Source organism: Ptychodera flava, chromosome 14, assembly GCF_041260155.1.
Source record: "Ptychodera flava strain L36383 chromosome 14, AS_Pfla_20210202, whole genome shotgun sequence".
Classification (NCBI taxonomy): Eukaryota; Metazoa; Hemichordata; class Enteropneusta; family Ptychoderidae; genus Ptychodera; species Ptychodera flava.
Genome location: NC_091941.1, coordinates 3,394,519 through 3,538,345, shown reverse-complemented (window position 1 = coordinate 3,538,345; position 143,827 = coordinate 3,394,519). Strand labels below are relative to the sequence as shown.

General features: G+C 37.6%; 10 protein-coding genes and 1 long non-coding RNA gene across 12 annotated transcripts in view; 3 read left to right on the top strand and 8 right to left on the bottom strand.

Moving 5' to 3' along the window:
- Positions 1 to 3,288, bottom strand: part of LOC139150621 (uncharacterized) — a 9,922-nt gene extending 6,634 nt beyond the window's left edge. The window contains exon 1 of one of the 2 annotated variants that reach the window (XM_070723057.1): positions 3,152 to 3,288. Coding sequence is in view for 1 of the 2 variants with exons in the window: in XM_070723058.1 (XP_070579159.1) it covers positions 3,152 to 3,154 (3 nt within the window). In the remaining variant the exon portion in view is untranslated. The remainder of the gene's footprint in view (positions 1 to 3,151) is intronic. The other variant, XM_070723058.1, reaches the window with a different exon arrangement.
- An 8,114-nt stretch (positions 3,289 to 11,402) lies between these two features.
- LOC139150620 (uncharacterized) lies at positions 11,403 to 17,206 on the top strand. Its single transcript, XM_070723056.1, has 4 exons — positions 11,403 to 12,486; positions 14,594 to 14,738; positions 14,994 to 15,135; positions 15,727 to 17,206. Exons 1-4 carry the CDS (start codon positions 12,128 to 12,130, stop codon positions 15,849 to 15,851), a joined length of 771 nt encoding a protein of 256 aa, XP_070579157.1. The 5' UTR covers positions 11,403 to 12,127; the 3' UTR covers positions 15,852 to 17,206.
- A 6,340-nt stretch (positions 17,207 to 23,546) lies between these two features.
- LOC139148984 (uncharacterized) lies at positions 23,547 to 29,366 on the bottom strand. Its single transcript, XM_070720460.1, has 4 exons — positions 26,533 to 29,366; positions 26,088 to 26,232; positions 25,692 to 25,833; positions 23,547 to 25,079 (listed from the first exon to the last, which is right to left on the bottom strand). Exons 1-4 carry the CDS (start codon positions 27,603 to 27,605, stop codon positions 24,955 to 24,957), a joined length of 1,485 nt encoding a protein of 494 aa, XP_070576561.1. The 5' UTR covers positions 27,606 to 29,366; the 3' UTR covers positions 23,547 to 24,954.
- Positions 29,367 to 30,379: 1,013 nt separating this feature from the next.
- Positions 30,380 to 38,340, bottom strand: LOC139148983 (caspase-8-like). The gene is made up of 3 exons (XM_070720459.1): positions 38,197 to 38,340; positions 34,855 to 35,000; positions 30,380 to 34,063 (listed from the first exon to the last, which is right to left on the bottom strand). Exons 2-3 carry the CDS (start codon positions 34,949 to 34,951, stop codon positions 33,867 to 33,869), a joined length of 294 nt encoding a protein of 97 aa, XP_070576560.1. The 5' UTR covers positions 34,952 to 35,000; positions 38,197 to 38,340; the 3' UTR covers positions 30,380 to 33,866.
- A 7,639-nt stretch (positions 38,341 to 45,979) lies between these two features.
- LOC139148982 (uncharacterized) lies at positions 45,980 to 54,361 on the bottom strand. Its single transcript, XM_070720458.1, has 4 exons — positions 52,961 to 54,361; positions 49,567 to 49,711; positions 49,231 to 49,372; positions 45,980 to 46,759 (listed from the first exon to the last, which is right to left on the bottom strand). Exons 1-4 carry the CDS (start codon positions 54,004 to 54,006, stop codon positions 46,635 to 46,637), a joined length of 1,458 nt encoding a protein of 485 aa, XP_070576559.1. The 5' UTR covers positions 54,007 to 54,361; the 3' UTR covers positions 45,980 to 46,634.
- A 4,234-nt stretch (positions 54,362 to 58,595) lies between these two features.
- On the bottom strand, positions 58,596 to 63,719 carry LOC139148981 (uncharacterized). Its single transcript, XR_011556050.1, has 3 exons — positions 63,549 to 63,719; positions 60,786 to 60,943; positions 58,596 to 60,147 (listed from the first exon to the last, which is right to left on the bottom strand). It is a non-coding gene; the product is annotated as an uncharacterized lncRNA (long non-coding RNA).
- Positions 63,720 to 65,962: 2,243 nt separating this feature from the next.
- On the bottom strand, positions 65,963 to 79,587 carry LOC139148980 (acid-sensing ion channel 3-like). The gene is made up of 11 exons (XM_070720456.1): positions 79,452 to 79,587; positions 77,954 to 78,212; positions 75,631 to 75,798; positions 75,122 to 75,295; positions 70,450 to 70,574; positions 69,368 to 69,549; positions 69,085 to 69,229; positions 68,069 to 68,125; positions 67,370 to 67,520; positions 66,690 to 66,781; positions 65,963 to 66,214 (listed from the first exon to the last, which is right to left on the bottom strand). Exons 2-11 carry the CDS (start codon positions 78,187 to 78,189, stop codon positions 66,108 to 66,110), a joined length of 1,437 nt encoding a protein of 478 aa, XP_070576557.1. The 5' UTR covers positions 78,190 to 78,212; positions 79,452 to 79,587; the 3' UTR covers positions 65,963 to 66,107.
- A 2,021-nt stretch (positions 79,588 to 81,608) lies between these two features.
- On the bottom strand, positions 81,609 to 89,889 carry LOC139148979 (uncharacterized). The gene is made up of 4 exons (XM_070720455.1): positions 89,445 to 89,889; positions 83,438 to 83,506; positions 82,110 to 82,310; positions 81,609 to 81,922 (listed from the first exon to the last, which is right to left on the bottom strand). The coding sequence occupies exons 1-4, from the start codon at positions 89,695 to 89,697 to the stop codon at positions 81,855 to 81,857; spliced, it is 591 nt and encodes a 196-aa protein (XP_070576556.1). The 5' UTR covers positions 89,698 to 89,889; the 3' UTR covers positions 81,609 to 81,854.
- A 3,245-nt stretch (positions 89,890 to 93,134) lies between these two features.
- LOC139148978 (transmembrane protein 26-like) lies at positions 93,135 to 102,210 on the top strand. Its single transcript, XM_070720454.1, has 3 exons — positions 93,135 to 93,444; positions 99,680 to 99,857; positions 100,370 to 102,210. The coding sequence occupies exons 1-3, from the start codon at positions 93,245 to 93,247 to the stop codon at positions 101,153 to 101,155; spliced, it is 1,164 nt and encodes a 387-aa protein (XP_070576555.1). The 5' UTR covers positions 93,135 to 93,244; the 3' UTR covers positions 101,156 to 102,210.
- Positions 102,211 to 107,203: 4,993 nt separating this feature from the next.
- On the top strand, positions 107,204 to 111,443 carry LOC139148976 (UNC5C-like protein). The gene is made up of 5 exons (XM_070720453.1): positions 107,204 to 107,271; positions 107,626 to 108,430; positions 108,815 to 108,970; positions 109,263 to 109,430; positions 109,872 to 111,443. Exons 2-5 carry the CDS (start codon positions 107,690 to 107,692, stop codon positions 110,349 to 110,351), a joined length of 1,545 nt encoding a protein of 514 aa, XP_070576554.1. The 5' UTR covers positions 107,204 to 107,271; positions 107,626 to 107,689; the 3' UTR covers positions 110,352 to 111,443.
- A 10,444-nt stretch (positions 111,444 to 121,887) lies between these two features.
- On the bottom strand, positions 121,888 to 140,242 carry LOC139148975 (uncharacterized). The gene is made up of 7 exons (XM_070720452.1): positions 140,110 to 140,242; positions 139,726 to 139,867; positions 135,426 to 135,504; positions 125,525 to 125,722; positions 124,370 to 124,450; positions 123,783 to 123,914; positions 121,888 to 122,562 (listed from the first exon to the last, which is right to left on the bottom strand). The coding sequence occupies exons 2-7, from the start codon at positions 139,831 to 139,833 to the stop codon at positions 122,498 to 122,500; spliced, it is 663 nt and encodes a 220-aa protein (XP_070576553.1). The 5' UTR covers positions 139,834 to 139,867; positions 140,110 to 140,242; the 3' UTR covers positions 121,888 to 122,497.
- Positions 140,243 to 143,827: the final 3,585 nt, after the last annotated feature.

Here is a 143,827-nt window from a genome sequence, read left to right as displayed (position 1 = left end):
AAGACTTCATTTACGCCATAAACTTCAAAATGAACATACTCAAGTGGTCGACCAAAACGTAGAGTGCGAATATCTTTCCCAAGGTGCATTTCTAAATTAAATCAGCATTTCAAGGTCAAGGTAATCATGAAAGAATTCACCATCACCAGATAAAAAGAAACTTATGAAATATAATAATAATCAGAGAAGCTTTCATCGGCAGATTCTAATTTCAAAATAAACACGATTGTAATAATTTGGGATAATTGGATGGCGAAGTAATGTCGATTTAATCTATAAATGTTATCTCATTTACTTTCCTTTTTATATCACACACTTGTTTTTATGAGTAATTGCGATATTGCAACATTGCAACATTCAGCTATATGACACCTAACACTTTGGAGATATTTGTAAAATATGAAAATCCAATTATCCCAAATTAGTTCCAATCGTGTTTATAAAGATTGTATGTAACAGAGACAAAACAAAAGAGAGACAGTGGATGTGTATACTTGCCATGTATACAACCATACTACGAAAATTTTACATGGCGATATCGATAAAAACACATGACATGTAATTTGTAAACACTAGTACTTTGGAAAGAACGTAAGTTTGTATTAGTAAAAAATTTCCCGTGTAACTGTGCATTGCGGTTCTATTCTGCGGGAATATCACCGAAGAGGCAAACCATAATGAAAGAAAGTGACACATCTTGTGAAATGGAAATCCCGAAAGATGCTTGAATCTTATGAATTTATTTTGTAAATAATTCAAGTAACACGACAAAAATAATACTAGTACTACTTGGAACTATTTTTCTCTGAATTTAAAAAAAAAGCAGAAATAACCAACGATCTAAGTCACACGTCATATGTACGTGTTTATAATTTTCATAACTTCGCTATACCGAGCTGACAAAAACAGTCGACAAACTGCGCAAGGTACGAGGGTCATGACGCATGCTACCAGGAAATTATGCCGGATGCTGTGAAAAAACATTGCTCATCCTTTTCCATACGTGACATTCGCTATCATTCAAAGAGATCACCCATCACACACACTAGCTAGGTAGCGACTGCCATTTTTTTCAGCTCAATCTATATGTACATTAAACATCCATTTCAATATCAGCGGGACCATCTCTATACAAGACGATAAGGGACTGTTCAGTTTCTTCGGCCTGGGGGGGTGGATTATTTTTTGCCGACGTCAAAAAGTGGCTGACCCCCCTACTCCAAATTTTGAAAACAGGGTGACCCCCTATTCCAAATTTCGAAAACAGGGTGACCCCCCCGCGCGCGCGCGACAATGGTAAAAAAAAGGTGTACATATATTTATATATATATATATATATATATATATATATATATATATATATATATATATATATATATATATTTATATATTATATTTTACATATATTTTAAACAGTCATTCTGTGTTTTAATGAAATTGTTGACATGTCAGTTGTAAGATAGGAATTTCAAAGTGTCAATCTTAAAGTTTTAATACAGTACATTTTGAATGAGCTGTGAATGTGTTTCACACTTTCTATGCTTAACAAGATGTCCTGAACTGTTGTACAGAAATGGATGTCAATCATTAATATCAAAGAGGAAAAAGCAGTAAATCAAAAACTTTGATGGGTGTTAAGACTTGCCAGCCATCCAATTAAATCTCCTGAGGAGCCATAGAGAGCTTTTTTAGCCAAATCGGATGTTTGCAGTGTCTGAGAGGACCTTTTCCTTTAACATTGAAACTATAAAAGCACAGCTAATTATGACGAAAACTGCCTTTTTTAAACTGTTATTTTAGTCATAAAAAAGCATCTTTCTACAGAAAACCTGAGACACAGAGGAAAATAGTTGCATCAATGAGAACGAAAGACATCTTGTCATTTTTCTATCTCTAAAATAAGTCACTGTATCAATTGTGAAATATTTGTGCATGTTGCTTTCTCATACTGAATTTTCACAGAGAAAACAGAAAAGTATCAGGAATTTGTCATGCTTTTCATATGAACTGCAGATTTCATACTGGTACACTTTCACTTAGCAAACATCAAGATATCTCTGACATATATCTCTGATTTATTAAAGTATGGCGCCCGAAGGGCGCGCCGAAAAATATGACACATCCTGATATCTCTGATACATATGTCTTGTATATTAAAGTCATGCACCAGAAGGGCGTGCTGAAAAATGTCTGATATATTAAAGTAATGTGCTCAAAGAGCACGCTTAAAAATATTAAACATACAGATATCTCTGATATATGTATGCCTGATATGTTAAAGTCGGGTGTGCTGAAAAATATGTCTGATTATTAAACTTATGCGCCCAAAGGGCGCGCCGAAAAATGCAACTGAATGATGAAATTTGTGGCTGACACGATGCATTTTAGGCAATGATGAGCCTGTGTCAAAATTCAAAAACACAATGACCCCCCCTATTGAGCATTTCAAAAACATGGTGACCCCCCCCAAATCACCAAAGTCAAAAACAGGGTGACCCCCCAATGAATCCACCGCCCCCCCCCCAGGCTGAAGAAACTGACCAGTCCCTAAGACTTCATGCTACTGTGCTATAAACAATGCTACCTTCCTTTGTAACTTTATCGCAAGATTTCTAATTGTTCGTGACTAAACATTCTGTAACGTTCGTGAGAGATGTCGAAAAAAGTCGCCCTGCATGGTAACCAATTGTCAATCATCGTTCAGTTGCCCATTATCTCCTTTAACTGTATCCAACAACGTCAGTAAGACCACGAGGTAATCACCAACAACATGACCACGAGCCTGGCAATCACGTGGCGCGTTCATGATAGGTCGTTCATGCTCAGTGTAGTTTTCAAGACTAGGTACATTTAATACCAAACTGAAAGCGAAATCTCCCGACCTAAAAAAATACGGAATTTCATTATGTCTGTATTTGTCCCGCAAATCACTTCTTGTTAAAATAAAATAGGTGTCGTAGGGTAGCTGTGAAAATCAACAATATCGTCCCTCTGCTAAATAAGATAGACAATCTTTGTTGTCGCTGAACGGTGTAAATTCTACAGAGGAAAACCCTAGCAATTTGTCTGCATTGTTCGAACTCGCCAGATTCTTTTTAGATTATTAATTCTTTTGAAATATAACAAAACATACGTTTATCCAAACACTTACCATTCTACCATGCGCTTCAGACTATAGACGACGGTTGTATACTGGGCACAAATTGTGATGGTCATTTACCTCTCTCGTCATCAGACGTCCGTGTGAGAAACAGTAGAAACATGTCGGCTGGACCTCATTTTAATGTCGACGTTGCCACCTGGATCAGATCAATTAAACCGATCTGCCTTATTTGCATATCAGCAGTCGAGCTTGTTTTGCCAGCTTTGATGATTGTGAATCTTCGACTTGCTGATACAAACTTTAACTAAGTTTTATAACATTTGTCGACCATTGTACTGATTCACGATTTACCGAAGTATGTGACAAAATCTTAAACTTTAAGAATACAAAAAAGATTGTCCTGGGCATCTTCATAAAATACTCATGCGGCAAAATCCAGAAATATCTTGCATTTTCTAACTCAATTTGTTCGGTACTTTTGAACGTCGATTGAGCTTGCCGATGCAAAGTCATACCTAATCCAATTCGACATTTTTCTGCTCTCTCAACCAACATTAACGATACTATATAGTGGCAAGATTTTCAAGTTTCATCGGTATGAATTCGATGACAAGGGAAAATTATATTTAACACAAATCCTACACTGAAGTCTGAAGAATCTCTCTATGATGTCATGCCCTGTGAACCCAATGCGAGCAGGTATTTAGGTTCAAAGGTCATGGAATGACGACATGTCAACTATATATCGTGTTGAGGAGTATAGAGGATTTTTGTAAAAAAAAATTGTCAGCAGTGGAAGGAGAAGAAAATAATTTCATCTTGTAATGGCGTGAGAAAATATTTTTTTAATGATTCTCTTCTTTTCTCTGGGGACTCTAATATTTTCACTATTGGTGAGCAAGTTTCATGATTTTGACACCATACATGCTGTAACATATTGGAATTGAACACACTATACACATGCAAGATATTTCTTCCGGCCTCTGGTACTATGATGACGGCTTGAAGGAAAGCACGGGCTGGGAGAAAAGGAACTAAGAGAGTACGGTACTCCCCAGATTAGTTAGACGGAGAGATCCGTCGCTCGAGGACGCTCTCTAAGCTCCCCTCCTCTTACGTTAGAGGGAGAGCGTATAGAGCGCCCTCGAGCGACGGATGTCCCAGTCGACAGATAGTCAGCTTCGAATGTATTACCAGTTATCTCTGTTGAGTAGCAGTAGCATGCATTGTAAGTTGCTGTTCATTGTTACTTACACAGAATACAAGAGGTATAGATATATAGGTATATATAGGATTAGTCACATCGGCCAGCCAATCATCGTAGTCTATGTCCAACACTGTACACTCAGTGTGACAGTTTTCGGACAGGGTAGTGAATTTCGCCCAAAGTCGTTTCGTAAATGACCAGCAATACGAAATCTTATTACCATACCCTTCGAAACTTTATTGTGGTTATCCTCAAACTCAGTTGACACTACGGCGGGAGTGCTATTTCGGGGTCAAAGTTACCAAAGTTTTGACCCTATGTTGAGGGTGTAGTAATCGGACTGCAATCCAAGAAATCGGACGTCGTGTTGGAATGTGATTAGGAGCTAAGTATAGATAATTTGACACTTCAAACCACAGATTTTTAATTTCGATGTGTTTAGAAAACTGAATATAAAAATGATGATAATTAGTTAATGTTTAATCCATGGACGACTCAACTATATTACGACGTGTATAGCGCTTAGATATCGGACACAGGCTGTCTGTGTGTGTTGCTTTCGGCACCTTGTATCGTACGGTGTGGCTAACTTCGTTAAGTTTGTTCAGTGAGTATCACTTATAATTGTTTCCATTGCATATTTTGTTTGTATTAGAATCGCACAGGCATTATTTAATAAAAATAGCGAGTATATTTCATCGTATGGAATTATTTACCTGTAAAGTTTTTACGCAGTAGGCCTAAGTCACTTACTACGTTTACACAATTATGCTAAATATTGTCTGTCCGAAAACTTGTACACTTCTTACGTTCATTAAATGTACTTTTTTTTCTCGAAACAACTGCGCAGTTTTCGTTAAAACTACATGCAATCGTAGCGAACAATGGAAAGAATATTTTCAAAATCATTATTCTCCCCCACATTCAAAATTCAATGCTAAATCAGGACTTTAGTCAAAATTTCAGTTACTTTGACCTGACGGCAGTATGTTGACAGTATCACTGACGCGGTGTCAGACGACAATTTGTGACCGCCGCTCGTAGCGAACTCAATAGCTTCTACCAAAAAAAACTATCGAAAACGGGACAACAGTGTCACCTGACTTAATATGAGGTCACATGACCTGTAAAACGCTATCGATACGGAGCGAAGTGAGTGTAACTAACAGCATATCACTAAATGTCCGAAAACTGAGGTCGTCCGAAAAGTGTCACACTGAGTGTAGTGTACTACTGAATTGGTAATCTAGGACATAACAATATGCCCAAGATTTTACCCCGTATTATCATGTGCCTTGCCAAAATTGCAATCAAGAAAACTTGACCCAGTGTGTTATCGCCTGCTTCCTTGGTTTCCCTCTGACGTCATACACGTTTGAAGAGTCCCGATGCGCACTTTCATCACATTCCTTTTGAATGTCAGTGGACTTTAACTAACTGACCCATCCCACGAAGAAACTTGCCCCTGAAAATGAATGAAATCACAACATCTATTTTTGTTATCTCGAATTCATCTCTTTCTGTTAACTATGGTGAAGTTTTAGGAACCGGTTTGAATATGCATTATTTCAACGTGCAAGTTAGGGATGAGCATCGGTAAAGTTCAATATCACTGATCGAATTAGCAGTTAGCTTCAACCGTTTTGAAAAGCGTTATATATATATATATATATATATATATATATATATATATATATATATATATATATATATATATATATATATATATAATATACAAAGTCCTTCGACTGCTATAGGTTAACGTCACAATTCTATACATTTTGCAAAATTCTATACAATTTGCTTCATTTCGGACGCATGATGCCCCACACGTTTCAAGGACGTAATGACCTGTATAGTCCTAACGCAGATTTCATGCTCAACAGCAGTTACTACGAGCAAACATGGAATCCCAGTCAGTGATCCATTTGGACAAGAGATATCAAAGAGAAAACCTGTCATGTCATATTAATTCGAGCTTCAACTAAAACAATTCGTGATTCATGTCAATTGAAATGAAAAAAGGATCAGACAGTGATTTTAAACTAAGCGGCTCAACAATTCGATTGTCGTCCATTCAAATGAAGAGAATTGTGCATGTGTCCGCATGTGAAGTGATGTATTATGCCCATCATGACAATACACAATCCCTCAAACAGGACTGTTACTCACACTTTACATCGCATTCTTGAAATAAAAACGGGTTTTAATCTTTTACAAATACAACAGCTGTCAATGAAGTGGACGGATCACAATGCTCAACGCAGGCAAGTTGATGATATGAAAATTTTACGTCTGTCTTATTCCAGCAAGGAAGGATACCATTATCGACTCTGAATATATCCTCTATTAGACGAATAGTGTTCTCTTTCTCTTTTTAATCCTTTCAAATAAATTTAAATAAAATAAAAGAGTGACAATGTATATAGATATTGTCGTTCCTGAGAGTGTTTTAGAGATAAAGCTGACGGATCTTTGTTTTATTCACAGTATTTTGTTCAGACAGCTTTGGCGCCAGATGATGTCTCTCAGGGTAAATTGGTACGCATGCGTGTTCCCAAAATCATGGAAAAGGTGAGTTTGCCGCATTTGTTAATCATCTAGTTACATGAAAACAAGAGAAATGGATACTTTTCAGTAAAAACTGATCCATGAAGGGATTAGAATACTCCTTTGAAATCACGGAAATAATTTTCTTAGATGTGCAGCCATGTAAGCGCTAAATTGAAAATAGAATACTGAATAAGAACGTTAAGCTTATCATTTACACTCGTTTTCCAAAAGTTATCATGTTGCTCCATACTGTAATGGAGAGGTAAGCTTGTACAGACAACAACTATAAACTTAATTTGTGTGTCAAGACAATCCCATTGTTCAATCAACATCTACATGGTCGTACCTGCATTTGGAATTATCTCGCTAACTCCAAGATTTTATAAATAAGTGGGTGTTTTCTGGTCTATTTTTTCTCCAACAAATATTTCTCATAATAGTGGTGTCTTTTTTGTTGAAAAATCCCAGATAAGGGGCAAGTTGAAATTTTGCGTAACAAACACGGGCACCCAGCCTTCCTGTGAGTTCCACCATCGGGCTTTACATCGAAACATATTTCCTGCTGCATTCCTGTCTATTAAGGACTCATTTACCGCAAAATTTGCACATATCCCTGTATCGTACTAGAATATGGGACCACAACTGAATTAATGAACAGTTATATGAAAGTTGGAATGTATGTAGTTATGCCCTTGGATTATCTGTCTATAAAGTACACTTTTATACAATTTACTTGTATGATCTGCCTGTGACCTACCTTTATCATATGGTGTGTGTGTGTGTGTGTGTGTGTGTGTGTGTGTGTGTGTGTGTGTATGCGTGTATTTATGCTCTAAATTTATCCTGTATGTGATATTTCATTTGCTACCATTCATTTAGAAATTATGAAGTTGTATTGCCTCCTCATTGTCACTTTAATATTTTGTAAAAGTTTTCAGCAAAAAGGTGAAGAAATCATATATAAAAATACATCCTGTCATGGGTATTATGGCTTTATATCACTATAATAACACGCAATGAAGAAAATATAAAAGAACAAAATTAGAATATCATTCTCCAATTTGACAGCAGATTAGTGTAGACATCATTTATACTCCGATCTGACAGCAGTTTAGTGTAGACATCATTTATACTCCAATCTGACAGCAGTGTAGTGTAGACATCATTTATACTCCAATCTGACAGCAGTGTAGTGTAGACATCATTTATACTCCAATATGACAGCAGTGTAGTGTAGACGTCATTTATACTCCAATCTGACAGCAGTTTAGTGTAGACATCATTTATACTCCAATCTGACAGCAGTGTAGTGTAGACATCATTTATACTCCAATCTGACAGCAGTGTATCGTTTATACTCCAATCTGACATCAGTGCAGTGTAGACGTCATTTATACTCCAATCTGACAGCAGTGTAGTGTAGACATCATTTATACTCCAATCTGACAGCAGTTTAGTGTAGACATCATTTATACTCCAATCTGACAGCAGTGTATCGTTTATACTCCAATCTGACATCAGTGTAGTGTAGACGTCATTTATACTCCAATCTGACAAGAGTGTAGTGTAGACATCATTTATACTCCAATCTGACAGCAGTGTAGTGTAGACATCATTTATACTCCAATCTGACAGCAGTGTAGTGTAAACATCATTTGTACTCCAATATGACAGCAATGTAGTAGATGTTTGCGGAACCCTATAGGTCACCAGCTACATTCTAAATTAGATATTACGGCCATGTAATAAGTTTACAGATGATGAAACAGCCCCTATAGAGATAGGCAGCTAAAACAGCCTGCTTAAATGAGAACATATATCATGTTATGCCGATGATATTCGACACAATCATTTTTCTTTGGCCCATATCAGAAAACATTCTTTTGGATAACTCAGAAAACACTCTGCAGTCCACTGTGGATGAATAATCAGAGATCCTACGTAGTCTGTCAGACCCAACATTTGCTAACTTAACCCACCTTTGGTTTCATGTCTGTTGGGCAACACTGCAAATTATTGTGCGTATACAGTGTATCCCAAACACCCTGCGATGGACGAGACTGTCACTGATCTCTGTACCGCTCCTAGGCAAACTTTAGCCAGTATCCTCTTGACACAACAGAGTGGGTTTCACATAATTTCTGCTGACCTTTATGAGTGTAAGAAAATACCTGTTTTTATGGATGTGTACAATTAATATACACCTGCGAACGTTTTGTTTAACCTTTTTAAGGGTTACATTTCGCAAAATATTGCTCAGTTACATGGATACTTTGGATCAGCAGCACTTTTTCAAGTCTCCCTTTCATTTCCACAGAAATCACAAGTTCCCCTACATACATTAATTTTTGTCCAAGCCTAAATTCTCGTGTTCTCTCCAAAGGTGGTTTTGAACACAGCCTAAGATGCTAAATTTCTTGATTGACAACATACTAAGAGCTCCTAATCAGTATCTTTTGGCTATTTTTTCAGAACTTTTGTTTTGTGGTTTCCCCATACTTTCTGTATTGAATTCCTAAACTGTAGTTTCAATGCCAAGTATTTAGCATATCAACACAACCTATATGAGTATAATCTCCATTGTTATTGTTAAAAATTGTATTCAAGTCCGGACTAGAATTCATTTGAAGCAATAAACAATGATCACTACACACATACAAGCTGTGTTGACAAAAAGAATACTCGAAATTTCAGCATGACAAATAGTTTAGGGTCAGACACGGTAGTTGATATACAGAAGCAGAAAACTGAAAAACTTGCCACAAGTTCCAGCTTATGTCCCTTTCACAAATTTGCTGGAATGACATTCAGGCACAATTTAGGCATTCCTATGGGCACAACTTGTGCACCGCTTCTTGCAAATTTGTACTTCAGAAGTTGAGTTCGTGCAATCTTTTCACAAAGCAGGATGCAAAGAGATTGCTAAGTGTTTAAATAGCACTCATAGATATATTGAGGATCTCATGAGTTCGAGCAAATTGAACATTCCCAATAAATCCAAGATCATGATGACTTGAGAGTTGAACAATTCTTGAACAGAAATGATGGGCTCAGCATTATAATGTGATATACTGTTATAAATAAAATAAAATACACTGTAAATTAAGCTGTATGAGGATTTCAATTTTAAAATTAAAAGTTGCATACCATCAGTTCCAGCTTATCAGCTTATGGTGTATACGTTTCACAAAGCCCGAGATATGGTAACAGCTTGTAACTCAAATTTGTATTGAAATTTGACACGCCTGATTCTCAAATGATGAATAACGACATTCATTGCTTGAACTCACAGCAATCATTTGGTGGCTTAGCCAGATTACACTAAATTTCTCACTTTTGGCCAATCTTGACGGGTGCAGCATTTTAACAGGTTAAACTTACCCATTCAGGACAACCGGTACCACCATTTACCACTAGTTCACGATGGCCCTATTTATTGCTTGGACTTGGTAATTTACTTATCTTATACAAAAAGTTATGGAATCAGTTTTGATGTCATATTTTAAAGTCCTTTACAACATTTAACTTACTTCAAACCAATGGTTCTATACTCTTTTGCGCAGTGGTTCTATACTCTTCTGCTTTATCTGCGCAACGCATGGACAATGCAGCATAAAATACCACTCATCGATGAATGTGTTATCGGATAGGCAACATATAGAGAGGCCGATTTACGCTGCTTCATAAACATTGTCGATGTCGGCCAGAAATTTCGCCGTTTTGACTGAGTTGAGACATATATTTGAAAACGGCACGATCCGTTTTACCGACGACACTTTATATAAATCGAATCCTGTGATAATGTGGCTGTCGCCATGGTGACAGGTATTTCACCTGCTTTTCATGAAAAATGAAACGTGAATGGATATTAGTGGTGTGTATATTCAGTTATAGTGATTATAATAGTGACATTATGTCTCTGGATAGGAAACACATAGCAGGCCACATAAGTCGTACAATGGTTGGCTGTCTCCAAGTGAAAAGTGTTGCTTTTTTTATATTTTGTCACCGTCCGCTCACTTCGTGAAATACCTGTTTGCTACGCCTTTTCTGTTTATTTTCATGTTTTCATGTATGAATATGTCAGCTGCTACTGCAGCACTGCAGAAGAGAGTTAATAGTGTCAGGCTGAGTGTGCGAGCAATGTTTGTAATTCCCTCAGAGAAAAAGTTCTCCGGATTGGGAATTTTTGATAGTGTCTGCATTTGAAGGACAAAGACAAATTGCTTCTCTTAAACTTGTTGTCGCCCACAACAGCAAAAGAATACCAAAATATTTTTAAATACTGAATGTTTGAATGCGTTTCGAGAACCAGTCCTTACATTTCGAGCTGTCATTCAAACGTAGCAAAATATTTGCCTAACAAATCAAACGATGAAATCTTAAACTTTGCCCTCAGCTATAAGTCTTTATTTTGATATTTAGCGACATCCCCTCGAGCTTAGCCCCTCCCACAGAAATCGAATTGTTTGTCTGTAATTTCTTTAGGTGTACGCTTAACCTTTTAGAAAAGCAATTGACAAGAGAGGGTATTTCGTTCTTACAGTCATGAAGTTTAAACTGTTCCTGATAACAGTCGTAGGAACCGCTGCTGGCGTATTGTACATGATATTGCCGGGAAATATTGCCATAAGTTTGAGTACACCGCTTTACACGATCGTGGAAATTTTCGAGTGAGTATCTGTACAACTATACACGTGGTACTGCAAGAGAAAATGTACCCGAATCATACCAAGTCAACCCTGTGGCTAATGGAACAAAGACGGTAAACGATCAAAACAACGAAAACGTCGATAGATTTCTGAGCGGTGAAACACACGTTGGTACGTCAATTCCTACGGTGCTGTCCAAAACTGAAAATAATTCCGCAGAGAACGGGAAAAGCCAAATGGAGCTGTCGGGTGACTTTAGAAACACCATGGAAAACAAGACAACATTGTCGCTGGACATTCATGACAAAAAACATGGCACAACTCAGAAAAAGTCGGGCCATAAGGCTGCAGCAAAACGTTACCTTCTGCCAATTATATACTTCAACATCGGACCAAATGCACTATACGGATACTTTGAAAAAGCATTGACGGTTGCTATTTATCAAAATAGAGCGATTGTTTTAATACCTTTTCCAACTCTAGGAAGCCAGGGCTACATGCGAGCAAGTGACTTGAGAATGTTTAATTCAACGTTCGATGTTGCCGAGCTTGAAGAGATTGTAGATACAGTATCGATTGAAGAATTCAAACAAGTGTGCGACGGTACTGTGGATGCTGTTTACACGCCTGACAAAGGGAATTTCGAAAGTTCAAATTATGAAAAATCACGTGGAGGCATTTTCAAAACTTTATGGTTTGACTTTACCCCATCAACGTTTTACAAAGGACAAACCTGTTCTATTTGAAGAAAGTGCTGAGACGGATAAGATGAAGTGTCTTGGGATGTTTGGATTTGGTGCTTTCGCTAATATGCAGATACCAGCAAAAGAAAACATATCGTTCAGTATCCAAAAACACTTGGTGAGGTCTAAAGAGATACGGGACATCGCAGAAAAGATCGCTGCTCTTATATGTGACGGAAAACCATACCTGGCGATGCATTTTAGAAACAAATCTGGAGAATCAATGAGGTATTGTGTTTAAAAAATTGCAATAGTTCGATGTGAATTCATTTCATAATTATAAATATTGTACTAACTTAAGGTAAATGAAAAAAAATTTGTGGTTCCGGTAACTCGACGTACCCGAAATTAAACCCCCGATCTTAAACTTTTTTACGGGCCCGTCGACACGGAAGTAACACAAATTGTAATTTCCGCGATAATTTTTGAGAAAATTCCTTTGAAAAAGGTAAAACCTCGCGAGAGTTGGAGCGATATGCTCAATCAGGGATTTCATTCATAGCCGGCAGCCGGCGAAATTAATCAGTAACTCTCACTCTTTGGAAAATTGATACTCTTTCATTGTAAAATATCTTCTGAATGGTTCGGAAATGTATCATAACCTGTGAAATTAAAGTATTCAGCGGGTTTAATGTGAAAGTTTTAGTAGACGATCGAATACGATCATTACTTGTAGCATGTTTAGGCCGAATAAAAAAGTAATGCATTGTAACAGATAATTCTTTTGGCTACTGCAATTGCTGTGTCCTATGTGGTGACCTTTCTTTTCGCCAATGAAAACGTGCGTAGTACTCCTGCCACCCTCATAAGCTGCATTCAGAATGGCCAGTAACAACAGTAAGAAGCGGTCGCAAGGTCAAACTTTGCGCTACGATCTCGGGTTTTTGAAGCGTACCAACGAACAAACAGAAAGGGTGTTACGTGGATTTAAACTGTTTTCTAAGGCAATGGCCTGCTTTTTTCTCACGAAAAAACCTCCCAATTTATCAAAGTTCGACTTTTAGAAGACTGACGTGCGTTGCACCACTGACAAGATTTTTTCTCCTTGTCTGTGGTTGCAGTGTTCAATGCCGTATATAGGTGTCACTGTCTACCGTACGCAACCAAGCTGATCATGGTCAATTAAAGGCAGGTGAAAAGATGTGCATGGTACACTGCCAGGCCATCGAGTATTTTAAGAAATGATAGATAATTCATACAAGTTGTCTTGCCGTTCTCAAAAATTTCAATGTGATTGTTAATTTGATCGTGAAGTTGGTAGTGTGCTCTGTGCTATAATTTGCACGATTCGACACTCCAGGGAGCTACTTCAAACCCATAATCTATATTTCAAACGTACACAAGTCACGTCAGTAGTTAATTTCTTTAATATTAGGGGATTTTTTATTTTCGATCAATCGTGGTGTACTCATTTTAGAAAAATTATGGTAAGTGGAGTGATTTCCATGATTTTTCAGGAATATTGTAAGCAATTTTCCAGAAGTACTTGTTGTGAAAAATGCGATTTTCCATGAGTGTTAACTATACTTACACAACAAGTCATTTTTCTTTCGCTAAGGTGACTCTACATTTATTGCTAAACAAAACTCCGTCAGATCAATTTTTCAGGAGTTTCCATGAGTAAATTGTAATTTTCAAGGACTTTCCAGAGGTAACAAAATTGCATTCAATGAGCTGTAAAAATTAATTTTTAGGTAATTTTCCAGGGTTTCTGGTCTTCAGACCCACTCCTACCCAGGAGGGAGAACCCCCTTCCGGACCCCCCTCCTCGACGACTGCTACGCCGTCTTGGCAGCTGCATAGCTGCATGCCACCTGCTTCAAAACTTAGTGAAACCCCTGTCAAGGAAAGTCAAGCCTGTGCCAGCCTGTTCTCGTCAGCAACATGGCAAGCTATTCTGCAAGCGGTACCAAACACAATGTGTTTTCAATATCATTTCCATATGGGAAAAATTGAACAGCATCATGAACATGAACACTTGCAATTTACTTGCATGCTTTACTGATTTATTTGAAAAAATAAAAAAGTTACCATTTTTTCTTACCTACCCACCCTTTTTTTAAAACGCATGTTATCGGAACCACACATTTTTTTTGGGGGGGGGGGGGGGACAAAGAGTATGTGTATTTTTTGTGTGGATACATATGTATTGAATTTGGGGGATAAAGTTTTTGATGAATAAGTGGGTGGAGAGAAGCATGATAAACGTTGACTATTACTTAATATCATCATTGTAAATATCCATGTACTTTTTATTCAATTCTGTACAATAAAGCAGGTTAAATACCTGTTACCATGGCGACTGCCTCGTTATCATAGATCCGATTTCTTTAAGGTGTCGTCAATGGAATGGAACGTGCCAGTTTAAAATGTCTCAACTCAGTCAAAACGTGGCGAATATTGTGGTTGACATCAAAATGTTGATTAAGCAACGTAAATCGCCCTGTCTGTACGTTGCCTATCCGATAAAATATTCATCGGTGAGTCGTATTTTATATTGCATTGTCAGTGTGTTGGGTAGTAGAGCAGAGTATAGAGCCCATGATTTGGAGTAAGTCAAAGGCTTTTCAAATGACTTTGCAAAACAAGCTTTGTTATGATATGAAATTTATCTTTACTGCCAGTAGCACTAGAATATGTGGTCTATATCGGTTCGTTTTTGGTAGCATTTGTGAGACCAAGAACTGCTAAGGTTTGTTTACTCACTGTTATTACTATTATTCTGTTGTCGCCAGGCTGTTGTAAACATATTAAAAGAAGGTAAACTGGAAACTATTGTGGATCAAACAACGATCTTTAACATAGGCTTCCCGAACATGGACGTCTTCAAAGCCGACAATTATATGCTTTCATTGCTGGAACAGGAGATATGCCAACGTGAGTTTTTTTTTAAAATTAACTTTAATGCACGCTAACTTTTATCCCTCATCGTTGACGTCATGGAAACTCGTTAGTGTCAAAGTGAGTCACAAACTCGACATATGAGGCTGGTGTCGTGTTCCAATCGTTAGTGCTATCAGAATTTACTAAACAAAAACAGGGTATGTTTTGAATATGATTAAAGTTTATGCGTTCCGTGAAAAAGCTATCAATAACAAACTTGGCAGTACTTTAGGAATACGCGACAGCAAGTCAATGTATGACCCCTTGTGATGGAACTTGCAAGTTTGCCTACTTGCACAGTAATGTTGATGTGACAACGAAATCGGTTTTACAACTTAGTGGGAAAAGTAGTGTTCTTAATGTGCATGTTGTGGTTGCGACTACCCTTTCGATGGCATAATGGCTCATCCCTAAAATGGAGTATTGAAGTAACCCTGTGCATCATTTATCGGTGTTATCGAATCATGAGAACAGCATTTGATCTCGCAAAACCTTTTCTTTAATTTTAATATACGTATTCCTCTATAACAGACGACTAGATTGCCATGGAAATTACCGAACATTTTGGGTTTTTTTCATTTACAGGGGCAGATTTGTTTATAGCATGGTCCAGGTCGTCATGGTCTACGAACGTACGACGGAGAAGGAACGGAGAGACCATCAATTTGGAACAGCTGCCAAGCTGGAAACCAATAACAGACGAAGATTAAAAGAGCAGTACCTGTAACGTTTGACAATATTTCAGTCTTATTTTCGTTCCAGAAAACAAGTATATTTTCATCTACCTCACCTTATTAAAGTACTGTACTTTGCATAGTAAATGAACAACACGCTGTAAACAATATGCGATTATATTGTTGACGCATAAATCGTATTCATTACTATAGTTCGGTCGTCCACAATAATATTGGATATTTGGATATGACACACATACAGGCTGGTTGATAAGTTATTTAGTAGTAGAACAAGAAGATATTTTACAAACATTAAAACTACAGCTAATGGACATTTAATTATATAAACAAACGTCATTTTTCAGATTTACATCTTGTTCAATTCAGAATAGAAGATCTAAAGTCAATACATATTGGTATGTAGGGACGGTGCAATTACTTTAAGACGGAGGTCGACCAGTAAGGATTTTGAAAGAATATTATGCATAACGAGGAATCTTGATGGAATGCCCATACACCTGTGTCAATAGTGAAGAATTCACTTATCTTTTCACGAGTGCAAGGAATGAGATAACAGCAATATTTGTTATTTTAATCGTACGATGCTCAGTATGGTAACGAATGCTGACTTGTTATTGGCATCTAAAGTGGGAAATTTCTGATTGTAATATTTAAAGACTTTATTATGAATGTAGGTAGCCTGGCCTCAGCTGTTTTCAGTCATGCCATCAAGCTCGTGCAAGTTACTCTGTTGGCGCGATCACAAAAAATCACATTTTTCTTTCCGATTATTTCGAGACATAGATACACATCAGCATTGTTGCTACTCTGGCCACTATGTTCACCGATGTCCAATCCAAAATCCGTATTCAATACATTCAAAAAGTATGCAAAAAAAGCTTGGTTGTAAGAAAAAATCAGAGAAAATTTCCTCATGATCGAGGATGTTTTCCATGGTCTGCTCCCGACAGCATCGTATCATGGATACTTAGTATCAATAGAATTCGTGTCGAAAGCACCCATGCACGGCATATTTCGAGCTTAGCAGGTCACGCGCACAGTGACTTGCAGGAAAATACACAGCTGTGCCAGTATAAAGGGTGCGGGATACCGAGATAGTGTTTAATCTCCAGAAATTATACACGTTCAGTGTAATTTTTATCACGGACAATCGTAAAAACACTTTCTTCAAAAGCTTACGTTTCCGTCAAAACAACCCGGCGATAGCTGTCTATTCATCTTTTTGTTTAAAGCTCATCGGAGGGTTTCCTAAGTGGTTTTTATTCATTCATGTCTATAAATGGTTGAAATAAAGTCCATTCTGGGTGTTGAATTCGTGAAATTCATGTTTATTGTAGCTAAAATATTATTCAATAAAAGTGAAAAAGTGTATGTTTTTTTACAAAAGAGGTGTTAACGGGAGGGATGGGGAGTAGTATTTTATTGGAGAAGTTTATTGATAATTTCCTTCAATGATAGTTTTCACAGGAGAAGGCAGGTTGTGAAATAATGAGAAGACACGGGGATCCGACTTTGTTGGCTAAAACAATTAAGAAACAGACAGTTAAGAAGGGGGTATTTGACAGACATTACAAGTGAGTTTAATTACCAAGTTTGCGCCCAATTTCTCAAAAATCTTCTGAAAGAATAGTTTTAGCTGTTTTGACAATTTAAGGTTTACAGGCGCGACACCCTTTTGGTAGAATTGCGGCATATTGTCATGTTTTATATCCGTGGAACAGATATTGCCTAACGGAATCATATTCAAGAATGAATGAATGAATGAATCAAATTGGTTGCAAATGTTTTTTAAGGAAAGAACCGGCGGGCGATAGTTGTACACCGTGAGTACAACATCCAAGCCTTGCCAACATTCTTCATTTGTGCAATGCATTTTTTTTGTTAACAAATTAAATCTCTGTGTGAGTCCGGAGAAAAATTCAGTCCCCGACAATAAAGCTGGACACAATACATATACAGATATATACATATGGTACTGAACAGAAACCTGGATAGTTGATCAGAAGTTAAAGCCAATGGAGCTTCGAGTTTTGCCGGTGACCCAGCCGGGAAGTTAAACCATGCTCCATAAATTTTGATGTTAAACTACCATACGCACGTTTTAGAAGATTGAATGCAGTTTATAATACCTTTTAACGACACAGTGTTGCAAAATTGTCTTGTCGCAATATAATTTGAAGACGGCTTTCTGAAATTAAAGAAAAACTTTCGACTAATATCAAGCTGCGTGTTTGAAATGATGATACGAAGCTTCAGACATGAACAGTAACACTACAGTATAGTATGGTATGGTATGGTATGGTATGGTATGGTATGGTATGGTATGGTATGGTATGGTATGGTATAGGATAGTTTAGTAAAAATCCTGTGAAATGGTATTAACTCTTATGTGATTCTTATGGTGCTATTACCAAGGCAGTATGGGAAGCTAACGTCAGCAGCGCAAATCTGTAAAACTGTCGACATGTTGTATAGCCTAATTGAATATACATCAGTTATTAAAGTGGCACTCCCACTTGGTAACACTTTTAAAACACATTTTTTAGTGCCAACGGTCGATATTTGACGTGGCGACTGCGCGCGGATCGCGAGATATCGATAATTACATCTCTTCAAAAAAGTAAAAGTTTGAATTCCTGTTTGCCCACCTAAATTCAGCTTCCGAACATCGAACGTTCGGCACTGGGGCCATTGTCAACTAAGCTATGGAGTACGAGTCTACACTGACGCTGCTGTACGCCACAGTACCACTTGCCTCGGTGATCGGTCATGCCCCGTGGGAGAAAGCTGAGTCTTACTGACTTGGTGATAAAACGAAAAACAATTTTTGCTGGTTCCACCAGAATTCGCATAGGTGACTAGCCCAGTTACGTGCGGTTGATACATAGCGGCCACCGCGTGGTATGCATAGACGCATACCATGCGCGCGGCGAACCACACGTACTGTGTGGCAGACGACAAAATGTAGTCATCGGAGGCGGCTAATATTTAACACGTAAAAACTTATGTTTATGTGGTATTGGTTAAAAATATAATACAACTGATTTAGAATAATGAAAACGACAAAAGCTAAGAAGAAGTTTTCAAAAACTGACCTGTGGTAAAGGCATAATGCTGTACATGAAGTCTTCGCAGTGGGAGGTAAAATTGCGTTGTTCGAACTTATGGACTCCCTAGAATATCGTCAATCAGCACAACAACAAACCTTCGGGGGATTTCGCGTCTTAATCAGAAACGATCGTAATACTTCGGGATGTGAAAAATACGCTCGGGAAATGACATGTTTTTATCGATATCTCACGATCCGCCACCAGTCGCCACGTCAAATATCGACCGTTGGCATTAAAAATGTGTTTTTTAAGATGTTACCAAATGGGAGTGCCTCTTTAACATGTATACATTATTCCGGCCGACGAACAAGTGCCAGGCACTGGCATGTTTTCGGTTGTGGCGCCAGTTTCCATAGTAAGGTTTGATAACAGCAGAGAAAAACTAATAGAGAATCATTCTCTTTGATGATATAGAAGTAACAAAACACGATCATATAGCTAGCGATAGTCTATCCTTGGTAAGACTAAATTAAATTGTACATATTCCAGCTATTTTTTATGAAAGCTGTATCATTAATACCGGTGGATATGCATTAAAAGCAGTGTATGCCTGATTGGGGGCGCTACAAGAACTTTGCAACAGCTTGGTGAAATGTTTTGAACAGCGGACATGAATAAATACAATGCTGTCAGAGTGCAATGTTTATCTAAACTGTTGCACTAACTTTCTTGATACAATCCGCTTTCAGCCTTTCACCCATTACATGTCAAAACAGGCCTCGCCATTGAAAACATCAAAGCTGACGTATTGACGTCATGATTGACTGAAGAATCTTTCTTTCTGTCTTTCTGTCTTTTTTCTTTTAGGTGTTCTCACAATTCGACATTTCAGGTTGTGAGAAATTACTAAGTGTCCTTAACGGTTGTGTCAGGCGCCATGCTTCATGTTTGCTTTAAAATATCGCGAAATTATACATAATGTTCAAGAAACTGGCTGAATAAGAATATACCACTCTATGTTCTCGGGTTGTTTCTTTGGAAACAAATTGATATTTTACACTCCGATACAGAATTACAGAATTTTGCAAATCGATTTTTTTATCCAGTACCATGCTATTGTTAACTCTTTTACATTAACGTTTGGTCGTTGAAAATACATCTAATGATATGTTAAATGATATGTTTACGAATTGTATCTTCATCTGGTACAGCTTTCTAGCTTAAAGAAATAGAATGCACCTTGGGAACAGACATTCGGAATCGGAAATTTTCACAATTGTTTTGCCGATCTACTACTTGTGAGGGCTCATTTTAAAACTATTATTGGATTAATAAACTTTCAGTCTTAGTCTTTCGAAATGGACAATTTTATCTTCCTCGGAGAGTTGACAAATGAATGGCGGCCATTTTGAATGTCAAATACCAGTAAATGGTAGGTAATTTGTTTCTTTTGTACCTAAACTTAAAAGATGACCCCTGATTTTTATTCATGATTTGGTGAGAGAATGGTTAAAAGTTTCACAGAGAAAAGTATGGGCAAAAGTTAGCTTAAATCGTTTGATTTCGAAACTTTAATTAAGGTATAGTTTGTGCCGTTGAAGTAGTACTGTGTCGGCTTCCAGCTGCACAGGTCCTCAATGTTTATCTTTTGGCCTTGAGTAACAGTTTGTTTTGATCGGATGAAAGAAGACCAAGAAGATCTTTTCTATGCTATAAAAAGAGTAGCCTCTGGAAATGAAAATGTGAAATCTTTAATCATTTTAATACCTTTAAATCGACTAGTATAATGCAAAACAAAATTGTCGTTTTTTTCTACATACACTCTAGTTTCAAATTAGATATTACATTTCATAATGTATTGACTTAAATTAACTTTATCTTTTATACCCAAATGTAGGTTTTCTATCCAAGTATGTATTCCTTCATCCTTCGAGTAAACTACTGCGACCAAACTTTAAATTCCTTTTTTGAAAATATATAGTAGGAGGGGGTTTTCTTGTCATATTTGATAATAAATATTTCTTTGTAAAAAGTGTGTTGGCGCAACACCACCTTAAAACATTGGAATTGTTTAAAGAGGAGAGGTTTACCGCTGCCATCTTAGATGTCAACGCTTTGTAAGGTTGTGCACGAGTCGAAACCGACTTCGGAAGACTAAACATTTGCTCACTTTCCTCAGAGAGATTTTAACAACTCTCTCTCTCTCTCTCTCTCTCTCTCTCTCTCTCTCTCTCTCTCTCTCTCTCTCTCCAACCAACCAACCAACCAACCAACCAACCAACCAACCAACCAACCAACCAACCAACATACCAACCAACCAACATACCACCAACCATGTAACCAACCAACAATAATAATCGGGATCATCGTACCACTTTTGCTCCTACAGCAACAAATTATCTAACAATTACCAGGATTGTAGATTCAGGCCACACGCATAAATTTTCGAAATTTCGCTATCGCTCGTGCATATATGTCGTGAACTGGTCAAATCGCTGGGTGTGCTTTATTGCTTAAATATATCATGTAGATGTATTTTCAATGCCCAAACGTTCATGGAACAAATTTCACTATAGCATGGTAATATAATCGGTCGATAAAAAACTAATTTCCGAAATTCTGTAATTCCGTATCATTTTTGTTTTTTAAACAATCAAAATTCATGAATTATTGAGCACATAGGGGGAATATACGTCAATTGTATTTCGACAAAACTATCAAAACCACATTTTCGTCACAAACAGGGTGTAACATAGCAATTTGTTTTCAAAGAAACAACCCGAGAAGATAGAGTAGTGTATTCTTAGCCAGTTTATTAAAAACATTATGTATAATTCCGGATTTTTTAGAGCAAACATGAAACATGGCGCCTGACACAAGAGTAAAGGATACTTAGTAATTTTTCACAACCTTAAGAAAGAAAAAGAAAGAAAGAAAGAAAGAAATATTCTGTAGTCAATCATGACGAGAATACGTCAGCTTTGATGTTTTCAATGGCGAGGCCTATCTTAACATGTAATGGATAAAAGTCTGAAAGAGGATTGTAATGGGAAAGTGGATGCAACAGTTCAGGTAAACATCGCACTCTGACAGCATCGTATTTATTGATGTCCGCTGTTCAAATAATTTCACCAAGCTGCTGCATAAATCTTGTGGCACACCCAATCAGGCACACACTGTTTTTAATGTAGATATACGGGTATTTATGATACAGCTTTTGTTTAAAAAGTTGCTGGAAAATGCACCATTTAATTTAGTCTCGTCAAGGATAGACTATCTCTAGCTATATGATCGTGTTTTGTTACTTCGATATCATCAACGAGAATGATTTTCTATTAGTTTTTTCTGCTACAAATCAAAATTTTACAATAGAAACCGGCCTGTCTACGAAACCATGCCTGGCACTTTTTGATCGGCTTGAATTATGTATAAAACACTGGTGTTTGTTCGATCAGGCTATACAATATGTTGACGATTTTACTGATTTGAGCTGGTGACGTTAGCTTCCCATACTGTCTCGGTCGTTTTCAAGTAATAGCAGCACAAGAATCACATAAGCCTTGTACACTACACTACACTACACTACACTACATTACACTACACTACACTATACTACACTACACTACACTACACTACACTACACTACACTACACTACACTACACTACACTACACTACACTACACTACATTACATTACATTACACTATACTATACTATACTATACTATACTATACTATACTATACTATACTATACTATACTATACTATACTATACTATACTATACTATACTATACTATACTATACTATACTATACTATACTATACTATACTATACTATACTATACTATACTATACTATACTATACTATACTATACTATACTATACTATACTAGACTAGACTAGACTAGACTAGACTAGACTAGACTAGACTAGACTAGACTAGACTAAACTATACCATACTATTCTTACTATGCTATGCTATGCTATGCTATACTATACTATACTAGCTTTAAGCTTTAACTTCTGATGCACTGTCTAGGTTTCGGCTCTGTACCATATTTGTGTAGTGTTCATCTTAATTATCGGCGGTTGAATTTTACTTCTTACTCACATGAGATTAATTTGTCAACAATAAAATTGCAATGTATAAATGAGGGAAGACTAAGACATTGTACCCCTGTATTTCAAATATATCAACATGCTTGAGTAATAAGAATAAATCCGGTGAAAACATACAACTATTGTCCATTCACTTAACACCGCAGGTTCTTTCCGTAAAAATACTTGCAACAAATTTAATTCATTTATTCTTGAATATGATTCCGCTACGCAATGTCTGATCATCGGATATAAAACTTGACATCTTCCCGTAATTCTAGTAAAATTGTGTCATGTCTGTAAACCTTAAATTGTCAAAACAGCCAAAACTACTATTCTCTCTGAAAATTTTTGAAAAATTGGCGCAAAATTTGTAATTAAACTCACTTGTTATGTCTGTCAAATACCCCACCTCATTTCATTGTTTTAGAGGACATGGCAAGATTCCCCTGTATTTTTGTCGTTTCACAAATTTTGTGTCTTCGACTATAAAAACTTTAATGGAAATTGTCATACACTCCGACAAAATATACTCTATCCCATTAATTATCCGTAAACATCTTTTGTAAAGAACATACACTTTTACTTTATTCAATAACACCGTAGCTAAAATAATGCATGAATTTCACGAGTACAACACCCAAAACTGATGATACGTCAAACATATATCAACAGGGATTAATAAAATCACTTTCAAAACTCTCCAATGGGTTTAGACAAAAAAATGAATGAACAGATATCGCCAGATTGTACTGTAATTTTTGTGCAATCGAGAGAAACATAAACTTACGAAGAAAAGACGTTTTCGCGATTATTCGTGATAATAATTAGAGATGAAAAACTATCTCGGTATCCCGTACCCTGACTTGCACAGCTGTGTATTTCCCAGCAAGCCACCGTGCGCGTCGCCTGCTAAGCTCAAAATCCCATGCACTGATGCTGTAGACACGAATTCTATTGATAAGAAACATCAGGTGATACGATGCTGTCAGCATCAGACAATAGAAAAATATCCTCGCTCATGAGGATGTTTTTTCTGATTTTTCCGTAACGAATTTCGTCATTGGCCGTCAATCTTTCATTGCATACTTGTTGAATCTATTGTGTACGTGTTTGGATTGGACATCGGTGAATTTAGTTATACCAGAGACAAAACACTGCTGCTTTGTATTCAAGTCTCGGAAAAAATCGGGGACCAGGATGTGGTTTTGTGATCCCGTCGATAAATATCGAGCGCACGCTTGATGGCACGACTAGAAACAACAGCTGGGGTCCAGGATACCTGGAAATCGTAATTCTTCATTCACAATAAAGTATTTCCAAATATTATCATCAGAAACTTTCCACTTCAGATGCCAATGACAGGTCAGAATTCATCTCGATACTAAGCATCACACGATTAAAATGACTCATACTGCTGGTAACATTTAGCTCATTCGTGAAAACGTAAGGGAATACATCAGTTTTGATACAAGTGTATAGGTATTCCGTCAAGATTCCTTGTTTAGCATAGATTTATTCAAAATCCCTACTAGCTGTACGAGGTCTTTAAGTAATTGAACCGTCCCAACACACTAACGCGTATTGATATTAGATCTGCTATTCTGAATTGATCAAGAAGAAAATCTCAAAAATGACGTTTATAATTTAAAGTCCATTAGCTGTCACTTTCAATTTTTGTCAATAGCTTCTTCTTTTACTGCATACATAATGTCGGAGCAACAACTGTCCAATTTATCAACCAGCCTGTATGTGTGTCATATCCAAACATCCAATATTATTGTTGACGACTGAACTATAGCAATGAATACGATTTATGCGTCAACAATATAATCGCATATTGTTCACAGCGTGTTGTTCATTTACTATGCAAAGTACAGTACTTTAATAAGGTGAGGTAGATGAAAATATACTTGTTTTCTGGAACGAAAATAAGACTGAAATATTGTCAAACGTTACAGGTACTGCTCTTTTAATCTTCGTCTGTTATTGGTTTCCAGCTTGGCAGCTGTTCCAAATTGATGGTCTCTCCGTTCCTTCTCCGTCGTACGTTCCTAGACCATGACGACCTGGACCATGCTATAAACAAATCTGCCCCTGTAAATGAAAAAAACCCAAAATGTTCGGTAATTTCCATGGCAATCTAGTCGTCTGTTATTGAGGAATAGAGCATTATAAATTTGAAGAAAAGGTACAACGAGATCGAACGCTGTACTCAATGATTGGATACCACCGATAAATGATGCATAGGGTTACGGCAATACTCCATTTAGGGATGGACCATTACACCCGGAGGGGGAGTCGCAACCACCTTAATGCACATTATGAAGGTTTCTTTGCTTTTCACACTTTATGAAATGCAACGACATGCTTAGTTGTAAAACCGATTTCGTTGTCACATCAACATTACTGTGCAAGTAGGCAAACTTGCAAGTCCCATCACAAGGGGTCATACATTGACTTACTGTCGCGTATTCCTAAAGTACTGCTAAGTTTGTTATTGATAGCTTTTCATGGAACGCATAAACGTAATTATATGCAAAACACATTCTGTTTTTTGTTTAGTAAATTCTGATAGCATTAACGATTTAAACACGAAACTGGCATTGTATGTCGAGTTTGTGACTAACTTTGACACTAACGGGTTTCAAATGTGTCAACAACAAGGGATAAAACTTAGCATGCTTTAAAATCAATTAGGCAACACACGTTGGCATATCTCCTGTTCCAGCAATGAAAGCATATAATTGTCGGCTTTGAAGATGTCCATGTTCGGGAAGCCTGTGTTAAAGATCGTCGTTTGATCCACAATAGTTTCCAGTTTACCTTCTTTTAATATGTTTACAACAGCCTGGCGAGAACAGAATAATAGTAATAACAATGAATAAACAAACCTTAGCAGTTCTTGGTCTCACAAATGCTACCAAAACAAACCGATATAGACCACATATTCTAGTGCTACTGGCAGTAAAGATAAATTTCATATCATAACACAGCTTGTTTTGCAAAGTCATTTGGAAAGCCTTTGACTTACTCCAAATCAAGGGCTCTATACTCTGCTCTACTACCCAACACACTGACAATGCAATATAAAATTCCACTCACCGATGAATATTTTATCGGATAGGCAACGTACAGACAGGGCGATTTACGTTGCTTCATCAACATTTTGATGTCAACCACAATATTCGCCACGTTTTGACTGAGTTGAGACATTTTAAACTGGCATGGTCCATTCCATTGACGACACCTTAAAGAAATCGGATTCCATAATAACGTCGCCGTGGTAACAGGGTGTTTCTCCTGCTCTATTATGCTCAAATCAATAACAAGTATATGGATATTTAAAATGCTCATATTAAGGTATAGTCAACGTTTATCATAATGCTCTCCATCCACTAATTTATCAAACCGGTATCTCCTAAAATGTATCCACACAAAAAATAGTCTCGTAATGTAAGTACACATACATATTCTAATGTTAGTACAACCTTCAAAACTATGACATAAATTTAACATCGAACTACTGCAATTTCATTAAACACAATACCTTAGTGATTCTCCAGATTTGTTTCTAAAATGCATCGCCAGGTATGGTTTTCCGTCACATATAAGAGCAGCGATCTTTTCTGCGATGTCCCGTATCTCTTTAGACCTCACCAAGTGGTTTTGGATACTGAACGATATGTTTTCTTTTGCTGGTATCTGCATATTAGCGAAAGCACCAAATCCAAACATCCCAAGACACTTCATCTTATCCGTCTCAGCACTTTCTTCAAATAGAACAGGTTTGTCCTTTGTAAAACGTTGATGGGGTAAAGTCAAACCATAAAGTTTTGAAAATGCCTCCACGTATTTTTCATAATTTGAACTTTCGAAATTCCCTTTGTCAGGCGTGTAAACAGCATCCACAGAACCGCCGCATACGTGTTTGAATTCTTCAATCGATACTGTATCTACAATCTCTTCAAGCTCGGCAACATCGAACGTTGAATTAAACATTCTCAAGTCACTTGCTCGCATGTAGCCCTGGCTGTGAAGAGTTGGAAAAGGTATTAAAACAATCGCTCTATTTTGATAAATAGCAACCGTCAATGCTTTTTCAAAGTATCCGTATAATGCATTTGGTCCGATGTTGAAGTATATAATTGGCAGGAGGTAACGTTTTGCTGCAGCCTTATGGCCCGACTTTTTCTGAGTTGTACCATGTCTTTTGTCATGAATGTCCAGCGACAATGTTGTCTTGTTTTCCATGGTGTTTCTAAAGTCACCCGACAGCTCCATTTGGCTTTTCCCGTTCTCTGCGGAATTATTTTCAGTTTTGGACAGCACCGTAGGAATTGACGTACCAACGTGTGTTTCACCGCTCAGCAATCTATCGACGTTTTCGTTGTTTTGATCGTTTACCGTCTTTGTTCCATTAGCCACAGGGTTGACTTGGTATGATTCGGGTACATTTTCTCTTGCAGTACCACGTGTATAGTTGTACAGATACTCACTCGAAAATTTCCACGATGTGTAAAGCGGTGTACTCAAACTTATGGCAATATTTCCCGGCAATATCATGTACAATACGCCAGCAGCGGTCCCTACGACTGTTATCAGGAACAGTTTAAACTTCATGACTGTAAGAACGAAATACCCTCTTTTGTCAATTGCTTTTCTAAAAGGTTAAGCGTACACCTAAAGAAATTACAGACAAACCATTCGGTTTCTGTGGGAGGGGCTAGGCTCGATGGGATGTCGGGTAAATATCAAAGTAACGACTGATAGCAGAGGGCAAAGTTTAAAGATTTCGTCATTCAATTTGTTAGATAGGCAAATATTTTGCTACGTATGACAGCTCGAAATGTAAGGATTGGTTCTTGATACGCATTCAAACATTTAGCGCTGACGTGGGTGCACATCTGAGAAAATTATTTCCGAGATTTCAAAGGGGTATTCTAATCCTTTCATGGATCAGCTTTTGCGAAAAAGTATCCCTTTTCTTGTTTCACCAACTTTGATGATAACCAAACTTACCCTTTTCCGCAATTTTGGGAACACGCATGAGTATCCCTTTACCGTAAGCGTGCCATCATCCTGGAGCCAAAGCAATCTAAACAAAATACTGGGACTAAATCAAAGATCCGATAGCTTTATCTTTAAATATTCGTCGATCAGACAATATCTTCAAGGCTGATAATTCTAGCCTTCGTTGCTGGAATAAGTAAATTTGTCATAACATCGAATTGCCTGTGTTCAGCATGTGATCCGTCTATTTCATCGACACTCTATGTAAAAGATTAACTAGTTTCTATTTCCAGAGTGTGATGGAAAGTCTGGGTAACAGTCCTGTTGGAGGGACTATGATGGGCGTGACGGGCGTAATACATCACTTCATATGCGGATACATGCACCATTCTTCTCATTTGAATAGCTGACAATCAAATTGTTGAGCCGCTTAGTTTCAGATTACCGCCTGAGCCTTTTTACATTTCAATTGACATGGATCACATGTTGTTTTAGTTGCGGCATGTGACATGACAGGTTGTCTCCTAGATATCTCCTATCCACATGCATAACGGAATGAAATTTATTGTTTGAGTATGAAATTGCTGTTCATTTAAATGAGCATGAAACCTGCCTTGGGACTGTACAGAGATTTACATCTTTGGAACAGGTATAAGACATGGAGCAAATCATACAAATTTGCATTTGGTAGACGTTACGTTAAACTATAGCATTCTACGGACTTCGTCAAACCCAGTTTAAATACACAATCATATACATATATACAAACTAACCTTTGAAGAACTTGTTTATTAATATAATGATAACAATGACGATTCGTTAATTTCAAAGCATACATAATATTTAACTTCATATTTGATTTCTAACACTTTTCAAAAGGGTTGCAGCTAACGGCTAATTCGATAGGTAATATTGAACTTTACCGTTGCTCATCACCAAATTGTACGTTTAAAGAATGCATATTCAAAAAGTTTCCTAGAACTTGACCATAGTTGACAGAAGAGATGACATCGAGATAACAAAAATTGATGTTTTTATTTCATTCCTTTCAGGCGCAAGTTTCTTCACAAGGGATGTGACTGCGCTCATCAGGACACTTCAAATGCGTAAGACTTCAGAGGAAAACCAAGGAAGCTGGCGATAAAACACTGATTCAAGTTTTCTTAATTCCAATTTTGGCAAAGCACACGATCTTGTGCATGAGGTTCATATATCTTTCTTTCACGGATTTGACTTTGTTGTGTGTGTGTGTGTACTTTGCTGTGTTAACGTTTTACAAAGGAAACACCTATTCTATTTGAGGATAGTCCTGAGATTAGGTGAAGTGTATTGGTTCTTTTCGAGTGAGCTCGGTCAGTAACATGGCTATACCTGAAAGAGGAAACATCGTTTAACATCAAAAATACCTTGTGAGGTCAAAGAAAATACGAAACACTGCATGAAAGGTTGCAACAAGCATATATGGCGATGCATTTTAGAAACAAAACTGGCGAAGCAATGGGGTATTTTGATTTGCAAAGTGTTCTGTTTTCCTCTGTGGTAAATTCAGCTTTTCACCTGAAATTTAATTTCAGAAACATACGGATAAAGATGTAGGACGACTGTATGTTTAAGGTAGTAATGTGATGATCTACAGAGGTGAACACATTTAGCTCCTGATCAGAGTTCATCGGCTGCAGCGCCAACGAGTAAGATGTTTTCAATTGTCTCTTTATCCATGCTTTGTCTGTTAGTTTTCTTTGCTGAAGCACAAAATCATAATCGTTGTGTTACAGAAGTATTGATGCACCCTTTTTAGAACATTCACAAGAATGATAACAATAAAAATATAGGATATGGTATATCTCGTATTATGTTTTTAACTTTTGAATAATCAGGGAAAATTTTGGCTGTCGACATTCTGAGCTATAATTGTGTTTCTGTGAGACTGCAGCATAACATGATACTTATACGCTGATAGTCGCGTGGTATCAGTCAAATGTTGGTCTATTTTGCAACGTCATAAAACGAATCTTCCTGGCTTATCTTATCCATCTCAGAACTTTCTTTAAATAGAATTGGTTTTCCTTTTGTAAAACGTTGAAGGGGTAAAGCCAAACCAAGAAAATAGACACACACATACCTACATGCCTACATACATACATACATACATACATACACATACATACATACCTACATACATACATACATACATACATACATACATACATACATACATACATACATACATACATACATACATACATACATACATACATACATACATACATACATACATACAACTCAATCTATGTAACGCTTCATAGTTCATCTAATTGCGCATAGATAAACCGTCCTCTCTCCCACCTCATCGTTTATATCAGAGAAGACAGGTTTTAAAATGATTTAGTGAAAGCATTCCTTTACAGTTTATTTTCTAGAAAGAGTGGCAATACATGATAGAGTGCGACAAAATTACATTCGTAAGAAAGAGTTCTAGAGACGTTTGCGTTGACTTCTGACATTTTCGTGGTTCTTAAAAGTAGTTTTGTTCCATTGAGTTGTAAGTTTTGGGCTTTTTTGATGAAAAAGTCTCATTTGAATATGTGTGAAAGGTCCTCAGGGTGAAGTTCTGACTAGGTAGATTGCCCTTAGAGGATAGATTCGGACTCTTAAATTGTTTACTCCACTTTTCTGGTATGCTACTTCTGTGGATCTACGTTGAAGCTTGTGAAATAAACAAAGTCGTCACCATCTTAGTTTTGTGGAAAACTACAGTTAACATTCAAGTTGGATGTCTAATATGGATAAGTATTTTGTTCTCAAGTATCACCATTCGCACGGTGATCCTCTACTCCTTATCCTAATTATGACTGTTTTCGACGACGGTGTAAGTCTATGAAAGTTGAATCTTTGAGTTTCGAGGAAGGTATTTTCTTAGTAGAAAGATTGCCTCCAGGCGTTGAAATCAATAACAATCAAAGTAGAATGCACCTCGAAGGTTTCCGAACCATCAACATTTTATAATTCTTTGGCGTTTTTTGTAATTTTTGTTACTTCATTTCGGTACCTTAGGGAAAAATAATTCTCACCGTCCGAATCTTTTGAACATCGAAATGTAAAATGTTCTCTTATGGAATTGAAAATTTTCGCAAGATTAAATTTGAGGTAAATCTTCTCTGATAAACAATTTCCTCGTTGACCTCTGATTTTTATAATTCTCTCTCATGAAGGAATCAAAGTTTCCTTGAGCAAATTCAAACAAAGGAACATTCGAAATTTTCGTCTTCGAGATGTAAATCTCTTTGAAGGACAAAATGTTGACAGCATCCATAAGGCAACATCGAGTAAAATGATGATTATTACTGACTACAAAGCAAGAAGACAATCATTGTGATGAGCGTGTCTACAAAACTCGTTTTTTTGGTAAAAATACAAAGATCATTTTTTCTGCATCATTTGGTAATCATCATGTTGGAAACGCCAATGTGTGAAATCATAACACTATCAATATCTGATTTTATTGCGGAAAGAGCTGCATGACTCATGGTTTCTTGTACTCGACTTCAAACTTGGTTGATTAAAAGCTGGTGTAGCAATATGTAGAAATGGTCTTAATTTTAATTTTGAATTTTAATCCTCATTTTCCACATTTCTGCGAGGTAACGAGAGTCAAGATGCAATTAAATCATGAGTTCATGCAGCTGTGTCCAAATGAAGGTGCCATTCAGCTCTTGACACATTCTTACGCTTACTGTTTTTCGAACCCAATTCATCATTTGACGTATGGACGACGATTAGCCAATAAATGTGTGACGTCTCTTGTAGTTTCGCGATTCACGTACTATTGTAGTTATACTCTGTTGGTTTCTTAATGGCATTTTAAACTGCCAGCAGACTCCTCTCTTTGCTCTCTGGCATTGTGTGTGTTAATCCGCTAAACAAGTCGAGGTGCCACGCGTGTGGGCTTCAAGGAACTATTTTCAAGATAAACCTATCATACACACCCACGGTATATAGAAACATCATACCTGTGTATAAGACTGCGTTTTAGCAGACACTTTCAAATCTTAGTAAATTTACTTGTTGGGCTTCGTGACACGGAGTTAAAAGACGATTTGTACATGGGTTTAAGTTTCCTTCCGACATATCGACAAAATTAAATGTGACACTGTGTATAAATACGTCCTCACTTTGTCTAGTCATCCTCTTGACAAGACATAAGCTGCATTTAGTACAGACAATATTCGACAGGGTATCACGGTGTTTTTAGATTCACGAAACGCCCTAACTGCCAAAAGCCTTCTGGAACTTGTCCTCGAGTTTATAATGTAAAATTTGTGTTCACGGGCTGGCAGGCGTTTATTCCTAATGTACACCGATTTTCAGAAAATTGCTGCAGCTATATATTCAATGGGTTTATATAGAGGATGGATTTTTGTCAGTGAGATTTCATGGTCAACAGTGCACAAAGTTACATTTATAGTCGTCTTGTTTTTCAACTTAGAGCATTTGAAAATCGTCACTCTTGAAAGTGTACTATGGTCCCCTCATTAGACAGGATTTCTCTTGCGCGGGGTAAAGGTTACGATTCAGAAAATATCATATTCGACGCGTATTTATCACGGACGAAGAAATCGAGGTACTTGAGCGGATTCTTTCTAGACTTCAAACTTGCCGAGCTTAGGGAAATAACAGAAGTTGCTTTTCCATGGGGAGAATATTAAATGTTTCATTATATTGTACTGCAACAGGTATTTCTTTTAAATTTGAGAAATCGACCGCATTCAATGCGACACACAGTGCTAGTAAAAAGTATATATGGTCGTCCTTTGAGACAGGATACGAGCTGCATTGTCTGAACCATTGTGCCGTCTTTAAGATTGTCCTACGTCCTTACTGCTTGAGGCTTTTTGAAATCAGTTCTGTACTGACTTTGATCAACCCTTGGTCACTAACATAGAATTATGACCACAGCCCGGCTGACGAGATAAATTTTTACATTGAAGCAGCTACCAACGGATACATATAGAGGTGTACGAGTCATTTTCTGTGTCATGGGAGTTCATGGACTACAGTGCACATATAGTTACATTTATGGCTTTCTTGAATTTGTTGAAGGCATTACTTCAGAGTTAGCAGACTCCGTTCTATGCTATATTCCGAATTCCTGAAATACATCCCTGAAAATTTCGTATAGGAAACTGCTTGAAAGTATGGTCATATCCGCTCGGAAAACAAAAGTACAATATCAACGGGTTTATAGGTACGAGAGAGGGAATACCTCATTTTACTGAATATTGAGATATCTCTGTTGCTGAGATGCATTCTGCGGATACTTTCAAATCTTCATAGGCCTATACTCGCCTAAAGTCAGTAAACGACAGGGAACGGAATTTCCGGAACGCATCTTGTTGTGGATGCTTTACAGTTTTGTTTATCAACATGTACACTTTATATTTGCCAAATCACCAGTATTCGATGTGCACGAGTCCTTAGTATTTCTTGTTAACCTCTTGATCAGGGTATGGGCTGCATGTTGAGACCTGAGGCATAGTACCTGCTATAGGTCAGGAAACGTCCTCGCTGCCATAGGCTTCTTGTGAGTACTGACAATTATTAGAAGTTTAGGTTGACGTATTTAAAAACAGAAAAATAGTGTTCACAGCCTAGCTGACGTCATCTTATAAAATGCACGTTTAAAAATATTATACAGCTCTTCAATGGGTAAATGAAGAGGTCTTAAGAAAGACTCATTCTTTCAGTAAGACATAAGTTTTTAAAAGTTTCTGTGTCGACCGACGTCTTTGCACCAGTATTTCAATAAAAGTCTGATTGTTTCTCCAACTTTGAGAGAGTTACGCTTCACAGTTGTCCCTTGGTGTCCTTTCTTTAGTAACTATTCAGGCTACCTGACGGTTGAACCACCATGTGCTTCTTGATCAGGTCTTTCCGTCCGATGTGGTCCAGCAGTTTCTTCAAAACATACATATTTTGTGGAGACAAGTAGCCCTGCTCTTCCATCCAGGAGAAAAGTTCCCATGGAGTTTCCATTGAATCGACATCCTTCTGTTGCAGTAACTCTTTATCTAAAATCACACAAATCAATCATTAGAGGCCTTTGTATGGAGACCAACCAGTCTTTATTGTTATTTAGTATGCCTGACGTACATATTTAGAAGTTTGAGCGCTTTTTTATCACGTTTTACCATTTCGCAGCATTTTACTTTTATTTTCAGAAAACAATACTTTTTTCTCATATATTATCTATAAATTGCATATTTATGTCACGTCATTCAGTGATTGTTGTGTACATTTCAATAGATACAATTATAATTAGAAGTCAAATTTTGCATACTAAATTGTATTTTATTATAATTGTTATACGGAAATTTACTAATCCCTGCTCAAACTTGAGCGAGAAAGACAGTGGTTACGATTGTTTTTGAAGAAAGTTATTCTAGAAAAGACCTCTTATCGGCAATGTTTTCAAGCTATCATGTCGGGGGAAAAGTTCTTTTCATTTTGCGTTGAGCATTTCATGGTCAATTCGGGACCGTGATTTCAGAGTGAACGATATAGCTACAAACGTACCACAGCAGCTAGTTTCCACTTTATTCGTTCCTTCTACACCTCATCCCCAACCCTCGTCCGAAGTTTTGATGTGGTGGAGAATCCGAACGTGGTAGAAAATCTGAGTGGAGGACAGAATCTTTCACACCAGGCGGCCGTAAAGAGCTTGTAATTATATTGCGTATATAGAAGCGTTCTTCCTTCAAGGACGCTTTTCAACTCGTATTCTCATCTACTCAAAACGGTTTTTGGTCATCGGTCCTCTGACCATCCATAAACTTCTGAAAGTTTCCACTGAAATCCTTACCTTTTAAAAGATATTTCATGTCGGTGAATTCATCAGACGTGAGTTCTTGTTTCACGTTGAGCAGACGAATTCTGAAATCACTCGGTATTCTCTCCATTTTACTGGTAACTGATGCAAAGACGGCGGTCGACACAAGAACTAGTGTCCTGTGAAGACAAAGTCACAGCAAAATGTCATTTAAAGACAATAAAACCGGGAAGACGCTTTTCATCATTTGAAGTCATATTTGAACTGCAGCAACGTATGGTATTGAGAAGCTTCAGTTGTTGTAATTCTGCACACAGTTTCGATTCAACAAGCAACTTGCAAAAAGTTGCACATAGAAGTGCTTGTAAAATGAATGGTGACCTCAATGTACGACCTTCACTCATTAAAAAGAAGTGTGAAGCTGCAACAATGATTCTATCGTCGACATGGCTTGGGTCAAGAGATTCAGCATACATGCTCGTTGTAGGCAGAGAATCAATGGGAAGACAACGGCCCTCATTCAATAAGAAGAGATCAACATTTAATCAGTTTATAATATTATATAGGGCTCAGCCCTTGGTGTCGCGCCAGGGGTTAAGATTAGCAATATTATTTGTATTGATTCATGATAAACTGTAATTGTTACTTCATTATCTTCATAAACGTTTATATGACAACTATGCCCAGTTTCCCTCTGATGAAAGCAGTTCACGTACGTACACGACGTCAAACCCTGCAGCAGGGCAGGTATAGATTTTCTGTAGCGTGTAAAAATTTTGGACAAAAATTGGCAATTTTTACAATGATAACAGCCTATTGTGATAAACAAGGGACGTATTATGCAATCATTATCATTGCAATGGTAACCACACTGCCCACCTTCCACTGGCAAGCTGAAAACTATAGCGTTCCGTCTAAAACTGGCAATTTTTGAATCTAATTATTGACACAGGGGGCGCTCTTCTATAATTCAATCCCAGCATTCTTTGCGTATGCCCCCGTTCATATGCACGACAGTTTTCTCCCTTTATCTATATTAACGATATTTTGTATCAGCGACAAGGTGCATAATAACATTTACTGGCTAATAAAAGAGGTATATTTTATAAAAGGCATGTTATATAATAGTAATTTGTTTCGTTTTTGTTTATTTACGAGTACTCAAAAAAAAAACATGGCGGCGCCCTTGAAAGAAGGGTACACTTCCGGTTACTCGCATAGTATATTATGAATAAGCGCATGCGTAGTCAGTAAGCCGCTGGCGCGACTATTAATGTACGTTACCAGTGCAGACATATTTTAGGATTTATATTTTCAAGTCCGGGTCTTTACACAGAAGGGCGCCACAATGTTTATTGCATTCGACTAAATGTGCCCAGAAATTCATAAATGCCTATCTGCTACGTACTTTAACAGGGTTTCGTGGTCGACACTTTTTCATGCGTTCCCGGATGGAAAGTCATATGTTTAATTTGAAAGTCAAAGGGCGCAGAATACCGTATTTCAGGGTCAGAATCTTTCTTTGATGGGGAGCTACATAGCTGATAATCGAGTTGATCAAGGCCCTTATGATACGTGAAACCAGAGGCGGAAGCAACCTATACAGCCCAAACCCTGTAGGCTTGCCATCTCTGCGCGATGAGAAGAGACCTGAGAAAATTGGTCTCAAATTTTCATGCAGAGTGGTTACCTACTTTCATGGTGCAAATTTGATGAAGTGTTACAATGCATGTGACATAATACGCCTCTACGTGGCTGAATATACAGCTATATTTTTTCTTTCAGTCTTCATGATAAGTTTAATACTTCAGTTAGATTTTAATTTCAGTGGGCGTCATAGTTGGGTCTCTGTTCACAATTAGTTTTGGCTGTGTTCTGTTTCTCATCGGCTAACCGCAAAAACCCGGGGCCCGATCCGAGTCGACCTGAAAATGATTTCGGACAACCCGACCGCCTAGGTCAAGTCCTATTCCGGGGTCCAATTTTGACACATGCCGTGCCGCTCCCTGTTGTGATAGAAAGTCTAATGTCAGAGCACAGCGGAAGACCGTTCACAGCAAAATGTTGAAGGCATTTAATGTGAACCAAAGAAAATAAGACCTCTGGACGATCTACTGCTAAACAAGAGCTAGCTGAAAATCACCTACTTCTTCGTGCGCCTGGCGTGAAATTCAAACCTACTCAGACGCATACAGCAACCACTTCTTCCATGCGATAACCACCCTGCACTTAAGACTAGTTAGCCCAGAGTTCTATGCTTTACTCCATATGAAGGTTAGCTGCAATAATTGTAGCTCACGGACGGCCGTGCGCCGGCTTTTCATGTTCTATGGGCTGTGTAGCGACGGCCTGTCGTGTTTGATGTGTAGCGCTGGCCGGAAGGCCCTACACAACACGATAGAAAAAGCTGGCGTACGGTCCGTGGTCTACAACTATCGCAGCTATATATTCAGGTAGTTTCCTGGTAAGCTCTTTGACGTGCACTGTCTGTTTGACGCAATCTTTTGAACATAATTTGTTGTATTGGTACAATGTTATTGCAAAGGACAAGGTCGAAACGCTTTTACTGCATGTTTTGTGAATATGTGAGAGCGATTTTTCGATCATCGGCACAAGGGGTCCTCGGTCGTCCCGTCTCGGGCCGGGTTTCCCGGTTAGCCGTTTCTTATCACGTGGGGTAGATCGGTGCATTGCATTGACATTCAGTTCGCTTTATGCTACATCCAATAACGAAGGTCCCTGGGATAAGCGAGTTATTTTTAGAAAATGAGCGGCGGGGATTTACCGCCATCCGACATTCAGACTGTACACAACTGCATTGCATGCAACGGAACGTGACCGAATGTCCACATATCCAGACGATTTATTACGAATATTTTTGTTCACAAGCAATGATCGGTGGGATTCATTTTATACTTGAGTGCAAGACATATCTACATTGTGGAAGAGAGAAACAAAACTCTCCGGGCACGGGAAATATTTGTACGTAGAAGAAGTGAGTTATGATAAAAATCATTTCAAGTAAGGATAAGATCGAACATATCTCTCCAGTTTGAGCAGAGCTTGTCGTGATATATTATAAAACGTCGATTTGTTTTCGTTGAGGTTTGTTTCTCGGTGGACGCTACACGCCCGTTGGATTTTTAAGCTCCTCTCTTCGCTGAGACCATCGTCAGGTCATATTTATAGTGAAAGACAACCACGGTTTAAGCATAGACAGTAGAGAAACACTGCCTAAAATTTGGGGTTTAAGAAGACAGTCTGACTGTTTTTGCATGTAGGACATATCTAATATCATTTTGAAAAAGACGTTATCACTCTCTCGCCCTATCAAACTGCCATTAGGTAAAAGCTAATCTAAGGTTTATAACTTACTGTGAGCTGTGGAAGGCTCTCCTCCTTGTTTGTTTTTGTGTTTTTCCCTCCTTCGATGAGATACACCATACAAGCTGACGAGCTGAAAGAAAATGGCAGCTCGACACCTTACCCAGTCCGTAGTCATAGAGACAGTCAAGTGACGTCAGAGTCAGGCAGCGACGTGCATTGAACTATTATAATAAAATGGTGAAGCAGCTATCGTGTAGTGCTGCAGCGTTTACTGTCAAGCCCGGGTAAAGCTGCCTCGGCCGACAATGGGCTAGATGTCGTGGGATCGAGAGAAAGAACTTATAAAATTAGAATGATGGAGAATATTTCAAAAATATTTGGTATCATCGACGATTTAACCGTCTATCAGAATTTTCAGGCACAGCTTTACGATATAAGGCCATTTAAAGAAAAATCTTATTTTGCCGTCCTTAGATTTTTGAAAAACCTACCAGCCAGCCAGCAAAAAAAAGAACAAACACAGAAAAAAAACACAACATAGATCAATCGCATAAACGTTGACTTTCCATTAGTCACAGATATAAAAACTCAACTATTACAGTTACAGTGCAGTGTTTCTTGTGCTATACAATAAGCACGTTGAAAGCAATGCTTGGAAACACAAGTTATACTTGTATTAGTACAACAAGCATACTTATAGTTAGGTGACTGTTGTATCACCCCTATTTGTAACAATCAACCCTATTTGTAACACTAACCCAATTTGTAACAAAACTTAACCCTATTTGTAACACTAACCCGATTTGTAACAAAACTTAACCCTATTTGTAACACTAACCCAATTTGTAACAAAACTTAACCCTATTTGTACTAATAACATAATACTAACAAATACACTATGGATTTCAAAATGCTGGTGTAGAACAAAAAGTGTTCTTTCAAAACCTGAAAATATAACGGCAAAAGTTACTGAGCATAACAAAGTATGTAGTCACTCTGGAAACAAATGCTAAATATCTTGGTAAAAGTTGAAACTACTCTCTTTCATACAATTACATTTTTTGTAGTGAGAAGAGTGGGTAGCTGAACAAATCATTACATCCTGAAGTATAAAATCAAATGTCAAATAATACAAGTCCCGAGCACAGTTCCTGTTGAGTTAAATGCTCAATTAGCTTATGCTTTTCAAGACAGCTAATGCTTTGTTTTAAAACTGAATTCTAATCCGGACTTATAAAGCAGAAAAAATGTCCAAATTAAGATTACCTTCAACTGTGTACGAACTATTTGGAGCATTCAACAACGACCATTTCACTGTACCTGCCTGCCTGCCTGCCCCGGTGCAGATGCAATATCGTGATCAATCGCGGAGCGCGGAAAAGTTGATGGAAATTCAGTTCCGTTCCTTACTTTAAGCCAAACCAGTCAAGAATCGTTTACGATCCGTCTTTTATGGAGACCAAAACAACTTAACGCCCTGATCCACCGACATGAAAACTTTGAAGGGGAAATCAACGTTTGAAACGGTCGATCGATCCTACGCACAGGCGCTCCTTAGGTGGGTAGTCTGCTAAAACAGATCGATTTTCGGCTCGATCTATTGATCTCGTAGTCGATATACCCGCCACTTATGTGTCAAACTGATTGAGTCACCACCACAGCCGTTCCACACGTGTGAGATGGCTGTGGTGTTGACTCAATCAATTAATCCGCTGATACGGACAGCGGATTAGCAAGTTGGCAATGTTTTCGGAGCAATTACAGTGGTGTATACACAAGTTGGAGAGGAGATAAGGACTTGTCGGTAATATATAAAGCAGTCAGATGGTGTGGAGTCGAAATCTTTATTTGAAATACCACAGTCAAAATTAATAAAATTACTTGTAGTAATAAAGAAAGCAGTAAGACGGTTTGGAGTTGAACTCTTTATTTGAAATATCACAGTCAAAATTAATAAAATCAAATAAGGTAAACCGTTGCACAAAAAACCTCCCTCCCCACCCAGGGGACTGATTTCTTACCCCTGTGATACGAATTAGCAGTGTCGTGATTCGGGTAACTAAGTTCCACCGATATCCAACCCACAACCCGTAGGCAATAGATTTAGTAAGTATGCACCATAAGAATAGCTTGCAAAATAATCGCAATCATACCAATCCATAATCCAATAACACTAGGTCAAAATTCGCAAGACAATAGTTGTAAACATAGACACAAAACAGCACAGAACAGACAGTAAATAGACGGTACACAAACAAAGTCAAATTCATGAAAGAAAGATATATGGACCTCTGGCCAAAAGACCAAGAAGTGATGTCAGGTGTTTCGAAAATAGTAAGCGCATCCTGCCCCACATGTGGCACCCGCCATATATCAATCTGTAAGTCAGATAGGTAGTGGTCACTAACTAAGGCCCCATGTCACCGATGCCATCAGTGATCATTTGTCAAAGAGAGATATCGTATTTATCAACCAGCTTGCGATACCTGCCAAAAAAGCGTTTGAATGTAGAGACAAGTCTTGCTCTGGTGTAACCTTGATTTAACAGTTTGAAAGAGAGATGGCCATGTCTCTCCACAAAATCACCATATGAACTGCATGCTCTTGCATATCGAATAAGCTGGGAAATGTATACCCCATAAGCAGGTGAGAGTGGAATATTACTGATGAGGTGTGGAAAATTAATTATACTAAAGTTGAAATCATCTCTCTTGTCATATAGCCTAGTAGAAAGGTGACCATTAGAGTCAAATTCAAGTAAAATGTCCAGATATGAAGCAGAAGAGGCCGTTTCTGTAGTCTCTTTAATCTCCAATTCTGGAGGATAAATCATAGCGAGATAATTACTGAATTCAGAGTTATTCAATGAAATAACATCGTCTATGTATCTAAATGTAAGGTTGAAAGTACGAGCTACAGAGACCTTTTTCTGCTTGATAAGGTTCTGGATAAATTCTGCCTCGTATGAGAACAGAAATAAGTCGGCAAGTAAGGGAGCACAGTTAGTGCCCATGGGAATTCCTATACACTGTTGGAAAATGTGTCCTCCAAATTCAACATATATGTTGTCAATGAGGAAATCAAGCATACTGATAATGTCTTTCTCGGTATAAAACACTTTCGCGTTAGTAATATTTTTAACAAAATATGTAGAATTATACCCCAATACCACATATTTGTAACGGCGTGAACCGTTTTTGTAGAAAAATGCTTGGTTGATGATGTTTTTCAAGCGTTCTTTCAATTTATCATGTGGTATTGTGGTATACAATGTGGAAAAATCGAAAGTTTTAATAGATGTTATTTTTGAAACAGATCTTGATTTCAAATATCCAAGAGTTCCTTCGAATTTTTTAATATCCACATTTGATTTATACCACTCCGAGAAAAGACAACATCACAGTATGATTGAAGTCCCCGTTTAACAGTACAAAGAACAGAAGTCAGTATCTTCGATAACTCTGTTGTTGAACATTTTGAAGATCCTGCGATAAACCTAGCTTTGTAAGGTGTTTTGTGGAGCTTTGGTATCCAGTATAAGCTAGGCAACTTATTATGGTCATCCTTTGTTGTAATATTAAAATTATCCATGAATGACTTATGGTTTGCCAAAATTTCAGATTTGTTGAACATTGATTGTCTGTAAGTGGAGTTGGTGGAAGTCTTAGTTACACCAAGTTCGTCTATAAGACATTCAAAATAATACTTCTTACAGACAAATACAATGTTATTGGCAGCTTTATCAGCAGGGACGACAACATATTTGTCATGGATATCATTCAAACACTTAACAGCATCGGGATCTTTAAATACAGAATAGGGTCTTCTGCAAACATGTGATCTTAGTCGACCAATACGGCCACGCACTATTTTCCTCCCACATTTGACCCATTCTGACAGTGTGTCCAGCTCTACATCCTCCCTTTTAGCCCATTTCCTGGCATATTCTTCAACTGAGTCCATAATGATCTTAAAATTATGGTTCCAGTTGATCCTGCGAGGTTCTCTGAACTTGGGTCCACAAGTTAACTGACGAAATTCTTTTCAGAAAAATCAGGGAAAACATCTTCATGAACGAGGATATTTTTCCATGGTCTGATTCTGACAGCATCGTATCACCTGATGTTTCTTATCAATAGAATTCGTATCTAAAGCACCAGTGCATGGTATTTTGAGTTTAGCAGGTGACGCACACATTGGCTTGCAGAGAAATACACAACTATGCAAGTCAGGGTACGGGATACCCAGACAGTGTTTCATCTCTAGAAAAGGGAAAACACTTTCTTCATAAGTTTACGTTTCCCTTGATCGCGCATTGCAACACAACCCGGCGATACCTGATTAATTGTCTTTTTGTTTTCACCTAATAGGAGAGTTTCTGAAGTGTTTTTTTTACTGATTCATGTTAGTAAATCGTCGAAATAACGTCTATTTTGGGTGTTGTATTCGTGGAAACCGTGCTTATTTTAGCTAAGATATTATTCAATAAAGTAAAAGAGTTTTTTTTTTTTTAAAAAGGCGTTAACGTTCAGGGCAATTAATGGAAAGAGCATTTTTTGGCGAAATGTAATACTATGATAACTTCCTTCCATGAGAGTTTTCACAGAAGACACAAATTTTGTGAATTAACGAGAAGACAGGGAATCTGACTTTGTCCGCTTAGACAAAAATTAAGAAACAAACAGTCATGAAGGGGTATATGACAGACATTACAACTGAGTTTAATTACCAAGTTTGAGCAAAGTCTGTAAAACTTGGTATAGCCTGACTGAATACACATCAGTGATTTTCATGTATGTTTTCGGTTGCGGGGCCAATTTCTATCGTAAAATTTGATTGCAGCAGAGAAAAACTCGTAAAAAAATTATTCTTGTTGATGATATCGGAGTAACAAAAGGCTATCACATAGCTAGTGTTAGTCTATCCATGTTGAGACTGCACTAAATCGTGCATATTCCATCTATTTTATCATACAAAGACTGTATCGTAAATGCCACCGGATTTACATTCAAACCAGTGTGTGCCTGATGAGGAGTCCCAAAAGATTTATGCAACAGCTTGGTAACGTTATTTGAACAACCGATATGAATGAAAACAATGCTGCCAGAGTACCGTGTTTATTTAAACTGTTATGTCGCATTCACTTTCTTGACACAATCCGCTTTTAACCTTTCACCTATTACGGCGTTAAGGGCCTCGCTATCGAAAATTCTACTCTGGTAATTTGAATTTGATTGTTCTGAAACACGTTCTCCATCTCAAAAATCGAGAAATTTATTTTTTCCCACGGTGTTAACACAGAGATGGCGGCCATTTTGAATTTCAAATAACGGTAAATGTGAGGTAAGTTGTTTCTCTAATACCAAGTTTGAATGGTGACCCCTGATTTTCATTCATGATTTGGTGAGAAAATGGTTGACAGTTTCATTGAGAAAAGTATGAGTAAAAGTTTGTTAATTTTAAAGGCGCACACTAGACATTAATCATTCTTTTTTAGAAATCAAAACGAAATAATCTAGGCTGCTTTCACAAAAAAACGGTGAGGCGGGGCTATAGGACTTGAAAGTTTTCACTGCCTAAAAGGGTGACCCCTTTTTTTAGTTCCCTTTTATCTTTGCATTTTCCAATTCCAAGGGTTGTCAGGTAATTTAATGAAAAACAAATAACATACTGATATAATTCGATTGTTCTAATGTTAGTTATAATTAAACAAAATCCAGAACCATTTTGTCACATTTCATGACTCTTATCTCGAAAAAATCTAAACATGTATGATTTTCGTAAAAACCCAAACAAGTGGGCCTAGTAACGGGGCAGAAGCTGCAACTGTTGATATTTTTTCAATATTTCTATGCAATATATCAAATACAGTTTCTTGCTGTCTCCCTAGAATATGCTGAAACATACAATATTCAGTTTGTCGACAAAGCCTGTATATCTAAATATGTATTGGATGATCATTGAACTACTGTCCAGACTGAAAGTCATTTGTCAATGATACAATGCATGTTACACATACACAGGATGTGTTGGCAAGCTGAATACTGGACAGTTCAACATGCTGTACAGAGTAGAACAAGAACACAGTTGTATAAACTGAAGTAAAATATTGTCAAAATAATCAATGTTAATACAGCTACTGCCATTCTACTGCAGTGTCACTATCACTGCATATCGGCAGTTACAGAGATAGCTCTGACTCTGATGTAGTTCAAGAAAAGTTTGAGTCAAATGACGGTCATGAAAGTGAAATATACTATTACATAAGATCAGACCAGAGAGCAACACATGATATGGAAGACCAGGAAACTTGAAAGTTATCGGGGATTTTTGAATTCTGACATATGAGAATAATCAAATATTAAAGAAGAATGAGGTCACCATGCTTGATTTTCTAAATTTTCACATTTTCATCTTAAAATAACACAAAAGTAAGATTTGGAACAGTAAAGACTCTCAACAAAAAGAAAATGTGTGACAGAATGGCATAATTTATTTTCTAACAAATTTGCCATTACTATACGTTTATTTTATGGAATATTTTAACCTTCCAGTATTTTCAATTTTTAGCAGCATCTAGGTAATGTACGTCCCGTACTTGTGAAAAAATATTTTGGTAGTTACCAAAGCTCCACAAAACACCTTACAAAGCTAGGTTTATCACAGGATCTTCAAAATGTTCGACAGCAGAGTTATCGAAGATACTGACTTCTGTTCTTTTTACTGTTAAACGGGGACTTCAAGCATACTGTGATGTTGTATTTTCTCGAAGTGGTATAATCAAATGTCTATATTAAAAAATTCGAAGGAACTCTTTGATAATTTGAAATCAAGATCTGTTTAAAAAACAAATCTATGAAAACTATCGATTTTTCCACATTGCATACCACAATACCACATGATGAATTGAAAGAACACTTGAAAAACACCATCAACCTAGCATTTTTCTACAAAAACGGTTCACGCCGTTACAAATATGTAGTATTAGGGTATAATTCTACATATTTTGTTAAAAATATTACTAACGTCGTTAAAATGTTTTATTTCGAGAAAGACATTATCAGTATGCTTGATTTCCTCATTGCCAACATATTTTTTTAATTTGGAGGATACATTTTCCGACAATGCATTGGAATTCCTATGGGTACTAACTGTGCTCCCTTGCTTGCCGACTTATTTCTGTTCTCATACGAGGCAGAATTTATCCAGAACCTAATCAAACAGAAAAAGGTCTCTGTAGCTAGAACTTTCAACCTAACATTAAGATACATAGACGATGTTATTTCAATGAATAACTCCGAATTCAGTGACTATCTCGCTATGATTTATCCTCCAGAATTGGAGATTAAAGAAACTACAGAAACGGCCTCTTCTGCTTCATATCTGGACATTTTACTTGAATTTGACTCTAATGGTCACCTTTCTACTAGGCTATATGACAAGAGAGATGATTTCAACTTTAGTATAATCAATTTTCCACACCTCATCAGTAATATTCCACTCTCACCAGCTTATGGGGTATACATTTCCCAGCTAATTCGATATGCAAGAGCATGCAGTTCATATGGTGATTTTGTAGAGAGACATGGCCATCTCTCTTACAAACTGTTAAATCAAGGTTACACCAGAGCAAGACTTGTCTCTACATTCAAACGCTTTTGGCAGGTATCGCAAGCTGGTAGATATACACAATATCTCTCTTCGACCAATGACCGCTGATGGCATCAGTGACATTGGGCCTTAGTTAGTGACCACTACCTATCTGACTTACAGATTGATATATGGCGGGTGCCACATGTGGGGCAGGATGCGCTTACTATTTTCGAAACACCTGACATCACTTCTTGGTCTTTTGGCCAGAGGTCCATATATCTTTCTTTCATGAATTTGACTTTGTTGTTTGTACCGTCTATTTACTGTCTGTTCTGTGCTGTTTTGTGTCTATGTTTACAAGTTTTGTATTACAAATTCTGACCTAGTGTTACAGGATTATGGATTGGTATGATTGCGATTATTTCACTGAGCTCAGTTTTTCATTATGACAATTTGGCAAAATGTAGCCAGGAATTCACAATTTGCATACTCTCTCATGATCGTCGCTTTGTGTGCTCTTCAACAGGTGCCATTGACCTGGCAAGAGTTGGATTAACTCAAGTCGGCTGAGACTGATAAATCCAAAAAATCCACTGATGAATTTAAAAATGAATAAATTAAAGATTTTGCCTTATAGGAATACGGCTCTATAAACTGCTAATAACAGGTAGTGTTGAACATCTGCGAGTAGAACTGCCCAATAAATGTTTATTTTTTCTTTGTGTATCCCTAATAAGTATACGGCTAAATGATAATGGGGGTGGACTTGAAAATTTTGATCATATAGACGAGGGGATTGAAAAATTTTAAGGGTACTGAGGGGCATCTGAAAAATAACATTTCAATCGCGATTCCTCTAGCCCCCCCCCCAACTGTTATTTGTGAACGCAGCCCTATTGTATCGGTTTCCAGCTTGGCAGGTCTTCCATGTTTATCGTTTCGCCCTGAGTAACGGACCGTTGCAATCGGATGAAATTGGACCAAGCAGAGCTCTTCCATGCTATAAACAGAGTAGCCTCTGGAAATGAGAAAAGTGAAACTTTTATGACATCTTAGCCATTTCCATACCTTTCAATCGACTAGTGTAACAGAATAGCTAATGTAAAACACAATTGGTTTTTCTACATGTACTATTAGTTTCAAATGAGATAGTAAATTTCATAAAGTGGTATTAAGTTTTTGACTTAAATTAGTTTTTATCGGTTATACCAAAATTTAGGTATAGCTATAGCTACTATAATTAACTTTAGATTCTCTGGTTTTTGAAAACATATAGTAAAAGGGATCTTTTTTCATGCCACCTCTGATAATCAATATTGCTTTGAAAAATGTGTTCGTTAAGCACAACACCACCTTAAGACATTGTAAGTATTTAAAGATGAGAAGTTAACCGCTGCATTCTTAGTGTCATGTACTTTGTTTTACATCAATTGTCCTGAGCGCTTCTCGAATATGCGCGATTTTGATCAGAAATTAAGGTTGCATGTGCGTTGAAACCGACTCAGAAAGTCTAAACTTTTGCTCAAACCTGCATGCTTCAAGGGAAATTTAAACCATTCGCTTCCGAAACCAAGAATAAAAATCGGACTTATCTTGTAACTTTTCAGAGAAACACGTCTCTTCATTTACCGAGATTTGAAATTAAGAATGGCCATACGCCTCTATTATAAATTTTCGATTTCCACAACAATTAAGAAGGCGAAAACATTTATTTCACAAGCTGAAACTGCGAATATCTGACCCAAAGGTGCATTCTTGCTTATGGGATTCCGTTCGCAGGGTCATGCTTCATTTTACCATTTGTGCACATGATGTTTTCAGAGCTTTATAAATCTTTGTGTTTTGACGTACACGGCTGTACAAAATTTCTGTGAGTATTATTAAGCTTCCTTGTTAGTACTGTTTTCCACATCTACAAAACTTTTCATGGAAACTATAAATTTGACTTAATTCATTAATTAATTAATTAATTCATTCATTCACTCACTCACTCATTCATCCATCATCTATCCATCTATCAACTAGTGAATTAATTCATTTATTCATTCACTTACCCACTTAGTCATCCGTCCATTAATTTATCCATTCATTATAGTCGCCCATTTATTATTTATTATTTTCTTATTCATTCATTCACCCACCCACCTAGACTCACTCACTCATTCATGCATCTATTCACACACTCCTTCATTCACTCACTCTTTCACCAATTCGTTTATACATTTTCATTGCTGAATATACAAGTTATATAAGTTTTGATGGTTCATAGTATTTAGCAAAGCCGTGACAAAATTTCCTTGCTTAAAATTTTAAAATAACAACGAAATATGAATTTTAAAACCCTGGTGTCGACACTGCTATGCTCTGAGGAACCGATAAAGGTCCTTGGGCTAGTCGTTTTATGAAGCCTTTGATCACAGTCCCTCCATCACATTTGAAATACATTGTTAGCTGAGATTAGTATTGAGTAAGAAAGAAAAATCAGCTGCTGATTGCCCGATGTATATACGACCTTATGACTAAATTGTAAGTGCGAGAGAGTATGTAATGTAAATATGAACGTTTATGTGAGCATGGCTCTCAGAGAATACAAATAGTATGCAGTTGCAGAAATTAGAGGAGCTACAATGTACCCTTACTATTTGATTGATTGATTACACTGATTACATTAACTCAAACTGTCAGTCCACGATTTATTCATTAACTCAAAGTGGCAGTCGACGATTTGTCCATTGCCTTCAGAAGATAAAAGAACTCAAGTGTCAATTCTACAGTCTCAAAAACATTTAGGCTGGTTTGGTGCTTCCAAGGTTGTTGATGGGAGACAGTCAAACTTTGGTGATCTATACATCAAACGCATGAAAAAAAGGCAAACGCTATTTTTAAATGATCAAAATCAAGTCTTAAGTAGATTTCATTAATAATTGCTATAAGGCTGTCGTTTACGGATTCCAAAATGTGAGAAAGAACCTGACTTTTTTCGGAATTCCATTTCAATTTTAAACAAGTCAAATTAGGGTAATGCCCAGTCGTTGTTACTGATTTTAGCTTTCTTTGTATTATTGTGTATTATGTTATGTTTATAATTCTTATGTTGTATTGGGAGTTTGGTGTTAAGAACCATATGTAAATTTCTCTATAGTAGGTAAGAAAGTTTCTGATTGAAATCTGAATCATTTCCCAGAAATTCATGTGATAAGTTGCGGCATATAACCCTAACTCACGATTTTAACATCACATAGAGCGATGAAAGACACATCCAACCACCCTGGAAGCACTAACAATTTCAAACGCCAATCAACTGATGATCTTGAACTTAATGGATTCGATAACGTTCACTTTTTGAAATATTCGCAAGCGGCTCTATGATTGACTTCGAAACCCTGTAAAAGTTATGACTCTCCCTAAAAATCCTCTCTTTGCTATTTCGCTTTCTTTCCAACACTCACGTTGACACAATACAACATGTATTAATCTCTATAAACTTACGATTGCATATCTCCTGCTCCAACAACGATAACATGTATGGGTCTGCTTTGAATGTGTCCAAGTACGGATTGTCCTCTTCGAGGATCGTTGTCTGATCAACGATTCTCCCAAGGTTACCCTTTCTTAATATGTCCATAACAGCCTACATAAGTGATGAGATGTAAATTATGAGTTAAGTGTACTCTGATGAATCTATCAGTTTCGATAAGAATGATTACTCCACGCATGATACTGTCATTGGAAACATTGGGATCATGTAAGATTGCGAGCTATGCTGACGCTTGGATCTAGCGATGAAACACTTTCAAACACTATTCAATACAAAGTGCCACTCACCGATGAATATTTTATCGGATAGGCAACATATAGACAGGTCGATTTACATTGTTTCATCAACATTTGTATATCAACCATAATATTCGCCACGTTTTGACTGAGTTGAGACATTTCATAGGCGCAGGGACCATCCTTCTGTCGGCACCTGAAATGAATTAATTAATAAAAAGATCGTAAGATTCCTTGTCTCTGGCATGTTTCTTAAATATTATGTGTCATGTTCCATAGCTGAAAGTCCGTTATTATACTATCATAAAAACATTTTGAATGCAAGTGAGTTAAACACTTTACAGAAAGTTTCAGCTCAACACGGATAGTCTGCCTAAATTTACATTGGGTGAAGTCCATTCAATGTTGAAATGTCCTGTATTGGTAAGATGTCTTTAAGTGCGCTGATCTACTTTGATATTTTCTAAGGACAGGTATGATCTATTCTGGTATTTTTCGAAGGACACCGTGACCACTTAGTACATATAAAACAAGCCTATGACATGACCTCACCAATAGATGTTACTCGTCCTAACTATTTCGCGTTCTCAGCGAGGTTCAGCCTGGGTCTGTCAATTTGAGGTGGCTTAATCAACGTTTCATTTTCCGTAATCTTCTTCAATTCACAGTTTCTTGCTGTTCAACCAAAATAAATTCTCAATCCACAGGCTAGTCAAGTGTGGTGAAATTGTTAAGTTCTTGGGGACAGAGTGGCGAGTACCTTTGCTGCTCATGCTTCGTAGTGCCTAGTTTGTGATTTCGTCGTGTACTGACACCACTGAGTCGGCAGCGATACAATTGATCGCTTGTAAAGCCATGACATTTGTCCCTATTCGAAACCGTGGTCGTTTTTTGGAGTAATACGAATCTCCCTCGAGAGATCACGACCTCCAATTACACTCCTCTCTTCCACTTTTGACTGTAACTTTGTGGGCCTGAATACAATACTCATGGTGCTATCTCAATATCAATCGATGTGACGCATGGGAAAGTCATTTGCTGTTCGTTAAATGTGTGTCTGTATATCCATGATTATATTACCATGCCCTGCCCTTCGCATTTTGATTGGTCGAGCTGAACCACGTGATTGACCACAAATACACAGTAATGGTTTGTTTTCATGCCCGTGAATATGAATAATAAGATAAACAACTCAAAGTATCGTAACTTTACAGCTCAAACGTAAATCATAATCAATCACAAAATAAAATGGAGCACTTGTAGGTCAAGTTGAGATACTTTTTTCTGAAAACATCTCTGGATTTGCCAATTTTTACAGCGCGTGACAGTGCGTGCCCAGTTGTCGTTCGCTCCTGAAATTTTCGGAAATATTGTGGGTTTTCTTGGGTTCGCTGATAATATAATGGAAATAACAGACTCCGCTCTGACCATTAACGTTTATTTATGGGCGCGGGCTCGAGGAAAGCCAAATTAACGGGCTCGGCAAGCCTCGCCCGTTAATTTTTGGCTTTCCTCTCGCCCTTGCCCACAAATAAACGTTAATGCTCAGCGCGTCGCCCGTTATTTCTATATTAAAGACGGCATAAGCATTGTTGTGAAGCTTTTTCTCCATGAAAAACATCTGTGAGATGCGCTTTCACCTGAAAACTACTTGCAGAGCCAACAGACCCACACAGGAAAGGGCCTTCATTTCGTGCTGTTTACACTTTACGCCTTTATAGAGACCACACAAGTTATTCATCTTACCCATGTTATATGAACGTACAAGTCTTTGTTGTCATAAATATAATTGCGTTATCACAAGTTTCGTGGTCGCATCAGCCACAACAATTAACTTAATTTTAGAGACACGTTCAAACAAGTATTTGCTTATGTTCACTTACAACAAACGCAGAGACATTGGAAGGTTAACAACACAAACACTGTCTGTAATGCCACTATCCATCTATTTCTTTCTGACTAAAAGACGAGAATTACGGGTAGACTGTCGTCCATTTCAACCACTTCCCAAATTAAAAAGGCCCCAAAACAAATTTAAAAAATAAGTTCAAACAAAAGAAATTAAAACAAACACACACATAAAAAACGAATCAGAAAATACCGAAATGAAAACAAAACATTTAACTTATTGCAGTATGACTGCAGGTGAATGGCACTAAAATAAGGACATTTGATAGTCTGCATGTGAGTAAGTTGTTATCATGGTTGAGCAAAGCGCCTTTAAAAGAGCGCAGCGATGGTGCGTTCATTTCGGAACTTTGGAGAGATTCTATTCAGTTATACTGTGCTGCCGAAAAATGAATACTTCAGTAAATCAGTTCTAGCCAATGGTACATGTAAATAGAGATCGTGATAATGCCTGATTCTTGTAACGGATGAGAATGTAAAGTCTTGAACGAAAAAGAATGCTAAGTTGATTCCATATAATTTTATAATTTAAAGCATTACATTTTAAATAAAATACAGATGCTTGGTGATAAGTGGATCGGAATCCATTGCTATTGGGTTAACAAATTAATTTCGCTACTGATCCAGTCTTTCGTCATTACACGTGCAGCACGGTATTGAATTCCATCGGGTAGTTATAGTTGACATTTTCTATTCGATTCCCAAACTGTACAAGTAAATTCAAGTTCAAGCGAATTCACTATCCTAAGACTCCTGCTTAAGAAACAGTGTAGATGTGATCAGGTATTTTAGTATGGAAAATCTTTATCAATATCGTCACTTCAAGGAGGATACCACATTTATTGTTGTACTTGGATGTCTGTAAAAAACATAATCGGGAACAGAACTGGTAAAGTTCAGAAATCTTTACCCTTCTCTTAATTGCTGTAGATTTTAGCGACTGCATTTTATTGCAACACAGTTTCATGAAAAATATGAAGTTCCATTGGAACCTACGAGGAAAGACAATTCACCATCCAGCCAGGAAGGCTCATTTTATGAAGTTGCAAAACAGACCAACGTTTGACTGATACCACGCGAGTCACAGCGTATAAAAACGTCGACAGTATCATTATATGCTGCAGTCTCACGCACATACAATTGTCTCTCAGAATGTGGTCAGCCAAAATTTTCCTTGATTATTCCAAAGTTACAAACAACGTACGAGATATACCATATCCTTTATTCTTGTCGATACGATTCTTGTGAATGTTTTAAAAAGGCTGTGTCAATACATATGCAACACAAATTATGATTTGTGCGACAGCAAAGAAAACTAACAGGCAAGGCATGGAAATAATAGAGAACATCTTACGCAAGGGCGCTGCAGTTGATGAACTCTGATCATGGAAGGAGTGTGTTCACATCTGTAGATAATCACATACAGAGACAGCCTTCTTACATCTTTATCCGTACGCTTCTGTGTTTAAATTTCGAGTGAAAAAAATGAATTTACCACAGAAAAACAAACAAACAAACAAACAAACTTCAAAAATACCTCATTGCTTCGCCAGTCTTGTTCCTAAAATGCATCGCCAGATAGGGTTTTCCATCACATACGGTTTTAACAATCTTTCTCGCGGTGTTTCGTATTCCCTTTGACCTCACAAGGTGTTTCTGGATGTTGAACGATATGTTTCCTCTTTCCGGTATCGCCATGTTACTGACAGAGCTCAGTCCAAAAATCCCAAGACACTTCATCTTATCCATCTCAGGACTCTCTTCAAATAGAATTGGTTTTTCTTTTGTAAAACGTCGATAGGGTAAAGCCAAACTATGAAGTTCCCAAAATGCCTCCACGTGTTTTTCATAATTTGAACTTTCAAAATAGTTTTTGTCGGGCGTGTAAACAGCTTCTACAGTACTGCTGCATTCATGTTTGAACTCTGCCATCGATACTGTATCCACAATCTGTTGAAGCTCGACGACATCGAACGTTGCGTTGAACTCTCTCAAATCGGTCGTTCGCATATGACCCTGGCTGCCATGTATGGGGAAAGGTAATAAGACGAGGGTCCGATGTTGGTAAACAGCCACAGTTATAGCGTTTTTAAAGAGAGAGTACAAATAGTTCGGTCCGCTGTTGAAGTACATGATGGGTAGCAGATAGTGTTTCATTTTAGTATTTCCACCGTTACCACTGGGAACTGAACTGTCTTCTTTAACCGGTGACAAAAGCAATGGGTTTGGTGTTGTCTTTGATTCAACAATTTCCTGTATTTTGCCATTGAAGCTCTCTTCAAAGTTTTCTTGCACTTCGAATTTCGGTGTCTCTTCCGTACCCCATTCTTTATTTCCGTTACCATCTCCATACATTTGAACATTCAATGACTCTCTACTTGTTGCTTCGGGGGATACCTGATGAAACTCCGCCCCAGAAACTGTCGAATTTTCTCGTTTGTGGTCGTAAAGACGCTGTTTTGGAAATTTCCATGACTTGTATATTGGTATACTCACGTTCAAGGCAACGTGATCGCTGGACAGTGTGTACAATACAAATCCAAGGGTTGCCGAGATGACGATCAGGACCAACCTAAACTTCATTACTGTCGAAGTGACGGACGGAAAGTTAAAGCGTTCAACGCGACTGATGTAACACTATGTGCTGGGCCGCAGTCCCTCTACTGGATGTTCACCAACCTTAACCGGCTCCGATATAGGTTTTTAGGACTAAGGTTGTACGGCGGAAGGACATCATCAGTAACGTGGTTAGTTTACAGTGGATTTCAATATAAATATCACCCTTTTTCGCTAATTTCACTGCCAACCGTATTATCGAAACAAGAAGACGTTGTTCCTGTTGTTCGAATCTTTTCCTGGCTTTGTCTTCGAATGATACATTTGCTAATAGCAAGCTAGTTCTGAAATGCACACGCTTGCCCACATTTTGAAAAAGTTTGCCGCGGCACGATACAGCACATAATTACACAAATGTGAGGGCGTTTTCCAATAGCGATACACAGTAACCTGGCTTGAGGTATGTGATAAAGTTTATTTAAGGGTCACTTGCGTGTAAATCCAAATCACACCAGATGCGGATGTCTGTTACGCCACTACGTTTTATTTGGTAAAAACGTCTTCAGACAGTATAACAATAGAAGGTGGCAATTTTTCGAATCAGGATTTGGTATCCATAGGCCCCCTATTTATTTTTAAATTAATCATTTTCCTCACGATATCAAAGACCTATACAACTTTCTAGAGCATACATACATACATACATACATACATACATACATACATACATACATACATACATACATACATACATACATATATACATACATACATACATACATACATACATACATACAGACAGACACAGGCACAGACACAGGCACAGACACAGACACAGACAGACACACATATATATACTATATATATATATATATATGTATATATATATATATATATATATATATATATATATATATATATATATATATATATATCTCTTAAATAGACTCAGGAGAGTAACTCAGGAGAGTAATTCTCAATTAAATAATGTAACTCAATGGAATTATTTACTTATTATTCTAACAAATTTGCCATTATTACACTAAATGTTTTAGAGATTAAAACGTTTGTTTTATGGAATATTTTAACCTTAAATTTTAAATTTTTAGCAGCATCTAGGTAATATATATCTCGTACTTGTGAAAAAATATTTTTGGAGGTCAATGACCTCAATTTTCACTATGACAATTTGGCAAAATGTAGCCAGGAATTCACAATTTGCATACTCTCTCATGATCGTCAGTTTGAGTGCTCTTCAGCAGGTGCCATTGACCTGGCCAGAGGTGGACCTAAAACAATTCTTGACTGGTTTGGCTTCAAGTAAGGAACGGAACTGAATTTCCATCAACTTTTCCGCGCTCCGCTATTGATCACAATATTGGATCTGCATCGGGGCAAGCAGGTGACCGTGAAATGTCGTTGTTGAAATCCCAAAATAGTTCCAACGCAGTTGAAGTTGCATTTAATCTTGAACAATTTTCTACAATTAAACGATCGGGTCATTTTATAAGTTCGGATTAGAATTCAGTTTTCAAAAAATAGCAACAGCCATTCGGCATTGGCTGTCTTCAAGTTGACAAGCAGAATATTTGGCATTTTAGTATGCAATAGCGCTGATCACTGAACGCCATTTTTCTTTCATTAATATGCAAAAATAAATATTTGTCCGCATTTTCCGCAAGAACGATGAAAATAAAACCTGCTAATGTTACAATGCATACTAAAAGTCACACTAATTCATATGAATTTATGGCTCAGACTACAAGCTGCAACAACAACCGCGCATGCAACAACAAAATTTGTCCGAATTTCAGGCAGTTGTGCATGATGTTGTGCGCGTGAAGCTATATTTAGTAACACATCTGACATCGCGATCAGCGCTATTGGAAGTAGGCTAAAAAGTAGTTGATACACAGAATTCAGAATTCAGAATAAATAGCAAAAAACTACAGCTGCGAGAGCTGGAACTGTGTTCGGTAGTTGTATTATTTGACAGGTGGGACACTTAAAAAGGAGGATTTGCACTAAACTTTTTTGTTCAGCTGCCCACTCTTCTTACTACAATAATTGTAATTGTAGTTGTATGAAAGAGTCAGTAGTTTAAACTTTTATCAAGATGTTTAGCATTTGTTTTCAGAGTGACAACTACATTTAAAATGCTCATTCAATCTGAGATACAAGAGATCTCAAAGTTAGAGCCAAACCACATGTGGGAAAATGAAATATGAGGTCACACACGTTATGAGCAAAGTATCATATTTACATAACATTTTCACCAGACTGTGGAAGATACCATTATCACGCAAAACCTGGACAAAGAAAGAATGGATTGAATCTGCTCCGTATAACTCTTGCGTAGAAACTGTTGAGGATGGCACAATTCCGTTTGCGTTGAATTCTCGTTAACATTGAATCTCTCTTCCATGTAATAACAATGAGAAAATATATCGTTAAAGAACAAAAAAGTTGAAGTTGGCAAAAACCTAGGTAAAGAGCAAAACTTAAATCACGCAGTCACGGATTATTACGATGTTTGCAAAGGTGGCGTCTACTACTAAACTAACAAACTACTGCCCCCACCTGGTAAAAGTAATAGAGAAAAGCCTAAAAAGGCAGTAAAGAAGAAGTCAAGAGGGAGCTCAAAGTCAGCTCAAAACATGAGTAGAAAAGAGGGTTGGTAGGTAGGTGAAAAATACCAGCAGCTGCAGCTATGACGATACACTATGAGCAAAAAGGCATCAAGCCATGAGGTTATGCTGAGGTTAATGCTGATTGGTTGCAAGTTATATCATGCGATCATCTGAGAGAACGTTCTTTAAACACCGCTCAAAGAGCTAGTACATATTGGTACGAGTCTGCGAAGCGAACATATCGAAGTATAAAGATCTACTTATGCAAAAGACATATGAACTGCATAATCGTAAACACGTAAGGCCCCTCGCAAGGATATAGTCGACGTCAGAGTAAAATGCACGTGTATAAGTAATTAAAAGGATTTGTAAACGCACATATTTCTACAAAACTCTAGATACCAACATCAAATTGTTACAATTCTTTTGAAAATAAGCATACAGCTGTATCTGCTTATGTGGTCGTGGCTGCTCGAACTTTATCAATTAAGGTGCTACTCCATGGAAGATTGTTTTTCTAAGTCGTAACCTGGTTACAGTGCACAGATCGGTAATTCGTCACTTTGCTTTCAGAGGAAATGTATTTTGGAATTCAAGTTTTATTTCAAAAGCTACTGTGTCGTTTTGGTGACTGAACTTGTCATAGACAGTTATTGGGATATTCTAATAACGGTGATGTCGACAACGTTGTTTCCTGGTGTTTTCTGTTAGTTACCCGTTGCTTTGGGAAACTCGAGAAATTTCAGGATGTGGCCAGGCAATGAAAAAAGACAGGGATAATAGAAACATGTATTTGAGAAAGGAACTGAGATTTTGGCCGTGAATGTAAATGAAATTAAAATCAAGACGTCAATGGAGATTCGAAAAAAGAAGCAACTTGAGTTTGAGACAATATATCATAACTGTGTACAGGAGTTTTATTATTCGTTCGAAGACTACATGTGTCAAAAAATTGTGAAACCCCGACTTAGTAGTTGTGTTAACCGCAGCTATGTTTTAAAAACTATTGTAAAAGCACTGCTTTTGATGTGTTTTTCTCAGAATTTTGTAAAATAGTTTAAAGCCTGAGATATCGGTTGTTAGATGCCCATATGAAGCCTGTATTACAGGTTCCCTCCATATTTCACAGCATAGAGGAATCATAACATGCTTTTCAAAGTCTGAAATAAGCAGTTTGTTGAAAACTAGAGTCCCGTCACTTTACTGAATACGGATTACAAAATATTGTAGCCGCGGTCATTGCCCTTCGAATAAGAAGAGTAATAAATGATATCATAAGTTCACATCAAAAGACCTTATCAAGAGTCATTTTTTGGGAAAACGCATTTAATTTATGATGTTTTACGTGAAACAAATGTTCAAAAAATGTCTACTTTACAGACTTTGATAAAAACTTTTGACCCAATTGAGTGGCCTTGATAGCGATTGAAGGGTTTCAATAGTGTTTCGGGATTCAGAATTAAGTACAGAAGACAAAGGCGATATAGATTGGTGCTCGTCGACATAGCCAACAAATTATTTTTCTAAAAAAGAAGCTTAATTGGACAAATGGACCCTTTCTGGTTCTTGCTTGTAAAATTCATGTTGAATTTGCACGCTGAGAAGATTTGAATTATTCTCCGTTCATTGAGGAGATCGAGAATCTTTACACATACTAGAAACAGGTATGTTCTAAACGGTCATCAACGCTGGTGGGTAAGGTATTTCCCCGACTTTCAGTCCTCATCAAACTCACCCGTTCAAAGTTAAAGAACATTAAATACAATTCTCAGAAACATAATATGGTCTTTCTACCTTTTAGTAATGAAATGTTTAATTGGCTTTGCCATAGAGAAAGATAGATGTCTATGTTTCTCTGTGGCTTTGCCAACTTCCAGTTGTTCTGACTGGCTCAAAAACGGCGTAGATAGGAATTGAGTGTATTTGTCTGAGTATCACTTTGTTAAACTTCATTACCAGGGGAAACATTACGAGACAAAGATGACGTTTGCTAGTTTACGATTTTTATTTGGTTTTCATCATCTATTCTACATTTTCTAAGTGACGACTTCCCCATACAATTTTAACGCTATTGAATACTTGACGAAGATAATAGGCACATAGAAAACCTCTAAATACTGAAAACGCTAATCTCTAAGAAATGTCCGAGTAAATGGGTATAGTAAACAACACACTCATTTTTAACTACAAGTATGGGACCGTCGTCAATTCTCTTTCTCAGCTGGCACACAAGCAGGGTACAGGACATTTATTGACTGCGGTCGTAAAACACAGAAAGAACGCCAAGCCGACAACTGATCGTAATGAAAACGTCGGCCTCGAACCTTACGCCTCAAACCATATGCCTGCAACACCCCCTGCTTGACTGCTAGCTGATTGTGGTTAGGGTACCAACGCACTTATACCAGCTCTTCCCTGATATGAAACCAACATCAAATTAATGATAACACCATTTCCGGAAACGCATCTTCCTCTCACGATCAAAGTGTCCAAGTTCAAACGATGTCTACTTTCATAATTAGATGACGGTGAAGACAAACAAGCTTATTCAACATAACCGGTTCGTATAATAACAATGTAAGTTTAAGTAGAGTAAGTAGTGCTTTGTAGGGTATGGTTTGGTAATGTTTTCACAGTTTCTTTGTCTTTCTCAACTTCATCTCCGATTACAGTTTGCGTTCTTTTCTACATTGGACCATGATGTATAGTATACCATAGATATCTTCAATTTTCATCTACCATCGTATCATTCTCATAAGAGTGCGTGGTTTTCTTCATACAGACGTTACACAACGCTGCGTATATTTCTCTACACTTTTTTTGCTGAAATGTCTTGTTTTCAACCTTTCAAGTTACGTTACGCCATGGTATGTGAAACAAACACGGTAACTATCAAAAACTCAACTAAAATCTTTATCCTGGCATCGTAAAAGTAATATTTTGTTTCGGTTCAGTAAGTAGGTGGATACTTTGACAGGTTGAGATTCGTTAAGTTCGAAAGTTTCCAGTGACATTCACAATTTCAACGGTCATGTAAAAATGAAAGGTAAAAATTCGTTTATATCTTCTTAGAATTGAAAGTTGTTGTATTTCTTTTAGAATATATGTGACTCCTATGCTAAGTTTATATAGTAAAAATATTGTTGCTCTTTGTTGAGTCTTTAGTTCATAGTCTTTTGTGTATATTTCTCGTGTCGGCCGAAGTCTCTTTTGTACCAGTAGTTCAATAAAACAGTTTGCTTTTGTTTTTGTAAATATGTGACAGATCCCTGAGTGAATGATTCCTACAGCGCTGGGGTACCCATACCACCAGCTCGGAAACCAATCATCTATCCATCTTCATTGGAATCCAGAACCCCATATCTTCTCTCGTAAACTAGCAGATGCTTCGTTATCAGATCTCGTCGTCCGATGACATCCAGCAACGACCGCAGATCTGATAAATTATTTGGTGACAGCAGATCCTTTGCCTCCATCCAGAAGATCAGTTCGTAGAAATCCTTGATTCTGATCATGTCTTCTGGCTGAAGTCCGGGACCTGGAAAACGGAGAATAATTTTTTTATAATAAATATTTTTTTTTAATCTAGAGAGAACAATGCCAGTGAGCTGCGTCTGTACATGAAGAAATGCAGATTGTACTGCAATTATGGTTCTCGCTAGTCTCAGTATATTTTGGCACTTTCTTATCTGATGCAAATTTATAGAATTCGCCCTTTTTTATTAAATGCTTGTATACCTGATAAACAGGCGGTGATAATTATCATTGTGACCATCGTAGCTCTTGACGAGGCAATGGTACTATATATGGAGAAATGGAGAATATTTTTGGTCCTTTTTCTCTGTTTTCTTAGTTCCTTCTATCATAGACCCTAGGGTCTATGCTTCTATCCATCATACAAAGGTGAAAGCTCAACTGTAGGATGAAGGGTGTCAATTACTTCTTGTTAGGTAAGAAACAATAAGTTGTAAGCTGTCTTTTTATAGCACAACACCATCAGTCCGGGTCATGAACTGACAATCCTCAAATTTTGAGCCTGGTAATTTGACCCGGGTCTTACAAAGCCAAAAGTCACCATCCTCAAATAGTTGGTCCGGTATCCTGGCTCCAGCATTATAACCTTTAAAGATGTAGGAACTGTTTTCTTAAATGCTATAACTTGAGAAAGTTACTCACGTAGAGCATCTGTAGTTAACAGAAATTTCATGCCCTTGATGTCACCCTTTTCGAGGTCTTGACCCAGTCTAAATAGCAGGGTTCTGTAGGATCCTGGTACTCGCTCCATCATGAACTACTGGTACAAAAGTCTTCGGCCGACACGAGAAAACGCGAACCTAAAAGAGATAACAGAGTGTAAATTAACTGCAATTCATAGAAATGAAGACATTTCCGTTATAACACGATGTCCACATGCCTTGCGTGGCAAGATTTTGATTCCATCGACTCTCTCATTATTTCGTCGGATTTATATCTAGTGTACAAGTCCATACGCACAATTTATGTTTACCGCTTTCTTTTAAATGTGATCCAAAAATACTTGACTTTTTGCAGCAGAATTAACAAATTCTTATCTGTTCAATTCACACATTTCATATCTGAAGAAAGATAGTGAGTATTGTGGCCATAATTATGGGATACAGATCACTCTTTTTTATTTAAACATGTAGGGGCGTCGCCTTATTTGTGAATATAGTAAAACTGAAAGCCGCCTTTTGGCCTCAGGAAATTCTCAGATTGTTCACTTCTTGTATCAAAGTTGTGCTTTGTAGGTATAGGTGTTTTGAACCATGTTAAGGCTAAGTTTAGTCGTAAGTGTAAAATTGCAACATAATTGGCCAACCAGAATGGAGTCAGGGGTCTTTCAGATAGTCCGATTACCCAAAATCCTTTTCGGGCTCCACACTTCGGCCCTTCTGTGTTTATTGGGCTCCTTGGTGACATCATTTTTTCCTTGTCGCAACACTGCCCATTAGAGTACAATTTCTGATATTTTTTAACGCCCACAACATGAAAACTATTGATTGAGTCCGAAACTAAATCCAAGAAAGACTTGAGAGACCCACAAGCGAAATGTTTGTGATATAATGTATATTATATCATACCAGTATATTGATGGCGCAAATACAGCAATCTGATTGGTCGAGACGCGAAAAAAACCGTGGTATATTCGCGATATACCACGGCTGGCACACGTGCGAGCTCTCGGCAAGAGCAAATATCCTTTTTGACATTCCATGCCAGAATTTCAATATACTGTTATGATATAATAGCAATAAATCACACCCAGCGACGGTATACCACTCGATTTTGACCAGTCCACTTCATATATGCACTCGCTATCGCTCGTGCATATATGTCGTGAACTGGTCAAAATCTCGTGGTATACCGTCGCAGGGTGTGATTTATTGCTTAAATGATTCATCTACACCCAGTGTTCATATATAGCCTAATTTTAATATTTCAAATTATGAAATGAACCAATCATCTGTGTGCTTAGTCCGGTAATGCTCAAGAATAAATATGACCGATTCTCCTCAGAAAGCTGGTCAATTCATGGTCATTAAACTTTATGCATAATTAAAACTAAGTATCACAAAAGTATCTCGGAAGTCTGACCAAATTTAGTGCATTCAGTTTTGATATATATAACCTGATAACGGTAGTGTGCTAAATATGCAAATAAGGTTATAATCAATAGGCCTAGCTGTCCACACCATACTTTTAATATGATTATTAAGGCATTCAATATGATATCAAAGTCAACTCATATTCCGTTCTCTAATTCTTCAATTATTACATGTGAGCCAAATTCATTATAATAATAATCTTTATTTCAACAGATACAAATCAATAAAAAACAACACCAAATTGACTAAATCATTCAAATTTGTCATATTCATGCTAGCAACAGCCTAAAGGAACTAGATCTAGATGTATCCATGGACACATACTAGATACAATTTTTGACCTTATAGTGCAACAAATATACAGTCATATGGATACACACATACAGACGCACACAGACACATATACATATGAAAGGAAGCATGATATTGGCCCATTTTGTTGGCTACGCCCACCTGTAGGGCCAACACAAAAGGCTACCATTACACAAAGGTACACGAACACTACAGGTCTACAGTATTGATTCACGTTATGTTTATCTAGAACACAAGCTCTCCATATAAGGCAAAGCTATTTTTAGAAAATCACGGGTGGGGAAGTACCGAGTCTGAAGTCCGAATGAATACAATACATAGCAGCTGGCAACCATTCTCTAATGTTTCTTGTCGTGAGTAGCGTTTCACTTTGCATATTCACATCGTATCAGTCGAAAATTTGAAGCGCCTCCGATTGCCAAGCTATTCAGAGTTATAGATATTTACTCTTGCTTTAATGTACGAATGATAAGAATAATGGCAACATATGACAGCACTGGGCTTACTTTCCTGTTACTGTGCCATAGCCGTAGTTATCAACCACTTTGCAGCAGATAGCGGTTTGTTGTATGCAGCATTGTCATTCTAATCACAGAGAGCATTAAATATTTACTGTTCGCCGAAGGGTAAACAGCTCCTGGTGTATCGACATGGGTTGGACGGTTAGCCCCAACATGTTTGCCTGCAAGTACCTTACGTGTACATTCAATCCTCGGTTGCCCCCCCCCCCCCCCCCAACACCTGTCCAGTTCACTGTTATCAAGGCCTGCTACAAACCCTCCCTGGTAAGTTAAACATGAACACTGTGGCCGCTAGGTCTGTTTTTCACCCTCCCATTCGACGTTTGGAAAGGGAAGAAATGTGATGTGCGTCAATATTGTATGGATACCCGTAACATATCAAATCTCACCGATCAATGATGACAAAAATTACATGAATAATTCATGCACGGCTTCTGTAATATCTTTTGCAATAAATCTTGATTATACATTATACTTACTCTAAACGGCGAGCCCGCTTTTGGTTTGTTTTTTGTGTTCTTCCTCTATGAAAAGAAACCATACACTCTTCAAAGAAGCCAGAGAAAGAGTCACCCTGGCTAACCTATATCGGGGTTTTATTGGAACCGTTAGTTTTACGTCATATGCAGTGAAGCATTCGATTGGCAGTCACTTTGTTTTGACGCGTGCGCCTATCATCGATGGCAATAATTATATGTTTGTTGAATATTAGCCTGAAATTTCATCATCTTCTTATAAATATTTAAGTTAATGTAATATGTAGGGACAGTGATTAAAAATGTATGAAATCAACTAAGTATTCGACTTTTAAGCAAATCCAGGCAAGGATTTGTTTACGTGACGCTCAAATTATTGTCCCGACACACATCAAAACGAACAGCATTTTTCTAACGCATTTCTGTGATTGTCTTTCTGTATGGTATCGTGGTTTTTTTCAGAAGCAAGAATGTGATCTCAGACATTTCCTTGAACTGGTTATTGATTTGCATATTAGGAATGTTATATCGCAATTTGTGCATGAAAATTGACGCATAGCAACAGCGCGCTCGCACGACTCTCTACTACGCAAAGGCTCTACTGTATGCGCTCTTGTATACTGTCGCATCGCCGTTCCTTGCGTTTATTGTGCGCCTAGTTCACAAGAGACGGGTTCAATTAGCGCCTGGTAAGGGAGACTGATAAGTATTTGTAATCGCACATTAGATCATGATCAAATTTGGAGTTTAAATATGGTCCGTCAGATGTAAGAACAGCCGCAGTGTTTCAAAACTAAAGTTGCAATCCTCAGAGGGGTTCGTGTACACATTCAGATGTGAACTTTGCCACTGTGCACTCCTACAATAACATGAGCTTTGTGTGGGCACAGAGCGATATCTACCATTGAGTTACAAATACGCCTATATATAACCACGAGTTCCACTGACCCGTAGGGGTCTTGCAAGGAGTGGTCCATTTTGTCATGTCATAGACCCACCAGAAAATTTGTTAGAAGCAATCTTTAAATTTATGCAATAGGTACGTAGAGACTTTGTTCTGGACCTGAAAATAATCCATAAGTTTTACTGGTTTAAAGTTTATAATTATGCAAGGAACATCCCTCGTGTAGGAGATCATGGCGATGCATGGAGTATTTACGCAAAGCTATGGTATGATGAAATTTGTTGAGCATCTGTAGATTTAATCGTGACTTATTGTGTGCCCATATCATTGTGTTCCAAGTTGCAGCAGTGCACTAAAATATCGTATAATTTACACTGGTAGACTTGAGGGACAGTTTGTGTAATAGCTACCAGTATGACCGCTTATACTTGCATTTGCTGTTACAAAGACAGGTATCACACCGGACTGAATTGGTATCACCAGCAAAGGAACAAATTTTACTTCTTCTCGGATACAGATATCTAGCATCATTGTAAAACACGTGGAATAACACAAAAATGATACTTCTACAAAGAATTTAGAACATTCAAAAGTAAACCGAACATCTTTTAAACTCTAATCACTCTAATAAGTTCTTTGCAAACTTTGGCTGATATTGTATTACCCTACAGGTTAGACGGAATATCAATTAATCTCTAATTGTATCAAAACATGAAACTTCCAGCAGTACATGTTCTGCAAAGTTTAAACCATTTTGTCTGAGAGTGAAAAAGTTAAAACTTTCCATGCTTTTCTTTGATTGAATAGTCTCAACGTAATTGTATTCTTTGATAGTTGTTCTTATGTTGCCTACTGTATGCTATAATTCTTGTTATGCCCTATCATTGTCAAGGAAACCCACTTTTGGTAATGTGACCTTGGTGCATTGCTACAGTAACAGTAATGATGAACATGGCGATGGGGTCAAAAACTATTGAATGTATTTCGCCACAACTCTTACTAGTATCTGTTGGTTTGACCAATCGGGGTGAGCCTCGTAATCGTGTATTTGCTCTTCTGGGAAGGTCAGAGTGCATTTTCTTCCGTAATGGCCGCCATGGTCATGAAATCATTGATGTAAGATCATAGTAAGCATTGTACATGGTCAACTCTTTGTTAAAGGCATTTGGTTGTAATCGTTGGTCCGTTTGGGCGGACATCTGCAAGTCAACACTGTGTATCCTTTGAATCAGATTTATAACCCTATCTGTGTCTGTTTATGACATACATCCTTTCAAATTGGCTGTGTTTCACCTTTTGATGGTTCCATCAGACTTTATAATCTCAGCTAGGAAGAAACACTTCGTTGAAGTATTCCCAGGGAGACTGTGGCTTCAGTCGCTCTTTTGTTCATTTCAAAGATGTGAGCCGCATCCATAGATTAAAATCAGCGAGAGAAGATCCGCAATCCACTGTTATATTTTGATGAGCGACAGCAAAGTTATTGCGTACGTCTTAGGTGACTTTGTGCAACCTATCAATCCCTTGTCCACAGGCGAAAGTGAACAAGCAAATTTGTTAAATTATCTGGTACATGTACCAATAAGTATCAGAGTAGAAACATTAACATCATTAAAAGCCGAATTTTATTTAGTTTGCCATGATGAATTTTCCTTTAATTATCCAAAACATTTCCTCAGAATTGCCAGGCAGCAGAAATCCAGAACCTCAACCAATGTCACCAAACTTGCACCAAGAAGCAATCCCATGGAGCCACCGATATCACCTGAAAGACAGTAGGAACAAAGTACAAATAAAATAACAGAATAACAGCAGTTGCAACATAGCAAAGTGTAAAAAGATACAGAACAAAGTGTTTAGTAAATTAACGAAAACAATAGGTCTGTCAAGACCAAAGGAAGCAAAATCACATGATGACTTTGTTTGCATGTCTTTAATTTCTGTCAGATGTTTATCATTGGTCAGACTATTTCTTTTTATATTATTTCTATTCAACATGCAGTAATTTTGACAAAAATGCCGCTGCCTAAATCTTATCCCTACAGGAATGGTTTTCAAAATTATCGCAACCAATTAATACTGAGAGAGAGAGAGAGAGAGAGAGAGAGAGAGAGAGAGAGAGAGAGAGAGAGAGAGAGAGAGAGAATTAAATATCGTGGGAACACTTGCAAAATTGCAAAGAGAGGCCCATCAACTCAAAAACAATGCAAACATGAGTGACTTCTGAATATATTACTTACACCACAATTGATAAAACTCGTATCCTTTTTGCTGTTGTATATCTTGGTAGCTTAGATCTTCATAGTATAACTCAAGAAGTGCATAGTTGTCACTGTGAAGATACAAGAGGCGTCATTTTAGGCACTTTTAGGACATTTATTGAAACAAAAAGACAGAGCCAGTTAATGCTCAATAAACCAGTTATTGTATGTATTTATCACTGTCACTGATACATGATAAAAATAGAACTGTCCTTTGATTGATTACATTTGTCATCACTTTGTTTCCTCTCACTGTGAATTGTTTCTTTATCGGTTCAGTCTCTGAAAAGTTCACAAGCAACCATATTGCATGGATGATAAGGAGTTACATTTTTTGACGCTAATGGTAAAAAATCTTAATCTCTACGAAGTGCAAACCGGAAGTCGCCCACACACTCTTAGACTATAACGATCTAATAAAATTGAAGTCTGGGTTTATCAGTTTACTTGGAATTGTCGTATTGCAAGACACACACACAACAGCACTTCATTCAATTTTTGTACATACCAATGAGAAACTGTTCCAAACTTTCACAATAAACACTCTACATATTTCCCAAAACCTACGAGTTCACTTCTATCAACCAAAACGTCATTATGTTTTTGTCGAATGTACAATTACAATCATTATGTAACATGATTACAAACAACGGCCGTACTTTACGTATTCAAGTGAACAATTTTCAGCATCAGCGGCTCTCTGTGCCACAGCTGTGGCTACCTTCGCTATAGACAGACTCTGGCTGTAAACTGTCCTTGAACATGGTACTGGACAATCGCAGGCCGAAATGCCACCACTTGCGAACTCACCTGAGAATTGTATCAGAAGCAGAAGTTCAGAATGAATGACACTATGTGTAGCTGTTAGATAAAGTCACCATTTGAGCATGAAATGCCAATGCCGGCGTATTTTCTAATCGAACTGACGGAGTGGCTTTGTTAACTGTCGCTGTTTGAGTTTACATGTGTAAAATGTGAAAAGCTCAACATATGTAAAAAGAGAAATCAAAGGGATTTGGGAGAGAAATCTTAAATCTTAAGAAAAATTCGGCACTAAATTACGGTTGATATTTTATATTCATTTGAAGGACAGAGACATAAAGCTTATGAATTGTATATGTATATATATATACACACAAAATGTATACAATGTGCCCTCCCGGTTATCACCATAATGGCTTTATGGCAACCTCTGAACTTGGGCACAGATATATATATATATATATATATATATATATATATATATATATATATATACTTGCAAATACAGGATCCAACACGGGTTGTTTAAAGGTATCATATTCATGTACATCACCAGAATCATTTTCGTGGGGCATAGTCTGATAAATGATACTTACGAATTGCATGCGATGAACAGTTGTAGAATTGATATGGATTACATTCTGATGCATTACCTGTAGTACACGTAATATGAGAAGAGTTAGATTTAAATGTGAGTATGGGTAGATTAGTATAATGTTAGATATGGTGCTGAATTGCACTAAACAGATCTATTAACAACAACAAAAATGTAACGATCCACAGCGAAATCACTGTAATGCCGGTATCATTTACAATGTCTGCTTTGATAGATAACTGCAGATACGACATCTAGACACTTGAAACTTAATTTTCCCGTGTTTCCCCTGTTTCACGCGTTTAACGTGTTATAGAAAATACTTATCTTTCTCCACTGCAATAATGAACACGATTGGAACTAACTTGCAAATGAAAGCTCATATGCTTTTCTTTTTAAGTTACACACTTGTTTCTTTGAGTAATTTTTAATATCGCAACATTCAGCTATATGGCACCTTAAACTTTTGAAAAATTTAAAAAATATAAAGATCCAATTATCCCAAATTAGTTCCAATCGTGTTTATGGTAAAACGGCAAAACAAAAATTAAAAAATCTCATGTAGATGACATGAAAATAATATTCTTTATACGTGAAAGTCTGTCTGCATTTAATCGATACGGGTAAAAAAGGCGTGTGTGCAATATATACTTATGTAACGTCAATATTTTGGCGGATTTTTATGCGTAATCACTCAACTGAACACAATGATTCGCTCATATTGATAGAAATGTCAATTCGTTAGTAAATAGTGTGTCAGGTTTAGATCAGATATCATTATATAAAAAAATTGATAAAAAAGCAACCTGGAACTAGAAGTTAGTTTGAACGGGAGAGCGGCACCAAAGTGAAGGAGTCACACTTCGCATGGGTCCATTGTAAATATTGACGGTGCGGGGGGGGGGGGGGAGAGGTTGACTCTCATTTAGAATACTTGAACCCATCGTTGTGCATTTTGAATGCGACAGTGTTGTCCTCCTCGACAATGCACATTACTTGTGCGATGTAATAAATTACCTGGCATGTAATAATCCCGACAGCCACATTTCTCAACATGGTAAACGCTCTCGCATTCCAAAAGACAGTTACTCTGACTGTATGTGGCGTAATATTTTAAATTCTTTTCCCGACATTTACCATAAGGTGGAGGTAGATTCCTTATCTGCGAAGAAACCACAAAACAAGTTGTTTTACATTCTAAACCTATGTTATTATTATTAGTCCGTTCCCACCAAAAAGAAACCGAACACAAATCACAAGTGATATTACTCTTTCTATAAGTTTAAAAAGAGACACTCACCCGACTTTGTTTGATGGAGACCACGCTGGTGAAACCAGGCGCGATTGCAAAACCACAATCTCTTGCACGTGGTGTGTCACCTTGGTCATGTAGGATGACTTTAAATCCAGCTACTTCAGTTGGACCGAGAATGTAGTCCCACTGCTGAACGTCCAACAGTAACTGTAGTGCAAATCTGCTACCTAGGACACAGATCAGTAGTATCCATTTTATTCCACACAAGGGACTATGTGCCTGAGGGCATGCAACCATTTGCCCAACGTCAGGGGAGGGGGGGGGGGGCAAATGATCAACTACCTCGTTTGTACATAGTCCTTTGTTTGATCGGGGCGATATTTTTGTTACTTGCCCTCTCCTAAAAAATTTGCTCCAAATTTTGAGAGTAATTTGCAAATGACATTCATAAACCTTATTTCCAAGACAAAACCGCAAAAAAATAAAATTATTACATGATCGGATTGCGCATTGGGTATTTAAATCCCTTGTAAGGAGTTTATGAATATTTAGCGCATGAATTTTCTAAAAACCGCATTTTTTATATCAAACATGTTATTTGATCATTTTGAACCCATAATTGTCAAGTTTGAAATAGTTTCGTCAAATGATGGCTATACAGCGCCCTGCTTCACGAAGAGTTACCACTGAATTCCTATGGGGCGCTCGACGTTCGGTATATGAGGCATGTAGTCAAAGACATTATAAAAGAGAAAACATATTACTGTTATAAATAATAAAACCTGTTCAAATAAAACATAGCTCTCAATGATTACTTAGATCACAGATTTTCGTAGTTGGACTGTTCTCACTTGGATCCCAATGTCACTTTCCCTATGTAAGTAAGAAAAGTATTATTTAAATGTGGCCTCGAACTCAATGAATTATATTACTACATGAGTCACATGACATCACCCTATTCGCCTAATGACGTAGAGGACTCTCGCAAGTCACAAAATATGCTTTGAAAATATAAGAATACGGAACAATTGTTGTTGTATGCTTACCTATTAATTTTGCCTCGTGTAAACAAAACGGGAAAACAAGGAAAGTCGGAAGAGGAAAAATTGAAATTTTGCATGACGTACCTGGGGCTTGAACTGTCTGAGACTGGGATCCTGAACTTCCTGAATTAAAGGTATAGCACACTCCCAGATCTGTCAGAATCATTGTGAAGTTGTCAGTCGAGCACGGTTGCCCCTTCCACGTACATCTATAATGGTTGGAAACACACAGCACGTCAGAAATACTGTGGCACGTAGATTCGTTCGAGAAAATACGCCTTCCGGTCCAAATTACAAAAGCAATGTCATTGTAAATAGTATCGATCAGAAATATCAAAGCGTTCTGCAGTGTTTTAGCAAAACCTATTCCGGTCAAACTTCATTGAACTCACTAAGTTTTGGCATGTCTCTGAAATATGCAAAATATGCGAATCGTCACCGTTCGATGAGGGCTTAAGGACGTGACCTGGGGTGGAGTGGTTAAATCTCCACGTTAGACACATGGGGATTTAGCACATGATCGCTGATATCTTAGCTACGTGAATAGGTGCCTTAGGCTGTGTTTGTATCCGAAATATAATCAGCCTTATACAGGTTATATTTATGTTATAAAAGCATTTATCATTACTTTTTGCTCAGAAACAGCGATTTGTTGAAGTTATCTATGAAAATAAGTATCAAAATCAGGCAATATGGAGACCCTTATAACTGACTGTGCGTGGCCATATTGTCTACTTCATCGCGAAGCATGCCGGGAAAAATACCCGGATGATGACGTAAAGTTTTCGTGTTTTGGTGCATTGGCTAGAGGGTCTGATCTAGGGAGTCTCATTAACAGCTTGTGCCTGCCCGTAAGTGTTACGGGTGTACCAATGATCGTGCGCGAGATTTCGAGAAGGCATTCTGCATGATTCGAAACCCGAGGTGAAAACACCGCCTCTAGAAATTGTTGCTGGTGAAGATTGGCACTGACATAAATGTTCAAAATTATAAGCACAGTGCATGTTTTTACGTATGCGAATGCCGTTTCCAAGAGAAGGACTTCGTCGGCAGTTTGACGATCCCTAATCAAATTGGGATTGGGAAAAGACTTCAAGATGATGCTGTACCACAAAATTACACTGGAAAGCAAATGCATTCGTGAAAAGGAAGGCATCAAGGGCGATTGTGGGAGAGACTTTCCATAAAAGAAAGAGGTTAATGTTTTAAATATTTATGATTTTTCTGAACCGCCGGAGAGTTTTTTGGGATCATCTTTCCTACAAATAGTTTACTAGTCTTATTATTCTTGTTCTTGTTGTTGATGACATAGCATTGATATTTAAAACATAATAAAGTTTGCGTGATCAGTTGAAATCAGAAAGTTTTATTTTTGCTCGGGAATGTTTAACCGCATCAACGCAACTAGCACCCACGCGTGACGTCACCGGAAACGATACGTATCAGCGTATGTTGAACGTTATCTGGAACCAAGAATTGGTGCAAAAGAGTTCGAGAAAGAAGAAGATGCGTTGATGACAACTTTCATTGATGTCGGAAAAATTTCAGACATAATAAGTCTTTTCTTCCTTTTAGAAAAAATAGACACGTCAAAGTAAATTTTATTATCGGAAATCAGTGCTGTGGGTTGAATTTGTCTTAGCTGTGGGTCCATAGCTGTGGTGTTTTCAGACGGGATTCCTGCCTTTTACGGGCTGGCGGGGTTAAAATCATAAAATTCAAAACCAGCCCGTAAAAGGCAGGAACCCGTCTGAAAACACCACAGCTATGGACCCACAGCTAAATTTGTCGACGATACCACGGCAGCAAGCCATATTTTTGTGGCGTCGAAAAATAATGAGCAATTTGCCACTAAATATCAATAAAAACAAGAAGCAGTAAGTGAAGTTCATTACTTCGTTGCTAGTGCGGAATTACAAGGGATTTTCCCGAAATAACTAATCACATGGTCCAAATGAACCAACGTTTTATATAAGCACGCTACAAGACCGTTCTTACGACCATGTTGGATTGTCTGAGAACGAGGCTCTCTGTTGTAAAGTTTCTAGAAATTTCCACATAATTACGCCGCGCCAAAGATCGGAGTACATCGTATCGTAATTCAAACACGCCACTCAACCTCAGCAGCACTTATAATAACATCATTTAGCCTAAAAACTTTAAGTTCAAGAGTGGAAATGGAATCAGATAGTCAATATGTGTGATCGAATATATTTTACGTTTCTCAGTCAGGCTAATCAGACACCGTTACTCTTGAATCGTAGAGTAATCGTGATTCAGATTTTTTTCTCAGAGCTACTTTCTTTCCATACTGCTATATAATAGTACATGACTTTTTAATTTTGCCATCTTCCAGTCCCAATCTGTCGAAAGGCAGTTTATTTCATTCTTTTTTCTGTAATTTTTCTCTACTACCGGTCGCGAGGTCACGTTCGTGGCTGCAACTTTTTCGTGTTGAATTTTTGCCGACATTTTTCTCCGACACCGGCCGCGAGGTCGTGGCTTTCAGGCTTTAGACTTTTTTCAGTAATTTTTCTCCACGACCGTGAAGAAATGGCTTTCAAGTTAATGACTGTGTTTTTTTTTTATTTTCTCTCCACGATCTGTCGCCAGGTTGTGGCATTAAAGTGCCATTGATTTTTTTACAATTTTTCTCCACAAGACCGGTTGTGAGGTCGTGATTTTCAGATTTAGACGTTTGTCAGTAATTTTTCTCCACGACTGGTCGCCAGGTCAAGGCCTTCAGTTGTTGTTTTTTCTTCTTTTTGTTTTTTCATGACCGGTCGCCAGTTCATGAATGTAAAGTGTTGAATTTTTTCTGACTTTTTGTCCACGACCGGTGGTGAAGTCGGGGTAGACTTTCACGCTTGTGATTTTTTCGGTTACTCTCCACGACCTGTCGCCCGGACGTTGCTGTAAAGTGTTGAATTTTTCCCAAAAGTTTTCCTAATAACTGGTCGTGGCTTTCAGATTTTGACAATACTCAATTATTTTTTCCAATACTGCACCAAGTTGACAGCAGAAAACGGCTACTCGGATTCGCGATCTCTTCTTACCTCCGTGGCGGTTTCTAATTACCGGTAACTTACGTTTGAAGTAACCAGACTGTTCAATGTGAGAAGTGAGAACGGGAAAATTTCAGTGTGTTTTATAACTGTACTTTGAAAGGATAAATTGAAATTTCATTTAGTGCCCCCTTGAACAAGAAAGTGTGTTTGAAGTTTAATTTAGTGCCCCGGAGAACATGAAAGTGTGTATATATAACTATTGTTTGTTAGATGAGGGACACTCCATTAGAGTCGGACAGATGAGTCGTTTCCGGTCGTCCGCTTTGTGTCTCCTCCCTCTCCAATGGAGAACGGTGCTTTGAATTATCTCGTCATTCGTTCATTCTTTTCTATATGTAACTGAAAAACTTATACTTTGAATCGGCAATTTTCGATAACCATTCTTTGTCATAAAAAGAGTTAACCGTATTTTAAAACCAGCGTTGTAATGGCTAAATAGGCGGAGCAATGTCGTCATACAGTTTTCTTCGGGCGTTTGAAATCCAACATCGTTTTTTTTTCAAGTGATAGCAGCTAGCTTGCAATGCTGATCAAAATCTTTTGCCCAAATAGGCAATCATTTTGGCAAGTTGAGTTCGTTTTGTCACCAGGCGATATTGAAGATGTGTTCAACCACGGTGGGGGACCGTGGTTCAGCTCCAAACATGGCCTCCCGTAACGTTGTTACTTATAATGGAGCTACCAAAAGAGCCATGCTTGTACAGCTTCCTTCGGTAACTGGTTGAGCCATGTGCCCTTCTTTTTACTTCTGAATTTATCGATGTGTCCGTGTATTCGTCGGAAACACAAGTTCGAAATCCTATCTAGAGTTCGGCAACGCTGAATTCCGGTTCAAAGTTATAAGGTTGGAGGCAAAGTGTATCCATGGGGCAGCAGCTCAATACAAACGTACGGTAGATCAGACCCCCTAGCGATACCCCCTAACTTCCTCAACCAAACACGAAAACTTTACGTCATCAAATGTCAAGCCTCTCTGAGGAATTCCGATAGGTGGCGTTTCCATATCGCTAAAATGGCGTCATACACATCAGTTCATAAAACATCTATTTTTAGGAGAATGAACAGCACATTTTTCATCTTTTCATCATAAATGTTACAAAAATAATCCTCTTCAACTTTTAAAGGCAGGTTGATGTTTGGGTGGACTATCCCTTTAAATAAGTTAATATTCATGAAGAACATTAATATTGTGAAAAGAGCACAAAGTCTATTAAAAATAAGAAACTGTAATATCAAAAATATTCCTTGCCATTAACGTATTGATACAAGGAGACTTATTTATGTTTGCGACCGATATAACTTATATGCTTTGCTTAGCAGGATAAACTAGTAAATTCTCTGGAAAGTAGGATAAATAAATCTTAAACGACAACATTTTCCCTTTTAACATTTAAATATCCAGTTTAACTGGATATTTTTATGTTTTTATGTATGCACATAAGATTTACTCTTTGACGTATATCTCAGTCATCATTTGTTCAGTGCCGTACGCCTGGCCTCAATAGTTTTAGTCTGGTAATGTACATGAAAGACAATAGTATATTTCCAATGTTTGTTTGTATTTGCTCAGTGGAGAGCTGTCAGAGCCTATCGAATCATCTAATTATACGACATTATCAAGTTATATGCTCCAGAGATGAAACATCATTTATGAAGTAAAAATAACCAGCTTGACAAGAGTAACTCACCTAAAAATAGTGTCGGTAAGTTTATGACTAGTATGAAGCCTAAACGCTGTCATGCTGTAGTCAGTGAAATCAAGACCTGTGAAGTTTGGAGCGGGATAATCGACGCCGTAGACTGGAAACATATTCTCGATCAACTGAGTTACAAAAGGACTCATCTCATCTACTATTGATTTCCTGAAGGGTCAAAAGAAATATAGCTCAGTGTATTGGGTCACTAAACTATTTTGTCTACTGTGGCTGTGTTATCTTATAAATGTGGCTGCTTCCACTGTCATTGTATTGGATATACTGTAGAATTAATGAGAGATCGGAAATGATCATTTAACTATGTTGCGTAGTTGATAAGTTTAATAATATTTGGTCACACACCCTAAATTTTAAGTTACGTATACAGTGCACTGATTGACAGAACTATAGATTCTATGGATTGTAAACAATAAAAGGATTTGATATGGATCGCAAACAGTAAAAGGATTTGATATGGATTGTGAACAATAAAAATTACAAACCTGAATGGGTTGAAGTTGCATATGGTCACCGCCGGGAAAGTCAAAACATTAACATATTCGATTTGCTGATTTGTGTTGCTGGGATAGGCGCCGTAGGTAGCAACGCTCATGTAAATTTGTAAACAAAGAACACAGGCAGCAAGAATAACAATGAGTGACCAAAACAAGCTGTAAGAGATTCAAGAGGAAGTCAGAATTTTAATTCAGGGTCTCTTCAGAAACATTTTAATAGATAGATTTTGTAATAAAGGTAATATAAGACGATATGTGCACAGGCATAAATAATATTTCATAAATAAAATTTGTGGGAAAATATACATCTCTCTTTGCCAGTCTGTGTCTCTGTCTGTCTGCTTTTCTGTCTATCTGCCTCTCTCTCTGTCTGTCTCTCTCATTTTGAGACCCTGATCACAAATCTTATTATAATTATGAACGACAGCATCCTAGTGTGGCCTATGTAACAATTCAATTCATTCATTCATTCATTCATTCATTCATTCATTCATTCATTCATTCATTCATTCATTAATCAATCCATTTATTCATTCATACACTCACTCACTCACTCATCCACCCACTCGACGTCTATTAATTCATTTCACAATTTGAATCTGCGGAAAAGTACTTTCTGTGATTTTTTTTCCTGTATGGCCGTTTAAGTGGAGTGAAGGTCATACAGATAAAGCTAGCGTTGTCTTTCATTCAAATAGACAATAAGTAAGATTACGTGTACTTGTATATTAACACAGATGTAATTCATTTCCCAGTGTTGTAATAGTATTTTTAATTCTTGGTCATTAACCGGAATACAGTAGTTCCTGTTTTCGACGTCGACTGGAGATGTATTTTAATACAGCTGCTATTTACTTTCTTCGTGGCAAGGAAAAGAAATAATAGCAGAGGGTTTTAAGTATTCTTTGTAAAGGACAGACAGGTATGACCTTGGGACAAGTAAAACTGTATCCGGCCATGACAGTGTGAAGTTAGCTTGAATGGAGACACTTTATCAGAGTATAGATAGGTTTCTCTCCTGTCTATGATCCGAACCAAGACTGTAGATAAACATATGATGAATGCGGGGCCTGTCAAAATATCAAATATTATTTCATTTGTGAGGTTTACTGATACACATCATCAATTTTCGTTCACATGTATTTCCAAGATTGTGTGTAAAAATATGAGTGGACACAATTTTAGAGAGAGGAAAATTTTTTTCGATGTTACACTGTTATTTTACAAAACTGTGAAATTATCCTGTATGTTGGTAAAAACAAAATGCGTGTATTGAATTTACGACTATTTGAAAGGACTTTATAGGATGGTTGTTTACACAGAAAGCATGGAGTGATGAAAATTTTACTCGATGAATAGATCATATTATTCAATTACATGAGGTTACAATGACGTCACGTTAGGAAGATTGTTTTCTTCTGTTGTTGTGAGTTGCATAGCAATGGCTATCTTTCGATGTTTCGTCTTACATTACGTAATTCACTATTAACTAGGTTGACGACATGTGACGCTGTAAAACTCGAGGAGAATAAATTTATCGTAAGTGATCTAAAACTCCATTGAAAATACGATTGAATAAATTTCTTAATTCACATTCCGGTTCGGAACTTGAATTGCAAAGGTGCCTTAGGAGGGAGGTGGGTGCCTTAGGAGCACATGAAATATAATATATGTTAAATTAAAGTGAGATAACACACGTGATATTGTTATAGCCCAGTCAAGCTGCAGACTTTTAGAAATTAACGATGCTGGTTCTAACGACCCGCTGCAGCTTAAATAAGAACATTTCGGATAATTTAAACTTATAAGCACACTCGAACTCTCTCCGGCTGAGGAAACACATGTGCATCATTGCTTGTGTCAAAAATGTCACTGTTGTCATCGACCTCAGAGTATACTTTGTGGTGTCTAAGGATCATGCCAGTAACTGAGTTCATCGAACTCCATCGAAATGGAGGACTTGAAAAATAAAGGGCGGCTTGTAGGAATGTATTTTTTCTATCAACGAGTAATGACACGCATTGGCATGGTATTTCCCATCCAGCCCTGCTGATGGTTAATCATGTCGATCCATGGTTAACCCTTTTAGTGATGTAAATTTTCCCGCCAAAATTTTAATGCAACATTTTACTAATTTTTATGAATTTTTCTGTTTTTTTTTATGTTCTGACCGAATGGACATCACATTTCATTGGCTAAACTTTTTTAGCAAAATTTTGGCAAAAATCTGAAAAAAAATTGACCGGGGTATGTAACATGAATGCGACAAAAATTGACTTTGGCGCTGGAAGGGTTAATAAGTGTCACCTACCGACGAAGTATTCCATACGACGGGTTAGCTAAGTATTTCATCCCTCCGATACTGATTTCCTTGCAGAACCCATACATTTCTTGAAAGAACAAACTTTTCTTGTGAGCGATAGGTTTCTTGTTACCCGTTGACCCTTTATCCATTTTTGGTGGAAGTGGATCGTCGTCTTGGAAAGGCTGGACCAAGATGGTCACAACTTTATTGTGGTTGAGTTTGTGCTTGATATCGGACATCATACTTCTTGTTCAGCGTCAGCAAACTGTTAAACAATAACATTGAATTGATTAAGGTAGTCAGCTTACACGCCTCGAAAGCGAAAGACTTAGACATTTACTATCACCTTCCTTAATGAAATTTTCAAGCATTCTCTTACAGGATCAAGAATAAAAATTAGGTGGGGGGGGGGGGGGTTTCACCGCGCAAAGTTTGGTTCTAGAGTAAAATGACATGACATTTCCCGATATCTGAAAGTCAAAATGGCCACTATTCCTGTGTTAACTCTAAAGGGGAAAATCAATTTCCTGTTTTAGAAAAAAAAATGAGACTGTGAAAATTCTTCTTTCTCCAAGATATTAAAATGAGCCAAAATTTTTAAATCAGAAAATAATTTTGTAATTGAGAGTCCGAATATCTACTCTCCTTAAAGTGACCATGCATCTGACTGACATATCGTGTCAATATGAAGGAAACCGCCGACGAAAAAAATATCACGGACGACTGCGATGTTGATGATGAAGTATACATCCATGACCAAAACACACCCATATGGGTGTGCAACACGTTTGGAGAGCGCGGTTGGTCATGAAAATGTGTGAACAGACAATTTCTCTATGGCGACGATTCTTAGTGTGATTCTAAAATTTTAGGGTCCGACGTAACAGAAGGAACATTATTTCGTCTCGGAATATTAAACTTTCAGGTTTTCTTATATTATTTTCAGAAATTTATCATCTTGAAGGGATCTGAATATTAAAGAACGTTAGAGTGTATTGGTAACTTCATGGACCACACAGATAATACAGAAACCAATCTTCATCTTCATTCCAACTATTTCTTTAATAGCGCTAAGCTTCAATGCAAAAACTACTGCCAAAAAATGCAAATAAAACTAAACCTTATTTTGTGGAGAAAAATAACAGAGACAGAAGCAGTGAGGTGTTGCATTATATGTCATCACCGCAAACACTAAAACTTAATCAAATTGCAAGAATTGACAGATAGCCTGTGCCATGCCGGAGCTATTTCTATATTTAAATGTATTAAATTAAAATTTTCCGCCAATCGACGTTGCTCTACTACCTTTATGTTCATATCACAGCAACCTTAACAACCCGATGGTCATAGTACCGAAATATCTTCGACGTTATCGCAAACTTATGTTTATGATTGAAACAGCGTTTGCAATTCAACTGTGGCATTTCAGGAGAAAGCCCACAAGTGTCTACTTTTCTACAGACTGGTGAAAAGTTGGCGGGTTAAAAATGGAAATAATACCAACCTTGCTTAGTTCGCATGGACCACCATTTACACAGAAGTCACACGAATCGAACAGAACGTGTGAATAGATGAGGAGAGGGCTGTGGATTGTTTGGACAGTAAAGGCGCTAATGAAAGTGGTTTCTGGGAGGAAATCCCTATCGACTAAATGATTTATCGATCAGACAGAACACTAATGGGTATTTGCTGATCATTTACTTTACTTGTAAATGAATCAAAGGTTACGAAACAATGACTGGAGTCAATGGCAACTGGAATTCTGCTACGTCATTTCCCCGCTTCATTTGAATATCGACTTGTTAAAAATTGGGCAATTTTCTTAGACTTCCAGCATTTCGGAATGCATAGAATTCTTTCTGTCCTAACGTCAAAGTCCATCTCACGTTAGTGTAAAAGAAATATTGACATTCGTGTTTAGCGGTTTATGAATGTTATTTAACTCCGAGGAATAAGGCAGCAACATTTAATTACTAGTAAACATGAAATGACATTGGCAGATTTCTCTTTGACCAAGTCCAATATTGGTATTGGTAAAAGAATACCTGACGGAACATGCACAAAGAAAATGTACACAGCATTTTCAATATCCTTGTTTGAACTACGTCAGGACCTGATAATGACTTAGACTTCGTTCACAACCACGAATGATAGGGGATGTTTTAAGCAAATCCACTGGTATTTCAAATTGTTCGTTAACCAGCTGATGTTTAAAATACTATCAGATAATAAATTAGTGCTGTTTACTGTTGTATTTGATACTGAATAATCTCGTAATTAATTAATTACGAGATTATTCAGTATCAAATGCAACAGTAAACTTTATTGCGTTTCAAGCAACGAGATAATATGACTGACACGAATGGAACTAATTTGGGAGAATTGGATCGTCACATTGTTCAAATTTCTCAAAAGCGTTAGACGCCCTATAGCTGAATGTTGCAATCTTACAAATTACTCATAAGTGTATAACTTAAAAAGAAAAGCAGATGAGCTTACATTTGAAGATAAAACCGACATTACTTCACCATCAAATTATCGCAAATTAATTCCAATCGTGTTGACTGTAGGGATGATATTAAATGATCAGTAGTGACAGTATCAAAACTACATAAATGTATTAAGTGAGTAGATATGACTTTGTTGATATCATAATAATTGACGCCTAATTGTTCTTGCAAACATTATAGCGGAGTTGATCTAATGAATAATAAGCCGAAGAAAACGTGTAGATTTCTACTCCACAATTATTCAAAATACTTTAAATAGTTCTATGCATGTGTTATCAATATGAAGACTGAATAGCTGTCGACGATTTATCTTGTGAGAGATAGTTTCAGTTACACGTTTTTAAAAACAGAACCTTTGCGTCCGAATCAAATACACGCTAGTCGAAGAAACTGCAAAGTTGTTTTATAAATAATCTTGTTACACTCAGAGAGAAGGCATTGAAGGACTCTGGCTGAAACGAGCTATCCTGAAATCGTCTAGTACTGTTGGTTTACTTTGGAACATATCCCAGGATGATTGACAATCTGAAGGAAAAACGTTGTGAAAGAAACCACGGAAAAAGATTCGAATTCCAAGGACACTAATAATTGTATTGAAACTAATAAATCCAAGACACTTCTAGCTAATAGCTTACTGTGCCCTTGACATAGATTCGACTATTGTTGTCGATGCCTCCAAAATGTGTGTTGGCACATGTATAGGCAACGCTGTGAGCCACATAAAAACAGAGATTCAGACCCGTACTAAAGACCTTCTTTGTCAAAAATAAAAAATATAAATATGCATGAAGAAATCATACAAAATTGAAACATTTTATGATAACCTTTTTATTGACATTCTAACTGCAACCTATTGATTGACATTAATTTGACAAATATCGTCGATATGGATGCTAAAAGATGTTTAAAGATGCGATATCCTCAGAACTTGTGAAGGACAGGAATATTCCGGTGAAAACGATGACCGAAGAATAGCAGTGATTGGTTGCACCTTTGAAAATACTCACAAATCCAGACATTTGATGGCCATAGGTAAACGTCTTGATCTCTCGTCTGGTTGCCCTGATTATTTGCTTGCGTTGGATTTCCCTGCGATTTAATTTTGGCTGATCGGGCTCAGTAAACAACTTACGTACACAATAACATTAAAGTTTATTTTAGTATAAAATCAACTTTATTAATCAAAAGAAGTTAATAAAGAGACAGAAACACTTGAAGATCTCAATAAACAACCATCAAACAGGAAACGAAACTTAACATGCGAACAATCAGCAATAAACTTGAGAAGTTTTGTTTTTTTCAAGTCCTTCACTGCACATCATCGTATCTTGGCACGAAGCCTTTCCCTCCGTAACGCGGTTTTTGATGCAAAGTTTAAAACAACCGATGTAGTGCGCTTACATTCTCGTGGTAGAGACACATGCCTGGGAAAAGAGCTCGGCTGCTTTCGGCGACTTCATTAAATCTGAAAAATTCAGAAAATTACAAAGATTGGATGTAACGAAACGTGCGAGTCAGTGAAATGACACAATACTGCAATTATTTCATCATCCACATCAGAACGAATCAACTCTTTCAGAAATAGTGAATTTGTGTCTAGCATTAGATTTTCTTTTGTACAGAAAAATCAGTGAAGATAACTGGTTACCTACCAGGTACGAGTACATGTTGATTCGTGCCGTCGTACGCCCTCATCAGTTGACCTGCATCACAATGTTCTTTACACATCAGCTTTATTTCTTGTGCTGTCTGTTGAAGTCGCAATGTTACACAGTACACTCGTATTACCAACGCCAGAATCACAACTAACAGAACAACAGTCAATTTTTCTGACATCGACTTGTCCATTACACCTGTTGGTATATAATGGTAAGTTGAATTATTTCTCTGTGTTCTGATAATCATAATGTCCTGTATTTGTGTTTGTCAAACCGGATGTACCTCATTTTCAGAAGGTTGTAAAAGACTCGGTACAAGTTCAATACAGCTGAAAATATGTCGAAATAAAAAAAAAGTCTTGTTTTTATCGCCAACTACAGCTTCTTGTTTTACTCTCCAAAGTAAAAAACGAAAGTGAGCTCGTAAATGTGTAAACTACATTGTTATTGTTGATTAGTGAATTCTGATCCGAACCAGAATTCAAATGTAAACAATAACAGACTTAACACGATTGGAACTAATTTTGGAGGATGTGATCTTTACATTGTTAAAAATTCATCAAAACTGTTCGGAGCCCTATAGCTGAAAGTTGCAATATTACAAATTACTCATAGAAACACGTGAATTGAAAGAAAAGAATAGGAGACGAGCTTATATTTGCAGATTAAACCACGGTTTTGTGGAGGGACCGTGATTAAACCAACATTACTTTACTATCCAATTATCACAAATTAGTTCCAATGTGTTCAGTGTTTTTATATTGTATAGTCCGTATTAGACGGTGTGTTGACAAGCTAAGTAGTTTGTGTTTCAACGTGCTTTGAGAATGGAACAAGGACTTGCAATCAACAGACAAAATAAAATAGCGAAATAAATCATCAAAAGTTACAGCCACTGGATCTGTAAACAACACAAAATTGACAAAATTTATCATCTGAGACAAGACAACATTGTCATTCGAAAAACGCGGAACAACTGGACAAGAGACGTGGCATTCTCTCATGTCTGCAAAACCAGTGAAAATATCATAATATATTGGAAGTTATTGTCCCCCTTTAAGAAATATGTGGAAGTACATCAAATTCTTGATTGTATTTCGCCGTTCATCATATAACCTACTTACGTCAACTATTGAATGGTTAATCAGAAAAGAGCATTCCTTAAAACGCATTGCAAATCAAAACTGGCGTTATCTTTATCTTATGATACGAAAAATTCGAAAACTTGGTCATAAATAAATATTTTTTAACACCTGAACTTATAGATTTCATCCGCTACAGAAATTATTTCTGTTCGTATTGAGATTTAAATTAAGGCTTACGCTGAATCCATGTTTTGCACTGTACTTGCTGGTTGCAACTTGTACGCCGCTCAAACAGCTTCACGTAATCTGGAAAAAAAACAACCAGACAAATCTTATGTAGTATCAAAAAACAACTCAATCTCGAGCATTTTGGATAAATGATCACAAAATTAGCGAATAATCTGAAACACGGCACAAAGTTGTGGCATCTCGTCAATATATGACAAGACATAAAAATGGGAATTCAATCACTCTTGACAGATCGTCGATTCAGAGAGTAATATGTTTTTACATGACCGTTTCCAATATATCGATACTAACACGAGATAAATTGCCAAATATTTCCCATTGTGGGAGTTTTTTCATGCAACTGAATGTAATTCGTGAGCCTATCATAACCTATTTCACAATATATCTACGAAGATATCACATAGACTGTGAGTTTTGTGGCGGTGTTTTATCTGATATTGAGTATTTCAGTCGCAAACATTGGCACCGGCATGGTATAATTTAATTTAGCCCTGCCTACCGTGCTGTGTGTTCGTGTGCGTTATACGGCCCAGAGTACGTGGTTTATCCCATGATGCAACTCGATTCGTACACACAGAGATCACCATTCTACCACCGAGGGCGCCATTACAATTCTGACTAAAGCTGTCCAAAAATAGCCCACAGCTTGAAATAGTCTGGTTCCCTGACCCATTTCCCCGGTAGAGGGCGTGGGGAAATATAGGGTCAGGTACCGGCAAATGTAAACATGGACGCTATTGGGTTAAAATAAAACAAGTTGTGATTGGATGAAAGTAACACTTGTAACTTTTTCTCATGTTTCTTGGGTTTCGCACTTTCAGGCTCACTTGACAGCAACTTCTTGTTTGAATCATAAAGCCGCGGAGGTAGAAAGAAAGACTTTTACCTCCATGATTTAGCCACTGTGATTTAGCACACCTCTTGATTCTTTTAGAACGTCGACATGATGCCTGGCATTTTTCACGAAATTCGGACACTATTCTATCCATCGAAATCAATCGTCGTTCACAGTTCCAACAAAGTTTGCTTTCAATTAGCTGTGATATCACAGCAGTACTTGTGGCGTGTATGGAAAGTGCTCGGGTCATTGGGGTCACGCCAGTCGGCGATGAACTCAATGACCCTAGCGCGTTCGATACACGCCACAAGTACTGCTGCGATATCACAGCCAGCCTTCAATCACCTCTATTTCCCCGTACTTCTGGATTAATCCTTTCAGTTTATGTTTCCCGTCTCGTGTGCCAATGTTTTTGGTTCGGATACCAGTGTTTGAACATAATTCTGATCCAGTCGAATTTTGACCGGTGTTTTCATGGTAGCAGCCATATTTGTTGTAGCATGTTCTGTCAGGTGACTAATCTCCGCCATCTGGAACAAAATTCTGTTCAAGATGGCTACCCGGTACCTGACCCATATTTCCCCACGCCCTCTACCGGGGAAATGGGTCAGGGAACCAGACTACAGCTTGAAATTGAGGTCGAATGCGTACGCATGACTTTTATCCTCGTTCGCAGTTACGTCAATGTGATAGCCCGAAAGACGTACATTTTTCAGTTTTTTTCCGGATCTTTATAGCATTTTTCTATCCAAAGATCCATATCATTGAAAATTGTCGTTAAGTTTTCATTTTTTTGCCCTTTTGGGGATATTTTTAGCTATCTCTTCTCTGGTTTTTTATCAATGATGCCTGAAAGAGTGCATACGCCATTGCCATGCTTGTTCCGAGTAAAATTATGTTCCCAGATTTTTATTTGACCGTCATTTGGAAATTTCAGCGCAATTATTTAGTAAAAAATGAGATTTTAACGGAATTTTGGCTATTTCTCGATTACAAACGTGGATTTTGAGAAATGGTCAACATTAGATTGTCGTGCAACTAAATACGATTCCAACGATATACTGCTTGCCTATGTTGACCCCAAAATCGAGGGAGGAGATCTTGTACAAGATCGAGATCTTGGTCTGAGTTTGAAAACAGACAGTCACATCGGAATGAAAAATGTACTTTGCCATGTTATAATTTTGCTTTTGTATGCACATGCACTGTACTCAGGCTTACGCTCGCTTGCGCCGGGGTTAAAATCGTACGAGACACGGCGCTGAAACAAATACAAATGACATGGCTCATTGGCTGTATCTGTGTATTATGTACCGGTATTAATCATGTAATTTCTCGATCGCACGAAATATGAATCAATGTTCATTTTTGCACGGTCCTTGAACTGTAAAGACTAGAACAGATAGGAACGTGGCTTTGCATTGCCAACTGTTGACAAAACCTCTTTGTTACGATGCGTTCAGAGTTGCGTTGCCGTCTTCTCCCGGGGACCGGCTGATGTAAACAACACTGGCCGTACGTAAAACTACAATGGCGGTACCGCCGTTTCTGCACGATCACAGGATACTGAAGTGTTTACAGAACTTTCACGATCGCTTGTTGAAAACTGCGGTCCATTAAATCCTCACACCCGGCGTCAACAGCTTTCTGATTTGGAAGGGGTGTCGATTCAGTGCAGCTTGCGTTCGCCGAAATGTGTTTCTGTCACTGTCACCGCGTATTTCAGTAATGCGCCAGTCAATGTAAACCCCCCCCCCCCACCTCGGGCGATACGGGAAAAATGTGGGGGATTAGACCGTGTGTGCCATGAAACTGTGCCCGAGGGGGTGGGGCAATTGCCTCGTTTTGATCCCCCTATTCCTTTGACGGACAGGCCCAGATGTTCGTAAATAACTACGCATGCGCACGTATGCAGGGCCTGAAAATTACCCGAAGTCCCGGACCAGTGATTTTTTATCCCGAACCAGTACTAATTACCCCTAAAAAGTCCGCAGACCAATACAAAAAAGGAGCCAATTTATTTTGCAAGGGAATGTCCAGTGCTTTTCCCAGATTGTGTTCTAGTGTCTTTTGACGAAAAATTAGAAACTACGTCCCCCCAAAATACCGAAGTTACTGAAACCAAGGAGGTAGCAGAGACGCACTAAAGCCAGTCTAGTTACACTAAAACCAAGAGGCCCATTCCATTGAGAGACTACGTCTTTTAGCTACAAAATTACAATAATTATCGCGTCTTTAAGTCAATCAAACATTTAAAATTTAGTCTATTTCTTTCATCACAACATAAACTCTAAAGGAAAATCAGTTACTCTATTACAGTTTGCGATTCATGATATGAGCCAGGCGATGAGCGTCGACTAGCCACTGCACTGCAAAAATCAAATGCTCGGCCACGTACATTTTACATGTAAAATGTAACGTGGTAAAAACCAGACCATAGCCTCACCTAAAAATATCAGCAACCCCAAAGTTGCATGAAAATATTATATCTCTGTCTATCAAAGTAGTATTTTGCAGTAAAATTCTCTGGAAGGAGTCTCATTACAACTTTCCGATCGTCCGTGGCAAGCAAGCTTCTGAATTTAGAAGGTCACCATGCTGAATTCCTTATATAGTCAAGACCCCCTAACTCGATTGTAGTTGACCTTAACAAGAACCGCCTAGCTTGTCAAAACAGCGTTATGGCAATTTAATATTGCTATCAAAGGAAAAAGAAGTCCCTCTCAGATATTTGGTGTTTTCAAACCTATTTTTTACAATTTAAATGGGAAAGAATCAACCGCTGGGCAATTATAAAAATGAAGTGAACTTTATAGCAATAGTAAAAAAACATGTTAAGTATGTGGTGCAAGAACTTGAGAAAATTACCAAGTAAATGTTTATGCAGTGTGTCTATATTAAAAAGATTGGCAGTTTATGCTGTATGTAAATCTCAAGCAAATCTGATAGAAATGCATATATAACATGAGTATGAGAAATGATCATTCTTGTATTGTTATGCAAATTTTGAGGACAGTGGATTTTACCATCGGACCAGTGAAAAAAAAAACAGGTCACTGGTCCTGGGACCAGTGGGAAAAAACAGAAATTTTCAGGCCCTGGTAATGGTATGTTGTTGTTCAGAGCGGTAGCATGGCGAAAGGTGGATGTCAAGGCCATGTGGGCCGGTAAGCAGCTTTTCAACTGGCTATTGATGAACGTGATGCAGCAATATTCAGAGGTGTGCATGAAAGTATATTTGTGATTGATGGTACTAAATAAATGATTTTCATCCGCCGTGTATTCTTATTTTTTGGAAAACTGAACATACCATACGCAAAATTTCCCACATTTTCCCACGTGAGCGTGATTTCGGATGTTCACGATGCCTCATCGACATGGTCCAGCACTAAAAAGACCTCCGGGTCAACTCTATTGTTGATAAAGCTTAAAGGGACAAAGTCAGCCATTTTTCATGAATTTTGTTTGATGCGATATACTACTTATTTTGTTTGACATGTTGAAAGATACTGAATGAATGAGTGACCATACATATATTCGACCCCAGTTTTATACAAATTAAGTAAAACCATCGCGAAAACGAATTAATGGTCATGACCATTAATTCATCATTTCGTGATGGTTTGCATGTATCGTGTCTAAAACCGGGGTCGAATATAGCAGGGTCACCCATTCATTCAGTATCTTTCGACATGTCAAACAATATAAGTAGTATCTCACATCAAACAAAATTCATGAAAAATGGCCCTTTAAATTGCTTGTGTATTTGGAAAACATGTTCGGTCACGACGGGATTCCTTTTTATGTCCGCTAAATGTATTATCAAATTTATTCATGATGACCCATATAGCTAGGGAAACAGTTCTGTTTCATCAGTGTGATCATTCTGATCATCTGTTCTGTTGAGTTTTACACAGTATCTTTGTGGTGTGTTTTGTGATGAATAAACACGGACCATTGTGAATTTTCATTCCTCTGCTTGTTTTAAATCAGTGCATGACTGATGTAGAATGTGTCATTGTGCTTGTAGCATGAGAGCGAGAAGACAAAAAAGCTGCACTTGTGAGATTGGACATCATGTATCTTGTTTAATTATCAGCTTTAATTAGTTTATTGAGGCGACAGGTCTTGTATGATACATCTGGTGTTTTGATCTAATTGTTCTAGCCTGAAATATGTTTATGCCTGACAACATACAAGCAAACTAGACTGAAAAATATTGTAAATTTTTGCTCCAAAATAGGTGACGTGACAGTGACACCTCAACACTTAAAGTCACAGTATAAGTGGCTGAAAACAAATGCGAAAAGTATGTCATTATCCTGGATCTATTTGTGTTGATTGTGATAGACATTTGTGAACAGCATAAATGTCACAAAACCCTGTTTTAAATGATTAAAATTGTTCTGAAGTTGAACATGAACTTTTTATATTGATGCAGGTTGTTTACGACATGAAAATTCCAAAGAGTGGTTGTGTGTAGGAATTTACAAATTCCCCACCCCCGTATGTGGGGGATTTACTTGGTTTAGGTGGGGATTTTCCAGGTTGTCTTGCCCCAGGGGGTGGGGCATTTGGCAGATTTCAGAGGACTAATTTCCAAATCCCCCACTAAACCCCGAGGTGGGGGTGGGGGGTGGGGGTTACATTGACTGGCGCATAACTCGGTATTAAATGCATGCTATCAATGTATCAGACATCGCAGCATTTGTGCTAAAAGTTCAATCCTTATATCTGGCCGATGATAAATACATATACGTGAATACAAGAAAAACTTCCACTGTCAGTCTAAATATTTTCGAGGCGATCGCAACGCACTGAGACTGTATCTGCATGTACTCAACTATTGTATCGTGTTTCTATGGGTGCATACATGATACGCAATACGGGCAGGCCGATCTCCGTGTGTACAAATCGCATTGCATCATGGGCACAGTACGTATAACGCCGGGATCACAAGGTACCAGGTACCAGGGCTAAGCATAATTTTACTATAGGCCTACGTGAAGTACGTGTAAGATTTTCTGAGATTTGTATCAGTACCAGGCAATACCTACAATACGTTTTCGGTTATACTTGTAAAATTTCTCTCAACGACTCTGTTTTTTTGAACACTACAAGTCTCTCGGGAATCTATATTATGAACACACTTCTTACCGCTGCATTCTCGCAGACACTGGTACGATGGCGCTGTTCGTGGGCTTGAAGAATTGCTCGAAAACTCAGGGCAAATATCAGCACAGGGATAACATTTACAGCCTTGACTTTCACCGTGATCCAAGCAGTATGTGTATGGAGCTTCGTCACAACCACTAGACGCTGGGTCAGCTTGCCCGCTCTGTATTGAGGACAAGACTGCGTATACGAGAGTTATGATAAACGTTACCGTTGACCTTTTACCAGTCTCCATTAGCTCTATTGCTTCATCTAACTTGTCGAATCGTTGAGACACAAACTTGGCAAAATGTTGCCTTTCCAGGTATCTATCACGGCAGTAGATGTCAAAAATTATTAAAAATGGAAAACTGACTTTCCAGATTTGTACTCAAATGTAGAATGGCTGTGAATACAAATGCATCTCCTGTCGATGGGGTATTCGGGTATTCCCCTTCGGAAAAACCCACTCTGTCATCACTACTGTTTTTACTCGCCGTTGGGGTCGCACTTTAGATTACACAATACACGCACTTTCGTTGTTTGACCCTCGCCTAAGGAATACAAAAATTGTTACGGTATGTGACACAATGTTTAAGACTATCCTACCAAAGGGAATATTTGAACATTAAACATGTGGAATAGTCAAGAACGAAGAATGCATAATTAAATCGTAACAGAGAACATATTCCATGTCACATACATTTAAATATGAATACCAGAAATGAAACGATAAACAAGTAGCAAATAGACTATTCAAGATGACAATACAACAGCTTAAAATGTTATTGTTGGAAGAGAGTTTTACTCTATGGCTTAAATGACACACAAGTTGGTACTTGGCATTGGGATCGGTTTATTACACGTTCTGTATGTATGATTCGCGGGCAGCCGATAAAGCTGTTCACAACAACGGGCGTTTTTTCAAAGCAGTTGAACTGGGTGTTTGCTGATGGAAAGAGCAAAATCATATCATGGAGATAAGGAAGAGGAGAGCTTTTGTGACAAAGGGATAGTCAGCGGGGATTTTCGCCCCTTCGGGAATAGGGAAAGGGGAGCAACAGACGCTATGGGGAGGGAGGTCTCGGGCGGTAATGGACAGAGTTACGTACAGCTGTCACTTCTCTCCAAAGATTAACTTAATTTGTTCAAAACACCGTAGCGTAGTCACAATCTGTGGAGTGACCGTAGCAACATAGACCCTCGGGGGTCTATGGTAGCATTTACATTTTATTTGAAAAAGACCTGCAACTACAATATTTTGAAATCGGCAAGTAGTCCACCGCTGATAGTAGAAGAATTGGGTCACCATGATCGTACCAAAACACCAATCCGGATACAAAGTAGCTCAACTTTTCTTGCCAAGACAGCGAATCATCGGACCTAATAAATTGGGACTGCCCTCCAGGTTGTTTGGTTTTGATTGGTTTGTGTCCTTATATTTCGTCGATAGGGCGCGCGAACGGTAAATTTCTTTACTAAGTGTGTAAATTTTGTAACAAGGGGCAATATACCTTTCGATGAGCTGCAGCTGTGGGTCAGCCCCCAACAACCATGACATCGTGATAACTTTACCTTTGACCTGCGAGAACCTGAATTTAGCCAATAGCACGGAGAGCTATTATGCCAGGTGGTTCAAGTGTCACGCTGTATGGTGACGCCTCCTAATGATCGTACTATCGAGGTCAACACACAGTTGTCAGTCCATTTAGGTGAAAGTGTAATCACGTTCTGAGTTCAATTTATACTCTCGTTTGAATACTGCAAGGTGTACAAAATAAAACTGTATCGAAACATTATCCGTTCAATATTGGATGACCGTGGCGTTGTAACTTTCACAGTGACCCTTAATTAATCATAAAAACAATATTCAAATCCTGTATTCATGGTATTGATCTTTAAAAGGTCTTCAGCAGTGCGTCAACATTGTGCATTTTTCAAGATAATATCCAAATCAGGTTACCACGATGAAAATGCTTATTATTCAACTAAAACTTAGAAAAAACGAATGAAACACTCGCTTTCTATTTGTTTTTCGGTTATTCATGTTTCCTGTGAGTAAACTGATTAAAACATGTCATGACAATAGTCTACGATCACAGTCGCTTGTGGTTATTTAGGTACACGGCGAAGGCCTTCTCTGTGCTCACAATAGGGCCTTCACCGTGTACGTAACCACAAGCGACTGTGTCTACGGTAGAGTTACCCGCAGAACGTTTATGCTTTTTCCGGTCAACCAAATTTTGACGTCACCATGATTCAGAAAAAAAGGGGAGAAACCCAAAATAGATGAGCGGGCATTACAAATAAATTCATCAATCATCATGTTATTTTGACGCTGTATCAATTTTAGCTTCAGTCACGAATAATGATATTCTGACGCCGTATCAAGTTTAACTTCAGCCACGAAGGAGGAACCGTGCCTCAGCATATCTAGAGCAAATCCATGCGGTACTTCATTCGCAAACGGTTTCATGTCCACTTGCGAAAAAAAAACATTATTGTCATACATACTTTGCTTCGAGCCGTGTAAGTCATTTATTTATTTTGCTGTGTCGGTTACCAAGACAATAAATCGTTGCCGACAGGAGCTGTGATCAAGTTGTACAGTGCGCAGTAGTTAACAAATTCATTTTCAGAACAGACGCTGGTTACACAGCTACATAGCTTCAGCGCAATTAGCATCCTTCTTAAAACAATACGATACTGGATCGTTACGAGTTTCGTACCAATACATCTTATGAACAGCTTCAGTGTAATATTGAGTCTTGGGAAGAAAGAATAGATTCTGAAAGTTTTCTTTATTATTAGATTAACTATTCCTAATATTTATCTTGGTTCAGCGAAAAAAAATTGCGAGTGAGAATAACCGTGTCGAAGAGTCATTAAATCATAATTACCGGGCTCAATGAAAAAAACATTAAGGAACAATTAAGGAACAGTATACTTATCACATGAACAAGCCAAGAATTCAGGTTTTTTCGCAAAATAAAGGTAGCTTTCGTTAACCATTCCGCGTTTAAACTTTTGAACTACTGTTGAAATAATATCATACGCCGTAGGCAAGCTGATAAGCGAATACGAACCCCCTATTGGCAACAAAACTAAAATACTGGGACTCAAAATTTAGCAAGTGGGTGTATTTGTAATAGTCTAATAATTATGACTGAGTTTTACAAAATGTTCACGTCAGACACAAATTTTGATCGTAGGAGAAATACGGTCATCCATGATGTTGGCCCACATTGACAACACGTCGGAGATCGAAAAAAAGTTCCGACGCACCAAACTTGACGACATAGACATGTAATGTCGTGACGTAAAACGATCTGAGGGTAAATCCTGCATTTTTGTCAAGAGACAAAAACTTGGCTTTCTGTATTTGATAATGCCTCATATGTGACAGATTAACAGAAATACTTATTGGGAGTTGTCTTTTTGTAATTGAGTGTTTCACTGTCAGTTGTGTGATGTTAAAAGAATTTCCAAATACTAATTCAAAGATATAAAAACATCAATCAAAGTCCGAGATTACAACGATATTAAGATCGATAATTCTTGTAGTTTTGTCTTTTTAACAGTTGCCATGGCAACTATGCTATTCCACAAAAGGAAAACTGATTGGTGAGGATATGGTGATACATCTTTTGAATATATGCAAATTACTTTCATTGGAAGGCATGTCAGTTCACTGTTCTCACCATTGCCACACTATATAAAGTCCTTGAAAGGCACACCACTATATTTCAGTTCGGAGATCGAGCACCGTATATTTGGTAATCGTTTCATTTTGCAAGTTCAAGATGAAATGTCTGTCAGTGTCCATGGTCAAGGCGGCTCTGACCCGGATTCTTTTCGTTTGCCATGGTTTCGTCGCAACATGGAGAGTTGTTGCCGTCAGGGAAGATACCGTCTACTGGTTACTGATGATACCATCGTTAGCAATGCTGGTACTCGAGCTGCCATTAACAACCATTGTAACGAAAGCGGGCGAGTGGAAATGGTGAGAATATTGAACAATATTTTGTGTGTTATTCAAGATTATCCATGACTTTTTTTGTTGCAGATTTAAGCTGCCTGATCCTAGGTGGCCGACGTCACAAGTATCTCTTAATGAACAAGGGCAAGGCTTCTGCTATCCGTTCGTTCAAGTTAATCCAAGTTGCTTCGGAATTTTTTTTCTCGGTATTAGACGTAAAAATGCTTGGATTCAAAGAGTAAACTAGTAACGATGTGTTTTCATAGGTACGATGAAATGTTGATATTGCCCCCCGATGTCAACAATCAACGTGTTAGGCATTGAATTGACGTGATTATACTTGTTTCGCCGATTAGGCTTAGTTAAAGCTCACTAGCCCAAAAAAACATCATCTCACTTGGAAAGAACGTTCAATAGTCTGCACTAAGCTACCCTCCGGCAACTCGAATTTTCTATCACTAGTTGTGAATTAAGTCTTATAAGGTTTTGTAGTCGTGTATGGTCGAGATGTTAACTTTGTAGCTGGGACTTAGAGGCGATTTTCTACAAAAGAAAAAGTGTACTTTAATCGGTAGACGTTAGTATACAAGAGAAACTTGGGTTCCAGAGTGACACAAAACAATAACTCTCTCTGGATTCATTGTTCTCATGGTACTGTCGCTTGTATCTGTGACACGGTTCATCTTCCAATAGTACACTTGCATACGCGCATAATTTTGTTATGTTTTATACTGTAATATGTTTTCGAGAGGTGGCGTTGAGCGAAATATCAGGGTCTAATAGTGCCATACAAATTTTAAAATTTCAACTGAGCACATTACCGACAGAATGGAGAGAACATGCTGACCAAAGTCCCCGAGTACCCAAGTCAGAAAAGCTTTGGAAGTCTTCCTCGGTTTTTGTACACGATTTTCAGGTCTGTTCCCATTATATATTTAAATCTTGTCTTGCACTTCGACAAATGCGAGTAATGTCTCATATATTCAGACATCAGTGATAGCTCTGAATGCCCTCGTCTTCTGTTTTGATTGATTCTTCCATTGTTCTGAGTAATTCAATCGGTTTCCTTTGATATTGATATATTCTTCGTCGAATTTCGAATGAGAAATGTCAGTATTGTAACTGAGTTGTGATTTATTTTATCTACAGTTGAATGGGTGTCGCGATAACAATTTAGAAAATGTTCCCATAACTCGCTGTGTATACAAGTTTCTATGGTTTAGCTAAGGCACGCGTCAGGGTGGTCGATACAGATGCGTGAAATCCCTCCGACCTAGTTGATTTATACTTCTGTCCATTTCGAATTCCGATTAGTTCGTAGACACTAAAAAGACGGGTGGTGTCACTGAAAAGCGTATCTGGTTATCGAATCTAGCACTTCGGAGTAAAACTGATACTCTATGGCCGCCAACAGATGATAAAGTAATTTCCTGAACTATTACCATTCTTGATTACAAAGTTACTCAGACATTCAGAACGCGTGTTTTATATTAATAACATATGTCGGAACCTCGCTCCTCCCCAGCAATTCGGTCGCTGTTGGATGCCTGCGTGTCTTCAAGACGCTAAAATATGACATTTCGCGAGAAAAATTGCAATGTCAGTTATGGTCCTTGTTTAGTATTTCCTTGAAACTTGTAGGAAATATCTCGAAGTGGATCATGTACATGTAATAGGCAGGGGCAACCAACTTGCCAACTTTCAGGTAGAATAACTACGAAAAGCAGAATACATAAAAACGATGCCCCAGAGAAAGGTATGGCGAATGAGGTTGGGTTATGTTTGCTTTCACATTAGTTTATATGTAAATTCTACTCTTTATGATGGTTGACTAGTGTTTTTCAGTTTTAGTGTGATATTTACTTGAAATAGTGGATTGAGGAAATACAGTCAGGACTACCATCTTGCTTTGTGATAATCTCACAATTGAACAGTATTCAAAAAATCGGATTCCATGTTGTTTCCTGGTTTTATATTGACCAAACTTTGAAAACGTGCTTGTTTGACTAAGAGTTACCACTCTATAGTGTTATTAGGGTTACTTTTAATATATCAATGGTGACATACAGCACAGAATCACGGTAGTTTTGTTTGGAAACTTGTCTATACTAATTTTTCTTACATAATCGAAAACCAAGTACACTTGAAGTTGCTTTTTAGTCAACCTCCGACAACGTCGTAGGATCTTTAAATGAGACAGGGATCAATACAGCAGAATGTAATTTTTGAGTCGCTTCAACGCTGGAGAAAGCTTACATTTACGCTGGGAGAAATTTACAAAATTGATAGTAGAAAGCTCAGTGAGTCGGTCGTATTTAGAAGTTTCAAATTCTGCCTGTAGCGTTATTTGTTTACCCGATACGATGGAAAATGTAACAAAAAAAACTACACATGTTATTTCGGCACAAATGTAAAATATCATGGTATTGGCTCTTAGTGGTAAATACGGGATAGATAGCGAAATGTAACTTGAACTGGTATTTTTTAGAAATATTTACTTTTTGATAAGAAAAGGGTATCGTGTGCAGAGAAATAACATATTAGCAACCGGCTTAAATCTCAGTAGATAGTTCTATTTCAGTAATACGTAGAAACCTTTAACATTAAAACTACATTTAAAACGAAACGACGTATCAATTGCATTACAATTATTATTCTAAGTCCAAATGAAACAAAATTAAGCTAAGGGACCAGAATGACAGAGAGCATTGTTTCGTTTTCGACACAAATAGAAACAAAAAATTAAAACCAGGGTACAAAATATGCAAGGGAGATATGATCAGGTTCGCTTCTCGCGAAGTCTTTTATTTCAGCATTCATATTTCCTAGCCGGCCGTCTTACTTTGCCGTCGCTATATTAGGGAAAGATAGACCACTGTATAGACTTATGTAAATCTATCACACAAGTCAAGTACAGTGTAATAATTCTAGGTACTGTTATAGATAAGCGTCCGTTCATTAAGTTGTAGCAGATTTGATATAAGATGTATGTTATCCTAATCAAGATCATCAAATGTAATTAGTCTATTTATAAAGTCTTGGACAAGACAGCTACAAAATGCAATAAGCTTACACATTATCTCCAAATGGTGACAAAATAAAGAGATATGAAATAGGAGAAAGACTAGGACATGCACATAACATTCCCACTCTGATGTAAATTAGTAAAGTCCCCATACAATCGAACGACCAGAATTAACAGAATGGAAATTATCCAAATCTACCAGTCAGGCGTCAGTAAATAGATGAGTTAATTGTACCAGACGTTTTACTCTCAGAGAGTGTACAACGAGTGGCCGTGCTCTCGCTGCTCCAATACAAAGTGGACACCGTTTATTTGCAAGTAATATTTCAGGACTGCTTCAACACAATGCTTTTCTTGCTCGATGATGAGACACTGGATGACAGAAGAATGCAAGGGCAATCTACAGTACAAAAATTCATAGGTATACGACATGTAAGACAATAAACTGGGATCGTGACAAAATCTTGAAATAGTGTTCAGATATTTAGTACATGTATGTGGCTTATCACGAATGCATTAAATGTCGATTGCGATCGGTGACTTGGGTGTCTAAACTTTTTTAGAGGTGGGACCTAAGGTTATAAGAAATTGAAGGTCTTCCCAAGACCTTTTGAACAAGATCAGACAGTCAGCTGATGCACACAAACACCATCGATTAACTACGGGTGGTCTTCCGAACCACACACATTTGCCTGTCGTCAACGCAATTAATATGTAATATTGTCTACTAGACAAAAATATCTTGAATCTGTTTATCAATTTATGTTGCTTAGAAATGTGAACAGAATTTTCATTGTAAAGAGTGTGTGCCGTGTTTTATCGTAGCTTCTAAATAATGTTGGAACGATCAAGTCCCGTTCCACAATAAAAATTAGTGTGCACTAATTGGTACACCAAAACATTTAGGACGTTCATCGGCAAGCCCTGCCTGTGAAGATCGCGTATCAACGGTGAATTGTCCGAAGCAGTGTATAGGAAACTGATTATAAAATTAAAATGTCGGAGGAATTATGATAAAATCCGCATATCATTAATACTCAGCTCACTAGGAAATTATGCCAAATTATTTTATCATAGTCTACTTAGTTAATAATGAGTGTAGAAATAAGTGCAGAAATCACGTCAAACTTTTCTTGAATTGCGGAGGGTTTGTGATTGGTTTGTGATTGAATTAGTTTTTGAAATGTGTCGTCGAAAAATGACGCGAGTATGTTGTTAAGTAAATGTTGCAAATTAATCTGTAAGGTTGACAATCACCTGGCTGAATAAAATGAGTTATGCGATCACAGTACGTTACCAAGAAATAGAAACAAGCAATTTTTTCCAGTGTGGTGTTTCAATGTCTTGAAACTGTCACATTGCAGTTAGCTATCTCTTGAACAGGCACTGATTAAAATGTATAATTACCATGGTATTTGATTCTTAAAATAGGACCATGCTGTTTTCGTTTGATTGACATTTATGGTCGTCGGATTCATTACAGTGTTAATGAAATGCTTTTATATCATTATTTATATTTCTGGAAGAGTTGCCATAACATTTAGTTGATATGTGTTCCAAGGGATAATGTCAAATTTGGGTGAACAATGAACCTTAAGTGGTGATCGATGCTTTGTGTTCACCTTGTGCACGACTGACATTGGAAATAAAAGAACAAGTCATTAAATTGAAATTTTCATCTAGATTAAGGTATAATAAATTTCAGATTTTTTGCACCGGTAAATGAAAGAAACAATTTTTAAGAGGAAAAAAACGGATGATTTTTCTAGGTGAATTGTTGAAACCTTTTGTGTCAAATCTCATTAAGTGAACCATTTTAAGTCAATGCTGTACAGTGAAGCAAGGTCAGCATGCACGACAGCTCTGCTGCTCGAAAGACGTCACGAAAACTGGGCCGAAATCTCCTTACATTAGTGGCATTTATTTTGCCTCGTGGTGACTTTCCCAGAAATATCTAGGAGCAGTTCCCCTAGAATAAAGTCAAATTACAATGCAGTCCATGCATATTCCCAATGTTGTACAGCGCCTCTGAACATTTGCTCGTTTTGACGTTAAAATCGATCAAAACGGTCGCATCGCAGCACAATTCATACCAGCAGTTATGTTTTCACGTTCAATCAACAGTTGTCCACTGAAAGTCTGAACTTATTCTGTCGGTCTCTTGTACACAGAAATTTCCCAATCTGACTTACACCGTCATGTTTAGCAATAATTTTGCTGACAAAAAATAAATCAATGTTATTGCATATAGGTAATATTAGAATCTATTTAAAAAATACATTGCAGTCCTTCCGAACCACCATATCACAACATTATTCTTACACATGTACAATAAGTAAAACAAATTGAAGGGGGACAAAGAACGCGGCCACTTTTAATTCAGCTAATGGATAGAATAAATCAACATGTCATCATTGATATTAATCATTCTTGGAACACAAAGACGCTGAGGATAATTTTATTTGTTTGTCTGTAATCAGAGCCATGGGCAATACGTTTTCAGGTTTCATGCATTCACTGTTCTCTGGAGAGTAAAATGATTGAGGGTGATATTCTAATCTGAAACACTAATGTGAAGGACTGAATGATATATGGAGGTGACCTTACTGTTTTGTTTCTAATCGTCATGGTTACGACGAAGATTTGTCAATTTGTCTGGGAGAACAAAGAAACACAGAAAATCGTTTTCATGAACAAGTTCATCTTGATTTATTTCTTCAAATTTATAAGTCAACGTAAAGGAAAGCACAAATGGATGATGCTAAAATTGTTTTGTCTGATTAGATGCCACTTTGATGAAAAGAAGCAGCTGTAGCAGTATACGGAAAGGCGGGACTTTCACTCATAGAATCTGTACGTTTGGAGAACTTTATTTCTTTGAAGAAATGGTCATAACATGTAGTAATGACTCGCGTTAATTTTGCGCCACTGAAGTAACTTAAGTTTTCCAAACAAATGCCAGCATATTTGTAGTTCCGAGAACGTATCGTTCAAATGACGTCATCACATTGAAACAACATTGATTGATTTTGACAGGTACAATAAGGATATGTTCGTACTTCCGGTTGTAATTGAATCTAATAATTTACAGAACATATCAAATGATACGGATATGCAATAATGGGATTGATTTGCGCTCACACGGATATAGTCAATATTTTGCATTATCTTGTCCAATCTTTGGCCAAGAAGCAGGGTTCTTCGTAACCAATTTCGTATTTTTTTCTTTTCCAGGTTTGCCCCGAGTGTGTTCCTGTATTTGTCCAGCATCGTTCCAGCCATTTGGTTTTTAGAGGAGGATCTACTTGCAAAGCGTCTCGACTTCGCTGAAAGACAGGGACTGATCACAACGGATTGTTCCTCGCTAAATGATGTCAGGTCAAATCATACCAAATACGTCCAAGTCAGCGGGGTGCGTCTCTCTCTCTCTCTCTCTCTCTCTCTCTCTCCTCTCTCTCTCTCTCTCTCTCTCTCATCACACACACACATACATACATACATACATACATACATACATACATATATACATACATATACATACACACACACATACATACATACATACATACATACATACATACATACATACATACATACATACATACATACATACATACATACATACGAAATATACAAAAGTTAGGAACCAAAAGCATTTAGAATGCTTGAGAACTTTACCTTTTGGAACAGTCAGAAATTGCACCTACTACATAACTACCGATGACCAAAATTAGACAAATGTATTTGTGGCTGGTGCTAATGATTTTATTCGGCAAGTTGCGTGCTGGTCTTTGTGCAAAAAATCTTGTCAAGATATTGGGAGGGAGCATCTTAGACAGATCGTCGATGTTTCTTCCACCTTATCCGTACATATGAACATTGTTTTTATTCTTCAGTGGTATTTTCTGACATTTCCTTGCACAGGTGACAATTCCTGTTGGATTGTCGGACAATGATTGGGTACTGGCGCTGCAACAAGTGTTCATGTGTTCTCTCATCTTGGGAAGATGGCTTCTACCGAAAGGCAACATATCACGTGACCAACTCTCACAGCTTCTCCTGGTTTACATAGGTATGGCTGCCGATATTTTAGAGTTTTCGTCAGAAAGTATGGATGACATCGCCGTGAAGTGCGATATTATACTGGTGAGATGCATCCTGGGAATATGGTCATGGAGTCTGCTACAGTTTACATTGGTTCTGACAGCCACGAAGTCGAGGAAACCGCGTTTTGCGCATGCGTCGTCGCCGAAGAGAAACAACAACCTACAGGTACAACAGTCGATGACCGGCGTCAAACCTGAAGGTGAACAAGGCAGCTGTTGCGAAACGGAAGTTTGGGCCATTCTCCTGTCAATCATCATGCAAGACGGTCCGTATCTGGCCATGAGGCTTTATTTACTGCTCGACAGAAACGCCATCAACCAAATGATGCTGTGGTTCACAACCAAAAACGCTCTGGTTCTCTGTCTTCAGATCTACCGCCTGATTGTTCTCTGTGTGGACAAGAGGCCGAAGAAGAATCTAAGAAGGGTTAGCGTTGGCGTTATTACAACGGCAGAAGTCACTCTGAGCGACTACGTGGAAGATGAAAGCGTCAATACCCAAGTAAGAAACAGTAGAGGGAAACTGAACGCAACGAAGAAAGACGACTTGAAAGGAAAACAAGAAATACCAATATCAAAACGCAATCATTGCCATCGTAAATGACATTCACGTGAAACCAATGTTATGAAAACTAATGACACAATTACGCTTATTAAATAAATTGTCTATTTTAGAAACGTATATGATAAAATCGCATAGCGTTTCTAGTGTGTAATCAGGCACTCCTGACCACCTGTCATACTCTACACACTACAAGGCAAACATCATCCTCAACGACGACGACAACAACAACAACAACAACAACAACAACAACCATGATACATCATTATTTTTGCCATCTCATACAAGGAATGGTGAACACTGTCTAAAATACTCTTATTATCTCATATTTCACATTATTAACACGAAGGGCAAAGTTTGTCACTTCTGTCATGGTAGTAAACGTTTTGTAGGATCAGTGCATCAGCGGACCGCCGATTCTATCCCGGACCCACCAGAGGGCGTGTTTGGAGTTCTAGCAACATCGCTGTGATCCATCCAACTCTGATTATATTAACCTTTGACCTTCTTCGATCAGAATAAGTTCACAAATTTAATGGCACAATGCTGAAATATCTTGATCAGCCAATTAAATTGTCTGTAAAATGTTGAAGTCGCCCTGATTTTCAAACCAACCACTTTATTTGCTAATGGTATGATGTTCATTTATACTGTGCTCAAAGCCAACTACGGACAAACAGAAGAAGGCAGGGTTTGTCCTGCTTTGTGTTCATGTGCATGTCCAAGTATTCATTCAATTTTAAGAGGTAGTCTAGTTTTAAAATTTATGCTAAACTGCTCGCCTGATGAAATCATACCCCTTTTAAAGACAATTTTTCAGGTTGTTTCTTTTTAAATGTCTACTTTCTTTTAATCTATTGTCGAGACCTTATCCAGGCTGAACTACTTGTGTTTTAGCTAAGTATAAAATTAAAGATACTATTTCTAGATTTTAAGTTATTTACATTGAATTACCGTGAGTGCCTCGTGTTTTTTTCTTGCAAAACGTCAAATGAGTTCATTATTATATACAACTTCTACAATAGTTGATTTAAATGCATTGTATGTTTCAATCCGAATATTTATCTATTGTACAGAAATAAATCTCTATGGAAACTATCCTCATTATCACGTGTTCCTTTTCTAGGTTAAAATGCAAGGGAAAGTTTACTTTTGAATGGAAGTTGGCTTTCTAACACTGGAGGCTACTGATTATAACGAGTGCCAGCACCGTCAAGCGTTACACAGGCCTCAAAGACACAACGTTCAAAACATGATTATGATGATATGCTAATCATGTGCAATCTTTTAAAAACAAGGGTTAAGTAAAACGTATACAATTGTCTCAGTACGTTTTAAATCTCAAATCCAAATCCCATTTATTAATGAAATAAAAATCCCGAAACTAAAAATATGCATGGGCTGCCAGCCATTGTCAACTGGGCTATCAATTTCAGAAAATGGTAGCCCAAGTGGATTACCAGGGAAAAAAGTTAATTTCGAGCCCTGCATTTCATGCACTTTGGTAGCCTCAGGCAAAAGTTGGTAGTCTGTGGACGTGGGACTACAGCTAATTTCGAGCCCTATATATATATATATATATATATATATATATATACCACACACACACACACACACACACACACACACACACACCAAAGTATCAAGATGTCTTCGTGGGAAATTACAGCGCTCGATGCTGAAAGTTGAGCGTTATAAAAAACCCAAATCTTACCGTTACTGCAAGAGGCATGAAACTTACATATATCATTACTTTGTATAGTTACCGGACCTTTAAACACGTCTTCGTTCAATTTCTGGCAATCGGTTGGTTGACCGCTGCCGATATTCTTACGTATAGTACTTCAATGTTAGCAAAAATGTTTCATTTTATACCGTTACTACTGTATGCAAAACATTGATGAAATTATTAGAAAGCCTAATTTTGACATGTTTGAAACAATGTGTCGTCATTATGTCATGTTAGGAACGCGAGCCCACAGCTCCTTCACCCTCTCAGTCCTAGAAATGGGACTGTGGTGAAACGAATCATTCAAGGTGACTTCTAATATATATTTTTTAAAGAGTAAGATGCTCCGTTGTAAGTGTTGTGGCTGTTTTCAGCTGTATCGACCGTTCCGAATTTTCTAGAGGCCTTCTTTTACATGTCCCATATACAGACAAAACATGTTTGCCCCCATAGTCATCCGCCCGCATCACGTCGAGACTTGTTCGTCATGTGTTCTTTGGTGCTTTTGTGCCTTTGATAGACTGGCCTTTGTCGCTTGGATTTTCTCGGACTTTCTCAGACATTTGGCAAGCCTATACCTTTGACAAAATCCTCAGCATAGTGTTCCCAAAACAGCTTATAGGAGAATAGACTGAAAGATCCATCATTCCAGGACGCTCTCTACGCGTCCCTCCTCTTACAGAAGGAAGGGGCTGGCAGAGAGCGCCCTCGACCAATGGTCTTTCAGTCTGACACAGGAGAAATGCTTTAAAATTGTGAAAAAATAGCGTATGAAGGTGTCTCCCCTTCGTAGCCATAAAAAGCTAAAATGACTGAGAAAATGTTTTATAGATAGGAAATAAAACCCAACAACTCTTGTTGTAATCTAATCTTAAAGTGATGCTTATGGTAAACGTAGTGCTTAAACAAAAACTCACGGTAAGTTTTATTTCTCATGCAAAGGTTTAGCGCCACCTAACACAGTAAGTACTTTGCCTTTTTTCTTTGCAACGTTACTCGACAGGCTATCTTCCTTTTGTTTCGTTACTTTGGATAATCTTTCAAGGCGTATTGATTGCAACAGCATCTCTTAGTCACGGTAAGTTCTCCATCAACCATTTATCCAAGGTCATATCTATGTGTGTACCCTGTTTTATGCAATAAATACCTGTACAACATTCTCATTTCAATCCATTGGACGCAAGGCTTGGACCTACTAACAGACACGTATATTACGTAGCGACACTTCGGCCTGTTATTTTCCAAATCTAGTTTGTACACCGCGAAGGGTTTTAAAATATTGTCTAGATGTGATAGCTACAAGTATGAAATCGATTAGAATTCACAACTACCGAATCCACCAACTGCAGTCTACAAAACAATAGCTCAAAATGTCCGCCATTTCTAACGGTCACCTATGGGTCACAACGAATCATCAACTGATCTGGACAACATCAGGATTGTCAGGGTCTCTCATGTTATATCTGAAGCAGATGTATCCACAACCTCTAACTTTATTTTGTTCAAGAACTGTTTAGAAGGAATGCTGAAATGCAATGTCTTTTGAATGCCTAGTTCGCAGAACTAACGCTCCAGTCTTTCTTTGAATCTTAAATTTTGCGACTAGTAGCCAGTCAGAACGTTAGTGTTCCGTTATTTACCTTGACATGTACGATTCTTACAGTTGATCAAGAAAGAACAAATTGCGCGAAGATTGTTTTCTTATGTACACATAAAATCATGTTAGGTTCACCCATTGTCCGTTTTAGTAAAGAATTCAAGGGAAACCAAGGACTTCTACGTGTTTGCGAAAGAGGTCAGTTCAGGGTCAAACCGACCACAGCTTGTACACAAATCCACTGATTGTTCTCGCTATAGGCATGCTCAACCTGCGACGAACTCTATTAAAAGTGAACTGGATCAGTGCCACATGTAGAAAGAACCTTAATCACAAATCATTTATTTAATACTTCTTTTGCCAGCGTTGACACTGTCCGACCTACAAATACTTCAAATGGAACCGCCATTCCAAAAGGACGAAACCAGGTCACAAAACAATGAGGGATCTGACACGGGTTGGTGACTTTTCTAATTCTAAATACTGTATGCTGTATGTGTATGGATTCATCAGCTCATAGAACCCGGAGAAGGGTCTACGATCGGCTGCGACCTTTGAATTTTTTTTTAGTATTTTCTTTTGTCCACAAAATGTAGTTCCTTGTTGTATTAAAAACGATCATGTCACAATGCCCTGTATTAAGGTAGTATGCGCTTCGAAAGTGAAAGGCTCTATAACTTTTGCCCAAACTTTCCTCAAGGAATTTTTTGACAATTCTCTTTTCAAAATCAAGAATGTAAATCGAGGGTCACCGTGCGAGTTTTGGTACTGGAGAAACAAATTACCCAAGATTTACAGATTTTTAAAATTCAAAATGGCCGCCATCCCTATGTTAACTCCGTTGAGAAAAATAAATTTTCCATTTCACTAAGACGGCAAAAAGTTTTCTACCACCGAGAGCTTTAAAATGAACCCTCACAAGTGGTAGATCAGAAAAGCATTATAAAAGTTTGAAAGTCCAAATAACTGTCCCCTGCAGGTCTATCTGTAAAGCCCAATGTTATTGTTTAGGATTGAATTTTACTCTAGGATGAACTTCATTTGTAGGCAATGATATTGCATATTGTGCACAATCTGCCGTGTTTACAAAGCAAATGTCTACATAAAATACTTCGGGAGAACAAAAATTCCATTATCATGCAGAGTTTTAGGACGCTGAACATGCAGTTCTTAAAATCTCCATCTTGGTAATTAACTCTTAGTTTCTTGTTATTGTTAATTTATTTACTCTTGATCAACGGTCTCACTCTTTATCATTCTTTACTTTGGTTTCAGGTAAGGGAGAAGATCGTCGACTATATCCGGTGAGTCAAAACAGCGAGAGAACAGACATCATCCCGTACAGAGTATTGGGAAAGCAATGCAAATATTCTTCCCGTCACAATTAGATGTTCCGTACTAACCATATGAACACAAAGTCTATCGTAATATCGCTATGCAATCCTGCATTTTCACTGTACCACCTGAAAAGAGTCTTACTATTTTCTTTGTCTTCGCGTGGTACGGAAGTTCGACAAGTAATATCTGGTGTGTGTAGTGACATTTTTAGGTCAACTCAGAGCGATTATTTGACAGTGTGAGTTTTCAGCGTTCGGGAATGTCGGTCTTTCATGGCTTCATATTATGATTCTTGAGATGAATTATCCAAGAGGTGTTTAGGGGATTGTATTTTCATTCATTCTCGTTGTCCATTTAACAGCTCAACCAGGCGAAGACAAGTTCCCAGCATCTCTCTGACAGCTCTGATGACGATGATAAAGGTATATATTTGATACTTTGTTGATAAACAAAACAAAATTTATATCATGGCATATTGTGCCAAACTGTTTGTGTAAACCCGTCACATTTTTGGAAGAACTAAAATGATCGAATTCCTCGTCACCATGCACACAGCGTTGTTATGGACCACGAAAAGATATACAAGTGAAGGGATAACATCGGTCTTGTATTACGATGATGATGACGACGACGACGACGACGACGATGATGATGATGATGATGATGATGATGATGATGATGATGCACAAAATAGTATACACAATCATCGTTAATATATGAACCTGGAGTATGGTGTTTTAAAACACCATATTCCAGACTATCAGGACTATCTCGATATTGTTAAGAAACCGGAAAAACAAGAGACTTACGATAGTGAAAAGCGATTGCCTATATTATATATCCTTGACATTAATAAATTAACGTCTCTTCGTTGCTGTTTTTTCTCAGTTGGTCACATACACGGTTCACAAGATAGTGGCTATCATTCTTCAAATAAGAGTTCGAATGAAAAGGTAGGGAACTTATTATTTTCGCCTTCAAACCGTGCGACATCAGATGAACTGGATCAAACATCTTATATTTAGACTACTTCATAAATTTGTCGAAAGTCTGGCAGATTAACAAGTTTTACGATATTAATAAATGAGTTCCGGATATTGTTAGTTTAGATATCATCCTTTCAGCAAGCATGCATTTGATTGGATACCGGTACTGTTTTAGTTTAGATATAATCCTTTCAGCAAGCATGCATTTGATTGGATACCGCTACTGTTTTTGTGGCTTATTTTAATCAGCACAGTGAAAATACTGCACATCGATCGCTTCGCACTGCATAAAACTCATCGAAGGGGTTGACAGCGGGGGAGGGGGGGATGTGCAGAGGCAACAAAGGAAGCTGCCTTAGTATAGGACCAGTCACAGCATATGTATTGCGGCCAATAAAGTATACCGCATGTGTTTAATCTTTCGTTGTTTTTGTTGCTTTGAAGACAGGAGCTCAAGACGACTTTCATTGTGACAGAATAGAAAACTATGCCGGAATTGAAGAACAAGGTATATATCATACAAATTGCTCTCATGATGGAGTTAATGTTCACAACGATACAAATTATGTAAACGTTGGTCTGTCAGCCTTGACTTGCCCCAAGTCTGTGGGTATATATTACATCAAAACAGTAAATTATAGCGATATGCAGACTCGTAAATCGTTGGGTGAACATGATGGCCAGCCAGTAACTGCTGCAACTAGGGCCATTCTACCGTCAATCCTTCGTAATTAAACGAATTGGATAGAAAACCTTCAGATGAAGACAAACCAAATTCTTTTTTTATTGAGCCTTTGCATCGAAGATTTCTTCGTGATATTCCTGACAAGATTATAAATATTTCTGCAATATCTTTTCTTAGCTAAGAATTCCGATGCCAAGAAAAAAAACGTTTCTTCTGTCGTCAAACGAGAAAACTAGCCACAATGACAACGTCACCGGCCAAGCAACTGAGACTAATCTCCCCTGAAATAGAAGATTCTCCTCAAGCGCAAAGTGTTACAGCGATGTCTCAAGTAGCCAGTGACGGTAGCTGCCCCCTTGGAGAAGCTGGATGTCTACCAAAGTTATTATCTGAACCCAGTAGCGGAACTGATGCGCTGAAACAGAGGGCAAGGGGAGATGATTTTGTTGTTGGGAAATTCGACCATACGGGAGGGCATTTACTTCTATCGTTTCAGGGTGTTCATTTATTCATACCCCCTGGAGCAATCCCAAAGGATGAAGTGAGAGAGATATTTATGTACGCAAGCCGGGAAACCCAGCATGTCAGTCAACTGTCTGACCAACATGGACAGCTAATATCTCCTGTTGTAATATGTGGCCCCCATGGTTCAAAATTCGAATCAGATGTTATACTTAGTTTCCATTGCACTGGGAAGGGTTTCGATGATATCAAAGCTGTTTATTCGGCAACTGATGTAGACGAAGGTTGTCAATTCGTCGAATTATCCGATGTTGAGGGGGCTTGCTCGTTGTATAATGATACAACGGGGAAGGGAAGTATCATACTGCGTCACTTTACAGGTGGTGCGTTCTGTGGGAAAGTAAATTCTGATATCGAAGGCGGAAACAAAAAATGGATCACTTTATATGTGTTTTATTCCGAAAAGAGTGTGGACGTGAAACTTAGAGTGCGCTGCACTGACAATAGCGAGGATAATGAGGTATGGAGTGTATTTATTTCACCGATATTTTGAGTCTTTAAACATCTCAAAAGACTGGTCATCATATTTCTTTTGATTTTAAACAACGTTGCTAGGGATACAATTTGTGATACCGATAGTAATTTAGCTCACACTAATAACATGAAGAGCAACTGTGATCAATCGGTGTCTTCCCTCCTGTCTGTCTGTCTGTCTGTCTGTCTGTCTGTCTGTCTGTCTGTCTGTCTGTCGTATGTATGTATGTATGTATGTATGTATGTATGTATGTATGTATGTATGTATGTATGTATGTATGTATGTAATGTTTCTCTGTACAACATTATGCAGATTTGGCAATACCAGCACACATTTTTCTTAAAGAATTGTGTGTTTTTATCATTAAAGAGGTTTGTCTTTGGCGAAGAGAAAATGTTGACTGGCAAACAATGCACGTCAAGCAAACAGCTAAAGTTTGATGTCTTGGCTGGAGACGTGTCTGTATCGTTAGAGAATATCGAAGAGGGATGGGAACGTTTCCCATCGTCGGGGACAAACAGTCAGGTAACTATTTAAAATGAAGTTGTCAATCTACGGCAGGACTGACACTCAACAATACAAGAGTGAACGCCTTGGAGATAGAGAACATTTAAAAAAACAAAAACCCGATTATATTAGTGGTTACGATTACCTTTTATGAACGATATAAGTTTTGAAGACACTTTTGTCTATTCAGACAGCTGAATTGCCGTGGCTTTTTTAAAATTCTAAATGTACGCTATGCTGGCAAATGATAACAGAAGATAAGTTCAGACATCATTACTGTATATTCTGACGGTTGTCATCCTCTCTTTAGATCATGTCACGTGAAATACTGGTTGAACATGGGCAAGATTGCTGCGAATTCATCGCAAAGAGATGTGATGGACTTCCCCAACAACCAACGGCTTTCAGATGTTCTTTGCATATCAAGCAAGAGGGCAATGAATGTTTTTCCCCGAATAGGCCTATTGCCATATCTTTGGTGAGTCTATCACTTCAGTTTTGATGACAAACCGAACCTTGGGATTTACATATACTCTAAACGACCACATCAACAACTATTATACTGTATGAATGTCTAACAAAATAAGTTTACACCCAGCCATCCCGAACACACACACACATGTACGTGCGTGTAGGTGTCTATGTGTGTCTCTGTCTGTCTGTCTGTCTGTCTCTGTCTGTCTGTGTTCTACCCACACATAAACGCCAAATAATTTGAAGGCAGACTTAAACTGACCAAGACATCCTCTTTAGTAGTTTGTCTTTACAAGCAGAATGTAATAAGGTATTCATACCAAAATCAGACCTAATAATTTTGCCATGGGGAAAATCACTACGAAATCACCTTTGTACTCGGAGTGTCTTAGGTCACGAGTTAAACTTATCCAGCTATTATTCATTTTTTTTCTTTATTTCACAGGATTTTGCCACCAGCCGACAGGCTTGTAAGTCGATCTTCACTGAAGGAACACGGGAGAAAATGAAGACTTTGCTAGATCCCGAAAACCCGATCGGCAATGACTGGAGGAAATTTGCTGAAAAACTTGACTTAAATGGTTCTATTAATTACTTGCAGTCGCAATATCCGCACAAAAGTCCCACACTATTCCTTCTTAATTATTGGGAGGGTAATTTGACGAATCCACACTCTCCGGTCGCAGAACTTAAAGACTTAAGTCATTTCTTTCGCAGTATTCAGCGAGATGACGTCGGATCTTTGATAGATGTTTGTTTGTCATTTGATGGTCTGTATCGACAAAGTAGTTCTCCTACATCAGAGTCTAAATTGCAACACGATGATTCGTCGGATACCGGCTACTGCTCCTCCCCACCTCAAGACATTTCTCCAAGTCTAAGATCCTCAGACTCATATCAAGGGTTTCCTAGTGTCAGCGAATAGTAATATGAAAATATTTCTATCATAAATGATTAAGGGAAACTTTCCATTCTCTAGAAGAAATAAATAAAAACACAGGAATAGATTAGCTAATGCACATTATATTCTGTTACTGTCATGAAAAAGGTCAATTAAAGTTTTACTTGTTAGGGAGGGTAGTTTTCCTTCAGAAAGGACGTTAACTCGTAGCACGAATTAATGTAACAAAAATATGGCCTAATTTCATTCGTAGAGTGCAAAGTTCATTGAGTGAAATGTAACTGTTGTTATAAGACCGAAAAACGTCCGGTTTTAATTTCTAGACTATAAGCGGAACGTAGTATAATATATTCAGCATATAGTTAATTTGCTTATTTTTCTTTCGACTAGAGTAATAAGGGAGCTCGTTTCTTCACGTCTTCTAACGACTCATTACAAAACACGAGAAAATGGGCGCCTTGAGCGACCGATCTTCCAGAAAAAAACTTTATTGACATCTCTGTTTTTTGCTTTCTCAAGTTATTCTATTGATGTTTCTGTCGTATTTGTTTTTAAAGTTATTCGTGGATTATTTTTCCCTGTAGACACTGACAGCAAAAATAATTGAAAACTATAAACACGCTTCCATGGGATTAGATATGTCTGTATGTATTGTCAGACTTATCTTTAATACGGTGAAAGTCTATCATTTTTCTTTCTGTTAAAATTTGAACATCTACGAAACAAAAAAGGTGACATTGTCATTGCCGAGTATTCAGTTACAGACAGTTGTAATTAGTTTTCTTCTGACAGACTTCCTTTGCGAACCTAATCTGAGACTGCAAGTCACTACTTCAACTCTATAAAATCCTGTTGCATCAACATCAAAAGACCAACTCAGCTACTTCCCGCGCCCATTCTTCACTCAACACTTGCCTGTCATCAAGAATTGTGTCTACATTACGAACAACATTCGATACCGACTGACTGCATTTGCTGGAAGTGTTGATTAGAAATTGTTCAGAACTAGCCGCATTATGCATCTTGCTTGTCATGAGTGTACTTTCTTTAATTGCAGTATTCACTGTTGTATTTCAGTTTGTTTCTAGTGTTGTTAATATAGGTCGTTGCAAATTATTGTTCGTCTCTGTTTATTTCTCAACCAACCTAATACCCCAACATTAAGTAAAATCTTTCGCTTTTCAAAATATCTACAGAAACTCATGGCATATATATTATATATATATATATATATATAATATATATATATATATATATATATATATATATATATATATATATATATTATACGAAAATGGTTTGCTTGTCAAAACAGGCAAAGTATAGTGCTCAATGCATTTCTGCAGGGCGATAATACTAAGAATCTAGGAACTTGTAGTTGTCACCTTACAGGCTGTTTCATGCACTAAGCGCTCCTGATGATTGCTTAGCGCATGAAACAGCCTGTAGAGTGACAACTACAAGTTCCTAGATTCTCAGTGTGTATATATATATATATATATATAATATATATATATATATATATATATATATATATATATATAATATATATATATATCTATATAATATATATATATATATATATATATATATATATATATATATATATGCTCAGATTTTTTAAATGTTTTTTCCTGTTTAGGTGATAATTTTGTGGCCAAGATTACTTACCAGTGATCTCTTATCCCCATATCCCTATTTTTACGCTCATCACATTTCTTCGTTTCCTGTACTTGAACTTTTCAAATCAGCTTTACTTGGTAGATGTTTGGATTTCTTAAAATAAGTGGACAAAGTGGGGAAATTCCAATTTCCACACTTCGTACACAGCATGAGACATAGAGTATTTCATTGAAAAACGGCATCACTCATAAATGTCGGAAATAATAGATTTATATATTTTCCGCATTTATATATTTTCCGCCCATGGTTTACGTTTCCTCAGATCGATCAAAAGTCCGCAAACCCCCTCCAAGCAAAGCGTAGACGAAATGGTATCGCCAACGCACGCTGAACGCCTATTGAACTGCATAAACAGGTGATAAGTGAAGGCAATAAATCTTACACTTCTCAAAAAACATTAAGAGCTTATCTAAAATATTAGATTTCAAATGAAAACATTGATAATTCTCTGCTAATTTTGTGACTATTCTGAAACGCTCATAATCTATCTGTACACGATGAGTCGACAAAACCAGAGATTTGAATGGATTGTCCAGTCTGCAATAATGGTCATTTTACCTCCTTGCGTCATAATAGCACCGAAGACTAACTAAATGATCCTGATAATGATATTGTCAATATAGACTATTTTGGTGATAGGCTGCTATTTATACGGACAGAAAGGGAGAGAATATGGTGTGGTATTTTACATTATAAACCAAACTTTATATTATCCTCAAGTATAGCGTTGACGTCATTACTTGTACCTTCTCAAAATCTTAAAACACGATTGGACTAATTTGGGATAATAGGATTTTCATATTTTTCAAATTTCTCAAAGTGTCTCGTACCCTATAGCTGAATGTTGCAATATTGCAAATTACTAATAAAAACAAGTGTGTAATGTAAAAAGAAAAGCAGATGTGAGTACATTTGTAGATTAAATCGGCACTACTTCACCATCCAATTATTCCAAATTAGGTCCAATCGTGTTTAAGTGTATTTTGTATATCAGTACTGAAAAATGTATAGTATTAAGTCTATGAGTAATACTAGGAATACCAGTGTCTGCCGAAACCATCATTATAGGGATACGATTTGACTGTAATAGGAAAGAGGATATCAGTGTGTCAATGTGATTAAGTACCAACCGGCGGCTACAAAGAAGCGAGAGAATTGTTTTACAAACCATGTATTCACTAAACCAAGAAGATGGCAATTACTCTGACAGGGGTTAATAGCAGCATGCATTGGTTTGAGAGTTATCTTCACTTTCAACAAACAAGTGAAGCAAACTAAATGAAATTGGCCATTCTACTTATTGATTCTGCCAAAATAGCAATGAAGTCAGCATTAGTACTTAAATAGAATCACTAAGATAATAGCTGATCGGAGAAAGGCACTTCAAGTTTCAGTTTTCAGATTTTTTAATTAATTGAGGTGGTTCGGCATCGAAGTCTCTACTATACGACGATCGAAGTGAAATTGTTAGGTTCGATACGGAAGGCAGGTAATCATTTGCAAAATTGGTTGATACAAAGAGATAAAAAGCTATTTTGTCAGAATGAAACGCAACATAGCGACTATACTAGAGACAAAACATCTCCATACAAGAGCATTGACATCTATTTTGGTAAATATCGAAAGAACTGTAATAAAAATTAATCTATCCTAAAGAATATTTTAGTTTATCATAAAACTTGGACCTCAGCCTATTTATCATCTATCGTTATTTTAATCAAGTGTTGAATCGGTTTCTTTCGCGAAGATGTCCAACCGCATTTGAAAAGTTACCACGAGTTAGTATTTTCAGCAGTATGTACCCCGTTCCCTTATTGATAACCAACCGTTAGTTTATGCGTCACATGGTTGATCAACAACGATCTTAAATAAACTTGTCCAAGTAATCACGCATTCCTAAGACAGAACTCAGCGGGAAAATTTAATACGTTTTCATGTTTCCACGATGCTACGTGCATGATTGAAGAGTAGCAGTAAAGTGACAGGTCTCGTATTCTATGGTGCAGCAATAATATAAGTTCTTGCCCTCTGTACGAAATGAATCTACATCCATGATGAGATGAGACTTTTCATAACTGATTGGCAAAGTTACACTGTCTTACAATGAGGATATTTTAACATGATAAATTCAGCTGAAAGCGAATCTCAAAACAAGCCATGATAACTATTCGGCAACAACGTAACTAACCCTCGCCTCATCAATATTACTCGATCTAATGAGGGTAAGTTTAAAATATAAGAATACAAGCAAAGTCCCTCCATCCATAGAGGGACTGTGGTACCAGTTTGGTTTACCGGCCGGTCGACCATACCGCCTCTTTGTTTCAGAATTACTGGATTAGTAGCGCTGATAAAATTACCAAAGTTTACCCACATGATCGTTGATGGCGCACTGTAAGCTTTCTCTTTGAGACAACCGAGAAAGAAGAGACGAAAATTCTTATGCATGCTAGTAAAATCAAGCATTTCGGGAAACGAAGGATGGAATGCCAACAGATTCTCTCTTAAATGGACAATAGCTCTAAATCTTGATAAGATTTCCAAGATAACTGTCGTTCTCAAAGACGATTGCACCTTCTTCTCTTGACCAAAGCATGTTGAAAGACACGGTTTCAACCCCGCAAACAAAACGGATTGTTTGCGATGCTGTTGTTGGCAAAGGAAATCTAAGTTTCACTTCCAAACAATAGCAATGGCAGTTACCTACAATAACAAATGTACAGGCTATGTTAGCAATCTGAACACAAGGCATAATTTTAGAAGTAGAACAATAAACTATATATTACACAAACAGAACACAAACAGGGGAAAGAATCAAATAATGTTACAGCTTGTTGACCTTCAAAACGGCCCAAATGGATGAAAGAATGGGATTTTAAACGATGATTACTGTCACATTGTTTGAAACAAACCCGGGTTTAGGCTGGCGATAGTTTACACTAGAAAACACAAGATGTGAAGTTGTTAAATATATTTCATTACATTACACGCTTGACAAAACATCTAATTTATGATACACAATATCTAAAACTTAGTACGATTAATACTGTTTGTCATTTATCGATATTTAATCAAATTGAAAATAGTGTAGTCTTAGCCATTAATAGGCGGTATATATTGAACAAACTCGTATAACGGATTACATTACGTAGACATTTTTATGTCGGACAATACGTGGAAAGCAAAGATGAGCTCAGCAAAATCTCAAGTAAAACCCTTCTTTGAATGTTGCGAGTAATCACGCCACAACGGAAAGTAAAGTACAGGCCATGTTCCGCGCTCAAACTTGAAGAACGGGATTGTGCGGAAAACGGCAAAACTCCGGCGCGTCAATGGTTACTCAGATATGATCCCTGATATTACACATACATCGATGACACAGACCACGTAAGATTACGAATATCGTCAGAGATGGAAATCCTACCAGAACTGTTCCCGCTGTTTTCGTGGTCATTGGGCCAGCATTGCAGAGAAGACTTAACACTTAACGGAGCAATCTGCTAGACACTCACAGAATTCAGCTCTGCAGAAGAATGGGTTCAGCGCCGTATTTTGACACCTAGGTGAGTGCAGATTTTCCGTTTGTGACGGTCGAGACTGTGACAGTGCAAATACGTTCTGCGTGAGCTCACATCCAGTTACACGATTACATGGAAATTAAGGTTGTGAAACACTTCAGGCACATTTCGGAAAGCTGAGTGAATCCAGTCTCGTTACCTTCAGTCTTATTGTACCAAATTGTTGATCGTGACGAGTCCTAACGTTTCACTGATTAACCATCGATGGTAGACTGAGGCAATACGTAGCCCTTGCCATCAAGTTTTGCCCTCCAACGAAAATGAATGCCCCTTGGCATTAGAAAACTTGCTGACATCGGTAAGAAAGATTTACAGAGATAATTGTGGGTTTGTAATTTTTTTTTGTCTTGGCTTACATATTGAGTAATTATTATAATAATCTGCCCTTATTTTCGCTTGACTTGACGAGAACAGAATACACATTCCAGCAAGGTGTCAAATCCTTGTTTATTTCGATCCTGTAATAACCGCATCACGCTATATACAGCCTATACCCATTCAGGGAAGGTTTAAGCTTGTGCAAATCAGCACTTATTTAATGACGAATTAACTGGCAAATCGCCGCAGACCATTTACCATCTTCTCGTGTTTTTTTTATCCTAAAATATATATTTTACCATCACGACTTAGATTCCATCGATATCCCCTAGGTAACTAGAGTACGGTATGGTACTCAAGTAACGTTAATGGAATGCAAGGAAGATGACGAGAATACAGACAATAGATGGGGTGAGAGTTCCACGTTAAGTACACGCAGCCTGAAAGCTTGCGTCATTACCTTTGTTAACAAACCCCTGGCGACGCAGGCCTTCCAAGGATAACATTTAGAAGTTAACCTTTTAGTCGGATCCTCAATAGACCGATGGATCCGGCATAAGCAATGTTGTGAGGATCTTAAAAATGCAAGAGTCTGTGAAACTTTATTTGTGACTAGGTTAAACTGTACGTAATCACGCACTCGACCGGTCATTTCTTTTCATTACATAAAAATCGCACAGAAGAGAAATAGTCGGTTTTCAAACAACTTGCGTTACCTCATCGAACGCAAAAAATCTTAATTCTTGAGCATCTTATCAATGGGAAGTTCATTTATTATTTAGCTTAATTTTAAATCTACACTTTTCTTTACTTGGTGACTATAGCTACAACGGGAAAGATAACTGGTGAACATTTCCGAAAAAGCTAGTGCTGTTTCTAAATATCAACTATAGGCAGATTTTGTGAGCATCACAACTTCTTATTCACCGACATTCTTCGACTAAATTCAGATCATGAGATTCTAGGCTACCTAATAGATATGTAAGAAGCTGTTAAATTTACTAATGTTCACCGAGCATCTCTTATGGATACAATATGTTATGAATTTAAATAGCGAACTATCGACACGTAAGAATAATCTGAGATTCTTTGGTGTTAACAGGTGGTAGTGAAAGTGCGTTCACCCTTACATCACTGCAATCTTTCTGAAAGTGGGTCGATCTTCTCTGTGAACGGCATGAATTCATTGAAGAATGGCCAAGCATCCACCTCGTACATTGCAAGTTTCCACTATAATTAGTCACCGTTGGATGAAGGTCTGAAATCCAACCTTCACAGATCGCGCCATGTATCCATTCATGTATAACTATAATTTCATAAAAGATTACGGCATTTATTAGGGTGGCGTGAATCCGATGCGGTGTACCCAATAATCAGTGAGCCTCAAACGCGTTATCTGTTTTGAAAGCTCAATGCTGCCTATCTACATGAGATCCAAAGTTGAATTCGTGTAAAAGCTGTTCCTGTGAACACGGTAGTTCTGAAATAGCAGTTGGTCGTTATATTTTACTGCGTATGAAGTCTCACCGTATACTTTCAGCTGGTAACAAAACCACAAAAATCCACACTTTTGCTCTTAAGGGAGAATGGGCCTAAAGGACAGATATTTGGACTGTCATATTTTTAAATTTTTTCCAGCGATATGCCACTTTTGGGGGCTTATTTTGAAGCTCTTGGAGTAAGAAAGTTTCACCCTCTTAGTTTTTCGAAAATCGAAAATTTAATTTACCCCATAGAGTAGCACACGAATGGCGGCCACGCAGTGCACTTTCCTTTTTTTGGGTAATTTGTTTCTCCCGTACCAAACATTTCAAGGTGACCCCGGATTTTTATTCTCGATATGGTGAGAGAATATTCGAAAGTTCCATCGAGAAAAGCTTGAGCCAAAATTTTTCATTTTTGCGGCGGATACTATTTTAAATATAATGCGTTACCGTTTCCAAAAAACTTTACCCTAAGAAGAAATTCATGTTACTTGGAACCATGATTCTATAGATTGTACATGTCATTCCTTGTGTCACTGTAACCTCGCATAAGTTAAAGTGTTTTTTGGTAAGGGCAGTATTCCATACAACAAAGTTTGTATGCTGTTTTCCCACTGTCATATACATCGTAACTTGTCTATATATGTCGTCATTGGAAAAAACTGAGTTCATTTGATCAATACCTAAGAAACACAGGGCCGCCATTTGATTCGGTCGTTTATTTGCTCGTTGTAGAACATTTCGCCGCTTAGATATGTAACAAGAGGAAGCTGGCATTTTTGAAAGTGAATCCGTACATATTAGTTTTGCAACGCGCCCCACTCCTCTTAGGGAAACCTTGGGCCCTTCCTGTCCTAATAAGTTGATACTCCCTTTCCCCCGAAGAGGTTGTCATGGTAACTAAACCAGAAATGATGCTGAGCTAACTTCTGTCTGTTTGAAGGCCTCGGAAATTCACGGTAAAGCCATACACGGAGTCAGTAAAAGGTATGATGTTTTCTGCGGGGCATTTAACGCAGTCGTGATACCCATTATAATAGTCACACTTTGTAGGTTTGAAAGAAATATCAGCAATTGGGCCCGACCTCAACATCGTGCGTCATATGTTTCCATTTGCTCATTTAAACCATATTTGTGAATACAAACAAGAGGAGATGACGGAAATCTAATTTGTGATAGTATTTAGCAGTTGCCTTTCTAAAATCATCAAGCCGAGAGAAGGCATTGAAAATCCCACTGCATAGCCCCTTAAACAGTGTCATGAAGAGCATTCTATTAATATGCGACCAGGAAAAAGCTCAAGTTCTTCCCAAATTTTACTGAATAAACTTCTCATATTTTCCGACAGAACGATAGTAATAAGAATTAGAAATTGAACATTCACGTCTAGGAATTTACGAATGATGCATCCAAGATGAGAACATAAATTATTACATAAGTATTACAATAACGATCAATTAAGTGCATCAACAAAGTATAATTCAACACAAGCAAAACAGCTCTTTATCGTACTGATTGTATATTACCAGACGAAGTCAAAAATTTTTATCTTAACATCGCCAAAAAGTTAAAGCACTGGATGCTGACAGTGTGTAGTGTTGCAAAAGAAACATAGAAATTAGTATTACATCCATCCATGACTGATTTATCTCTTGTTGAGCGAATTATTTAATTTTAGAGAAACTGATCTCTTTTATCACAGAGTACCTTCGTTTTACCAGACACTTTGTCGGCTACTTAAATAGAATGTACTTCCTTTGCGATGAGTTCTCTCAATCTCGGATCAAAATCAGACCGATATCAGGATTTAATCTGACACCTGTAATGTGACACAAATTGACTATGTTATATAGCTCTGTAATATTCGAGTACATCTTGATCTGTTGTTGCGTTGTCTACATACATGATTACGGGGTCGTAAAGGTCATCGGTCATTATTTGGATAAATAAAAGAGATATTGAGGATAGACGTGGAGTAAACTATGTGATCATCCTAATGTAAAGTTGATGCAAAATGGTTTCCGTCGTGCCGCACAAAACTAGAACATAGTTTGGCCTATTATATAGTTTTCGACTTATTCATATGTACAACTAAGTCTGGCTGGATGAGTGAAATCAGAAGACGAATTGACCAAAGATTGATTGATTGACGGTTCAACTCAGTAATTTGCATGCAGGTAATTAATTTCACCGTTCTTTTTTATTATGGATAGTCCGAACTGCCAAGAAAATTAATCAAACGTACATAAAAGAAGGAAATTTTCAATTTTGAACTCAGAAGTTGTATGAAAAGTTTGCCGTAAAACATATTCGACGCAGGGTCTAACAATTTTTGAAGGAAATCTAGTTGAGTCGAAGATTGTAAAAATCAGTTCCTTTCATCCGCTTGTTCGTTCACTATGACGTTTCCATGACAATAAGGAAACAAAGAGACATGTCGTCAGAGCTATCGACAACTTGTGACGTACATCCAGTTGTTCACATCACACGTCTGCCATTATCATCTTTGTCCCTTATAATATTACAACCTTTTGACGTTGTCAAGTTCAGACGTAGGAAACAGAATAATGTCAATTTCAGTGGAAGCGAGACTCTACAAATGTGTTCTGGCCGGCTTAGATACTTACGTTTTCACGGGAAAAAACCACTGTAGCATTTGCAACCAATTAGGTCTGATCCCTGACACGTATGTCAGACTTTCATCATGGCTTTTGTGAGTTATCACGATTCCAATCTTATCACTGGAAAATTTACATGAGATTGCTATTTTTACCTCTGGGCTATCGTGTCCCCCAGCAGGGTTACCATAGCCAGTGGATCGAGCAATGACGTCACCGTACGTTGTGAGTATTCGTGATATGGCTCGGGCCGCCGTTAATACGTACAGTTCACAGTAATTGTAATATAAGAGACACCGACACCGTCGAAGGTGATAATTGCGAAAATTTCCTCGTCATCAATATTGTCAGCCTGCCAAGGCAGATCACAAAATGGCTTCATGACAGTATTGGTGTCATTGTATGATAGGTCGATGTGGAAATGAACTTTCATTAAAACCTGTAAACCCTCTTTCACTTTGAAACATACTTGTACCGATTTGGAGAAGGGAATGGTAATGTGGTCTGTGTTAGAGCAGTAATAACCCTAGACACTGAGATGTTCTTGTCATTAGTTTCAGACTTGGAAGATCACAAGTAATGTCAATGAGGTAAGATGTAAAACAGATTAACAATCTCAATAAAAGAAATAGGCTGGCCTAATCTGATAAAGTGCTGACGTTTCAAAACGTAGTTACATTTGAGAAACCTTTCAGGTTATAAACCGGTATAGACTGTCCACGATTCCATGATGATACTAAATATCCTTTGAAATCTACAAACTACCTCATAAAAAATTACACAACACTTTTTAATCGAAAATTGTCGAGTGGTACAAGGAATTTCCAAAAATCGAAACCCGTACATGTCGATAATGTTATGCTCTGAGTAGAGAACAGAGAGGTACATATTTGCGAATTGGGACAACAGTTCTGATGGCTCCATTGACATAGTGCCGAAACTATATTACAACTAGGAAACCGCTGGAAAGTCGATGCAAAATTTACCAGCTTACTGTGTAGCCGATAACTTTTGAACAATTTTGAAATAACTTCTGGATAAGAGTGCTCCTCGAAAATTCCGACATTTAATATCTGGTACTTACTGTGGTTCCGATTTCAAGTTAAACACCGTAGTATACCAAGTTCTATCTTAAGAAAGTATTGGACAGAAAAGTACATCTGCAGTGTCAAACATGTGATCATTGTAGATGATCTACAATGTGATCTTGCAAGTCTTTTGCTGGCAGAAATGATCAGTGATATATATATATATATATATATATATATATATATATATATATATATATATATATATATATATATAAGTATATAAGTCCGTCGATGCTTTCGATGGCAAAGTAGACGCCTAAGGCGAGATGTAAAATATCCATGCGCGCACTGCTATTTTGATTTTCGTTAAAATCTGTTTGATGCTGGTCGATAATGGTAGAATTGTTTGAAAACGCCCTGCATGTAACTAAATGTTATATAGCATTAACTGCGAAGAGGCATGTAATAAAAATATTATTGCCTGAATACATGGGTTTATGTGCCCTCGCAGCAGGAGATAACTTGCTGTCTTGGCGTTGGAAAAATTGTCACCTACTTTAGGGCACATAAACCCATGTAATCGGACAATAATTAATATATATATATATATATATATATATATATATATATATATATATATATATATATATATATACATCATACTTACATATATATATATATATATATATATATATATATATATATATATATATATATATCTGTGCGGTGGATGTTAAAGTTATCATTATAAAATCAGAAGAATAACAGTATTCGACTAATTCAAGCTGTCTGCTAAATGTAATCAAGGGCTTTAGGTTTGGGACTCAAACAGTAGCACAGAGCTTCCGTCTGTTAAAAACGGATATATTTTAATGTATCCAATGTCTCGCTTAACATATACAGAGTATTGCAATCAGTAAATATACATATTTTTATATCACGTGACCGTTATCCTTTTGCATGATTCGTATTTGCGGATATGTGTCGGTATGGTTATATTTGTTTGTCAGTCTCGTCGGTGGTGGGTCGTTGTGTCGGCTATTATAGTCCCTTGTGGCCGAGAAATGCTAGCAAATATATCAATACTTTACGTCCACTATGTTTATCTATGGTAATAAAACTCTACCAAAAATTGGCTGGTATCAAACCGCTTTCTATTTGAAAAACAAAGACAACTTAAACTTGACCTCAAGCATGGTATATCGTATATGATCTGGCGATTGACGTAAATGTTGGCTGTTAATATTCTTCGGTAATTTTGATGATAAAAATCATGCGTCTTAAAAGTTATCTAACGAGACTCTATATGTTCGTCTCTTTGTGTAATATGATTATTTTCTTAATCCATGATGGAGAGCGCGGTGCCAATAGCTGGGTTAGGGTGTGGGAATACTGGCTTGTCCTATGCTGTTTTGCGACAACATCAACTCGTAAACTTAGCGTATGCTGAAATGAGACTCAGTGACGTGCATGCGCTGATCTCTCCTGGGATTCTCTGAAGATCTGGTACTCTACAAATTGCTCTGTTGGAAAAGAGATGATAGGTATTAAACTTACAACTCTTGCAATATCAGTGTTGGCCTATAGGGGAAAGTGACATATTGATATGCAAAATAGATCATCCGGAATAACAGCGTTAAATTGTACGTTCAAGATGTTCACGCAATACATACGAAACTTTGTGCAAGAAAGCATCACAGAGGTTAATATATCAGTTATCTGAGGCAAACAAGAGAAAGATAAGAAAGAAATAAGGATTTTGAGAATCAATTCAACGCAGGGTTTAGATATCTTCAATGGCCAATAATATTATAACAACCCAAACAAGGGGACTGTGTGCTCGAGAGTAGGTGGCCATTTGCCCGACGTCAGCACAGTCGCTCGTGAGCTATTCAGCTCTGGGACTATTCGCCCCATAGACGAGTGTACATAAGCGAGAAACAACCCGCTTATGTACACTCGTCTATGGGGCGAATAGTCCCAGAGCTGAATAGCTCACGAGCGACTGTAATGTCAGGAAGGCAAATTGTCTCCGGCCTCGATGGTACATAATCCTTTGTTCGCTGAAGAGTTTTTATTACATGCCCCTCTTACATAATTTTCACTCCAAATGTATTGGTTTGTTCGCAAATGACAACCATATTCTTTATTTTCCATATCAGACGAAAATCCGTTAAAAAATAGTGATTTCATCGTCGAATGACGCATTGATATATTTGAATCATCGTTATGCCATTAGTTGACTTTTCAAGCAGTATTTTCTGTAAAACGTGTAATTTGTAATTTGAACATTTTTAAATCCCAAAGTTGTCAAGATGAAAATAGTTCCGGTTCACTTTCGGTCAAATGATGGCTATGCGGCCCTCTACGTCATCGGCGAGCAACCATTCAATCCTATGGGGCACTTGAAGTTCGATATATGAGGCATGTAATAAGTCTACTCATAGACGTAGCAAGATTCAAAGATACAGTGTGTGCATGCTTGTGATTGGCACTGCATCATCATAACAGTGACCAAGTTCATACATGTACATGCTTAATCAGAGCAAATTTAGCCCAAATTATGGCAAACGAAACACTTCATCAAAAAAAATAAAGAAAGCAACCATTCACCGTTGCACATCAACCAATGTAATAGTCAATCGCACTGTATCAGCATCGCTGCATGAAATAACCGTAATATAAGAACCAGTGAAAGTACATCACAAAACTGGGATAGAAGGACACTAATTGTGACACTCACGTGATTGATGATTGCTGTCGACGATAGTAGTGATATTGTAGCCGTTACATTTGCAGTGGTCAGTCTGGGGGTCACATAGGTCAGCATAGAACACGCAGTCATCGTGGCAGCGAATTCTTCCATCAGGGCAGACTGTAATATCAGTACATAACACGAACTTATTTATTGATTCATTTCAGATATTATGATCCATGCAGAAGAAGCAGATAAATAAAAAATCATAAACAACAGAAAATATGCCACGTTTTATCAAGATATGTTTGTTTCGAAGCGTTCGCAACCTATGATAGAGGCAACTATAAGCACAACTTTTGAAAGATAATTTTGCTTGTTATGGATGGTTGGTGGCAGGAGTCCCAAGGCCAACATTTAATTCAATTCATTGTTGTATTGGTTCATGTCCTGCCATGGTTGAGTCGACCAACCTTCCAATCGCCAAACACGTATTTGTACACGCGTAGGCCTGTTATCTTGCTTGTAAGAAATGTGTGGAAGGCAATTCAAGTCACAATAGTAATGCAGATATTTGGTGAACTAAATGGAAGGAGCAATGAGCTATGAATGTGTTCAATTGAAGAGCTACTTACAGTCTGTATGGTAAAAGAAGACCAGGTCGAAATATGTTTGCAGATCATAATCGTCGTTGAGTTGGGGAAAGTTTGGGACACCTACAAAGAGGATAAGAAAGCGTTGATATAAGAGTAAGAAAGTTAACCTGACACTTAACCATCACTAGCTGCATGCTGTCCTTTTGGAAAATCGACGTATTGTATGCTTCGGAAGGTAATTTACTACTAATCAAGCAAGCGTACTTTGGAATTCGATACGTTTGCGTCAATTGAATCAACGTTTCTGTATTGTATCAGTTCTGACGTCATCCCTTCCTTCCTTCCTTTTCCATTTTAAAGTCGACTCCACCCACGTTTGCAGTGTCGATTTTACTTAAGGGTTATTGCCCGCCTTCAATTCCTCGAAGACTTGATGCTCAAGGAATCCTGGAATCATCGAGACGCATTCCGAGTTTGTGAAGTTCTAGTGTACGTCATGAATAGTCAGTGAATCCCTAGAGTCAATGGAACCTCTGATGTTGTGTTATATAATGATGGGCCGGTTATGAGCAGGTCCAATCATGAAAAGATAACATTATGCTTTACAAGAACTTTACACTGAATGCTCGAGAGAACTTTAAAAGGAAGCTGAACTCTCACATTTCAAATCACACTTCTGGTTATACAGTTTGAGCATTAAGGCCTCCACTTGTTACGCCCTAGGCCTTTTGTTACGTCAGGGGGTCGTAAATCCTGCATTTTTCTGATTTCTAGAACGCACACAGTGACTCTAAAAATTGCATAACCACAATTAGTAGATCACCGAGTTTTGATTATCTCCAACTTTGGCTAACATTAAGTTTCAAGCGAATTAGGCGTTCTGGGACATCAATACATCGGGCTGGTTATAAAGTTTAATACCTCATTCTGTTTGCACGGAGATTCGGGCAGAGTTATAAGCTTACTAGATTTGAACTGTGCTAAGTCCCTGACAACAATTTTTATCCAAAGGCTAGGTTTGCCAAGTCGAAAACTGTCAATAATTTTCAAGGCTAAAACACCAAGTTCCCCTTAAATAAGCAGAAAAGAGTGTTGCAACAGACTTTATTGAGTACATGTTGATAATAACCATGTCGAGAGTTTCTGTGCAACTATAGCTATAAACATGAAGCAGTTTTTCACTATGCGACTTACCATAACTTGTGAGCCACTGGATGGCATGCTCATAGTTGCAAGCCTTTCTGGCATAGTCATTTAGACAACCTTGAGGATCCTTTCGTTCGCTACATTCGTCTTGTATGCCGCACACTGCTTTACCATTGCAGATTTCTTCAAAACTGTCGAAACACAGACCTGAACTTAAGCAATCAAACCCTCTTCCGGTTGGGCAGGCTAGAAGAATTAGTGAAAAAGCAAAAATGAAATCAAAACAAGTCCATGACAAATGCATTTACATATAAATTTGGCACTTGAGGGACATTCATTTGAAAGACTACATCAGCTATATGCTGGATTGGTGATCCTTTTTGAATGAAAATGTGTACTTACGCATTCTGTATGACATTTATTCATATCATCTATACATACATACATACATACATACATACATACATACATACATACATACATACATACATACATACATACATACATACATACATACATTCACATTTCGTCTATCTATCTTAGACAAGAACGCGTTGCATGGGATGTTGTTCAAATAGACGATTTGTTCTTCGTTCATCGCGCTTGGCAAAAATATGAAAGCAATATAATGTTAAATTTTCCGGACGTAAGACCGTACGTTACGAAGTAAATACATGTATGTGTGTGTGTGTGTATATATATATATATATATATATATATATATATATATATATATATATATATATATATATATATATATATATATATATATATATATATAGTGTAGAAATACGTGAGTTGGCGTCTAGATCGGAAGGCAGCAATACTAGGTTACGTCAGTTACATCCTGACACTACGTTAGTCGCTGTCCAATGCGATTGTGTAACGTCTTCAATGTTTAATGTGAATGGAAAAACGATACTGGCAGATCAACCATTAGGGATTACGTAGATGAAAATGATTTTATGTCAAATCATCCACGGAGCCATGTAAAAGTGACAACCATTCATACATACTGAGTGCGATGACATTGGAGAAAGCTTTGTCAGTTTCTGTAAACATTAAAGTTGCATTGAGAAGCGTGATTCGGCCTAGCAATGATCTTCTTTGAAACAGACAACAAGAGACTGTCTGAGGTATAACGTCACTTCAACCTGTATTAAGATAGCACGCGTCTCGAAAGAGAAACTCTTAAAATTTTGCTCAAACTTTACGTAAGAAGCATTAAACAAATAAAAAGAATTAAAAGAATAAAAATCGGAGGCCACTGTGCAAAATTTGGTACAAATTACCCTATATTTACCGACACTTGAAATTCAAAATGGCCGCCATCACTGTTTTTACTCTACGGGGAAAATAAAATCTTAGATTTTCAAATAATAAATAACAGATGGTAGCCTATAAAGGCATTGTAAAAGTATGAGAGGATGAATATCTATTACTGAGGCGCATTCTGCCTAAATGAGACAAGGATGTTGGGGGAAAGTCTTTACGCTGTTAGCAAAGTTTGATTCTTTCAATTCAACAACTGACTTTCATAATTATCAAGTAAGTAATGATGTTGTCATTTCTTGTCACATCCACTTTAATGTCTTAGACGTTTCTATGCCATTTCAACAATGCTGACTAAACATAATAGAGTAAAGTTTCCTTGCATTAGCTGGTATCGCTATTATTGAATTATCGGCAATGCTCTTTCCATTACTGTAACAAAATCAAAGTTCACCAGGGTGGTTTCCATGGTTTGAATTCAACGGAAGACTACATCCGGGACTTTGGATTCATATGGAAGCAAAATTGTTAACATTTACATATTACCTGACAATCAAATATCCTACGGTCGATCGAGCTGTATCCACACCATGCGTGGTATAGAGGTTATTGAATCTGTGAAGGCCTGCGTGGGAATTTGGTTTGCTCTGACATGCGCGATGGCGATGACGGCTGTTCAACTTTAATCTTTATGGTAACGGTCAGTGCTTAACAGTCAAGTAGACAGGAGTGGAAGCCTAAAGCCTGTCACTTCTCCTGATGCCTTTATGACTACATCCATCGACAAATGTCGTACCATCTTTAAAGGTCAGAAGTCTGAACTGAGTACTTCTGCTGTATGCATCTTGCTAAAACTGTACTTATAGTAAGTTCAGAACAACAAGCTTAAGGTTTACTGTGGCTCCCTCTTGAAATGCTTTCTGTAGTTTTTTTTAACCCGGGTGGCAAGCTTACTAATCCTTTAAAATCATTTAGACCTAGTCTAGAAGATAGAGCAACATTTTGTCAGATATAATATAAATTGCTGAGGTCCAGATAAAATTGTTTATTTATCATTGTGTGTCCACTACACCCTGAATCCAACCTTCGCTTTAATAAGCATGCAACTCCAATAATTGAAATGCCGATATCCTGGGCCTGTCGAATTAATAAATGTAGACGAGATTCAAACGAGAACAGTGTTTTCTTTATGAAAGGATCAAAGTTGGCAATCGTGTGTAATGTTTCTTGATATATTCCTAATAAGATACATTGGAAATTATATGACCATGCCCTGTCCATTGCGTTTTAATTGGTCGAGCTGAACCACGTGACTGCCCACAAATACACAGTAATGGTTTGTTTTCCTGCCCGTGACTATGAATAATATCGTAAACACAATAACTTTACAGCTAAAACGAAAATTGTGATTTGTACAAAGATCATAATCAACCACAAAATATAATGGAGCATTTGTAGGCCAAGTTAAGACGCTTTTTTTCAAACAAATCTCCGGATTTGCAATTTTTTTGCATCGCGCGCACTACTCACTGACAGGTTCTGGGGCCCCGTTGTCGTTCGCACGGGAAATTGTCGTAAATTTTGACGGTTTTTCGGGATTCGTTGATAATATAATTGAAATAACAGACTCCGCGCTGACCATTAACGTTTATTTATGGGCGCGGGCTCGAGGAAAGCCAAATTAACGGGTTCGGCTTGGCTTTCCTCTCGCCCTTGCCAATAATTAAACGTTAATAGTCAACGCGTCGTCAGTTGTTTCTATAATAATTGTAAAAATACACTTTAGACAGTTTCCCTGGTAAATCACGATGCTAGTGTGAAGTGCATTTCACAGAGGACAAGGGACGACCTCATTTGTTTACCAAGATGCATGTACTATCACGGACATATGTCATATTCCTTGTATGTTATCAATGCTCAAACGTTTGTGAACAAGCGGATATAAGCGAAGCGTTCACAGAAGTCATCACCAAGTGTAGGCTCTTGTCATATTCTGTTGTATACAAAGACACTATCTTCAGTGTGCTACATCATATTTGTAGTACATACAAGAGCTACCTATGACATCATTCAGGATTTTCTGATGAATGTGAAGATGTACGAAAAGTGTGAACAAATACTTCAATCCGGCAAGGGACAAAGATCATATCGGGATAAGTGGGTCGCAAGAATATATTTTGTGGTAAGAACACTCAGAGAATAAAGTGTAGATATTGTTAAACCTGTGACTTCAGTAAAATTAGAAAAAATATGAGCAAAGTAAGGATGTTTTCGCTAGAAGACTCTGCCGTGAAAAACGTCGGAAAATCCAGATACCTGACACGAACCCGTATTTTTCTCAAATGACTAAATCTCCAAGGCCCCGTGTCATTTCATTTCATCAATGCTGACATTCGCTAGGATTCCCTCTGCCCCGTTATTAGGGTTTCTGCAATATTCTCTACACATCGCCAAGAAACCTTCCGCCGGCAATCTCACTTCAGTTATTAAGAGCCAAAGCTGTACAGAAAATATTTTCTCCGGAGCAATTTCGTGCTGGAGTAATTATGTAATTTCAGTTTAATTAAGGAAACTTTCACTACAGAACGCATCCTGTATTGGTATATTTTCAGGTAGGATTAGTCTATGTGTCGCCATAAATGTGAGGCAGTAATTGTCGGCATTAATTTTAAAGAGTAAGATCAACAAATTGTAACATTTTTACACATTGTAACCTTGTTACTAAGGTTAATGAAAACTTGCTAATGTTTTTATTTAGTAATTGATTTATTAGGCAATTTTCCACCCCATTATCAAAACTATCACAGAGGATTTTATGGCTTTCTGAACAAGAGCTTTCAACGTTAGCCGAATAGGTAGCAATAAATTTTCAGATCGTTCATGTATATAATTTGAGATTACTATATTTGTCATTTAATTTCTCTGATGTAAACTTAATGTCCTGCAATCGATCTTAAAGTCTCATAGGTCAGTCCCGATAAATGTTGTTTAAGTCGTATATCGGCGCAGATTTTTTTAGAGCCCTGAATAGGGTTAACAGGCCAGGGCCACTGAATCAAACTAGGTGAATTCACACCATGTATTCGGTCTCTGGTACTGTTGTCTTGTGCACAAAGTATACAAACAATCCTTTTGCACTGGACGGTATTTTTATGTGGACAGGAATAGAATTTATATCATTCAGTGATTACAGGTTATGATGAATGTTGAGTAAACAAAGTGTAATAGCATTTTCGTCAACATTTCGGATAAAGTTCTTAGTTTGGTACCTGTTACTTGTCAAACGTCAGTGAAATTCGTATGTTTGTGTGAATTATAGTCGATTGTGCCTCCCAGTGGCAAATCACAGGCTGGTTCAATTGCAATGAGATGCAGAGAGACTTGTCAACTGTATTCATATAGTGTATACATGAAATGAGGTCTAAAGGATTATCGTGTTTTAAAATTTCCCTTGTTCGGCAAAAAATGTTAATGGGAAATTAATTATGATGACGCAGTAGTCTCGAATTTTGAAGATTTCTAGGCAATGGCCTTCCTGATATTCTCCCGCAGATTGTTCACTGAAACCGTCAATGTACACTGAATGTAAAACTTTCGTCTTCTTCCCTCAATCATTTTTTTCAACAGAATATACAAATCAAATCGCTTTTTATCATGTTTTAAACTCCTTATTTTGCCCGAAATAGATCGAGAAGTGTAATTATTCTTTGGTCAAACCGTTCTTTTTTATTCCTCGTCCACTGCTTTTTATATTCTTATGGACATATATTTTTTCTAAACATTAAAAGTCCAAGTACATTTGCAACATGAAAGAACATTTACATGTGGTGCAGTCGCGGTTAACCTGTCCGCCTTTTAAACCACACATGAAAACTAGCGATCGACTCCAAGCGATATATAAAGAACAACTGCCTTTATGTCCCTATCAAACATGACTCCTACACTGATGGAAGAATTTGCTTCGAGGTATGTTAGCTGTTATTTCCTGAAGAGATCATTGCTTTATTTTGCGTTGGTTATGATAGCCTTGTAGTTTCTTGTCGGGCTGTTTTCCTTATTGCGACGCTAAAAGGTTGTTCACATTTAATGGCACGATTGTGGCTATTTCCACCGTAATGAAACAAATAATCACAGGAAATGACTCCCCTAGACACTGACAAATCGCCTATCCAGGTAACTCTAGAGATAATCGATTTAATACTATCCCGGGGGACTCTTTGAAATGCCGCCATGTAAAGTGAGAAATAGAGAGACGGCTGCGCATGTAAGGTTTATTCGACACTAAGTGTCTTTTATGCAGTCTTTTGATCTTTAAGTTTCTGCAAAAGATGTAAATTCGGTGTTGGTTAGCATATCATAATCGTTTTGGGGCAATTTCGGTAACAACCACGTGATACATGACTTTTACGTATACAATGTTGATATTTCCCTAATTGAACGATTCGCTCATTGGCGCAAATATCAATTGTAGTTTTATGATCATCGTCGGTTAGCTTGGAAATTGCGGTTGTAAGGAGACAGAAATGTTAGTTTTACGAAGAATAATGAAACTAGCCTATTAAAAGAATTTTACATCTTCAGTTAAGGAGATCGTGTATCAAAGTGTCACACTTCTGCCTCTCTGTAAGATCAAATCACCCAAATGCCTCGTTTCATACCCGCCTCAAAGCCCCGTCTTTGTTGATACAACCATTCAATCATTCCTAAATCAACTATTCTTCTTTCTTTTTTCCGTTTTGCCGACATTTGAATGCAGGTTAAACTTAATGCTACTGTTACATTATAAATCAGGATATGAGAGAGTCGAGCATTGATTTTTTTGCAAACCTTGGTGTCATTTATTTGATGTAATACATGAGTGGTCTTAAAGAATCCTGCTATGGTCACATTTCTCCAAATCTTGTACTGTGCCGATTCTGTTTTATCTTATGTGGCAGCAAGAACTGATGTCTGGCGCAGTATTGATATCCGTACTGCCCATATGCTTGTCCGATCAATTTTGTGATCCTATCATCGAACTTCTAATATTGCATTAGTCATTTTCGTATATGTAAGGCAGTTTGATGAATTTGAATCTTGATAAAATCGTTCGTCGCAACCTTTACGATCAAGAGGACCGCGTTTTGCTGATAGTGCGTTCATTGCGAAGTCACTCCTTTGCACACTGCAATTTCAAAAAGCTTGGTTTCCTCAGAATTTTACAGCGTCCCTTCTTTGCGAGTGTCGATTTCATCACAGGAACACCTTCGAAATAGAGTTGCAAAGCGCGAAGTATCAACTGATAACGGTTAACATTATACAATGTTATCGTCATCAAGCACAATTAGTGCTTGTAGCTGTTGCTAATTAAAACAGTGCACGAAATAAACGTGACCTTGTCTGTTGATTTAGGCCGTATGACCTCAGTAGTTCACGACTCGATATAAAAATAATTACAAGGGAACATGTCGCGAGCCTAACCCGCAGATTGAAACACTTATGCCTGTTCCAGAGGGAAATTATAAACTATCAAGGAAGAGTGAAATAAACAGAAATAATCGTCTCAGGGTAATTCCAAGATGGCTACTTTCGTGAAATCGACTCGGACCACAATTTCCAATGTCAAAAACAAAAACTGTTTGCATATGGTTGAAAGCGACTTATGAACCAGGATTACCATTGAGCTGAATGATTCAGACAGCGTTGGAAGACAAAGACGTTGAGTTTAGGATAATTTGCACTGTCACGACAACGCTTCTTTGAAAATGTTTGAGTTCTCTTTCTGGGTCAATTTTTGCTGAATGTAAGTCACAAATTTCTACCGACTAGGGAATACAAATGTCAATACTTGCCGCTGTAATTGCGGTCGATGAATTAACGTGTCTCATTTTAATACATCAAGGTCGTAATGCCGCTGTAATTGCGGTCGATGAATTAACGTGTCTCATTTTAATACATCAAGGTCGTAATTATCAAACGGACTGTAATAACCCAGGTGTCCGTGATCAATGGTGATTTTATCACCACTTGATCAACCATGAGATTTGATCTCCACGGCCAATATCAGTTAAAACTCTACAGAGCCCTTCACACAATTATCATGTCGCTGTAAGACCAGCAATATTCATTAGGGAGCAGTGTAACAGATTCGTGATTCGATAAACCCTCTTGGCAATAACCGCTACATGCTGTAAAACATTAAAGAAAGAATTGAGTATCACTTAATACCTTTCTAATCAAAGCCAGATAAGGTTGAATAAATAGTAATTTGGAATTGAGCGCACCAAATGCACGGTTGCACTGAAGTGAATTACGGTGAGTAACATGAGTCTCACCGTATAGCTGACAAGGCTGTCGTATAATGGTTTATCCCTGTGTAACCATCCATGCATTCATGCGCCCAAGCCTTACGAATGAAGCGCACAAGTAGTAATTCTTTCGAATGTCCGCAACCCAAGAGTTAAATACTAAATTAATAACCTTGAAATGTTCTTCAGCGTTGTAAAAACCTTATCAGCATTAACTGACACAGGGTCTTGATTGAAGGAAATTCCATTTCACCAGTTTTAGGCAATCGATTTGAAAACGCGAACGTTCATTCTGCCATAAGTACCACTTGGTACATTTACGAGAGTAGAGGAATTCATACATACAAAATCTTACACCAAATTATCGGTTAAGCCATGCGGATTAGTTCTTTACATGTCGACAGGGAATTACAGTTTTTTTTTCATTACCATATTTTAAATTGTTTCTGATCATTTACAATACACAAGATACAATATTTTAGCTGAATCCATTTCCAATGTCCGTTCTATCATCATTCGGGTAATAAACATAAAATCTAAAACCTTGACAAACTATTTTAAAAGATCATTTTCTGCTTTCCGAAACAAGTTACATGTCGCTGCCATTTTATTTCAAAGGTTAGTAATATTTCTAAGACAACGCATCTCGTAACGTACGACGTTTTCCTTTTTGCGTTGAAAACATTGTCTTCATATTCTTCAATAATTCCTACACATATCTCTATTATTCCCTTTAATTCCGACATGTTTTATTTATATGTTATCATAGGTGGATTATTGATTTACAATTTAGAGTTAATTGACAGCAGCTTAGGTTCAAATGACTGCATTGGTTTCGACTACTTCATCTGCTACTAAGATATCGCGCTCCGTACTGGAATACAAAACACTGTACAGCATGAAAATAAGTTCGATTGTAGTCAACATTTGATGGTTAAAAATGTAAGGAAAATGGTATCCGGCTTACTTTATTAAGTTTACTTTTAGACGTTCGCTATATTGTGGGCTCGGGCAATTACAGAAGATGTACCTCCAGGTAATTCAGATATTATCTCCCAAAACTTGAATTATTCAAGCACAAAAAAGGATAACTATGGATTGCGAGATGTGATAAGATATAAGTACATGTGTGTATTTGGATCAACAATTAGTTGCCATGGAGATGCGATGTTTTAAAATATGAAGACAAAGAACAAGGACATTCATCTCGTAATTTATAAACGTATCAGATATCAAAGTCATGAGATCTCTACGCTGTCTCCAGATATATTCCGCCCATTTCAAAACTAGGACCCCTTAAATGATTGAAAAATGATGGATTTCAATCGATAGCAATCTTATCTCACTGAAGTAGTTTAATGGGAAATTTTTGATTTACCATGAAAACACGTGAGTTTGAGAAGAGTTAACCTGGAAAATGATGCAAACTGCACATTGCGTTTGTCGCTTACATTTCACTCGATGATATGGTGTTCTGTGGCGTAAAATGTGTTCACAATATTAAATTGACCCTACAGTGTTATAAAAAGAAGTGAAATCTCTACATAAAATAGATGGTGAAAAACATTTTGTTCTTCAAATCAGTCATTTTTGACATATACGAATTTGTGAAGGAAATTTTGTCTTCATGAGATCATCTTTTCACATGTTATTGTGTTCTTTTCGACAGAGGGCAAACGGAATTTCATCAAGCGAAATAAAGATGATCCGTAGAATAAGCCTTGCACCTGATGTCGTCTGCAGTCTAGATCCTCAATAAAAGATAATTCACTCGTCTGATCTGCATTTTTATTGATCGATATCATACTATTGATCAATCTACCTGAGATATATATGTGTCCCATTTGTATCGAACCAGCGGAGAGAACTCATATCAGTGGTAACATACTTGAAAAATTTCCATATTCCATGCCCTTCAGTGACATAGGATTCACTGACTCTGTACTTTCATATTGCATGGCTAAACCTGATGGAAGATACCTCATGCCTTTTTTCGATTGATCGCATGGTAGAAAACAAAGTACTCGTCATTATTCGCAGCCTTCTTTCAAAACAAGTTCAATCGACAGATGCCAGAGGTATTAGGTAAATCAATCCATTCAAGGCAGGGTCATCAATACATGACTTTGTTGTTCTATTTCTCAGAACAAAATTGACAACGTGGTCGGTGGCTAACTTCATAACCGTATATTTTTCGCAATTGAAAAGGTTTAAATGTGAAAGAGGCGACGAACACTTATGAAAGAGTCGATTAGATTTCTTCTCGACCCAATAACCAAAACTATACACTTTGCCTCCGGACAATCCGCGTTGTATTTCAATGTTTTTCTGTCTATCGCTTACTTAACACAGTGGTAAAAGTCGGCCACGGCTAAAGACACAGAACTTACGTTTTATTTGTAAGGCATCCAAGACTTCTCCAACGCCTACTTTGACGGGTGGTAACATTTCTTCCGCCTGACCGCTTCCCTAAAAAGAAAGGAAAGACATTAAAGCGCTGTTAGGATTTTTGAATGAAGTATATAAAATGGGTTAGAATTTAAACGGACAAGGGTATGAATACGATTGCCAATCCTTGAATTTGGCCTCAGAGCATTGGAAATGCATCTGTCAGATCTTGTATTCTTTTTGTATGATACAGATAGTGATCACTTTCTTGTTATTGAATAGTGATGGGTATCTATTGCAGGCCACTTAATCTAATCTCTACACCTCATTAGTTCTGGCAGTGCAAGACCAATACATCGCAGTGGTTGTAGATTTCTTTAAGATTATGAGTTCCGCCCACAATTTAATCCGAAACTGAAACGGTTGACTACGCTAGCCTCTGGCTGCGAAAACCACCCAATTTTACACGAGGGATAGTGTCTTTAGCAGAGGCAGGGGCACACAGAAACGGAGTGTGAATTAAATTCGGCCATGACAGCAAACTTTTTCGATGTGTAGGGGCACTTTGTTGAGTTGTATTATTTCTTATTGATCATATTGCATTGATTTACATGTACAATAACTAAGACGGTGATTGTTCCGTGGCACAATCCAATAACACGCAACTTGAAGGCAATATATCATGAAAGATTACTTGTTTGGGAAATTTTCTCTTCCTACTTCGAAATTATGATCTACGTAATTGCTTTTATCCTTTTGCTTCGTCAGCATGAGCTTTATAATTTCTATTCTTTTTCATATATATATATTTTCAGTTTGGGATGCGAATACTTTTTTTCCGGTACAGTGATCGGGGTCAACCTGTCTAGGCTGTTGGAAGATGAAGCAACAACCCTTTGAACAGGGTAGTGACTGACAGTCCGTAATTCCTAGAGAAATGTTCCCAGGTGACGTTCTTTAACTTTGAAAAATGAAACTGTAGATATTACAACCCGTGAAATACATTTGAGTGTACGTAATAGGCGACTATGCGTTGGCGTCGACTATTGTCAAAACTCTGTTTTTTTGTCTTCTGTCTTTTCTTTTGCACGTTCTTATTAAAGGGCACGGATCCATTTCTATTCAAACTAATCTACCTTAAGAGGACTGATACATTGTTTACATTTGTTTCCTCATTTCTTCATTTCAAAGGATAATCGGTTTAAAGCCCGTTAAGGAAAAACACTTGTTGAGCCATACACACCTACACACACACCTACACAAAAACTGAAGTGTACTTTTCAAATGGTAAACGTGACATGGTGCACGTCAGATATTAAAATCTCGTGATGATGACGTTACAGAGAGCCTGCTTCATCAAAGGATGAAACACTTGAGGCAGAGAGCACCAAGAATGCAGATGGAAGGACAAAACTCTTGTGTATCTTGTGTACCGTGTGCAGTAGAAAATTTACATCATCAAAGTTTTGCGTGTTACTTGCGGTATCGCAAATCACTGCCCTGGCAGAGGAAAGATAGGCTTCCTGACAATTTCAACAGTGCTATTCGAGTTAGATTATCAAACTTTACTGTTTACAAAGATGAAAAACATATTAAAAGAAATGTCACAATGGTGAAATCAGGAGTTGTAGCAGTCTCTTTAGAGTATGTGACCTTTGCTGACATTTTTTTGAAAAGCTATTGATATCTGAATTGCAGAAGGTTATCAATAGTCAAACCAAGGTAATAATAAAGGAAATATCTTTGAGGGTATCTTTTCTCTTTTGAAAGTTACAATCAGTTCACAAAGAGACTGAAAATTGCTCATATTAAGGGGACGCTGCACCCAATACAGCGTATTTTGCAAAAATCACTTTTTTGCAAATATTAATTCAATTTTAATTAATTTGTTGACCAAAGATTAAAATATTGCTTGGGTTCACCTTTTATCTTGTCAAGCAGTCGTAAGTTGCTTGATAAAGAAGTGTTAATTTATGCAAATATATGCAAATCACCCGATATTCTGGCTTCTCTTTTTCTCCCAATTTCAATATTTCCAAAGAATGTAACTCCACTCTGGCTGGGTCAAATTTTCTGAAATTTTCACATTATGTTCTTAAAATGCTGTATAACAAAACAGTAATTTTGTTTGGCAATAAAGTTCTTACATTTTGAATAAGAGGAATTTTAATTTTGCTAATCATGTTTTTCATCACTCTTTTGAGTGTCAGTCTTTCAACCCATGCCGTTTTAGAATGAGGATAGATAATGGAAAATAAAACAGTCGTGTTTTCTACATATACTCTTATTTCAAGTGAATTATTACATTTCAGAAAATAGTGTCAAGTTTTTTACTTGAATTAACTTCAATCATTAATATAAAAATTGAGGTTTTTTACCCCAAATATACACCTCCTTCATCCTTCGAGTAAACTATTGCTACCATATTAAACTTAAGATTCTATGCTTTTTGAAAAGTTTATAGTATGAAGGGGTTTTCTTGTCATCTTACATGCGAAAAATTGCTTTAAAAAACTGTGCTGGCAACATGCAGCTCCACCTTAAGAATGGGATGGCATACGTAAATCAGTATTACATGATCGCTACGGAACAATGAGCATTTGATAAAGTATCAGATTATTATAAATGTCCTCCAGTGGGTCCGCGGTAAACACATTCAAAGGAAAAAGTCACAGTTTGCGAGAATACGTCTCTCTTAAATGAATTAGAATTAGTTGATCTTTGTATCTGTATAAGATATGATGTACACTTGTGATCATCTTTGATATGATGTCAAGTGCCGGGGACAAGATAGTATCCAACGACATACAGAACTTTCAGAAAGGAAAAGTCGGTCAGAAAAATTACATGGGATTTTGTTGCACTGGTTCTGACGTGAATAATTTCTCCAGACACAAGGGCAGGGACGTCATCTGTTTTTCAAAAACGTGGAGAGATGGATGGAGCCAAAACGTAAACACTACCAAATTTCTTTTAAACTTTGATGTTATGTTTGATCTGTTCACTACACTCTGGAACTAAAACACACTTCACAAGAATCGACTGAAGGATATGGAACCCGTTGAATAGTTTCATTCCCACGTTACTACTGTCGATTTGGAGAGCACAAAAGCTGATAAAAACCAACCCCGTTGAATGAGTTGATTGTTTACCAAGTACTCTGAAAGTATAAATTATCCGGCCAGGGAAATGTGTTTTGGTTTGTAATCCTTTAATTATCGTATAAACATCCACCGTGAGAGGTTTCATCGACATTGCTGTTAAATAAACGTGAAAGAATCACCGTCACCAAATCTACTGTGTTTACATTGAATTGAGAGCGTTACCAGTACCGTAAAACTGTTAGCGCCCGTTAGTCTGGCTATTCCTCGCGTTGCGATCACAAATACCGTCCTTGGCATACCTTTTTCAGAGTGCGTAAACTCATCAGACAAACGCCAAATATTAAATTCACATCGCTTATTTGCAAATTTATTGGGTCGTTGATTTCTCATGGGATGTCTCGTGTCTCGGTCATTGGTATGGCGACAGTGACATTGAAATTTGTCTATTGGCCACAGCATGCATAAGACAGGTAGCAGATATATTAAACTCTGGCGGGTTACTTTGATCTGTGCTAACATCCTGCTTCGATCACTGCGAATGACTTTGTAGAAAACGTCACTCAAGTTTCTGTTTTGCTCTAGAAAGAACACCTGATTTTCCTTTTCAGATATTTGTTTTTATTTACTTATGCCTTTCTATAAAGTTGATAAAGTCAAAAGGTCACTGACAATTCGCCTTTTCTATTTTATTCGTAATTCCTTTGTTTGATGGTGGTTTATTCTCTATGGTGGCATTTTAAGTAACATTGCAATGTAGAACATGGAAAATATACGACCAAGAAAAGACAACGTCAGTTAAAACTTTACCATTTGCCCTTCGTTTTCATGGGTATTTGAAAAGCATTAGCATCGATGGGAAAGCCCTGAATTGCAATGATTGCCTGCCAATGATTCTGTTAAGCGAACAAGGAGATAGTTTTGTTTGATGATGAGGAGTCCAGCGACGCGATTCTTCCTTTTTGTTTTCCTATAGTCTTGTGGTAATTAAAAGTTTTCATGTGTCTTTTTTATACACTTTTTGAAGAGTAGGATACAAATTAAGTTGAATTTCATTTCTCCCACTACAAATGTGCGATCCAAAAAACCATGGAAGACGAATTCAAATTGATGTTCAAAACGCAATTGCTATAGTTAGAATATTCTGAGCCTAGCGATGGTCCTCTGATTTCTAAAATAACAAAGAAAACCATTTACTTACAAACCGTTGCTGGAGCAACATTTCAAAGAACGAGTTCTGTGCGATCGAGGTAGTGGCAAAAAGTAAGGCCAAAGAAGCAGAAATAAGCAAAGGGCTCCAACGATCCATTATCACGTGAAGCAAGGCAGTCGTCGAATTAATTCTGAGGAAAGAAATACAATGAACGCCAGTCAGTGGAAAGTCCATTCAACATGGAGGACATTGTACCGTTTAAATTAATTTCTGGAGATTGAAAAGAAAACAGGATATTGTATGCTTCATCGATTTCAATATTGAAGGGTCGCATATCAGAAATGCTTCTTAGTCATGTCCTGGTCTGTGCAGCATGAAAAAATATTAATATAGCTACTCGTGAATAGAAATACTCAGAAATGTCACCCCTACCTGTTGTTTTCCTCACTTCTCAGTACGTCAGCTCGAAGTTTACTTCTCTCCGGAAGGGGCACCAGCGTGATCGCGACGCAGTAACGACTTTGAAACTGTGGACACACATTATTTATACATATATATATATATACACACACCCTACAGATGCAAAAGACTGGGGAAAGCTTAAACAAGCCGTGACTAATATATGCACATCTGTTTAAGGCATAAGACGTCCCCTGGTGACGTTGATCCAAGCGATGATAACTCCAACCTGTCGAAGCCATCGATCTGATCCATTATGCTAATTAGCGACAATATGTCAAAGGGGTCACGCCTTGGTGAATTGGCTTCGTCACGTCCGATTAAAGTCGCCCACAGGTTTCTCCGAGAAGATCATGTATCCCCACAGCTATTCAGTGCAATTCTTGTAACGTGAAAAGATTGCCAATTTCAATCAATTGATAGAGCAATATCCTAGCATGCAGCCATAGAAAGGAAAGTTTTGCTTCCTCTATCCTGTGAAGATTATATTATCATTTGGTGCATTGCGAGGTCTTACAAGCATAGAACTTCCGTCATTGGTTTAGAAATGAAGAACACAAAGTATATAAAATCATGAACAAAATTATCAACCAACCATACCTGTTCCTAGTACCTGAAATAAGCCTAGCAATTTTTTTCTTGATGAAGCAATCACCTGTTCGAGTTATATTATGTGTGTAATTCTCGACTATATATGGCATGATTTGTATTATAATGTGGTATCTACAGCAGCACCTGCGTATCAAACCGCATTCATCATGTAACCACTGATTCTAAAAACTTTCAATTGTCGATATTTTTCATATCAGCAAAGACGTTATTTGACAGGATGTGTGATGGCTGCCTTCTACCGTTTAAATCATAAATTCTGCTTTGTTTCTGTCAAAGCATAGTGAGTTTCTAGTTTTTTTCCGCTGTTTCTTGGTTACCTTACCTTTAAAGCATGATTCTAACTGATTCAATGTACGTTGTGAATTTTAAGTCGGTGCAAAGTTTGTCAATTAACCGTCGTTTCACACGCACGCATCTACATGCCTGTAATATTCGGTTTTCACTTGGAATAAAACAGTCGCTACGCTACGCACTGGTTACTTACTCTTCGATTTATTGTATGAAGGTTGGCATATCTATTTATTCTGAACATTGTCAACGATTAACGTCAGCGGAGATCCAGGAAATTGTCCTTGGTGTTCCTGCGTCAAAACTATCACAAGGTAATTAGGTGTGCGTCAGTGATTTTATGTCCTCTCGACCATTTCACGTACAATATCATGGCGCCGTCATCAAAAGTGCCGACAAGTATAGAAGCAGTTCCTTATTTCTGTTATGACCATTGGAGAAAGACTTGTCAAGATTTGATCGCTAACCTGCGGCAATTGATTGATATAAGTATTTGATAGCAATTATAAAATGTATGTAGCCTTCATTTACGTGCACCTGAGCAGCCGAGCATGTCCTTGTACATTCGCTCACCTGTAAAAGGATCGGCTTACTGACTGAACACAGCGTCAGTGTTTTGGACAGGAGACTAGTCTGAAGAGGGTGTTGTGCAATACGCATGCTATTGTGAAGAGGATGAAGATTGTATAATGCTATACAGTTAGCCAGAAGACGAGCGTCAATGATGAAGGCTAATGCCTGTAACTGAACGGAGACAAAGGAAATGTAATCATACAAAAAACAGAAACACACAAACCTCAGACGACATTTTAACATAAACAGAGCAAGACAGATTGATTTTATCGGATAGGGAAGTGGGGTTAAAAAAGTTACCCATCGTAATCCTCTCTGTAAGTGGTTCAAACAGTTTTGTGATAAATTAGCTGCTGTACCGGTCTTTTTTTATCAGTTTACAATTTTTGTTTCTTTTTAGATCATACCCAGTTATCTATTCATCAGTCATCTATTGCTCATATACGATTGCTTGACACACTTTATCAACATCGGCTGGACAAACTTTTATTATTAATGTTCCATATCCCGTTTGTTATAAAAGAAAAATTGCCATTGTCGGTCCAATGACAGCATAGAAGAATATAGATGTTTGTGAAACTAGAACTTATGTTACTGCGTGAAGTATTGTACGAATGCCCTGATATGCATCCACATTTATATGTTTTCTCATGGTTTGTCACCTTTGAATTGAAAGTTCCAGGCGGTTGAGCTTTCTACGAATCATGTTTGTGAATGGCGCAATCTCTTGATCACAAAGCCAGCGTGGTCTCAGGAATAAGTGGTTCAATAATAATACTTTATGGACAACCTCAACATTGCCATTTGTCGTCGATGGTACTCACATTAATTGTATTGCCGTTTTGAAAATTAGAAATGAGCAGTGTGCACTCATATTGAATTATTTAATATTTCTCGTTAAGTTATTTATGACCAATATAATCCATAACATGGGATTTTCATTGACCTCGGGGCCTACTTAACATAACGGTTTTTGTAATTTCAAACCAGTCAGACCGTCTTCCTTAGAAGCTACTGGCACTCATTGAGCACGATTCAAATGTTGTTCCGGAAAAGTTTAACTTGAAACCCATGTGAAGAGACGGAATCGGGATCCTCAAGCCATCAGTCCATTAAATATTACGAGTAATCCTCTTTGCAGACCAAAAAAATTACTTCATCATATATTTTAACTTTCAGGACTTCCATTTAATGCGTTGTTATTGATGATCCCAATGAAATATTTATTTAAGGTAGTATGCACCTCAAAAGTGAAAGACAAACTTTTGCTCAAACTTGCCTTAATAAAGCTTTGGGCCATTCTCTTACTAAATCAAAAATAAAAATCAGGGGTTACCGCACAAAATTTGGTACTAGAGAGGCAAATTACCTGAGATTTCCCGATATTTGAAATTCAAAATGACCACCACCCCTGTGTTGACTCTAAGGAAAAATAAAATTTTCGATATTCGAAAAACTAAGGTGAAAAGTTTTCTTACGCCAAGAGCTTTAAAATAAGCCCCCACAAGTGTTAGATCAGAAAAGAATTGTAGAAATTTGAGAGTCCGAATATCTATCCCCGAAGCGCGATCTACCTTAAACAGTTCCTATCTTAAGTTGTACAATCCAATATCGGACGATGTCCACCATTGTTGCCTGTGGCAGTGAGCTCACCGCCATATGATTTCTTATGCATTGATTACCTTTGTTAGTAAATTTTGCCTTGTCGTCGGTAAGATAAACCCCCAGTTACGATATCAGTAGAATATCACTTTTCTTAATACCATGTTAATGAATGTTTTCACAGGAGATCGAAAATTACATTTTAGTTTCTTGTGTATATAGCTCTATCTAAAATAGCTCATTTCTTTCAGATGTAGCCGTGTACTGTCTTGAGAGATCATGAGAGATAGAGAGAGATGAGAGAGAGAGAGAGAGAGAGAGAGAGAGAGAGAGAGAGAGAGAGAGAGAGAGAGAGAGAGAGAGAAGAGAGAGAGAGAGAGAGAGAGAGAGAGAGAGAGAGAGAGAGAGAGAGCCCCAAATGTGACTTACAATATCTGTGGATTAATCTGCATACATTATTTTGATTGATAATAAAAACCAGATAATGTAGACAAACTTAGAGTTGCGAGTGGCACAGTATGAACAGTCTCAAAACTGATGTTTCCATTTTTTTATCAGCTCGAAGGAGACGATTTAAACATTTAGGACTTTTTATAAGAGCTGACAAGAGAATTAC

Excerpts from the sequence above, each read along its gene's own strand:
- LOC139150620 (XM_070723056.1), top strand. The coding sequence starts at position 12,128 with ATGCTGTTTACACGCCTGACAAAGGGAATTTCGAAAGTTCAAATTATG. Across the intron at positions 12,487-14,593 it reads AAATCTGGAGAATCAATGAG|GTGTCGTCAATGGAATGGAA; the intron begins GTATTGTGTTTA and ends GATTTCTTTAAG. Across the intron at positions 15,136-15,726 it reads GGAACAGGAGATATGCCAAC|GGGCAGATTTGTTTATAGCA; the intron begins GTGAGTTTTTTT and ends TTTCATTTACAG.
- LOC139148984 (XM_070720460.1), bottom strand. The coding sequence starts at position 27,605 with ATGAAGTTTAAACTGTTCCTGATAACAGTCGTAGGGACCGCTGCTGGC. Across the intron at positions 25,834-26,087 it reads ATCCGATAAAATATTCATCG|GCTGTTGTAAACATATTAAA; the intron begins GTGAGTGGAATT and ends TGTTCTCGCCAG. Across the intron at positions 25,080-25,691 it reads GGAACAGGAGATATGCCAAC|GGGCAGATTTGTTTATAGCA; the intron begins GTGTGTTGCCTA and ends TTTCATTTACAG.
- LOC139148983 (XM_070720459.1), bottom strand. The coding sequence starts at position 34,951 with ATGGAGAGAATACCGAGTGATTTCAGAATTCGTCTGCTCAACGTGAAA. Across the intron at positions 34,064-34,854 it reads CATGAAATATCTTTTAAAAG|ATAAAGAGTTACTGCAACAG; the intron begins GTAAGGATTTCA and ends GTGTGATTTTAG.
- LOC139148982 (XM_070720458.1), bottom strand. The coding sequence starts at position 54,006 with ATGAAGTTTAGGTTGGTCCTGATCGTCATCTCGGCAACCCTTGGATTT. Across the intron at positions 49,712-52,960 it reads AAGACTGGCGAAGCAATGAG|GTGCCGACAGAAGGATGGTC; the intron begins GTATTTTTGAAG and ends AATTCATTTCAG. Across the intron at positions 46,760-49,230 it reads GGAGCAGGAGATATGCAATC|AGGCTACTCTGTTTATAGCA; the intron begins GTAAGTTTATAG and ends TCTCATTTCCAG.
- LOC139148980 (XM_070720456.1), bottom strand. The coding sequence starts at position 78,189 with ATGATGTCCGATATCAAGCACAAACTCAACCACAATAAAGTTGTGACC. Across the intron at positions 68,126-69,084 it reads TCGGGATTATTACATGCCAG|GTAATGCATCAGAATGTAAT; the intron begins GTAATTTATTAC and ends CGTGTACTACAG. Across the intron at positions 66,215-66,689 it reads CGAGTTTTATCAATTGTGGT|GTGATATCGGTGGCTCCATG; the intron begins GTAAGTAATATA and ends ACTGTCTTTCAG.
- LOC139148979 (XM_070720455.1), bottom strand. The coding sequence starts at position 89,697 with ATGGAGACTGGTAAAAGGTCAACGGTAACGTTTATCATAACTCTCGTA. Across the intron at positions 83,507-89,444 it reads GTGTCTGCGAGAATGCAGCG|ATTACGTGAAGCTGTTTGAG; the intron begins GTAAGAAGTGTG and ends TTTTTTTTCCAG. Across the intron at positions 82,311-83,437 it reads GTGCAAAACATGGATTCAGC|GTGTAATGGACAAGTCGATG; the intron begins GTAAGCCTTAAT and ends ATATACCAACAG.
- LOC139148978 (XM_070720454.1), top strand. The coding sequence starts at position 93,245 with ATGAAATGTCTGTCAGTGTCCATGGTCAAGGCGGCTCTGACCCGGATT. Across the intron at positions 93,445-99,679 it reads AAAGCGGGCGAGTGGAAATG|GTTTGCCCCGAGTGTGTTCC; the intron begins GTGAGAATATTG and ends TTTCTTTTCCAG. Across the intron at positions 99,858-100,369 it reads AATACGTCCAAGTCAGCGGG|GTGACAATTCCTGTTGGATT; the intron begins GTGCGTCTCTCT and ends TTCCTTGCACAG.
- LOC139148976 (XM_070720453.1), top strand. The coding sequence starts at position 107,690 with ATGACAACGTCACCGGCCAAGCAACTGAGACTAATCTCCCCTGAAATA. Across the intron at positions 108,971-109,262 it reads CGTCGGGGACAAACAGTCAG|ATCATGTCACGTGAAATACT; the intron begins GTAACTATTTAA and ends TCCTCTCTTTAG. Across the intron at positions 109,431-109,871 it reads GGCCTATTGCCATATCTTTG|GATTTTGCCACCAGCCGACA; the intron begins GTGAGTCTATCA and ends TTTATTTCACAG.
- LOC139148975 (XM_070720452.1), bottom strand. The coding sequence starts at position 139,833 with ATGGATCGTTGGAGCCCTTTGCTTATTTCTGCTTCTTTGGCCTTACTT. Across the intron at positions 125,723-135,425 it reads GGATGCCTTACAAATAAAAC|CCTGCCCAACCGGAAGAGGG; the intron begins GTAAGTTCTGTG and ends TAATTCTTCTAG. Across the intron at positions 124,451-125,524 it reads CCAGTGGCTCACAAGTTATG|GTGTCCCAAACTTTCCCCAA; the intron begins GTAAGTCGCATA and ends TCCTCTTTGTAG.